Here is a 129705-nt window from a genome sequence, read left to right on the forward strand (position 1 = left end):
TATATATGTATATATATATATGCACACACACAAAGAGATATATATACATGTATATATAAGTGTGTGTGTGTACATATACATATACATATACATATACATATACATATACATATACATATACACATATACATCGCTGGGGTTCCCTGTCCCGTGTTCTTGGGGGCTGTGGGTGCTGCCATGGCTTTTACATATATATATATATACACATACATATACATGTACATATACACATATATACATATACATACACATATACATATAAATGTACATATACATATACATATACATACACATATACATATATATATACACATACACATATACGTATACATATACATATACATATACATATACATATACATATACATATACATATACATACACATATACATATATATATATACACATATACACATATACACATATACACATATACACATATACGTGTACATATACATATACATATACATATACATATACATATACATATACATATACATACATATATATATGTATCTTGCACCATGGCTGCAATGGGTTTATAGCCAAGCACCACTTTTTATTGAGTCTTTTCCTTCCCTCTGGTGTTACTGCACAACACTCACTGCACGGATGCATCATCCATTATGACAGTCTGGGACGGGGGCACCTCAGGAGGGTTCAGGACTCTGCTGGCTTCACTTCACATCTTCTGGCCATGTCCACGGCCAGGTGCTGTCTGGCCTGTGCTACATGTGCTGCTTTACATCCACTGTATCTTTCTACATCCACTACAAAATTACTGCATGTAGGAATTCTCTCTCTGTACTCCCAGAGGAGCAGTGATCCTCTCTGCATGACCTGCAAGGATACTGCCAGTGCCAAACCCTTGACTAAAAACATCTACACAGCAAAAGAAAGGGAAACACTTTTGCAAGGTGGCTTTCCCCAGTTCTTGTCTGATAACTTTGGGTAACAAAATGCTGTTACCCAAAATTGTAGCTGTCGTGTGGCACCCGCCTGGGAAGCATGAAAGAAGGTCAGGAAAGCATTCCGTGCCTTGTGGCCTCAGTGCAGGGCTTACAAGACTCTGCAGGGAGGATTCCCAGGACAAAGGCAGGGCTGGCTGCTTGGAGGGTACCAGGAGAAGCATCCCTCTTCCCAGTGCCACCCTCAGCCCCGCTGTGATGCTCTGAGGGGTGCAGTGAGCAGGGGAGGGTTTGTGGCAGGTACCTGCAGCAGTAATTCTGCCCAGGTGCTGCCCTGCTAGGAGCTCTGTCCCACCCTGAGTGCTGAGTGCTCTCAAGGACTCACCTGGCACAGCCCCAGAGCCCTGGGCATGGGAGGGGGTTAGTGCTTCTTGTGGATCACTGGGGGTCATCCTCCTTTCCTGAGAGCAGAGAGTGCTAAACCTGCCTGGGGGCCCTGCTGAGAATCTGCATTTCTATCTCTGCTTCTAATTCTTCAGCATTTCAGGGGCTTCATTAGCCCAATCACTAGTTTCACTGCTTGGAGAATTATTCTGGATTTTTGTTAATGGCAGGCCTTCATGTAAGGCTTGAACTTGGCTTCTCAGTCAGTTTGGTAATTTTTATTTGGCCTCAAAATATTCCATGGCTGGAGGACATGCTCTGTGTAAAACTCACAGCTTCATCTGGTAGTGATTTGTCATTTATCAGGTTTCAGGCTTGCTGCCAGCTCAGCTGTTGCCAAACAAAATGAAGGCAAGGGAATAAAATGATTATCAGAAAAGGGCTTAGAAATCCTGCAAATGACATAAACTAAGAATAGCTTAAAACTAAGATGAGGATCTATATAATTAATCACAAAAATCATGGGGACAGGCAGCGAGAGAGTTCAGGTTTCCCCTAGACTAGAGTCCTCTTCACACTGGAAACATTTCAGTATTGTCTGTCCCTCAATATATAGGATTTAGTGGACACCAAGACAAAATTTCCTGTGAGCAACAGACTTGTCTGTGTTTTGAGTCCTTTGCCCACAGAACAGCTGGAAGTCCATTTCCAGAAGCAGCTCCTGTCTCTTCCCCCTAGCAAGGCATTCACAGCTGGGTGATGGAGTCAGTGCTCAGTGAGAGCCACAGCTCTGCAATGCTGCTGCAAGTCACCTGCATGCAGGTACTGCTTCTGAAAGTTTTACCTTTTGGTAGAAAGCAGCTGAACAAAGAAGCAGCTGTTCTTGTAAAGCTGCACTTGCCTAGGCTCCAACCCTGCTGGTGACATCCCAGTTCTCCCAGTCCAGGCACCCTACACACCAAAAAACTGCAAGGACTAAATTTTCTCCCCTTTATCCACTGCCCTTGTCATGGTTACCCTTCCCACAGTTACTGCTGCTGCTTTCATCCCTTCCAAAGCCACTCTTCCTTCTCCTGCCTTTAATTTTTCTCCTGCTTTGAAATGCATATTGCCTGAGCTACTTTTCTCCTGCTGTGCTAAATTGGCCCTTGAGGAAGGCAGTGCCTTCCATCACCACTACCCGTGCTGATTTTCCCTTGCAGAGAGGAATGGCTGCTGCCAGGGGTGTCCTGGCCCTGATGATAGGTGGCTTGATGTCTGTTATGGTTGTAGTCTCAAATACATGAGCAGCAAAAATTTCCTTCTCTTATGACCTTTTTATTCTTCCTTGGATGTGCACTGAGAATAAGGAACTCCAAATGAGCTGGCAGTGGCTGAATGGCAGCACAGTGGAGCCTGTCTGGCCCAGAGGAGGCAGAATGCTGCCCTTGGTGTGGGATGTGCTCCTGCCCCCCGTGTGCCTCAGAGCCTGCACTGACATTCAGCACCTGCAGGATTTTAATGGTGGTAAAAAAATGAGGCTCTGTCTCCTTGATATAGTTAATGAAGCTATTAAATAGTGAGCTGTATGGGGAACTAAGATCAAATAAATGTTTTATTTCAGCCTTGAAGATTGATTTCCTTGGTAGTGCTGTAAGCTGTGCTATGTACAAACCTGACTTCAGGAGTGTTAATGTGAACTGATACCTGTAGGGACAGCACACTCCAACAGATTTATTGTGTTTGTCTGTTTATTGTGCCTGAACCATTGCTTAGTGAAAGACAGGATCCATTTAGAGAAGGAGATGGGTAAAGGAAGACAGCTGAGATGCTAAACAGGCATGGGAAGGCAATGATAATTTAGAAATTGATTTATATTATGTATCCATAGCACAGTGACATATACACTTTTTGATATTTGGGATTTGTGAATTTCTTGTCCATACTGTGTTCTAACAAAAGCATGGATCTAGTTTTCCTAACCATGAAAATATAGATGGTCACCACACTGAAAACTCTTCTTCTGCATGTTTTGGTCACCAGTTATCCTATTTCAAATTATTTGGGGTAATTTGAATTAAGGTCTGTAAATGTGATACGCTGACTTACTCGTTTCTCATGTCTAGGTATTTCTTCAGCATAGCCTTGTTTCCTACTGCCCTTCTCTGAGAATACCCCATTTTGACTAACTGAACATATTTTTGATCATTTAATGACATGTTTATTACTTATTCATGCTCCCCCAGATGACAGAGTCAAAATCCAGGCTCGGTGGCTGCTTATGAGTTACACACCCAATCTGAAAGTTTATACCCATTCATTTCCTTAATCTGAACCATGGCATCTATATAATATTTTTCTCCTCTGAAAACGAATGACAGTGCCTTTTCTAAGCCTCTCTCAGCAGAAGAGAGGCAATAGAGCCTTGGAAACTGACAAGAGGGAAAGAAAATATTTGCATTTCTGAGCAAAATATCCATTCAAGCAAGTGATGCTCTGAGGAGGATGTAGGGAGAGCCCATGAGAGCACAGCAGGTGAGAACATCAGGGAGGGTGACGCTGTCTGTCACAGACTGTCTGTCTGTCTCCCAGCTGGGAAATACAGTGTCATGTTCTTCACTGCCCTGGAAGCAGTGAATAGAATTAGCACAGTTTAAATGGGAATCCAGGAAGACTTCGAAGCACATCAGTTTTTTAAGCTAACAATCCCTCCTGCTGCTATTTCCACAGTCAGGGAGGATGGCTGTGGCTGGAGGGACACCCAGCCTGCCAGCTCTCACTCACACAGAGCAGCTGCACCAGCCATTGAACTATCTGCAGTTTGGAATTCACCGACTGAAGATGCAAAAAGCAATCTTGATTTAAAACAAACAAATAAATCTCTATTTTTTCTGGTTTTCTCATGCTGCTATTCCCACTGTGCAATCTGGGCATAAAGGAAAGACCACCGCTGAACTTTTTGAAGCCTTCATTTAGCATCTGTACGAACAACATTAGAAGAAATAATACAAACAAGTTGAATGCATATAAGGAGTCTCAGAAGATTGTACCACAGATAAGGAAAATGTTCAGAATTTTCTTTTTGTATGTGTAATGCCTTTGCAACCTACTCACAACATTGTTCCCCTGCATGAGGGCCTCCTAATTATTTCATCATGCAGCAGGAAATTCTGGTAGGTTGTGTATAAACAGCCCGAGGCAGAGACCTGTTCATCAGATAGAGCGTGACATCTGACATCAGCGCGGGAGCGACCGGGCGAGGGCGACCGGAGTGACAAAGGGCTCCTGCCATCCAGAGCTGAAGCTCCGTCCCCTCCTTCCATCCCCTCTGCAGCAGCGCGGCCACGGCACGGCCGGGACCAGGGGCGGGTCCACAGAGGCTCCCCCGAGCCCGGGGGGATGTCCCTGTCCCTGTCCCTGTCCCTGTCCCTGTCCCTGTCCCTGTCCCTGTCCCCTGTCCCTGTGTCCCCTGTCCCTGTCCCTGTGTGTCCCCTGCTGTCCCCTGTCCCTGTCCCTGTCCCTGTCCCCTGTCCCTGTGTGTGTCCCCTGTCCCTGTCCCTGTCCCCTGTCCCTGTCCCCTGTCCCTGTCCCCTGTCCCCTGTCCCTGTGTGTCTCCCCTGTCCCTGTCCCTGTCCCTGTCCCTGGTGTGAAAGCAGCAGTCATTTTCACCAGAAAGAGGGTGAGGCTGTTACTGATGTGCGCTGTGACACTCTCTGGTTCTGGCCTGGAAGCCCCATGGAAGGTTCTGGGATGAGTGTTGGTGGCACTGAGCTCCTGGAATCTGAGAGCCCAGTGAATCCTGGCCTGCTCACTGCTGGAGCTCACACCTTGCTGGGGTTTCAGGGCTGGCCACGTGTTTTATAAATGGGTATTTATTAGGACATGCTCTGCTCTGAGGCTCTGCCTATTCTGGATTCAGAGGACTTTTCCACAAGGTTAATTAAATTTTACTGGCTCATTAAAGTACACAGGCTTGCAGCTGTGTCTGAGGCCAAATTCTGAGTAAACTGTCCTGGGTTTCTGGAAATAAAAAAGGTATTCCCCTTGGATTTGACTAGGAGGTCTTGTACAGATTGGTGACTCTTGAGGTCAGCAGTTGAATTCTTTTCTAAAACAGAATCTTCTGTGCAGATGTTCATCTACTTTTACATCCCTTGATCAGCTTGGTGTCTGAAATCTTCTGTGTAAGTCTCTTGTGTCAAAGTCCTGCAAGTGTGGATGTGTCAGCTCAGGAGGATTGACTCTCCTCAAGGGCTCCCCGACTCTCAGAGCATGTTGTTCTGCTTGTGGAAAGAGAGAGAAACACAATGAAATGTGTTAAATGAAATCTTGTTGATGTAGCTCACACAATACAGGTACATTTTTGGGCAAGCATATGATGGAGTAAAAGGATGATTATTTATCACTCTGATCTTTAGGAACCTCTGAAATGCAGCAGCCAATGAAATCTGTGACATCCAGTGTCAAAGCAGTGGAAGTGAGATTTGGTGTCATGGCAGTCCTGGTGAAGATCTCACTCTGGCTTGATGCTGCTAACCTGAGCCTTTTAAAATTCTTCACTAATAAATATTAAAATTTAATCACTAGCAATTATGTCATCAGCTCCATCTGTTGGAAATAGCTGAGACTTAAAGATGCTGAAGATTTTTAAGTAATTTGCCCTTCTGCACCACAAAGTATGTGAAACAAATACCTTTGACTGTCTTGAAGATCTTTATGTTCTCTTAGTATTTCTTCTCCACCTCTGCATCAAAGTCCCATGTTTACTGGTACAGAGGAATGAGAATTCTCTGCTCTTTGACAGACATTACATGAAAGAGGATGGCAGAGGAAGAGACTGTATTCCTATTTAAAAGGTCTAAAGATACATAAGTTGGAAGCAAATCCTAAAATAAAAGTCTTTGATATGGATGGAAATTTCATGAATGAATTTCTTTTCCTTTTTTCCTCCTCTTAATGAAGAACACAAGTAAAATTGCAGATTCAACCACTTGAGTGCTGAGGCAGGCAGGGGGTTGATTAGAGCTCTCTAATTATAACTAATGACAGAAATAACATGGGCTCCTGTTTTGCCTGGATGGAGAGGAACTGAGCCACTCTCAGAAATACAGCACGTCTCCCCTCATGTTCTTATGGCAGATGGCAGAGAACTGACTCAAAGAGCAAAACTGCTGTTTGAGGTTCTCCAGAGCAACCCCTCAGAGTGTCCCCGCCCTGCTCCCCAGGCTCCTGGGAAGGTGGAGAGGCACTGAGAGCCCAGAGCAGCAGGGACTGCAGCTCTCAGCTGCTCTGCTGGGCTGCTCGTGCTCGGGCTGCAGCCAGTCCTGGGGCTGGGCTGGGCACTGCTTAGGGCTGCAGCCAGTCCTGGGGCTGAGCTGGACACCCTGCTTAGGGCTGCAGCCAGTTATGGGGCTGGGCTGGGCACTGCTTAGGGCTGCAGCCAGTGATGGGGCTGAGCTGGACACCCTGCTTAGGGCTGCAGCCAGTCCTGGGGCTGAGATGGACACTGCTTAGGGCTGCAGCCAGTGATGGGGCTGAGCTGGGCACTGCTTAGGGCTGCAGCCAGTTATGGGGCTGGGCTGGACACTGCTTAGGGCTGCAGCCAGTGATGGGGCTGAGCTGGGCACTGCTTAGGGCTGCAGCCAGTTATGGGGCTGAGTTGGACACTGCTTAGGGCTGCAGCCAGTTATGGGGCTGAGTTGGACACCCTGCTTAGGGCTGCAGCCAGTTCTGGGGCTGAGTTGGACACACTGCTTAGGGCTGCAGCCAGTTATGGGGCTGAGTTGGACACACTGCTTAGGGCTGCAGCCAGTTATGGGGCTGGGCTGGACATACTGCTTAGGGCTGCAGCCAGTTCTGGGGCTGGGCTGGACACTGCTTAGGGCTGCAGCCAGTTATGGGGCTGGGCTGGACACTGCTTAGGGCTGCAGCCAGTTATGGGGCTGAGCTGGGCACCCTGCTTAGGGCTGCAGCCAGTCCTGGGGCTGAGCTGGGCACTGCTTAGGGCTGCAGCCAGTTATGGGGCTGAGCTGGGCACTGCTTAGGGCTGCAGCCAGTCCTGGGGCTGAGCTGGGCACTGCTTAGGGCTGCAGCCAGTTCTGGGGCTGAGTTGGACACCCTGCTTAGGGCTGCAGTCACTCTGGCTTGGGCACTGTGGCTCTTCCACGTGTGTGCTGTTAGCAGTGAAATTCCTCTGGCTGCACTGGGAATGGTGCTGCTCTGGCTCTGTGCTGAAAATCCTGTAAATCAATATTTATTTCAATATACTCCAGCTTGTGTGGCATCTCCTAGGAAGGGCAGGCCAGGAAAAATGGCTTTTTTTGCCTAAATATAGTCAGAATAAGATACTGAGGAATGCACTGATTTTCCTGCACCTGCCCCAATAATCTCCCACCGAGCTTCATTCAGTCAGCAGGGCCAGACCCCCTGGGGGCAGCAGGACAGTTCCTAAATCAGGGTGTGCATCACTACCCTCTTTAAAAACAGATCTGATCCTGTTTGTTTTGTCTGCTAATGAACAGATTTACTGAAACGGGCACCTCATGTCCTGAAGCAAAATTTCAGTTCTGAGGGAAACAGAAATTACAAATATTTTTGTTACGTGTATTTCTCTGTCAATATTTATACAACCCAACTCCCCAGGAAACTGTGGGTGAAATTACAGAGGGGAAAAGGAACTCCCCAGTGGGAGCTGCTGGAGGCAGAGGCAGATGTGAGAGGTGCACAAGAGCTGCCCATTTATTCCAGCAAACACTGTGGGAGCAGCAGGATGGAGTAAATGGCAGAAGCAATCTGGCATGCAGACCACAGTGACTCCTCTCTTTTCAAATTCTTTATTTCCCCAGGGAATCACATGTTTATTAAAGTGGTTAAATTTACTGTCTCACACTTCCTTTAGGCTAATCCCAGATTTACTGGAAAAATCCCTTCTTGTAGAGCATACATTGTAAATCTGTTTTGTTTAAATAGGGCTCACAGCAGAACTTTGTGACTGTCAACATTTAAACTCAGCATTTGTGGGTGCGTGTGGATAACGTGGCTTTGCTCACAATGAGAGGATCCACTCACACAGCTGTGAATTCCTCCAAGCTCAGGAGAAAATGAGTGTGTGCAATGTGTGTGGGTAAGTGTGGCTGTGGCAGCAAGGCCTGAGAGCTGGCCAAAGGTGACATCCCATAATAAACTGCAGGTACTGAGAGTCTCCTTTACTGTGATCAGAGAGCAGATCTAATACGTTAAACACAGAGTGGGGCACTCCAGAGAGAGGAGATACTGCAGAGCTACTGAATTTTGGATTGTCTGATGCTTGCAAGAAGCTTAGAACATGAAATGTGCCTTTGTTTTAATTCTCCAGTCTCCCTCACTGTCAGAAAATACAGAACAGGTCACTCACTGCAGTCACAGTGTTAGAGCCCCACACCCTTCCTGCCCCCTTGCTTATGCTATAAATCCACATGATTTAGATAGCAGGGGCTGTGAAATTGCTCTTTTATTTCAGTGAAGGGGTTGTTTTATAAATGCTCCCGATTAAACTATCAAGATGGGATAAATTTCATTTCTGCTTCAGTGGTCAGAGGAATTTCAGACACATGCAGCTTCATTAAAAATGATGTATTTATCACCTTTCTATCAAAGAGATATATTTATTTACAATTTATATTTATGATTTTTCTTTACTTCTATTATCTTCATAACTTTTTTAATGGTAGACTAGTCTATCAAATAAACCAGTGTGGTTTTGGGTCTTCTTGAAGGATAAAATATCACATCAATGACTGGCTGGTGTTGAAATCTGGAGTTTCCAGTGGTCAGGTGAGGAGAAGGCGACAGCAGGAGCCTGGGAGCAGCACCCAGGGGTGTGGGGTGATGTGTGCCACGTTCATTCCCTGGCACTGGGATGATGTGTGCCAGGCTTATTCCCTGGCACTGGGGTGGATGATGTGTGCCAGGCTCATTCCCTGGCTCTGGGATGATGTGTGCCAGGCTTATTCCCTGGCACTGGATGGATGATGTGTGTGAGGTTCATTCCCTGGCACTGGATGGATGATGTGTGTGAGGTTCATTCCCTGGCACTGGGGTGGATGATGTGTGCCAGGCTCATTCCCTGGCTCTGGGATGATGTGTGCCAGGCTCATTCCCTGGCACTGGATGGATGATGTGTGCCAGGTTCATTCCCTGGCACTGGATGGATGATGTGTGCCAGGCTCATTCCCTGGCACTGGGATGATGTGTGCCAGGCTCATTCCCTGGCACTGGGATGGATGATGTGTGCCAGGCTCATTCCCTGGCACTGGGATGATGTGTGCCAGGTTCATTCCCTGGCACTGGGATGGATGATGTGTGTGAGGTTCATTCCCTGGCACTGGGATGATGTGTGCCAGGCTTATTCCCTGGCACTGGGGTGGATGATGTGTGCCAGGCTCATTCCCTGGCTCTGGGATGATGTGTGCCAGGCTCATTCCCTGGCACTGGATGGATGATGTGTGCCAGGTTCATTCCCTGGCACTGGATGGATGATGTGTGCCAGGTTCATTCCCTGGCACTGGGATGATGTGTGCCAGGTTCATTCCCTGGCACTGGGGATGGATGATGTGTGTGAGGTTCATTCCCTGGCACGGGGTGGATGATGTGTGCCAGGCTCATTCCCTGGCACTGGGGTGGATGATGTGTGCCAGGCTCATTCCCTGGCTCTGGGATGGATGATGTGTGCGAGGTTCATTCCCTGGCACTGGGATGATGTGTGCCAGGCTCATTCCCTGGCTCTGGGATGGATGATGTGTGCCAGGCTCATTCCCTGGCACTGGGATGATGTGTGCCAGGCTCATTCTCTGGCACTGGGATGGATGATGTGTGCCAGGTTCATTCCCTGGCACTGGGATGATGTGTGCCAGGCTCATTCCCTGGCACTGGGATGATGTGTGCCAGGCTCATTCCCTGGCACTGGGGTGGATGATGTGTGCCAGGCTCATTCCCTGGCACTGGATGGATGATGTGTGCCAGGTTCATTCCCTGGCACTGGGGTGTTGTGTGCTGATAGTTGGGTTGTGCCAATATCTGCTGTAGTCACTCAGGGATGGATTTGGAAGTGAAGAGAGATCAAAAATTTTTATGGGAGGGAAATTTCTTTCTTCCATTTTTTTTTCTGTTGAAGTGCAAGTTTGCTCAGTTAACTTACAATGAACTTCTGGGGGTGTTTCACCTGAGGGGAAAATGATTTCTTGAATGATTGAAAGATGCAATGCCTTCTCCTTACATATTTCAAGGAGAACCACAAAACTCTTGAAGAAAAGTGCTCAAAACCAATAAAACCCTTGTCACTTTTGTCATTTTCCCCTCCCTGGGGACTGCAAACATCATCTGGGTACCTGTGGGTCCCTGCCCTGGCACACAGCTGCCAGCTCTTCCCAGGAGCACAGCCTTGAGCAGCACAGACACAGAATTCTCCAAAACCAGATGGTGACATTGGAGCTGAAATTACCCACCATGAAATGCTTTAGTCCTAAATTCTTCCCTGATGTTGCTCCATCAAGGCCAATTACTTTGGCCTCCTCAGTCAGCATCCTTCTGAACTTTGCCAAACCTTCCTGGCTTCTTTCTGTTGCTTGCAAATGGTTTTAGAACAAGTTCTCGTCCCACCCCCCAGTCAGAGAACATGGCCAGTGGGCAAAGGAACCACAATGAAAAGAGCTGTGCCCTGCTGTGGGTTTGCACCTGAAGAGATTGTGTATGATGTATTAACAGTGGGTCTAACAAAGCTGGAAGGTTTGTAGAATTTGTTATTTATTGCTTGCATCAAATTCTGCCAGCTGTTACAAATGCTCTCTTCACCAGAGAATATAAAGTAATACAAGGTAAAAACTCATAATCTCACTCCTGGGAGCCCACAAACTCTTGGCAGCTCAGCTCCTGCTCATCTTAGGAAGCACTGGATGTCTCAGCAGACAGATCCTTGCTAAGGTCCCCTCTGTCCTGGTCACTGGTTCAGACCCAGGGCTGCTCTCCCGGGGATGTGATGGAGCTGCCCAGTGCTGCAGGATGAGATCCCTCCTCCTCCAGCCTACCCTGCTGCCACCCTGCTCTGCAGCCACCAAGGTGGGGCTGTGGCTTGGGAAGCACGTGGGCTGAGGAAAATGAGCCAGAGTGGGGCTGGGGACTCTGCCAGTGTCACCCCTGGAGCTTGTAATTTCCTGTGGGTGCTCTGGTGTGTGCCAGTGTCCCAATGACAGAGTGCTGTGCAGTGCTGTGCTGTGCTGTGCTGTGTGTGCTGTGTGTGCTGTGTGTGCTGTGTGTGCTGTGTGTGCTGTGCTGAGCTGTGCTGTGCTGTGCTGTGCTGTGCTGTGCTGTGCAGTGCTGTGCTGTGCTGTGTGTGCTGTGTGGGCTGTGTGTGCTGTGCTGTGCAGTGCTGTGCTGTGCTGTGCTGTGTGTGCTGTGTGTGCTGTGCTGTGCTGTGTGTGCTGTGTGTGCTGTGTGTGCAGTGCTGTGTGTGCTGTGCTGTGCAGTGTGTGCTGTGCTGTGTGTGCTGTGCTGTACAGTGTGTGCTGTGTGTGCTGTGCTGTGTGTGCTGTGCTGTGCAGTGCAGTGCTGTGCAGTGCTGTGCTGTGCTGTGCTGTGTGTGCTGTGTGTGCTGTGTGGTGCTGTGCTGTGCTGTGTGTGCAGTGCTGTGGTGTGTTTTGCTGTGGCTGTGCTGTGCTGTGTGTGCTGTGTGTGCTGTGCTGTGTGTGCTGTGCTGTGCAGTGCTGTGCTGTGCTGTGCTGTGTGTGCAGTGCTGTGCTGTGCTGTGCTGTGCTGTGCTGTGCTGTGCTGTGTGTGCAGGGTGTGGTGTGCTGTGTGTGCAGTGCTGTGTGTGCTGTGCTGTGCTGTGCTGTGTGTGCTGTGCAGTGCTGTGCTGAGCTGTGCTGTGCAGTGTGTGCTGTGTGTGCTGTGTGTGCTGTGCTGTGCAGTGTGTGCTGTGCTGTGCTGTGCTGTGCTGTGCTGTGCTGTGCAGTGTGTGCTGTGTGTGCTGTGCTGTGCTGTGCTGTGCTGTGTGTGCTGTGCTGTGCAGTGCTGTGCTGTGTGTGCTGTGCTGTGTGTGCTGTGCTGTGCTGTGCTGTGCTGTGTGTGCTGTGTGTGCTGTGCTGTGTGTGCAGTGCTGTGCTGTGCTGTGTGTGCAGTGCTGTGCTGTGCTGTGCTGTGTGTGCTGTGTGTGCAGTGCTGTGCTGTGTGTGCAGTGCTGGGCTGTGCTGTGCTGTGCTGGGCTGGGCTGTGCTGGGCTGGGCTGTGCTGTGTGTGCTGTGTGTGCTGTGTGTGCTGTGCGTGCTGTGCAGTGCTGTGCTGGGCTGTGCTGTGTGTGCTGTGCTGGGCTGTGCTGTGCTGTGCTGTGCTGAGCTGTGCTGTGCTGTGCTGTGCTGTGCTGTGTGTGCTGTGTGTGCTGTGCAGTGCTGTGTGTGCTGTGCAGTGCTGTGCTGTGTGTGCTGCGTGTGCTGTGCTGTGCTGTGCTGTGCTGTGCTGAGCTGTGCTGTGCTGTGCTGTGCTGTGTGTGCTGTGTGTGCTGAGCTGTGCTGTGTGTGCTGTGCAGTGCTGTGCTGGGCTGTGCTGTGTGTGCTGTGCTGGGCTGTGCTGTGCTGTGTGTGCTGTGCTGTGCTGTGTGTGCTGTGGCAGTGCTGTGCAGTGCTGTGCTGTGCTGTGTGTGCTGTGTGTGCTGTGCTGTGCTGTGCTGTGCTGTGCTGTGCTGTGCTGTGCTGTGCTGTGTGTGCTGTGCTGTGCTGTGCTGAGCTGTGCTGTGTGTGCTGTGTGTGCTGAGCTGTGCTGTGTGTGCTGTGCAGTGCTGTGCTGGGCTGTGCTGTGTGTGCTGTGTGTGCTGTGCTGTGTGAGCTGTGCTGTGCTGTGCTGTGTGTGCTGTGTGTGCTGTGCAGTGCTGTGTGTGCTGTGCAGTGCTGTGCTGTGCTGAGCTGTGCAGTGCTGTGCTGTGCTGTGTGTGCTGTGCTGGGCTGTGCTGTGTGTGCTGTGCTGGGCTGTGTGTGCTGTGCTGTGCTGAGCTGTGCTGTCTGTGCTGTGCTGTGCTGTGTGTGCTGTGTGTGCTGTGCTGTGCTGGGCTGTGCTGTGCTGTGCTGTGCTGGGCTGTGCTGTGCTGTGCTGTGCTGTGCTGTGCTGTGCTGTGCTGTGCTGTGCTGTGCTGTGTGTGCTGAGCTGTGCTGTGCTGTGCTGTGCTGTGCTGTGCTGTGCTGTGCTGGGCTGTGCTGTGCTGTGCTGTGTGTGCTGTGCTGTGCTGTGTGTGCTGTTCGGTGTGTGCTGTGCTGTGCTGTGTGTGCTGTGCTGTGCTGAGCTGTGCTGTGTGTGCTGTGTGTGCTGGGCTGTGCTGTGTGTGCTGTGCTGTGTGTGCTGTGTGTGCTGTGCTGTGCTGTGCTGTGCTGTGCTGTGCTGTGCTGTGCTGGGCTGGGCTGGGCTGTGCTGTGCTGTGCTGTGCTGTGCTGTGCTGTGTGTGCTGTGCTGTGCTGTGCTGTGCTGTGCTGTGCTGGGCTGTGCTGTGCTGTGCTGTGCTGTGTGTGCTGTGCTGTGCTGTGCTGTGCTGTGCTGTGTGTGCTGTGCTGTGTGTGCTGTGCTGTGCTGTGCTGTGCTGAGCTGTGTGTGCTGTGCTGGGCTGTGCTGTGCTGTGTGTGCTGTGTGTGCTGTGCTGTGCTGTGCTGTGCTGTGTGTGCTGTGCTGTGCTGTGTGTGCTGTGCTGAGCTGTGCTGTGCTGTGCTGTGCTGTGCTGTGTGTGCTTTGCTGTGCTGTGCTGTGCTGTGCTGTGTGTGCTGTGCTGTGCTGTGTGTGCTGTGCTGAGCTGTGTGTGCTGTGCTGTGCTGTGTGTGCTGTGTGTGCTGTGCTGTGCTGTGCTGTGTGTGCTGTGCTGTGCTGTGTGTGCTGTGCTGTGCTGTGTGTGCTGTGCTGAGCTGTGCTGGGCTGTGCTGGGCTGTGCTGGGCTGTGTGTGCTGTGCTGTGTGTGCTGTGCTGGGCTGTGCTGGGCTGTGCTGGGCTGTGGTGTGCTGTGCTGTGCTGTGCTGTGCTGGGCTGTGCTGTGCTGTGTGTGCTGTGTGTGCTGTGCTGTGTGTGCTGTGCTGTGCTGTGCTGTGCTGTGCTGTGCTGTGCTGGGCTGTGCTGTGCTGTGTGTGCTGTGCTGTGCTGTGCTGTGCTGTGTGTGCTGTGCTGTGCTGTGTGTGCTGTGTGTGCTGTGCTGAGCTGTGCTGTGTGTGCTGTGTGTGCTGTGCTGGGCTGTGCTGTGCTGTGCTGTGCTGTGCTGTGCTGTGTGTGCTGTGCTGAGCTGTGCTGTGCTGTCTCACAGGCAGAGGCAGCAACACAGAAAATGCTTTTACCCCTTTCTTGCTTCCCACCAGATGTAACCAGAGTGTGTTCCTGGAGTTTCTCCAGTTAAAAAATGGAGAAACTGGGGAGAGTTTGCTTAACAAAGTTCCTCAGAAATGATGTTTCCTGTGGCTGGTGTGATCTCACAGGGTCACAGTACCTTAGTGCTGCTTTGGTTGGGAATGTTCCAGCACTGCAGTGCCGAAGTCTTGGTGAAGGGAAGAGAACACCTCTGCACTCTCAGCTTGTCTTTGGCCAGGCAGGTATGGAAGGGAGGGCTTGAGCTGAATCTTTCCCTCCACAGGCTCTAGTGGGATTGTATTTACAATTTAAGGGGCTCAGCTCCCTGCCAGGCCTTTCAGGTGCTTTTCCCTGTGTTCCAGGAAGGAATATGAACCCACAGCACCAGTGATGGAATAAACAGTGGAGCAAAGTGTTCTGTCAGGGGTCATGCTTGCCCTGGGAGAGCAGGGCTCATGGTGGGGGGTCAGGTCTGAGCTGGCTGAGCTGCTCCCGTGCTGGTCTGTAATGCAAGGCTGCACTTCCTTGGGCAGGGGGAACGCTCCCACATCTGGTACTGATGTGTTCTTATTCATTCGTGTGGTGCACTGCTCTGTGGCCCTTGGAAACGTACAGCAGCCATCTGATCCAGCTTTTCTGACTCTACACACTCACTCACTCATCAGCTCTGAGCCATATTGACTTCATTCCCTCTGTTTTCTAATGCTGTGTGTGGCTTAATCACATCCCCAGGAAGAGGTGTAATTATTAAACCACAGGAAAGTTAATGACTGGCATTTGCTCTTCAGCACAACCCATTTCAGTGTCTGGGGCTTGGCATGTCATCCAATGGGGAAACCAGCTCTGAGATATAATCCTCCTGCTTTTCCAGTGATTTGTGCATCTTTTCTCTTCACCTCTCAGCTTTAACAATAGCTTTGCTGGTTATTTTAGAAAACTGTGTTTTCTTGACCAAGCTTACTGTGCTCAAAATTCTTCCTTGAAATTATACCATGTTTTATTTGGGGGATGGGTATTGTGCCACATGCAAATTATATTTTACATAAAATTTGCATACTTGTGAAATGTTGCCTACAATACTTGTCCTCCCACAAATGCATAATTCAGGGTTTTTGCTAAATCGAGAGCTCCTAATGTACTTTGCTTATTATGTATAAAGTCCCTGTGAAGCTGGCTAACATTTTTCTTTTCTGAAGGGATTTCCTGGTAGTCTCTCTGCAGTAGGTGTATACAAGTAGCTCTCTTTGTATGTCTTATGAGTTCTGTTTGACTAATGATCCACTAAACTATAGCCCATTTTATAATGGTCAGGAGGAAGGGAATAGAACCCACCAGGAAACAGCATTTCTGCATTTGGTTGGCACTTTATTTAGGAAATTGTGATATTAAATCAAATTTATGCTTTTTTGTCTATGGGGTTTGTGGAAAGAGTATAATAATAATAAGAATAATGACAATAATGACAATAATGACAATAATGACAATAATAATAATAATAATAATAATAATAATAATAATAGTAGTAATAATAATAGTAATAATAATAGTAGTAGTAGTAGTAGTAGTAGTAAAAGCTTAGAAAGAGGGCTATTTTAATCACCTTTGTTAGTCCCCAAAGTTTGCAAACCAAACAGGAAATTTGCCAGCCATGGGCAGTGGAGGAGTCCCCATTCTCAGAGGAGTCACAAGCCATGTGCATGTGGCATTGGGGACATGGGTTAGTGGCCTTGGCAGTGCTGGGGATGCTGGGACTTGGGTCTGGGAGGGCTTTTCCAACCCAAAAGTCTCTGTGAGTCCCTGCAGAGCCACTGGATGCATCCCTTGCTGTTTGTCACCTGCCCCTGCCATCCCTGAACCAGACAGCAGAGAGATTTCATTACGAATTTATCAGGGAATGGTTAGTTGGTGTAGGGGGAAGGAGACTGGTGCAGGGATTGTGCTTTATTGTTTATTATTTATTGTTTGTTATGTTTGAAATCCTAAGGTGGAGGAGGACACCAGGTACAGACAGTTCAGGAAATAATTGTGATTTCAGGGAGAACACCCACGGAATAGGGTGTTACTTTGTGTGAGCAAAAACCAGAACTGCAATGAGTAAACTTGAAATAACCATGTCTGTTTAAATAACCTGATTAAGAGCTCTGGAAATGCAGGGCTAGCAGTATTTTCTGGAGTGAAGATGACCATGGTTTGTTTTGTGTTTCAGAGGGGAATAAATCAGAATTGAATATTACTCAATTGCACTTTGATAGTTTTGCTTCCCAAACATTTGTGAGACTTCCAGTGTTACCATGCAGGAATTTACTTTCTCCCCCTTTTCAGACATTTAGTCTGAGCTTTATTTGGGGCTGCTCTTAAAATCTACAAAACCCATAAAGGGCTGGTTCTGGTTTTATGCACAAACCCAACACCAGTAGTGTTTTACTACATTCCCTTTAAAGACAGTTTCTGATTTTACATATTCCAGTACAAGAATGTCAGGACTCCTGTTTTAGACTGGCTTTGAGGTCAAAACCAGACTTTAACCCTTTGTTAAGGATTTATGACCATTTGCACACCAGGTGGATATAAAACCCCTCCCCAGCAGTGCAGCCACCCCAGCTGGTCTGAGGACTGTGCATGCTCTGCACATCAAGCTCTGGGACAGAAATCCAGCATCCCCCATCCCAAAGGCCTTGGCTGCCTCCCCAGCCTCAGGAGAAGTGAGGTTTCCCTGCTCTGCAGGTACAGGTGAGCTGCCCAGGGAAGGTGACCCTTGGGGCTGGAAGGGGTGGCACACGGGACACGTGGCTGTGCAGAATCTTACTGCAGAAAATCAGATTATGTCTCAGAGAAAATGTCCATGGCATGGGAATTGTTAAGAAAGATGAAATCCAGGAAAGTGCTTTTGTTTTTGTGCAAGTGTGGGTCAAAGAGAAGAATGTCACCAGGGAGAAGGGAGGCAGTCGTTCACTTAGAAAGTTTCAAACTTGCTTTTGAAGCCAGAGAACATATTGCTATTTTTTTCCCCCACTCTATAAATAACTCTTGGCAGGCAGAAACAACCTTGATTGCATGAGATGAAGTAGAGCAACCAGCAGGCTCTACAGCAGAATAAATGGCACAGTGCCAAGAGCTTCATCAAATGAATAATAGCTTCCACTTGACAATCAGTAAAGTGCCTCTTCTCCTGTGGATTTAGTTTTTAATGATGATTAGAGAGGATGGGCCCCTAAAATTTCTCTGGAAGAAATGACCTCCTATTAATTTCTGTTACTTGAAATGCTGAATTCAAAGCTATTTTACAGCTGCAAAACCAAAGGCACTGACATAAAGGAACTATTATCCTTGTAATTGTAGCAACAAGTACTAAATTTGTCATTGATTAAGAGAGACTTTTAAACTTTATGATTCTTCTGCTGTCGCTGTCCCTTTCACAATGTTCTGGACTACCCAGATTGCTGTCCTTTGGAAGGAAAATGTTTGTTAAAACATGAAAACTTATCTTGTGTATTAGGAACCCCTTCTACAGTACTGCCTTTGTTTAATTTAATTTCTTCACGTGTTTTTCTGCCATTTGGTGCTGCTGGTTGTGAAGCCAAGGGCAGGTTTGAGTGTGGGAGAGCCCTGCCCAGGTGTGTGGCCAGGGTGGGAGGAGTGCTTGGGCAGTGGGTGCCTCACAATGGAAACAAATAAGTAAATCCCAATTGTCAATTTCCCCGTGAACAGAGAGATTTTCTCTGCTCTGCTGAGGGAAAAAACACCTGGGGATTTTTAAAGCAGAAGGGTTTAATTGCCTTGGAAACTGAGACATGCAACACACATCCCATGCAACTTTCACTTTTTGGTTTAAAATAAAATCGTAGAAAGGAACTTTGGAGAGTGTTGTTAGACCCTCCATGGTGTTGTTTTAGTGGGGAGTTACAGGAAAGGCTGATTAGGAGTTCTTGATTAAAATGCAGAAGCAAATTGCACTCTAGTCTAGGCTTCTGTCGTTGGGCTGCTGCTGCTGGTGGCTCAGGACAGCACACAGAGTTTAATGGCTCAGTGTAATTTTGGGGAGCTCTGGATCACTCTGTGTGACCAGGTCTGAGATCCCAGAGGTGCCAGTGTCCCTGCCAGTGAGCCCCAGGGGACAGGACAGCAAAAGGCTGAGCTGGTGGGACAGGACATGACAAAAAAGGATGAGCTGTGGGACAGGCTCACAGCCTTCATCCTGGGAGCACCATGGTGCCAAGGAGCCTTCTCCTTCAGCCCTGCCAGCAGAACCTTCTCCTTCAGCTCTGCCACCAGGATTTTCTCCTTCAGCCCTGCCAGCAGAACCTTTTTTCTCCTTCAGCCCTGCCAGCAGGATTTTCTCCTTCAGCCCTGCCACCAGCCCCAGTGGCCATGGCCACTGCAGGGCCAGCCCAGGGCCAGCCCAGGACAGAGAGACCCCTGGGAGCCCAGCTGCTCTGCAGTCCCTGTGGGAAGCAGAGAAATGTCAGAGGAAAGCAAGAAAGGAGACTGTATTCATTAATGGTCGTGGACATGTGGCTACATGAACAAAATGAGTGCTTGGGGTAAGTAAAACAGGCTCCTAAATGAACTTTAGAGCCAGAGATGGGTTCAGGGGGCTGCCCTGCTGTGCCAGGCTGTGGTGGGGCATTGGCAGAGGGTGAGGAAGGGTGGCTGTGATGAGAAATGTTTGTCACAGCAGCTCCTCAGACTGGAGGCTGCAGCTGCCTGGCTGTGCTGGACCTGAGCCCTGCAGTGAGCCCTGCACCATGCTGGTAGCAAACTGGCACTTGGAGGGATGCTGCAGGGAAACAATGATGAGAAAAGACTCAAGACCCCTGTCCATATTATGGCAGGTACCATTAAGATGTGAGGAAGAACTGAAAATATAAAAATGAATGGAGTCAGTTGTAACTGCTTGCTTAGAATATTTTAAAATATTTTGTACTGAATTTTATTCTTTTTGTTTCATATTATATTTTTGAAATTTGTGAAAAAATTATCAGTTTTTCATAGTAAAAGACTGACTTTGAATAAAAACTTGGATCTGTTAATTTAGACTTTTGAAATTGATTTTGGATTGAATATTGAAACTGCCAGTTTCTCAAAACTGACCTTTTCCCCTACATAGAAAATTATTGTTGATGAATCAGCACATTTTTAAATAGAATCGTTTCTCTAAAAACACTTGGCAGGCAATATAAGTATTGAGAGCATGTGCACAGAGAAATTTATTTCTGGACCTTTGTTTCAGTATGAGAACTGTGGGAGTTGGGAATTTCTTCAGTTTTGCCATGAGTGAAAATGATCTAGCAAATCTTTGCAGTAGATACTTCTTTTGGCTTCCTTACTGTGTTGTGTTATACTGGTTTTTTTTTTCCATGTCAACAGAAACTGAAATGAGCATTTGGAGTGAGTGTGTGCAGGTTCAGGGGCTGGGGGCTGTGCCCTGGCTCAGAGCTGGCACAGAAGTGATTTGGGTGTGCTCCAGCCCTGGAGCTGCTCAGGACACAGAATGCACAGAGCTGGGTGTGCTCCAGGCTGTGGAACTGCTCAGGACACAGAATGCACAGAGCTGGGTGTGCTCCCAGCCCTGGAACTGCTCAGGACACAGAATGCACAGAGCTGGGTGTGCTGCAGGCTGTGGAACTGCTCAGGACACAGAATGCACAGAGCTGGGTGTGCTCCAGGCTGTGGAACTGCTCAGGACGCAGAATGCACAGAGCTGGGTGTGCTCCAGGCTGTGGAACTGCTCAGGACACAGAATGCACAGAGCTGGGTGTGCTCCCAGCCCTGGAACTGCTCAGGACACAGAATGCACAGAGCTGGGTGTGCTGCAGGCTCTGGAACTGCTCAGGACACAGAATGCACAGAGCTGGGTGTGCTGCAGGCTGGAACTGCTCAGGACACAGAATGCACAGAGCTGGGTGTGCTCCAGGCTGTGGAACTGCTCAGGACACAGAATGCATAGAGCTGGGTGTGCTGCAGGCTCTGGAACTGCTCAGGACACAGAATGCACAGAGCTGGGTGTGCTGCAGGCTGGAACTGCTCAGAACACAGAATGCACAGAGCTGGGTGTGCTCCAGCCCTGGAACTGCTCAGGACACAGAATGCACAGAGCTGGGTGTGCTCCCAGCCCTGGAACTGCTCAGGACACAGAATGCACAGAGCTGGGTGTGCTCCCAGCCCTGGAACTGCTCAGGACACAGAATGCACAGAGCTGGGTGTGCTCCAGGCTGTGGAACTGCTCAGGACACAGAATGCACAGAGCTGGGTGTGCTCCAGGCTGTGGAACTGCTCAGGACACAGAATGCACAGAGCTGGGTGTGCTCCCAGCCCTGGAACTGCTCAGGACACAGAATGCACAGAGCTGGGTGTGCTCCAGCCCTGGAACTGCTCAGGACACAGAATGCACAGAGCTGGGTGTGCTGCAGGCTGGAACTGCTCAGGACACAGAATGCACAGAGCTGGGTGTGCTCCAGGCTGTGGAACTGCTCAGGACACAGAATGCACAGAGCTGGGTGTGCTCCCAGCCCTGGAACTGCTCAGGACACAGAATGCACAGAGCTGGGTGTGCTCCAGCCCTGGAACTGCTCAGGACACAGAATGCACAGAGCTGGAGCTGGAACTGGAACTGGGAGCTGGGCAGATATGGAGCAGTGCTGGGAGCTGGAGCTGGAGCTGTGCAGAGATGCTGCAGTGCTGGGAGCTGGAGCTGGAGCTGGAGCTGGGCAGAGATGCTCCAGTGCCCCAGTGCTGGGAGCTGGAGCTGGAGCTGCCCCTGTGTGCAAAGCAGGAGAACACTCCTGAGTTCTGCCTTGCTGCAGCTGCAGCTGCTCTGCCCATCCTGGAGCAGATTCTTCTCATGTGGGTGATCGTGGTCCTCTTTTATCAGCTGGAGACCAGACCACAGAAACTACAGACAATCTACATGGAGATGGAGTCAAATCTTCTGCTTTATTATTTTGGGTTTAGTGTATTTTGTACAGGTTTTATAGGTCTGAGCTATATTTAGCAGCCAAAGTGAGTCTTTCTTCTCAGGGAATGAAACATTTGTTCACAGATCACAAGAAAATGCTCCAGCACAGCCTCTAAGGCTCTGAAATGCTGCTTGAGAGTTTTGATGCCTAACACTTTTTTATCCTTAATAGGCAGATTTCAATATTTGCGATAGGCACAAGACCTTGAAATGAGCAGAAATTCCACAAATTAAGAATTGCCTTTTGGGCAGCTCTCGAGGCAGGGAGGGGGACTCCAGTGTGCCCAGGGTTCAGTGCCACTTTTGCCTGGGAATTAGCCAGTGGCTGGAGCAGGAGAGAGAGCCAAGTAATTTGTGAGCAGCTTTGGCACCACTGCTCTGCATCACTGTGCCAGAAGCACTTCTGATGTGAGCTGGAGCCCTGGAGCACTGCCCCTGTGAATGAGGGGGATGTGCCCCAAATTCAGTGTCTGCTCCCCTGGGTGGCCAGAGGCAAATCCTGCCCTACCACTGCACAGGTGAGAAGATTTGGTTCCAATGACCAAGTGACAGCAGAGTCTTGGTTTACTTCCAAAGGCTTTGACTGGTGATGCAAAATCTTTTACAAGACTGACTATGAATCTTGGCTTCTCCAATGTGGTATTCCTGAAAAAGTGCCTAAAAAACTGCTTAGACCCCAGTGAAGATGGAGGTTAATCCTTTCTGCTCCCAAGTGATTACTTCTTGCTAGAGGAAAATTGGCTGAAATATTCTAATAGTTTCCTGAAGTCAGTATGAATTTGGCTTGAGCTGGTAAACTGCAGAGCTGTAGTGTGTAAGAGCTGGGGTGGAACAATAGCTATTCCAGTATTCCCAAGGAGCATGGGTAAAAAATGAACATGTTCAGGCCTCTGCTTTGCTAGTATGGGAGTAGTAATAGATGTGCATTGTGAAATTTAAGATCAGAACTTGTTGCCCTTGCTCTTGCTGTGGTAATCAAAATTATTATATTTTCCCCATATCATCATACTGATGGTCCAAAATGCAAAGGCAGAACATGATGCAGCTCAGTGACTCAGACCAAAGAAAACAATGCTTAATTATCTTTAAAAGCTGCATTTTTCAAGCAACTTGTCCCAGAAACAAGTCCCAGAGCAGCCATGTTGAGGCAATCTGGTATTTATCAGTGATCACAGCCCCTTCGTGGGATGTGTTAGTGCTTGCCACAGCATATGGGGAAGAGCTGATTGACCCCTGAGTGTCCACAGCATATGGGGAAGAGCTGATTGACCCCTGAGTGTCCACAGTGTATGGGGAAGAGCTGATTGACCCCTGAGTGTCCACAGCATATGGGGAAGAGCTGATAGACCTCTTAGTGTCCACAGCAGTTGGGAAAGGCTGATTGACCCCTGAGTGTCCACAGTGTGTGGGGAAATGCTGATTGACCCCTGAGTGTCCACAGCAGTGGAGAAGAGCTGATTGACCCCTGAGTGTCCACAGTGTATGGGGAAGAGCTGATTGACCCCTGAGTGTCCAGAGCATATGGGGAAATGCTGATTGACCCCTGAGTGTCCACAGCAGTGGGGTTTGTCTCTGGAGGGTGCTCCGCCCTGGCCCACCCCAGTGCTTCTTATTCCCTTTCTTTGCCCATGTTTCATTGTGCATGTCAGGGACAGAACGAGCTGTTAGCAGATCTCACTCACACCCAAGAGCTGCAACCACTCAAAGACAGAATTTCAGCTAATTATTTGATAAGCAATTAGATGGCAGAGCTGCATTTCAGGGAAAATGCATATGCAGAAGCAGCAGGGCTGTAAGAGCTGAGTGCTGCTGGTTGTGTCTGTGGTGCAAACACCCCTGAGAAAGGCTGACCTGCTCAGTCCTGTGGCTGCTCAGACCTCTCTGAGAGGGGCTGTGATTTCTCTGGCAGCAGCAATGCTTCACCTCTTTCTGCTCCAGCCAAAGCAGACACAGCCAGCCCTCTTGCTCCTGGAACTGCCTTCTGCCCCTGCCTGTGTCACACCATCATGGCACTCCCAGTGAAAAGCACAATAAAAACCTGGTTCTTCCAAATAACGCAGAAGAAACTCCAATCACAGATTTATACATTTGTTAAGGCTGGAAAAAAGCTCTAAGATCAAGTCCAACCATTAACCCAGCATCAACCTTGTGCTCACCACCAACCCATGTCCTTAGTACAGCCCCATGATTTTTGAGCCCTTCCAGGAATGGAGACTCCCCCCTGCCCTGGGCAGCTGTGCCAGGGCTTTACAGCCCTTTCCATGAAGGTTTTTTCCCAATATCTGATCTAGACCTGCCATGCTGCACCTTGAGGCGTCTCCTCTTATCCTGTGAGTGGTTCTTGCAGTCAGGCTCTCTGGGATAACACTCCTCCAGCAGAGTGTGGTCCCTGCCCTGACCCTTTCCAGCTGCACTCTCCCTGGGCTGGTGGGGTTTGTGACAAAGGCACAGTGAAGCACTGAAGGCCTGTGAGGTGGTTGTGGCAGTGGCACAGAGCCCTGCCAGCCCAGAGGGTGGCCAGGGGCTACCAGGAGAGCAAGGGGGCAAGAGCAAAACCACAACACTGTTTCCCAAACACTGAAATAATTCTCCTTGCCTTGGCACTGCTTCCTAAGCTCCTCTCCTGGCTTCCATGGGACTTCAGTGTGTGTTTAAGCACGTTTTATTCCTCTCCTGGATTAGGAACTGTTGAGAAGAGATAAAGTGAGTGTCTTGTGTAGGGCTGTACAAGCCAAAAGCACAGTTGGCACAGCAACAGCTGAAAATCTCCCTGTGCAAGGAGCTGGAGTGCCCTGAGCAGAGGAGAGCTCGTCCCCCCTGCCTGTCCATCTGCACTGGGGAGCTCAGCCAGCACCTGGGTCCTCCAGCCACCCCAGGGCGGCCAGCCCTGGCTCAGAGCTGGGGAGACACAAATCATTTCTTGGTCACTTTGCTCATCACTACGTTGTGTTTATGAAATCTCCAAGGGGACCAAACTTACCCTTCACTCAGGAGTTTTTGTGTGGTTGTTCTGCCCCTCCAGTTAAATCCTTGTGTTTGGTCATGGCTTTCTCTCCAGCCACAGACACCCAGTGCAGCCACACAGCTCCTCAGGATTCCCTCTGAAACCCACACGGCTGCACGACTTCTGAACAGGCTGGCATGGGCTCCTTGGTCTTGGCCCAACAACATGGAAAATCCTGAGAATCACGGAGTATCTGAGAATCACGGAATATCTGAGAATCACGGAATATCCTGAGAATCATGGAATATCTGAGAATCACGGAATATTCTGAGAGTAATGGAATATCCCGAGAGTAATGGAATATCCTGAGAATCATGGAATATCCCGAGAATCACGGAATATCCTGAGAATCATGGAATATCTGAGAATCACGGAATATCCTGAGAGTAATGGAATATCCCGAGAGTAATGGAATATCCCGAGAATAATGGAATATCCTGAGAATACGGAATATCCTGAGAATCATGGGATATCCCGAGAATCATGGAATATCCTGAGAATCATGGGATATCCTGAGAATAATGGAATATCCTGAGAATAATGGAATATCCTGAGAATCATGGGATATCCCGAGAATCACGGAATATCCTGAGAATCATGGGATATCCCGAGAATCATGGAATATCCTGAGAATCATGGAATATCCTGAGAATCATGGAATATCCCGAGAATAATGGAATATCTGAGAATCACGGAATATCTGAGAATCACGGAATATCCTGAGAATCACGGGATATCCTGAGAATCATGGAATATCCTGAGAATCATGGAATATCTGAGAATCACAGAATATCTGAGAATCACGGAATATCCTGAGAATAATGGGATATCCTGAGAATCATGGAATATCCTGAGAATCATGGAATATCTGAGAATCACGGAATATCCCGAGAATCATGGAATATCCTGAGAATCACGGAATATCCTGAGAATCATGGGATATCCCGAGAATCACGGAATATCCCGAGAATCATGGAATATCTGAGAATCATGGAATATCCCGAGAATCATGGAATATCCTGAGAATCATGGAATATCCTGAGAATCACGGAATATCTGAGAATCACGGAATATCCTGAGAATCATGGAATATCCTGAGAATCACGGAATATCCTGAGAACCATGGAATATCCCGAGAATCACGGAATATCCCGAGAATCATGGAATATCCTGAGCTGAAACAGACCTGTGAGAACCCTTGAGTCCAACTCCTGACTCCACACAGAGCAACTGGAGGGTTAAACCATCTATCTGAGAGCTTTGTCCAAAGAATTCTTAAGCACTGGCAGGCTCGGGGCTGACTAACAAAGTTGTTATTGTTTGTTACTAAAAGCAGCAAGTATGCAATGTTCTGTGTTGCTCTATATTATATAGTTATATATATAACTATGTATATATAATATATGTATATTATAGGTAAAGCTCCAGCACTCAGAAGTGTGTACCCCAATTCCTGAGCTCAAGAACCTTTAGAAAGAATTAGTAGTGATCAAGATGACTTTTGTTCAGCTGTTAACTTTTAACACTGAAGAGCAAATAGGGTCTTGACAGTAAAAAATGCTGAATAAGTTGAATTTTACAGGAGATGCCATGATGAACAATGCTACTGTGACCTTGCTGTTTGTTGGGCTGGGTTTGTAATACCACAGTGTTTTGAAACAATCATTTCCATATGAGCACTGGTGTGAGATTTTCCTTTCTGGACATACCTTCCTCAGCTTGTCATGGTTTTCACTGCCATGGACTGTGAGCAGGAACCTGTCTGTTTTCAATTGGTTGCCAGAACACTCACATACTTAGGCTGTGCAGTTAAAACTGATTTATATTGTGGATGTGAAGTTGCAGTTACAAACTTTTATTGAATAATCATCATTGGTAAAGAAAATGCTGAGACATGCTGCAGAGAGATGAAATTCCTCTGAGCCCATGGGCTTTCATCTGAGTGCTGGAGTGCAGAGCATCTGCTCTCATCCCACGGGCTGGGAAGGGCTGGGGTGTTCCATCATCAGCCTGCTGGGAGATCTGCTTGGTGCTGAGTGCTGTGTAGTGGGAATGGATGTTGGAAGGGAAATCCCAGCAGGGTCAAACCTCCCCTGGCTCCTCTTGCCCCAGCCCCTTCAGAGGCAGCTCTGCTCACTGGCCACGGGGCCATGCAGGGTAGGAGGGCACCCTGAGCTGGGCCATGTGTGGTGAAGTGCCTGGGGCACCCCAGCCTCTGCTGCTCTGCTGCTCTGCTGCTCTGCTGGATGGCACATGGCATGGATTGGGTGTGGAGGGCACATTGTGTTTGGCAAAGGAGCCAAAGGCTCTGGACATGACAATTCAATCCCCTCTGGCTGGACATCTGTGTCCCCTTGGGGAAATTGCTCAGTCCCTTGCTCTGCCTGCATTCATTTTCTGCAGAATGGCTCACAACTGCATTTCTTAGGTGTTTTACCCCCAGGGATGGGGAATTGTGCAGTTTTACCCGAGCCTTGCAGCCCCACCAGTCCTCCCTGGGTCCTGGGGTGTTTTATTCTGCCAGTCCTGGTGGGAGTCCATGGTCCCCAGCACAGAGGAAAGGTTTAGATTAACAACTGCATATTCCTGATACTCACATTCACCTGTCAGCATTGCTCAGTCTCCCAGCGTGATTAAGTCATCCAGGAATGAGTTGAAAGGGTTGGCTTTGTAATTAAAACAGGAACACATGGCTTAGTTTCCTTTTACCTGCTGCAATGTGCAGCGTGGGGCACGTAGGACATGGAGCTGGATGTAAACTTCCAGGAGGAACTGAGTAATCATCTTGGCCATACTGCCCGGGGCTCAGGGGCTGCTTTTGATGCAGCTATTGGGTTACCAGAGGATTGCTCACATCCCTGTGGCTGCTGGAATCCTGGGATTTTGATGACATTTCCTTTCACTGTCTATATCTCTTCTATTCATTTGTAAAAGGACATAAGTTTCTAATTAGGTTAAAGGAGTCCTAGTCATGTTGTTCCCTCAGATTCTTTCTCAAGGAATCAAAACTGAAAAGAACCGAGTCTTGACAGAATTTTGGCTCTGGTCTTTGGCTGGTATTGAGTCAGAATGTGGTGTGAAAAGTGTAAGCTTACACAGTTTCCATCTGCAGTGATAATTATGGATTGCAGTGAGTAATAATGGACTGCAGTGTTTGGTTTGAGCATCAGCTCCTTTGCATTTGTGTCTGTCTGGGGGTTTCTCTGGGGCTGCTCTGCACAGGTCTGTGCCCAGGGGCACAGCTGACACCCCCAGGGCTCCATCGCACTGCTGGCACCAGGGACACAGCACAGCCTGAGCCACCCTCACACAGGCTGGAATTCGGGCAGGCTTGGGACCAGCAAGAGAAATGTGTGCGGCAAAGGAGTTTGGTGCTGTGCGTCACCAGCAGGTGACTGTGCAGTGCTGGTTCTCTGGCTGTGCTGGTTCTCTCTCTGGCTATGCTGCTGTGCTGGTTCTCTGGCTGAGCTGGTTCTCTCTCTGACTGTCCTGCAGTGCTGGTTCTCTGGCTGTACAGTGCTGGTTCTCTCTCTGGCTGTGCTGGTTCTCTGGCTGTGCTGGTTCTCTGGCAGTGTTGGTTCTCTTATTGTGTTGGTTCTCTCTCTGACTGTCCTGCAGTGCTGGTTCTCTGGCTGTGCTGGGTTCTCTCTCTGGCTGTTCTGCAGTGCTGGTTCTCTGGCTGTGCTGGTTCTCTAATTGTGCTGGTTTTCTGTTTGACTGTTTTGGTTGTCTCTCAGACTGTGTTGAGTACTGGTTCTCTGGCTGTGCAGTGCTGGTTCTCTCTCTGGCTGTGCAGTGCTGGTTCTCTGACTGTGCAGTGCTGGTTCTCTCTCTGGCAGTGCTGGTTCTCTCTCTGACTGTGCTGGTTCTCTGGCTGTGCAGTGCTGGTTCTCTGGCTGTGCAGTGCTGGTTCTCTGGCTGTGCAGTGCTGGTTCTCTCTCTGACTGTTTGAGTGCTGGTTCTCTGGCTGTGCAGTGCTGGAGAAGGATCTGGAGCTCCCAGGGATGCCCTGGCCCTCTCTGGGGACACCATTGTCACCTTGTCTGCAGCTCACCCTGGGGAACAGGAGGGGAACAGAAGGGCTTGTGTTCTGAAACAGGTAGAACTGAAATTACTGGGCTGAGCCCTTTTCACCCAGCTCTGATTTTAATATTTTAAGCCTGTATTAAAATGCAAACTGATGATCAGTCTTCTGGAGTGCCTCATCCAGAGCTGTGAGGAAGATCCACATCTTTTCCAGAGGGAGGTAGTGTTGTTGTGCCTGTCACTTTAGGTTTGAATTCTGCTCTTTTAGAACACATTTTTCCATTTGATTTGTGTGCTACTTTAATTTTCTATTCTCTGCATACATAATAGTAATGATAATTCCAAACAATTATTATGATAATAGCATGAAGAACTGATGGGTGCTATCAGCTGTAGGAAGAATCTGAGGCAGGCCTGATATGAAACTCACTGAAAATAGCATGACTTGATGTGATAACTATGTAAAATAGGGGGCTTAGAATAGGGGGCATATAATCAGGAACCTGTGTTCAATTTCTTGTCATTTTTAATTAATCTCATTTCACATTTGCGTGGTGAAAATTATTTCATAACTTTATTTTCACCCTCACTACTTGTTTTTTGCTATTTAGCTCTGCAGGAGCTCAGTTTTTACCTTGGCTGCTCCTCCAGGCCCCAGACTGTGCTGCCAGTGGAGGGAAGAGTCCCAGGAGGGCCTGAGCAAGAGTCAGCCTGGGCACTGCTCAGTGTCTATTTTTACTATTTTTAATTCACTTTCAAGGGCAGTGGAGCTCTTTTATTGTTTTTATTGCTTTTATTTTTTTTATTGTTTTTTGCCCACCAGGGCTGAACATCAGTTCACTGTTTTCCAGCTGAGGTTGTGGATGCTTCCAGAAGAGTTGGGGTGTTTGAAGTGGGTGCCAACAGTCTCATGCTTTGCCAGCTCTGGGCACTGGCAAAGTCAAGCTTCCACATAAATGGGAAGTGTGCTCAGTTGCACATTATTTATTAACCGTTTTCACCTACTTATTTATTTATTTATTTATTTATTTATTTATATTGCTATAGTTTTATTTATTTATCTATTTATTTTTATTGTTATATTTTCATTTATTTATTTATTTATTTATTTATTTATTTATTTATTTATTTATTTATTTATTTATTTATTTATTTTTACTGTTATAGTTTTAATTAATTAATTAATTAATTAGTTTGATTATTATTTATTGAAACTAGAAGCGACCAATACATTCAATGGTACAAAATAAACTCTGTTCTTGTTTAAGACTGGCTGAAAAGGGCTCAAGGACAAAGCCAGAGAGGAGCACTACCCTGACCATGTGGTGGGCTGGAGGTGGTGCTCTGGTTCGTGCTGCAGGCAGAACTTTAAATCCTTAAACAACTTGTTTAAAGCATGGAAAACTGATGAAAACCAGGTAACAGACATATAAACCCTTCCACAGGGAGGTTTGGGCTGTGCTTTGTTCTCCTCCCTCCCTGGGCTGGATTGGCGCAGGTGGAACCCTCTGGTGGGGATCTCCGGGGCAGAGGGATGGGGATGTGCTCCCTGTGCCCACCCTGCTCCCTTCTGCTGCCTCATGCAGAGCACGACGGTTTTCCCGAGCCCTGAAGCAAAGGGGTGAGGTTTTCCCGAGCCCTGAAGCAGAGAGGTGAGGTTTTCCCGAGCCCTGAAGCAGAGGGGTGAGGTTTTCCCTGAGCTCAGAGCTGCCAGAGCTGCTCTGCCTTGCCTGGGGCCGTGCCCGGTGCAGCAGGTGAGCAGTGAGCTGTGAGCTTTGCTCTGGTGCCAGACAATAATTGTGTCATGGACTCACCCCAAGGGACCCACAGCTCACTGCATCGTGCCAGGAGCACATCTGGGCAGGAACTGAATTCCTCTGGCTTTGGCAGGCTAAGCGAGCCCCTTGTGAAAGAACTTGAAATTTCAAGTGGAAATATGTGGAGGGAGGGAAGAATGTACAGATAATGCCGAGGAACAGACTCACTCCTCTGGCACAGAATGTGGAGAAGCCTTTCCAGCTGGTGGCTGGGGACCCAAATCAGTGTGGGGATCAGCACTGGATAAACTGAGCTGTCTTTTTGGTCCTGTTAGTACAAGTAATTTGTATTTGATAATGTACAGTGTGTTGTGAAACCCCTTTTGGGTGACAAGAGCAAGGACAAGAAGCAGATTCTGTGTTTGCTGGAGACATCCAGCCGAGTTTCAGTGGTGAAAACGAGCAGAGCAGGCAGTGCCTTTGGGCAGGGTGCATTGTACACAGTGAGCTCATCTGGGCCCAGGGGCAGCCTGCAAGCAAACATTCGATCCTGTGGAGCTCCTGAAACTTCAGATGCTGGTGTTTCTAGAAGTGAGCTCTTTAATGTAATGTAAATCCCAGCCAAGGAAGGAGCTGCTTTTCACAGCTTGGGAGCCATGTGCATTCTCAGCATAAAGACAATTAACCATTTCATGCCTCTGCACGCCAGGACAGGGTTTGATGATGTAGAAACTGTGACATGAGCCCTCTACACTCTGTTGTCATTGAAGCCGTTGCCAAAACCTGGGTGTGAGCTGTGTTCTGCCTGCAGAGCTCAGCTCTCCTCACAGCTCCTGCAGCCAGGGCTGCTCCCAGCTGCTTGTGGCAGACCCAGCTCGGTGATTCCTCCCCTCACACCCTCCCTAGAGCCAGTGGGGGACATCAATGTAGTTTAACACATTGGGGAGGGAATTAAATAAGAGTTGGTTAGCAAAACTTCAGCTATATGTCTGCAGATGTTTATTCTACTAAATACAGATACTAAATCTCTTCAGATTCTAAAGGCTGTTTTACACTTGTTTCTCAGTTTCTATACTGAGAAAACCCCTCACTAATATTGTCTAAATTCTTAAGTTTGGGCTCCACTGGCGTATTTAGATCCTGAAATGCATTGATCATCCCTTTGTGCAGGACTAGAAATAAATTACCCTGGGTCAAGTTGTGTTTATACAGTGGGCTGCTCTTGCAGAATTACCCCCTTGACTTAATAACTTCCTTTTGGGTGCCATTTCTGCCAGAGAGAAGAACAAATGGGCCGAGGTCAGCGTGCTGCTCAGCTCAGAGTGCAGGAGGAATCACAGCAGCTCAGCCCAAACTGTGCTGGCATGGCCCCAGGGACCAGAGTGAGCTGCAGGGTGTGAATCAGGGTGAGCTGCAGGGTGTGAGTCAGGGGGTGAATCAGGGTGTGATGCAGGGTGTGATGCAGGATATGCTGCAGGGTGTGATGCACTGTGCAATTCCATCCTGCAGCAGCACTGGCTGTGGGTCAGATCATCACAGGGACCCTTTTGGCTCAGTGCTGAGTGGGCAGGTGCAGTAATACTGAACAAATTTGGGGCCACAGAGCCATGTCTGAACAAGCCCAGGCTGTGCTCTGTATTCTGTGTTCAATACAGTACAATACAATACAGTACAATACAATACAGTACAATATAACACAATACAATACAATACAATACAGTACAGTACAATACAATACAATACAGTACAGTACAATACAATACAGTACAGTACAATACAGTACAATACAACACAATACAGTACAATACAATACAGTACAGTACAATACAGTACAATACAATACAGTACAATACAACACAGTATAATACAACACAATACAACACAATACAATACAATACAATAAAGTACAATACAATACAATACCAAACTGTATTTAGCTGCTTTTTCCATATTTTGCTGCCCTGTTGTTTTTCTGCATATTTTGCTGTTCCTTCACATGCTTAGCTGTATATTTTTTCTGTATATTTTTCTGTATATTTTCCCATTTTTTCTGTTTATTTCTTAGTTTAGATCAATGCTCATAACAAGTGCACAGGATGAGCCATTTTTAAGTGTTTTTCTGCCACTTGTTGAGACCCTTCAAGACTGCTGTAACATAAATTGTGCTAAATTGGGAGAGACGGAGCTGAAAAACAGAATACCAAAATTAAAATACCCAAGATAAAGGTGGGCAGTTGTGTGAAGTTGTGGGCAGTAAAGTTGTGGGCAGTGACCACTCATCAAACCCAAAGAGCTGGTGCAGGGCAGGTGAGCAGCACAGAGGCACCAACAAGAAATGTGTGATGGCGTGGGCAGCACTCTGAGGATGTGTAACCAGGGCTAAAAGTGAGCAATAAATGGGTTTTGCACAGTCACACCGGTGTGCTGCCCACAGGTGCAGTGCCAGCTGTGCCCAAAGTGCTCCTGAGTCCTGCAGATGCACAGGGACATTTTCCTGCTGCTCCTCTCACCCTTCTTTGAAACCTGTCTCACAAGGAGCTGGGAGCTGGAACCTGCAGCTGAGCTGCTCTCATCATCCTCAGCAGGGGCAGGATGCTGGGTTTGCTTCCTGGTGAGTGACACTGAGGCACAGGACTGAAGGGCTGGATGCAGAGCCCACAGTCCTGCTCTTGATGAGCAGCTTTGCTGCTCTTTGTAGATCTGGAAGTTATAATAGAGCACATTGTGTTAAATAGAGCACATGGTGTTATACGGAATACATTGTGTATTTATTATACATTCAACATTATTTTTTTTACTAATACTTGTGAGGCCAAACAAATGTGGGTTGGTGAGGAGCAGTTCTGCTGAATTCAGTGGCTTTATATCCTCTGGAATGGGTGGTAAGGGAGCAGTGGAAGCTGCAGGCACAGGTCAGAGGGGCACCAACCCCTTTGCAGGGGAAGCTGGGCTGTGCCTTGACCCCTGCCCATCTCAAACATGTTCCTGGGCAGGCAGTGGGGCCACTGTCACTGTCACTGCCACTGCCACTGTCACTGCACTCCCACAGCCCAGGCACAAAGGGGAGACACCAACAGACAAACTGCAAAACCTTTAAAATTGTGGTGTTACATTTTCCCTCTGTAAATCCTTCTGTTTCTTCTGTTCTACAAGAAGAAATGTAAAAGCCTCCTTTTAATTAAGCTCTTTATCCTTTGAAGTTATTTTGAATTTTTTTTCACATTGGTGATGTAATTTATGTAAATAATCATCTATCTATGAAAGGAGTGTGTCTGTCAAAAGCTGAAATAAAAAACATCCGTCATTTTGAAGTGATTAACATTCTCCAGATGTTTAAATCATCAGATTTCAGGAGTTTCCCTTTGTTGTGATAATGATATAGTATCCAGAACAAGAATGTTTACTTTTTTGTAGGGGTCAAACATAGATTTTTAACAATCCTATTAAAGCAAGCAGTTTATTGTAATTGTATGTGCAGATGAAAGCAAATGCAGTTATTATTATTTCCCTTAATTGTAAACTGCTGCTGGTAATTTTACTGTAAAGCTGAAACAAAAGGAACATACTTGAAAGGACCACCAGTGCCCATTTATGTAATCAATTTATAGATGTCAGGCTTGCCCTGAGATGTTATCCTTGGACAGGCTGCCACCCTGCAGGGCAGATGAGGCTGATAATGGTGAGTGGCAGCTCTGCACCCAGCCTGCTCAGCTCCAGGCTGAGGGAGCTGAGACACACTTCCATCCATCCATTCCTTCCTTCATTCATTCTTTCCTTCATTCCTTCCTTCCTTCCTGCTGCTGCTGCAGCTCCAGGCTGCAGGGAGCTGAGACACACTTCCATCCATCCATTCATTCACTCCTTCATTCATTCCTTCATTCATTCCTTCATTCCTTCCTTCCTGCTGCTGCTGCAGCTCCAGGCTGACCAGGAGAATTGTGTCCTGAGCTGGGAGCCCAGAGCTGCTGGAGCCAAGCACCTGGTGTGAGGACAAGGAGTGTAACCCTGGGAAAGGGGAACCCGTGAGAAATGGAGCATTTCAGAGTGCCCTGCAGCAGGTCACAGGGCTGGCCACCAGCAGCACCTGTGGGCCTGGCAAGCCAGCCCTGCAAACGGCTCAGAGCTGACAAAATACAGCTGGAGACACCTCTGGGCAGGCTGGTGGGTAACAGCCACTGGCCAACTTCCTTCAGTATTTAACAGAACCTCTCCTGAAATACACATTTAGGAAAAAAAAAAAAAAAAAAAAAAAAAAAGAAGTCACTGGAAAAATACTGGATGGTTGTTGCACACAAATAACCACAGCATCTACCACAACATTTCAACTGAGCTGAAACTTTAACTAAGGATTGTTCAAATATAACATTTTTTTCAGTTGTTGGAAGGTTCTTGTCAGATGAGCAGATAGACCCTGGGGGAGTGTTGCAAAGACAGGGAAGCTGGTCTGTGGCCAGTGCTGCTCTCTGCCCTGTTTCCCCTCAGGGATGGATTTGGCACCCATCCCCTCCCTGGCACTGAAGGGGCTGCTCTTAGAAACAGAGACAACCTCTGGGGCAGGTCCTCCTGAGTCCACCCAGAGGAGCTGGCTCTGTGGCTGAGACTCTCCAAACTGATACTGACAAACCTGTCTGAGTTACAGACATTCCCTAACACCTGTCCTGCTGCATTTCCAGCCTCCAGCACCAGGAAATAGTAGTTCTGATATTTTTCCACTACCTGTGTTTGATCACAGACAACAGCACTAACTTTCTAATGCAGCATCATAGGACACTACATCACATCATCACATCATCACGTCACATCAATCACATCATCACATGGTGTATGTCACATCCATTTAGGTGGCATTGCATGGCACAGCTGGCCCCTGTGCCCCAGGGCCTGTCCCACACTGCAGTGGGGGTTTGGTGCATTTCCAAGGTGCTGCTGTTCTGTGGCTGGGCTGCCCAGGGTGGTCCTGCTGTGGCTCTTTTCCTTTTCTGCCCCAGGATGGGCTGGGGGCTCTGCCAGGCACCAGCCACACCAGCTGTGCTTCACACCCCTGGAGACAGCTGGGGAGGAGCTCTGAAATACCATATGCTAGCAAAGGAGAAAATTTCTGGAAATAAATGGTATAAATACAAATTCTTGGCTAAACACTGAGTTTCAGGCAAACTAAACTCAACCCTAGCACCCAAACACCCATCAGTGCTTCTGGCTTACTTCAGTCCTTGAGGAAAATACTTCAACCCTATTTTTTGTGTAAGTGTGGATCTGATGTGTACATGGAGCCAGATGACAACCAGCCAGCTTCAGCTGCCTTCTTTCAGCTTCATACTTGGAACTAAAGTTCACACAATATTTTCACAGACATCAATTCCCCCACCCTGCAAAAAACCCAAAAAACCAAAAAAACAAAAAAAAGAAAGGAAGGAAAAAAAAGAGAGAAAAAGCATGAGGAAGGCAGTGGGAGGATAAAAGGCAAACACAAAATGCAGTTCACTTAAAAAATATCTCTGCTTGATGGATGCTAAAAGGTGGCAGCTGTGCCAAAGTAGTGGACCCTAAATCGCTGAGCAAAAAGGAGCAGGGAAGACTCTGATTGCTCCCAGCACCGTGGTGAATGTGTGCTCTCAGCCACAAATCAAGCAAGCTTAAAAAAAAAAAAAAAAAAAAAAAAAACAACCTGGAAAAAAAGACTCAATCAAGGCAATAATGGCCTCCACTTCACAATCAGACAAGTGCTTCTACTTCAGAAATCCTACCATTTATGGCTGATTGCTAACCCTGGCCTCATTTCTAATCTAAAGGGCGAGTAATAATTTGGAAAGGGAATTATAACAACTTCCCAACCATTTGGTAAATCATCATTACTTTAAAGGGGTGTTGGGGAGCTGTTGCTGTTTGTCAGATTTTTTTCCTGCTACTGCTCTCCTACTTCCACCACCCCTTTCCTTGATCTCATACTGGAAGGGAAGGGATGCTCAGTGGAAATATGCAAGAAAGAAAAGTCTGGGGGGATCCTCTGCCCCTGGGACTCTGACATGCAGAAGTTTGTGTGAAGCACAGAGAGGTGAAAGGCTTTTCCCTTTGCTGCAGAGATCTGGGCAGGGATCAGCAGTGCCCTGAGCACTGTTCCCAGCCCAGGGCTCCTGCCTGAGCTCCCAGAGGGGGAAAACATCAGGAACTGCCCAAGGGAAAGGATGAGGTGCAGGTGGAGAAACCTGCACAGGAACTGCCCAGGGGAAAGAATGAGGAGCAGGTGGAGAAACCTTCACTAGGAACTGCCCAGGGGAAAGGATGGGGTGCAGTGCAGGTGGAGAAACCTGCACAGGAACTGCCCAAGGGAAAGGATGAGGAGCAGGTGGAGAAACCTGCACAGGAACTGCCCAAAGGAAAGGATGAGGTGCAGGTGGAGAAACCTTCTGCACAGGAACTGCCCAAGGGAAAGGATGAGGTGCAGTGCAGGTGGAGAAACCTGCACAGGAACTGCCCAAGGGAAAGGATGGGGACCCATGTAGGTGGAGGGGGATTCTGGGGTGCTGGTGCAGCAGGAGCTGCTGCCCACAGACACCCCAAAGGAGCCACCCTGGCCCCTGGTGCCCTGTTGGGGTCACCCAGCTGTCACCCAGGGGTCACAGAGCTGCTGCTGCTGCTGCCCCAGCCCTGCCTGGGCTGTCGGGGTGGGCAGAGGGACATCAACCATCCAACCCACGGGTTATCCTGGTTCCTGAGCTGCACTTACTGCATTTGTTCCCTGGTTCAGGCAGGCAGAACTGAGTCTGTAAATATTTCAGTGTTTAGGTCAATATTTTTTCCAACATCTTCTGCAAGTCTGCTGTGATTTTCACGTGCACATCAGGGTTGATCTTAGAGGTTATTTCACCAAAGCAATTCTGTGACTCTAGGGTTTTTTAGGGAGAAAACATCAAAACAGAGGACTTGGACCATGTACTTCTGGCCATCAGCTGTGAGCTGCCCTGGACAGAACTAGGGACTTTGCCTGGGGCTGCTCTTCTCAGTGACAGAGTGTTTAAAAACAGATGAAACTTGATGCAGAAAAAAAGAACCAGGGGGGACCTGTTCCAGGGGAGACCTGAGCACAGCTTCACCTGGGTTGTCTATTCTAATCCTGTGGAAATCATGATGGTGTTTTGATAATAGCAGACATTTGTGATCAAAATACCTCTTATTTCAATGATTCGAGGACAAAATGGGATGCCATTGTCTCCCTGGATGAATGTGAGTTGTTTTGTGAGAGGTATGATCAGCGTGTTGGAGAATGACAAAATTTCCTTCCAGTCTTGGGAGGTAACTGCAGCACTGGCTGTGCAGCACTGAGTCCCTTACTCCTGGTTTGTGCTGTGAAGGGATCTGTGTCACAGTTATTTATGTCTCTGTTTTGAATATGATTTGAAAAGAGACAGATTCAAAAATTTTCAATGACCCAGTGAAATCTGAACTACTTATAGCAAGACAAGAAGTATAATGCTTCAATCAAAATAGCAACTTGGAATGTGTTTTATTAAACAGAGTTCATTTAATACTACCCCAGAGTGCTGTGGATGTGAAAACACATTCTTGAATTTGAACTTTCATATCTAGGTAATAGGAATGAAGGAAAAATGGTCATTTTTAATATTGCACATTTTGATTCGAATTCTGATCCCATATAGAGCTACCCACAGCATTCCTGGATATTTTCCAAGACTGGTGTGTCCCTGGATCCTGTATGTCACTATGAGGTGAATGTGTTACAGGAAAAACAAGAGCTCTAAGTAAAATCCTGGTAGGTTTAATTTTCCCTTCACTCTCTGCAGTATTTTCAAGGTGTTTCAAGTGGGAGAAAACAAAACAAGGCTCAGGCCATGTGCAATTGAATGAAGCTCTAAAATAAAGCACCAAGGGATGCAAAGTAACAGAAAAAAGTGGATTATATGCATAAACTCCGAGTGCATTTGCCCTGTAAATATTCCTTGATTTTTGCTAGCGATGTTATACAAAAATATTTAAATGAGAAGTTACAAAAGAGCGGTGCTGCCCATGGATGCCGAATCCATCGGGGATGAGCAGTCGGGACCGTTTAAATGCCCATTAGCGGAAAATTGCTGGTCACCCCGAGGAAAGCAGGATTTTCCTCGCCAGCCGTTCGGGATTTCGGGGGTTTAAAAGGCTCCTGCCGCCATCAGAGGTGAGCGGGGGAGGCTCCGGCGCTGCCTGGTCCCCGCACGAGCGCCGGGCGAGCTCACCGGGACCGCGCCCGCCCGGTTCCGCCGCTCGGTGCCCGGTTCAGCTCCGCTCAGTGCCCGGTTCAGCTCCGCTCAGTGCCTGGTTCCGCCTCTCGGTGCTCGGTTCCGCCGCTCGGTGCCCGGGTCCGGCTCCGCTCGGTGCCCGGTTCAGCTCCGTTTGGTGCCCTGTTCAGCTCCGCTCGGTGCCCGGTTCCGCCGCTCGGTTCCCGGTTCTGGCTCCGTTCGGTGCCCGGTTCTGGCTCCGTTCGGTTCCCGGTTCTGGCTCCGCTCGGTGCCCGGTTTCTCCGCTCGGTTCCCGGTTCTGGCTCCGTTCGGTGCCCGGTTCTGGCTCCGTTCGGTGCCCGGTTCTGGCTCCGCTCGGTGCCCGGTTTCTCCGCTCGGTTCCCGGTTCTGGCTCCGCTCGGTGCCCGGTTCTGGCTCCGCTCGGTGCCCGGTTTCTCCGCTCGGTGCCCGGATCTGGCTCCGCTCGGTGCCCGGTTTCTCCGCTCGGTGCCCGGGTTCCGCCGCTCGGTGCCCGGCTCTGGCTCCGTTCGGTGCCCGGGTCCGGCTCCGCTCGGTGCCCGGTTCCGCCGCTCGGTGCCCGGTTCAGCTCCGCTCGGTGCCCGGTTCCGCCGCTCGCTGCCCGGTTATGCCGTTCGGTGCCCGGTTCTGGCTCCGCTCGCTGCCCTGTTCCGCCAGTCGGTGCCCGGGTCCGGGTCCCCTCCGCCAGGCACCCTCCGGGCCACGAAGCCCAGGAGGGACCAGGGCGGGCGCGGAGAGCTGCGCTCCCTGTGCGCGGTTACAACACGATAAAACAGAATTTACGAGGTCCTTATTTAGAGAAACGAAAAATCTGTTGTGTCACACACGGAGCGGTCCCCGGTGCCTGTGTGGATCTCACCGCCCTTAGCGCGGGTCATGCCCGCACCTTCCGAACCCCCGAACCCCGGGAGGGTCCCGCCTGCACCGAGGGGATGCGCCGAGCATCGGCTCCTGCCCGGGCGGCACCGCAATCACCGCCCGCTTGGGCTGGGACGGAACCGGGATGGGACAGAACCGGGATGGGACAGAGCCGGGGGACAGAGCCGGGGGACAGAGCCGGGAGGGTCGGACAGAGCGGGGGTGGGACAGAGCCGGGATGGGACAGAGCCGGGAAGGGACAGAGCCGGGAAGGGACAGAGCCGGGATGGGACAGAGCCGGGATCGGACAGAGGCGGGATCGGACAGAGGCGGGAGGTTCGGGCTGGGACAGAGCCGGGAAGGGACAGAGCCGGGAAGGGACAGAGGCGGGAAGTTCGGACAGAGCCGGGCGGTTTGGGATGGGATAGAGCCGGGATGGGACAGAGCTGGGCAGTTTGGGCTGTGACAATCCGGCAGTTCGGGAGGACAGTCGGGCAGCTCGGGATGGGACAGTTGGGCAGTTTGGGCTGTGACAGTCGGGCAGTTCAGGATGGGACAGTCAGGCAGTTTGGGATGGGACAGAGCGGGTATCCTCTGCCAGCCGGGCCAACAACTGGGCTCTGAGCTGTCTGAACTACTCAGCAAAAATCACAATTACAACTATAAAACCTGATTTTGAGAAAAAATATTTATTTTCTCAGGGTCCTGCAGAAAATGAAAACAAGCTTTTCCCCTCCAGTATAAAATTGACCAAAACAGCATTATCTGTTCAGGTACCATAAATAAACTGCATCCAGAAAGCAGAATAAGATCTTTAATATAATTTCTATATGGAATTTGGGTGTTATTCTCTGATTTAGGAAAAAAAAAAAAAAAAAAGACCTGAGAATTCTCTGAGCTTGATCCCAAGCAGCTGTTTGCTGTCACACCACTGCCAGCACAGCACGTCTGACAGCAATTCTTACCAGCTTCATTTTCTCCTGGTGTGAAGAAATGAATTGAGCAGCTCAGGAAATTTATGCATTTATAAAATTTTTAAAATATACAAATTAATTTTCGAAGGTTTTCTCACAAAACACCCAGCATATTCCACTGGGGTAGTTTCAACTATGAAGCGAAACATTTCCCATAATATCCCACTACGTAAAAACAAACTGACAAGATATTGCAAAGTAACTGTAGTTTCGGTAACCAAAAGTACTGAAGAGCTGCTAAGCCTCCAGTGCATGATACGTTTAATATGATAAATTCATAAAACTTCGGGCTGATTAAACTGAGCCCCGGTTAAATTCAAGAGAAGCTGTGGCAGGAGCCCTGGGAGCTGCCCTGGTCCAGAGAGGTTTAACCCCAGGTGAAAACACAGATTTCAGTGCCCTCTGCAGCTGTTACTGCCATGTAAACCATCCTAAGCACCCGAATTTCAGAGGGAGAAGCTGCTTCAAGAGAACACTGTGCTCCCGAGATCTGTGACTGGCACGTAGAGAATGATGCCAGGGACTTTGTGCAGGGTGTGCTGGGAGCACAGCTGGCTCAGAAGCTGTGGCACAAGCAGCTGGGAATGCTGCAGGGCTGATCTGAGTGGTTTCCTGGGGTGCACGTCAAACACTGTGGGGTGAGAAATGACAATCAGCCCTGGGAGTGAACCAACCCAGCTGCCTCCCCTGAAACAACTGAGTGCACAGGGAGCAAAACTGGCATTTTAAAACTTTTAACACAGTGAGAGCAAGCATAAAAACACCTTTTAGATTAATTAAGTGGCTAGGCACACTGACAAACGGTAAAGATTTGGGAGTTTTAGGAGTCTGGTTGTTTACCAGTGAATTTCCCTCCAGCCATAACCCCCAGAATTCCCTTTTCAGGGGTGCTGCCTCCACTGCCATGCCTGGGGATGCTCTTCCTGTGCCTGTGCTCTGCACATTTACAGCCCATCAGAAGCTCGAAATCAAACACAGCTTGACAAAATTAGCCTCAGAAGGAGCTGGTGGAACTTGGGTGAGCATGGGGCAAGGTGTGATCCCTGCTGTAGGGGCAGTGGTGCATGGAGGAAGGCATTGCTGGCCCCAGAACGGGGTCAGGGTGCCAAAACCATCTCAGCACCACCAATGCAACCTTGGATGGGGTGTAAAAAATGAGAAAAACCTTGCAAAAACTGTTCTACATACTGAAGTAACATGTTGCCCTGATGCTTTATTTTTCTTGATGTAGGGCCTTGTTCAGTGTCAGTACGAGGCCCCCAGCAGTCTCCAGCAATTAGAGATGGGGATAAAGTAACCAGATGCCAACAGTTAGGGTAATGCTTTTGTGGTAAGATGCCACAAAGTCTCCCTGAACTTTTACTCATTCTTCAGGGGAAGGTGGGATCACACCACACATCAGTTTCTGACAAACTGTATTTCTTTCTCAGCATGTAAATACTGCAGTGCTGTTACAGTGTCTGTGGGCACTGCTTGTGGTCGCTGCTGCTGTGCCAGTCCCTCCAGCCACGTCCAACAGTCTCCTCTGGAAGGTTTCTGAGCCATTTCCACCTCAGGTACTGGCTGTCTCACCAGTGGATGCTCTTCAGTCCTCGGTGCTTGTCCCCAGCCCCTCTCCAGCTCCTGAGGGAGAGACCTGCAGAGCAGCTGGCTCTGAAAACCCAGAAGCTGGAAGTGAAATGCTGCCACAGAGAATGGTGAAAGACTGCAGCAAACCAGCTGTTTCTGGGGTAACTGATGGAGTACCACTTTGTTAACTCAACAGTCACTTAAAAACTCCCAAAACATTCTGCAGCTTTGTTCTCTGTGTCCTGTAGCTACACCTGCTGTTCTCTTCATTACCTTTTTTCTGGTCAGTGTACAAGAGCATTACTACTTGGAGCACAGGAGTGTTTAAATCTCTTTAAAAGAGCATTGCAATCATTTTTCAGCTCACCATTTGCTCTCAAATATCTATATCATGATTTCAGCAAGCAGAGCAAGGCTGCTTTCAGTGTCCTCCTGGGGCTCCAGCTGTGTGCTGGGATCAGCCTGCCCCTGAGCAGCCTGTCTCTTTCTCCTGTGCAGGTACACTGAGTGGCTCTTCTGTGGCACCTCGGGGAACAAGGTGTCTGCAGGGACAGCAGCCTCCAGAGCCAGCTCCAGGCCCTTGTGGAACCTAGGCAGAAACAATCCTGTAGTCACTGTTTCTATAGACTTGCTCAGGATCTGCAAATTACTCTGAGAAAGGAATGCTTTTAGAATGTAATCAAAACATGCAAGGGGAGAAAAGTGGCTACTAATGCCTTACTTAATACTGAATAAAAATTAGATGTCACGAACAGAACTGGTGTTTTTTTACAAACCTGTCAATCCTCCTCATGTTTTCTTCCATTTTCTGATTGGCCACATGTACCAGAAATTCAATATATTCTTCAGAGACCATCAGTCTCCCTTTGTGGCTCAGTGGAACTTCCAAGCAGTGAGTGCTGCGCACAGCCTGTAAACACACACATGATTTACCTGGGATAAAGTTTCTTAGTTTATGAAGGTTATTTAAATAATGTAGTAATGTAGTAAAAAACCTGCTTATCTGTGCAATTATTTATGTTACTGTCACCCAAAGCAGTGAGCTATTTCTTTGCTACAGCATGCCCTGTGACAGCTCTCCAGCCCCACTCATGTCCTGGCTTGTACAAAAATCAAGGTTAATGTAACAATATGACTTCATTCCATCCCTTACAGAAGCAGAGTCCTTACCATTGTAATTTTTCCTCCTTTGCCAACTGTAATACCAGAGTTCCTGAACCCAGAGTCAATAGCCACCGAATGCTGCAGAAAAAAGAAATGTTTAAACATCTCTTGCACACTTTCACAGCAAAATATATTTATGGGTGAATTGAAATGCAATGTACAGTCTTGGTTTTGCCAAAAACTTATTCCAATTATCTACCCAGACTTGAGCCCCTCAGCTGTCCTGCCCCAGGGACAAAGCAAGCACACACAGCTGCTGCAGTCACAGCAGTCACAGGCAGCATTCAGTGCACTGACACCAGAGCCAAGGACCTGGCTGGCACAGAGCACCACCAAGCATTGTTCTGAGTACAGTAACAGCCTCACCAAGCATTGTTCTGAGTACAGTAACACCCTCACCAAGCATTGCTCTGAGTACAGTAACACCCTCACCAAGCATTGTTCTGAGTACATTAACAGCCTCACCAAGCATTGTTCTGAGTACAGTAACACCCTCACCAAGCATTGTTCTGAGTACAGTAACAGCCTCACCAAGCATTGTTCTGAGTACAACAACACCTCACCAAGCATTGTTCTGAGTACAGTAACACCCTCACCAAGCATTGTTCTGAGTACAGTAACACCCTTACCAAGGCTGAATTGCAGCTAAGGCATTGTTCTAAGTACAGTAACACCCTCACCAAGCATTGTTCTGAGTACAGTAACACCCTCACCAAGCATTGCTCTGAGTACAGTAACAGCCTCACCAAGCATTGTTCTGAGTACATTAACAGCCTCACCAAGCATTGTTCTGAGTACAGTAACACCCTCACCAAGCATTGCTCTGAGTACAGTAACACCCTCACCAAGCATTGTTCTGAGTACAGTAACACCCTCACCAAGCATTGTTCTGAGTACAACAACACCTCACCAAGCATTGTTCTGAGTACAGCAACAGCCTCACCAAGGCTGAATTGCAGCTAAGGCATTGTTCTGAGCACAACACCCCACCAAGCATTGTTCTGAGTACAGTAACAGCCTCAAGCTCCAAGGCATTGCTCTGAGTACAGTAACACCCTCACCAAGCATTGCTCTAAGTACAGTAACAGCCTCACCAGGCATTGTTCTGAGTACAGTAACACCCTCACCAGGCATTGTTCTGAGTACAGTAACAGCCTCAAGCTCCAAGGCTGAACTGCAGCTAAGGCATTGTTCTGATACAGTAACTCCAAGTTCAAAGCTGTGTGTTTTCATCCGCTCACTTTACAACCCTGACTATTAAACACACAGCACACCCCGGATTGTTTCTAAGTGCAACTGCCTATAAAGACCAATACTTTTACTTTCACAGGCAGGAATGTAACAGAACAACAATGTCCCATTGTAGTTGACGTGGCTTTACCAGCAGCTGAGCATCCTGCAGCTCCCGACACAGCACGTGAAGAACAAACGGCTCAAACTTGAACACAGCATCACCAGTGGCTTTCTCCAGTGCTGTCATCTGGGAAATACAGCATACATTGAAATAAAAATCACAGTATTCCCTAAGAGTTAGCAACACCCTACTGCACCCTCCTTAGCCTGAAATCTTCTGATAGAAATTCCAGCAAGCTTTGCTCTGCTGGAACAAATACTAATGAAAACAAATATTCTGGAGGAGACTTTTGTGCATGTGTGAGAATGTATACGTATGGTATTGAGTGAGAAAATACTGACCCTGGAACTGCTTCTTTTGTGGGACAAAGCAATATATGCAAAGAGTAGATTATTTTGAAAGCATGCTAAAAATGAAAACCCCTGCACTATAGATGTTTTTAATTTCAGAGGATTTAACAATACTAAATTAACAGTGAAGTGTAAGAGACTCCCTGCTACACCACTTTCAGATGTCTGTCTGCTAGCACAGCAAGCTGGGCTCAAGAGGTTTTTTAACTCAAGAGTTTTAAATATGACTTGAGACAGTAAGAAATTATATAACTTTCTCAAATACCAGCTGCATTTATAACTATGTAGAGAATCTGATATTGAGTTTAAAACGGGTCTTAAGAATTTATGAAGCAACACATCTAAGAAAAAGCTAATTTTGAGAGCAGAGCATCAATTCATCCCGGTAGGGGACATAAAAGCCCTTTGACACGATGTGTTCTCCATGACACATTTCTAATAAATACAAATGCTGACACGGTGCCCTTACCACATCGCCCTTGGCACACGGCTCATGTGTCACCAGCAGCCACGTGCAGTTCTTCTTCTGGATGCCCGAGCCGGCCGTGTCCTGGCGATGGACACAAACAGTTACAATGGCTCAGCGTGCAGAACCGGCCCTGGGGAATGAAGGGCGGCCCCTTGGAGGGTGAGCCCGCCCACACTGAGCTGGGCTCGGGCCGGGCTCTGAATAAAGGGCGGCCCCTTGGAGGGTGAGCCCATCCACACCGTGACCGAGCTGGGCTCGGGCCGGGCTCCCAATAAAGAGTGTCCCCTTGGAGAATGAGGTCACCCACACTGTGACCGAGCTGCGGTCCGGGCCGGGCTCTGAATAAAGAGTGTCCCCTTGGAGGATGAGCCCATCGCGACTGAGCCGGGCACTGGCAGCAGCGGGCTGGGCCCAGGAAACGAGGAACCGAGGAACCGGGCACGGACAGGGACGGGGACGCACCGGGAACGGGGGCAGCTCGGGGAGCTGAGAGCAGTGCCGGCAAAACCCGCGGGGCGGGCGAGACCCGCACCCCGGCACCCAGCCCCGGGATGACCCACCGGCCCCGGGATGACCCTCCGGCCCCCAGGCTGCCCCTCCCTGCCGGACCCACCGTCACGGTGACCCTGCCGTCGCAGGAGCTGGCGGTGCAGAAGCGCTCCCGCGCGTTCAGGAGCCGCGCCAGCCCCGCGGCCCGCGCGTCCAGCGCGCGCTTCCGGCTGGGGTCGGGCCGTGCCAGCCGCTGAGCCTTGCGCCGCGCGAACGCCGCCATGGCGGGGGGACGGCGGCCCGCGAGGGACAGACGCGGCGGTGCGAGGGGCGGGGCCGGGGGCGGTGCGAGGGGCGGGGACCGGGGGCGGTGCGAGGGGCGGGGACCGGGGGCGGTGCGAGGGCCCGGGGGCGGTGCGAGGGGCGGGGCCCGGGGGCGGTGCGAGGGGCGGGGCCCGGGGGCGGTGCGAGGGGCGGGGCCCGGGGGCGGTGCGAGGGGCGGGGCCCGGGGGCGGTGCGAGGGGCGGGGCCGGGGGCGGTACAGCCCCTCACGGCTCCTCCCGCCCGGGTCCCACCCGCCCTGTCCGCGCTCCGCCGCGGGGGCAGGCCGGCCGCAGGTGGGCGGGCGGCGCGGGGCTCCCCGGCGCTCCTCCGGGGGGACGGGACGGAACGGGAGGGCGGCGGCTCTGCGCTACCGCGCCGGGCTCCACCGCCACGGCGGCACGGCCGGGCCTCAGGCGGCGGCGGGGCGGGGCCGAAGGGGCGGGGCCTGACCGCAGGAGCACTTCCGGGGCACGGCCGGACCAAGGGGCGGATCAAGGGGCGGGGCTGGAGGAGTGGGTGTGTTTGTGGGCGGGGCTGGAGGAGTGGGTGTGTTTGTGGGCGGGGCCTGGGGCACAGGTGTGTTTGTGGGCGGGGCCTGGGGCACAGGTGTGTTTGTGGGCGCGGCCTGGGCACAGGTGTGTTTGTGGGCGGGGTCTGAGCAGGTGTGTTTGTGGGCGGGGTCTGGGACACAGGTGTGTTTGTGGGCGGGGTCTGGGACACAGGTGTGTTTGTGGGTAGGTCTGACAGCACAGGTGTGTTTGTGGGCGGGGCCTGGGGCACAGGTGTGTTTGTGGGCGGGGTCTGGGGCACAGGTGGGAGTGTGTCACAGGACCAAGCACAGCCCACACAGTGCCACGGGCTCAGTCTGCACTTTGTCCCCGCCGTGAGTGCTGTTCCAGGCCGTGCCCATCTCCTGGTGGCTCGGCTCCCGTGGCCTCAGCAGGCCCCAGGATCTCGTGTTTCTCCAGCAGATCCTCTGGTTGCCATGGCAGCCGCCAGGAGTGTGATGAGAGCGGTCCGAGTGTTCGAATTCGGTGGCCCTGAGGTGCTTAAGCTGCAGTCAGATGTGTTAGTTCCTGTTCCCAAAGAGAACCAGGTACATGTGAGCTCTGTGAAGGGAGACAGTGATAATGGAGCTGGCAGGTGCCTGCAGGGCAGAAGGAGGGGGGCAGCCCAGAACCCCACAGCTGGAGCAGGTGAGCTTTGAACAGTGTGTCCATTCTGCCTGGGGTACCATCCTACCAAATGTGGGCTCTTCACTCTGCAGTGGGCTGTGTATCCCACACCAAGGTTTTCCTGAAACCAGCTTCAGTGTGACACTGCCTTGTCACAGAGCCTGCTTGAGAATTCAGTAAAACTGCTACAGCTCTGTGCTGTGAATTCAAAGGCTAAATCATTTTAGTTGCTGCTTAAGAAGTGTTTCTTGTCTTTCAGGTCCTAATCAAAGTCCATGTGTGTGGGGTGAATCCTGTTGAGACCTACATTCGTTCTGGGACTTACGCCAGGAAACCAGCTCTGCCCTACACGCCTGGCTCGGACGTGGCTGGGGTGGTGGAGAGGGTTGGGGAGCAGGTGACTGCATTCAAGGTGTGTGCACTCTGGGCTGTCCTCCCTGCTGTTTGGGGGCTCCTCTTGGGCTGCTGGCTGTGCTGCTGCACCTGGTTTTGTTGCTCATAGTCATGTAATCTCTTCAGGGGGAAATCCCTGTGCACACTGTGGGATCCCCACAAACCAGTCTGCTGGTGGGACTGTGGGCATGCTGAGCCCTCCTGAGGTTCTGAGGTCTCAGAAGAGGCACTGCAGTCTGGCACTGCAGAAGGAGTTGAGATTGGGTGCTTCTTGCTGGGTGTAATAATTTCAGGCGCTGAAATTTCAGTAATTTTCAGAACTGAAAAGTTTTCTGTAAAGTATTTGAGAAATGGAAAGTGCTTACTTGTAAAGCTCCATAAACTGTGAAATTTGTTGGCAAAACTGTTCAAATACTGTATTACCCCTGTCTAATAATTTTACTTGGATTTCTCAGTGGGAAAGTCATGGGACAGGACAAGGCAAATATCCATTTACTAAAAGATATCTATGACAACAATTTAGTTTTAAAATTGCTACTCCCATTTAAGTCATTAGACATTTGGTCCTAAACAAACATTAAAATTTTAGGTAAAATTGGGCTGGAATTTCCTGGTTTGGAATTTATGTAACAGAGCCCTGTAAGTTTCTTCTCAATGTTTATTAAGGAAAAAGTAAGGAAAATGATTGATTTCTCTGTGTTCTCTCCCTCCACTCTAGAAAGGTGACAGAGTTTTCACCCTTGAAACACTTTCTGGAGGATATGCAGAGTATGCAGTTGCTGCAGCCAACAGAGTCTTTCCTTTGCCAGACAAACTGGACTTCAGGCAGGGGGCAGCCATTGGGGTGCCCTACTTCACTGCCTACAGAGCCCTGTTCCAGAAGTAAGGCACCAAATTCTGCTTGTGCACTTTGATATTTGATATTTGCAGTACCAAAGGTCATGTTTTCACTGTCCTGTGAAGTGGGGAGGTCGGTGAGTGGGAAGTGTTTAAAAACATTGCACTGATGGAATTGTCAGGTAATTGTGACCTAGAAACTTGTGACTTTGTTTTCCTCTGGAGTCTTTTTCCTTGAGAGAACCTATCTGGAACAGCTCCATGGAATAATATGTGTGACTTCCTTTCAGTACTCACTGCTGTTTTGGCTGGGGAAGAAAAGGGCAATAGTCCTAATTTCCTCAGTGAGCAGACAGGAGCTGTGGAGCAGAGCCACTGCTGTGCTGTGACAGGCCAAAGTCACAGGAGCTTTGACTGAGCTGAGGCTCAGTACCAGGCTCTCACTGGCTGCTGGCTGAATTGCTCCAAGTCATCAAGCACAGGGTTTATTCTGCCTCCTTGTTCTCCCAGAAAGGCTTATGATATTTAGCCCTAAATTGGGATACAATTGGCACATAAATGGGAGTGAATGCTGTGAGAACAGTGAGGTCTGGTGTCAGTATCTGCAGCCCCAGCTCAGCCAGTATCACTGCCATCAGTGCCAATATTCCCTGTGTTTTCACCCAGAGGCCGTGCCAGAGCAGGGGAGAGCGTGCTGGTCCATGGTGCCAGTGGGGGGGTGAGTATGCAGGGGAGGGCTGCTGGGGGGCTCAGCTCTGTGCTTGGATCTGCTCTTCTGGGGAGCTCTGCTCTCTGTGCCTGCATCTGCTCTTCTGGGGAGCTCTGCTCTCTGTGCTGCATCTGCTCTTCTGGGCTGTGACTGCTCTGTGCTTGGATCTGCTCTTCTGGGCTGTTAGTATGGTCAGATTGGTACCCAGAGATCTGCAGATCAGGTTTTTGCCTCCTTTGTGTTCCTAGAACAAGGCCTGTTATTCCCAATAGCTGTGACACTGAGTGCTGGTGTGGGTTCCCAGGCAGAGGGGCCCACACTGGGCAGGTGTTTGCTGCAGGTGCTTAGTCTGGGAGTTTTATCTCTGATAGCAAAAGCTCTGATTTTCTCAGAGCTCAGTTGTTCCCAGTCCTCTGAGGATGAGTCAGGGTGACTGTGCTTTTCTGGGATGTGTTTACCCATGAGCCAGCAGCTGGCTGCACCAGGAAAGGTACTGGAATATATAAACCTCTGACTGAATACTACAGGAAATTGCACTTCTAGTTTTCTCTGGGTTTTCATAACAAACTTATTTTAGATCTCCCACACTCTGCACTTACTCAGTTTCTGGTGGTGCACCAAACAGCTGCTGTGAACAGCCAAGTTTCCTCAATTATTTGTTAGACAGCAAAAAGATGAATTCCTATCTTATTCTGAGATACTATTTAGCATCATAACTATTTTTTAAAATTTTCATAAACTAAATGTAGCTTTTCTGTTCTTACTGGAGTGCAAATCTGGTAGAAGACATTGAGAATTTGCTTTCCAAAGAAATAGTGTTAATAAAATTTGTATCTGCAAATTTTCTTTGCAATGTATAATGCTGGTATTAACAGCAGGTGATTCTGTGAAGAGAAGAATTTCCTTAGACTTGTATCACAAATATATGGTCCAGCTTTGACAGATACTCAGCATTCTACATCAATGTATGTCAAATGCTGATAGCTATTAAAAAAACCTCAGAAATGTACCATACCTCTGTAAATATATTTTCTTTTTTAAAGAGTATTTGGCTGTCTTTAAGATCCAAATTATTGGCTAAAAAACACATTACCAGACTAGATTTTTAAATGGGGAAGTTCCAAGTCACTGGTAGAATATTTAAAATTTAAAATTCTGAGAAAGAGGTAAAATTATTTTCTCTCTTGTTTTCTTTCTTGCCTCAGGTGGGACTAGCAGCATGTCAGATTGCCAGAGCTTATGGTCTGAAGGTTTTGGGTACAGCAGGAACTGAGGAGGGCATGAATGTGATCCTGAGGAATGGTGCTCACCAGGCCTTCAATCACAGAGACCCCAATTACACAGAGAAAATTAAGGTAGGCTTGTGTCTGCACTCAGGAATGCAGGTTATGGTGTTCTTAACAAAATCTGAACAGCTGTTTGCAGAAGACTTCAAAGTAGATTTATGTAGGAGCAAGAGTGCACTGCCCTTTTCATTCCTACACAAGGGAAGTCTTAGGCTGGAAGTGGCATTTAGAGCTGCTTGCATTCAGCAGATTCAGTGTGGGATCACATCAGGAGTGAGCTCAGCAGAATGTGCTGAGTGTGCAGAATGGGCTGAGTGAAACAATCAGCTCACTAGCTGTCAGCTGCAGTGCAAGGCTGTGGTGAGCGTTTGAACTGTAAGCTGTAGAGTGGATGCTTTCTGTGGAGTTTCAAGCAGCTGGAGGTACCCAAGCACTGAAGTGCCATCCTGTGTCTGTCCAGGCATGCACAGGGCCAGGGGGAGTCGATATCATCATAGAAATGCTCTCCAATGTCAACCTGGATGCTGACCTGCAGCTGCTGTCCTGCTCAGGGAGGGTGATGGTGAGTGCTGGTGCTGGCCAGGGGGGTGACAGTGTCCCTGAGCAGGGAGGGTGACGGTGAGTGTGTCCCTGTGCAGGGAGGGTGACGGTGAGTGTGTCCCTGTGCAGGTGATGGGTGACGGTGAGTGTGTCCCTGAGCAGGGAGGGTGACGGTGAGTGTGTCCCTGTGCAGGGGGGGTGACGGTGAGTGTGTCCCTGAGCAGGGGGGTGACGGTGAGTGTGTCCCTGAGCAGGGGGGGTGATGGTGAGTGTGTCCCTGAGCAGGGAGGTGACGGTGAGTGTGTCCCTGAGCAGGGGGGTGACGGTGAGTGTGTCCCTGTGCAGGGGGGGTGATGGTGAGTGTGTCCCTGAGCAGGGGGGGTGACGGTGAGTGTGTCCCTGTGCAGGGGGGGTGACGGTGAGTGTGTCCCTGAGCAGGGGGGTGACGGTGAGTGTGTCCCTGAGCAGGGGGGGTGATGGTGAGTGTGTCCCTGAGCAGGGAGGTGACGGTGAGTGTGTCCCTGAGCAGGTGATGGGTGACGGTGAGTGTGTCCCTGAGCAGGGGGGTGACGGTGAGTGTGTCCCTGAGCAGGGGGGTGACGGTGAGTGTGTCCCTGAGCAGGTGATGGGTGACGGTGAGTGTGTCCCTGAGCAGGGGGGGTGACGGTGAGTGTGTCCCTGAGCAGGGAGGTGACGGTGAGTGTGTCCCTGAGCAGGGGGGGTGACGGTGAGTGTGTCCCTGAGCAGGGGGGGTGACGGTGAGTGTGTCCCTGAGCAGGGAGGTGACGGTGAGTGTGTCCCTGAGCAGGGGGGGTGACGGTGAGTGTGTCCCTGAGCAGGGGGGGTGACGGTGAGTGTGTCCCTGAGCAGGGGGGGTGACGGTGAGTGTGTCCCTGTGCAGGGGGGGTGACGGTGAGTGTGTCCCTGTGCAGGGGGGGTGACGGTGAGTGTGTCCCTGAGCAGGGAGGTGACGGTGAGTGTGTCCCTGAGCAGGTGATGGGTGATGGTGTCTGTGCTGGGCAGGGGGTGGCAGTGGTGTTTGTGTCCCTGAGCAGGTGGTGGGTGTCTGTCACTGGGGCTGTGCATTCAGCACCTCTCTGGACAGCTCTGACTGATGCTCTGGGCTCTCTGGGCAGGTTGTGGGCTGCAGAGGACGCATTGAGATAAACCCAAGAGACACCATGAGCAGGGAGTCCAGCATTATTGGAGTGAGTCTGTTCCTTGCAACTGAGGTGAGAAACATTTCTATTTTAAAGTAAGCTTTATTGGCTTGTTCCAGCACCCCTCCATTTACAGTAAAATTATTTGTAGGAAAGAAAGAATAATTTCACTCTTTAGTTCATTCTTTATGTTTTGATTCAATCTCAGAACATCCTAAAATATTTTCAGGTTTGGAATTTGCTTTAATTCTTGCATAAATTGTCAACACTATTCTAAAATGCAAAGGCCTTGTCCCAAGCACAGTGTTTGTTCCCTGCAGGAGGAGAGGCATGAATGTGCCACAGCAATCCTGGATGGTGTGGAAGCTGGCTGGCTGAAGCCTGTGGTGGGCTTGGAGTACCCCCTGGAGAAGGCAGCCCAGGCCCATGAGGACATCATCCACAGCAGTGGTGCCCGAGGGAAGATGGTGCTCCTTCTGTAAAGAGCAGCTTTCCCATTTGGTTTGTAGCTGTTGTAACTGCACCCTGGCTTACATGGTTCACTGTATGTTATAAACCTGCCTTTGATCATGTTTGACAGCCACTGAAAATGCTCACTTGGATTAATTAGTTAACATTTTCTTTGTGTAATGAGCAGAGCTGCATTTACTGTAAAATAATTTTGGTAGCTTTTTTGATTAATGTGATCAATTTTCTCTGCTGGTGTGCTTTGTGCTGCAGGGGGTGGTAGGGTTTGGTGTCATGGTCCATGTGAAGGCAGAGTGAGGCTACTGTAGGTAACACAGAATGAAGCTGCTTTTCTGCAGGTACACAGAATTAAATAGCTCCCTATGCATGTTAATTAGAACTGTAAATTCTTTTAGCCACAAAATTTGTACTCAGATTTGCCACATAATTTGTACTCAAATTTTGTCATATAATTTACTTGAAATAAAAGCTTTTACTGAGAAAATGGCTCTCTTTTCAGCTCAGAAGATGGGCAGAATCTGTCAGACAGGGTGTGTTTGGAGCAGAGGCAGTTCCAAGCTGAGGTGGCAGTGTCCTGGCTCATCCACAGGACTGTCACTCTGGAGCTGCTTCCTGGGATTTGCCTCTGGACCTGATGCTCATCACTGCAGCAGCTGGATGGAAATGGCTGCTTGTGAGGATCTCAGCTCTTCCTGTGACCTTTATTAAAGTCTCCTGGATCCCTGGCTGCCTGGCTTCTGTGGCCCAGAGTTCCTGTGAATGCCTGAGCTGAAGTGGGCAGGGCTCAGGCTCAGCTCCAGGGCTCGTGTGCAGGTGTCTGTGGGGCCACTGCCCTGCACTGGGGTCATCTCACTGTGTCCTGTTCTCAAAACCTGGGATCCATGGCACAGCAGATGCTGTTGCCAGGGAAGATGATGGAAGGTTTCTGGAGTTAATGATTCCAGTGCAGTGTTTCAGAAAGCTGCCTGGGGAGAGGAGCATGAGGCCAGCTCAGCTGTGGGAAGGCAGGGACCCTGCCCACCCAGGTGAGGGGGTCCCTCCTGGGGGAATGGAGCTGGTTTCCTTGTTTGCAGCACTTCCCACAGGAGTAGGGGCTGGTTTTGATGTGAATGTTTTAGTGATTGACCTGGGGTAAGGTGTGTGCTGGTTGTGTCTCAGCTGATTATCCAGGTGGAAGGTGCTGGCTGCTGCTGTTGGCTCAAGCAGAATGTGGCCTGAGCAGTGGTGCCGTGTTGGGAACCTGCTGTTCCTCTTGACAGGGCTGTTAGAGAAAGGAAAACATCTAATATCAAAGTACTAAACATCTCTTAATATCAAAGTTAAACATCTCCTAATATCAAAGTACTAAGCAGAGGTTAAAGGTAATGATAAATGATGGATATGATTGTGGAGATAATGTGCATATAAAACTATATACCTTTTCTCTATATTCAGTGTTCAACTATTAAATGGTTTTTAATTCAGTAACTGAGTAGGGGTCTAGGACATGAATGAGCTGATGGTTTGCAGGGGCTCCTGTCTTGCTCAGTGCTGCCACTGCTTCGTGGATGATGTTTAGAGGAGAGATGCAGAGCAAGTCTCTGCTCTGGCCTCACCGTTGCTGTCCCGAGGACTGTGGTGGAGTTTGTCACCATTCCCTGTCACCAGAAGGTGTCAGAGCAGCTCTGTGGTACCACACTGTCGCTGCTCTCTCCTTGCTGGCAGAAAGGCACAGCAGGACTGGGACTGACTTGTTGGGAATATCACATAATGTTTATTCTTCTGTCAATTTCCAATGTGTTGGACAAATGGAAGGATTTTTTTAATTTTGGAAGAAGTAATAGAATAGAGCTAATGAAGTAGGAGTGAGGTGGGTCTGATTTGTGCAAGCCACCCATCTAGAGAACGTGTCATCCTGGAGAGTCCTCGGTTCTGCTCTCTTTTTGGGACATGCTGCTCCTTGGCAGTGCTGAAAAGGATGGAGGAAGAGAATGAGGATCACACACCGTTGAATTTGGCAGAGTTCTCTCTGTTGAGAGTCTTCCATCCATCCATCCATCCATCCATCCATCCATCCATCCATCCATCCATCCATCCATCCTTTCCCCCGTCCCTCCCTCCATCCTTCCCTCCCTCCGTCCCTCCTCCCTCCGTCCCTCCGTCCGTCCCTCCTCCCTCCGTCCCTCCTCCGTCTCCTGGCGACGCCCGGGACGCGCTGCAGCGCGGATCCGCCGCACCATGAGCGCGCCGCAGCCGCGGTGAGAGGGGCGGTGTGCGGGAATCCCGGCGGGGCCGGGGCGGGCTGGGGGCTGCCGAGGGACGGAGGGAGGGAGGGAGAGAGGGAGGGGGGGAGGGTCTGGGGGCCGGGTCTGCCCTAGAGACCCCGATGTGCCCAGAGACCTCGAGAGACCCCGACGTGCCCGAGAGGAGAGACCCCGACGTGCCCAGAGACCCCGCTGTGCCCGGACAGACCCATCTGTGCCCCCGCTGTGCCCCACAGACCCCGCTGTGCCCCACAGACCCCGCTGTGCCCGGACAGACCCATCTGTGCCCCCGCTGTGCCCCACAGACCCCGCTGTGCCCCCGCTGTGCCCCCGCTGTGCCCCCGCTGTGCCCCATAGACCCCGCTGTGCCCGGACAGACCCCGCTGTGCCCCCGCTGTGCCCCACAGACCCCGCTGTGGCCCCGCTGTGCCCCCGCTGTGCCCGGACAGACCCCGCTGTGCCCGGACAGACCCCGCTGTGCCCCCGCTGTGCCCCCGCTGTGCCCCGCTCGGCTCCGCTCCGCACGGCACGCAGCGCGGGCAGCCCCCGTTCCCCCGGGATTCATTCCTTAGCTACTGCCTGCCGACCGCAGCTTTTGAGCTCGGAGAATCCCGCCCGCCTCGGGCTGATGTCACAGACGAACAGGGAGGAGCAGGGAATCTCTGCGCAGCTGTGACAAAATCTGGCACATCCTGGTGGAGTGGGCAATGATCTGAGTAAGGAAACAGGGGTAGAATTTGCTCCTGGGGCATACAAGAAATCAGTATCAGAGCAGTCCTCTGGCTCCTGGCTCCCCGTCTTTGTGGGGTTAAGAATTGCTCTGGGGGGGTGGCAGACAGGGGCCAGGTAGAGCACGGGCACCCAGGTGCCCTGGGACCCTTCAGTTGATAACTGAAGCCTTGGTGCTCTCTCACTTCATTTGTCTGGTGGTCACTGGTTTAATTGCACTGTGAAATATTAACTGTGAAGATTTGCTTTGCAAAACACACAGGATTCCTGTTGTGGCTTTGTCTTGATATCCTTGATATGAGTGAGACTGATCTGAAATTTACCATGGTACAATTTACCATGGTACTCAGCTCTGGCTCTGAGTGTAATGCTGTGGGTAAGCTGCCAGCTGAGAACAAATGTACTGCTAATAAATAATAGTGTCAATGGTCACAGCACCATAGAATTCTAAATAACCCCAAATATAAAATTACTGACCTGAGAGTGACATGTTGTCACTGGCTGGGATGCCAGAGAAACAAACACAACACTCATCTTGAGAAGAGCTCCAGATGTGCCCCAGAAATCCACAGATCAGTCAGTTCAGGTTCTGTGCCAGGAAAACTCTGCTGTTCTAGTAAAACCCCAGCATTTTTAGAGAGAAGAATAGGCAGGATGAATGCGCAGAGAAGAAGGAGCCCCAGGAATGCCCAGAAAAGGGATGTGGTTACAGTGACACACAGAGCTAGTGGGGCTGCTGCTCTCCCTTTGCTGTGGTTTTTTCCTAATGTAGATTTTCCCTGTTCTGCAATTCTGCCTGTTGCAGAGGTTTTAAAGGTGTGGTTTTTAAACACTGGAATCTTGAACAAAACAGCTCAGACAAGAACTTCTCTCATCCTTTTGTTGACACCATGAGCAGACTGAGGGGGACCAGTGGTTGCTTTTCTGGGGTGTTCCTGGCCAGCATTTAGGGCAGGAGTGGCTGCTTGGGGCTCCATGGGCCCTCTTGCATTCTCCCCAGTGATTTAACTGGTGTTGGTTATTTCCTTATTTCCTCTAAAACCCTTCTGACCTTCGAAGTTAATTCTAACTTTTTGAGGGCCAGTTTATTCATAATTTAAATGATAAAATGCATGTTCTGAGCCTTTGGCCACATCCCTGTGTTCAGGTGGGAGCTGCATTTTAACTAGTTATATGGTCCAGGATATCTTAGATGGAGGGAAGTGAATGAAAAGGAGTTGGATTGAGTTTCTCCTCTGCCTCAACATGCAGTTGCCAGGTGATACCATAAATTAATACTTAGCAAAGTTGGTGGAATCTGGTGGTTTCAAATTCAAACTCTGGAGTAAAAAAGTAACCTAGAACAGTTGCTATCATACCAGTGTTTAATCAACAGGCATAAAAGGGTAACCTACCCTGTTTGTTTAAAGTTTAATTTATTGTTGGCAGCTACTTTTGAGGTTATTGTGAAACCCCACATAAAATTCCTGTAAATCCATGATCTCTTTACTTTAAAAAATTTGTCTTTTCCTTCCTTGATTGTGCTTTTGTGTGTGGCAGATCAGCCTGGCAATAGATGTATAACTGAATTATGCAGCTGTAAGGGGTGTAATAGAGGTACAGTGCATTTAAACCCACAGCCAGAGGAAACAAAAGAGATCAGTCTCTGTGTGACTGAGGCACACCCTGCCCCACAGCCAGGTCAGGCTGAGTGTGTAATGCAGCATGTACCGAGTGTGTAAACTGCGGAGTATCTGCTGTACATACTGAAATATGTGCTGTAAAACTGTACAGGGGTTTACAGTACCACAAACTGCATCCCAGTGTCACTGACTTCTCTGTTTGTCCCAATTTCCAGAGGGTGAAGAGATACAGTTGTGCATTTTGTGTAGCAAACTGTTGGGCAGCTCTCTTTAACTTAAACTCTAATAATTTGCCAGTCAAGGGGATTATAAGCATCTCCATGTTTTTTTATTGCAGACTTCTTGAAACCTACAACAGTCTTACAGACAAACACCTGGTTGGATATTTCAGCAATGCCAGGATAAGACGACATCTTCAGAAATCAGGACTGGTGAGGCTGAAAGGTTTCCCTCAGTTCTACATCCAATTCAGAATGTTTTTTTTTTTTTCATATTTCCTTTTTCTCATGGGAGTTTCCATCTGCAGAGTGTTTCAGTTTTTTTTTTATTCACTCAGGGTTTTTACACTGTGAGCTGTGAGCATCTTTGACTTGTTTAAACAGCCCAGTGTCATTTTTCCAGAGTTTAATGGAAAGCTGAAGGATTTGGTAAAGGTGGATATGCTGAACATTTTGTTACTGGTGCACCCCTAGGTGTGACTGTATTGCACAGACAGGTGCAGCAGGGAGACAAGTGTTCAATCCTCCCCATGCCTTTGGGAAATCAAACTGTTCCAAAATAATAAATAAAACACACCTTATTTCGCCTTGCTGTGCTCAGTGACATTCTGCTTGTGCATGGCAGATCTCAAGGAGTGGCAGAATCATACCTGAGAGGGAATATCGCCTCAATGCCATGAGGAAGGAGCACCAGAGACACGCCCAGGAGCGCTTGGCCGATGCCATTTTCCGCAAGGTGCTCGACATGGAGGTACAGCCTTGGGATCTGCTGCAGCCCTCAGGGGCTCAGCCAGCAGCTGAACGGGCCCTCCTGTGCCCTCCTGCTTCCCTGGAGGGCTGCTCCTGCTGGGAAAAAGGACACTTGTGCAGGACATGTCCCCACGTGAAACCTCCCACTGTCAAACTGTGTTTTTATGAGAGCACTGCCCTGGCTTCCTTAAGCTCCTTGGCAGCTCAGATTATGAGATGATATTCACAGGGCTGGTTTGCTTTAAAAGGTCCTGATAGAAACTAACCAGTTTGAACACGTTTATGTATGTATTGTCTGAGTGCAAAATGTGGGCACCTGCCTGTGGGGTATCAGGAATGGAGCTGGTTCCTACAGCTTTACCAGTGCTCAGTTGTTCCCTTGGCTGTGTGAATATATGCAGGTGGAATGCAGATAGATTCAGCCCACAGCAGTTTATTAGAGGGCTCAATGGGGTATGGCCAGGGAGAAATGCAGAACAGAACAGAATAGAAGAATGCAGAGCAGAAGGAAGAGTTCCTGCAGGCATGGGAAGTGCAGAACAGAAGGAAGAGTTCCTGCAGGCATGGGAAGTGCAGAACAGAAGGAAGAGTTCCTGCAGGCATGGGAAGAAGCTCTGGCACACTCTGGCACCTCGTGCTGCCCAGTAATGGAATTTCTGTTCCTCTCCTTTCGACAGCGCCATCGCCAGCTGGGGAGGAGAAACAAACTTGGCTGTACTGGGGGGAAGGACTGGATGCAGTCAGACAAGGTAAGGCCTGAGCACTGCTGGGGGGAGCTGCCAGTTTGCCTGTGTTGAGCCTGTGAGTCATGAGACAAGAGCACTGTCTCTGACCTGGGAAAGTACAAGAAACAGGCAAGTAGAGGATTGTCCTCCCCAGTTACATCTCCTTCATCCTTTGTCCAGAAGTTCAGAGCTTCCATTTAGGCATTTAACTCCATTTATGCATTTAACTCCTGAATCTAGTTATTCTTCTGCTTCTGCAGTGTTCTTGGTTGGGTGGTTTAATCCTGAATTGCATGAAATGCACCTCTCTGCGTTTCTGGGTGGTAATAAATGTATCTGCTGTCTGACATGTCTGTTTGGTGCTCCATGGTTCTCAGTGTGACAAAAGTTATGCAAAAGTTATTAAAAGTTATTAAAAGTTATTAAAAGTTATTGAATTATTAAAAGGTATTAGATGTATTATTAGATGCCTTTTTCCAAGGCATCTGTGGTTTCACATACATTTTTCTCAGTTTTCCAAGCTGAAGGTCCTCAGTCTGAATTTTTCTTACCTAAGCCATTCCAGGCTTCTCACTACTGTTGCTGTTTTTTTACCTTTTCTCATTCTACTGTTTCTGCTTTGAAATGGGGAACTGTAACAGAATGAATAATTCAAGATGCATTCTCCTCCCAGTAATTCTAGACCTCTCTTTTGCCTGCTGTGAGCACTGAGCTCACGTTTGGTTGTTTGTCCCTCCACAGGGTTTGGGCAGAGCTGGCATGTGATAATGTGAGAGGTTTTGGGAGTCTTCATTTAGGTGTCATGGGGTTAAATTGATTCTGTAGTTAGTCATTGAAATCCCATAGAAGCCAATGGTTCTTCTCCCCTGAATTCATGTGGGAAATGTCATCCTCATCTTGGCAGAAACATGCTCAGCATTTTATTTCTGTGTTGGAAACCTGAATGCTTTGAGAAGAATGGGTGGCTGCTTCGTTGAGCAGCTGGTAAATAATGTCAGATCTGTTAAATTGTAAATAATGCATAAACTGTGAGCAAGTCACGGGGTAAAGAGAGGAAGAGATTCTCCTGAAGGACACTGGTCACTGTGGGAATTAAAAGGTGCTGTTTGCTGATGGGACTCCTGTGGTGGGAGGTTACCCCACGGGCTCTGGCAGCTGTCAGGGCACCCTGGATAGTCTGGGAGGTGAAGCAGAACTGCTCCTGCAGACACCTGATCTGTGTGTGCTGTGCTGGGAGCTGCAGCCTGAGCTGTAACTCAATTCAATCTCACCTCGCCCGTCTCTGACCCCACCCGGGTGGCTCCTCTGAGGAAAGCAGAAAGGCAGAGGCTGAGCAGGCAGGGGGAGAGGCAGAGCAGCTTCAGTGGGGCAGCCAGAGGAGAGGGTGGGGAGAGGCTGCAGTCCCTGCAGGGAAGGGGCAGAACACTTAAACTCAATAAAGAGAGAGACCTTCAAACAAGCCAAGAGTTGTGAGATCCCCAGAAACAGCATGAATTGGATCTGGTGGGTCAGCAGCTGGAGAGAGCTGCAGCAGAGTGAGCCAGAGCTGGGACAGGCTGTTTGCCTGTCCCTCCCATGTCCCACGGTCTCCTTTCCTCCCTGGAGCAGCTGTTCCCTCGGGTCCAGGCCAGCTGACTGCCACAGCTGTGCAGTGAAAGGCACTGAGGCAGACATCACTGTGCTTGGACTCAGTGCCTCAGAGACAACAATCCCTTTTCTTTCAGATGGATGAAATCAAGGAATCCCTGGAGGAAATCTTCCACGTGCACTGCCCACACCCGCCCTTGGCCCCCAGGAACCACCGCAGGTTCTGCCCTTTGGTCACTGCAGAGGAGCCCTGCTGCTCTCAGTGTGTGAGTTCCACCAGCCCCTGATGGGCTGCCAGGGAGGCACAGCAGCTCCAAGTGTGCACAAGGACCTCAGTGCTGAGCTTTCACTGCCTGAGAGCCTGAGTGGCTCCTCAGTCACCTGGGGCTGATTTCCTTCAAAGAGGAACCTCCGGAGGTTAATGCTGCAGGAATGGCACATCAGAGCCTGGAAAAATCCCCCAAACCTTGCTCTCTGATAAATGTGCTCCAGCCTTTCCCCTTGAGCTGCCTCATGGCCTCAGCAGGCTGCTGTCAGCGTGTTGAGCCCTGTCAGTGCACACAGGGCTGCAGACAGGGCCACACGTGCTGTAAAGCCCTGAAAATGGTGGGGGTATGGTGGGGGTATGGTGGGAAACTGGATAAAGGGATAAAACCAGACTGGAGCTCATTTCAGGGGGCTGTGGTCCAGCAGCTCTGCCTTTTGCTCTTTGTTAACAGCAAAGAGGGAATGTCCATATACCCCTGAAATATACTGTGCTACAGCCTCAAGCATAGGTCAAATATTTATATATACTATAGATATCATATCATATCATAAATCAATATCACAATATTATATATAATATTGTGATATGTAAGATATATTATATATAGTTATATATGTAATAATATATATGTAATAATATATATGTAATAATATATAATATATAATATATAATATAATTGCACATATATATATACCATATACTATATACTATATACTATATACTATATACTATATACTATATACTATATACTATATACTATATACTATATATATAGGCTCATTATATAATATATTTTATATATATATATATATATATATATATATATATATATATATAGAGATATATATATATATATATAGATAAAATTATTATTATATGTCATTACATATATCAATATCATATCATAGATCAAATATCTAGTTCAGTTTCAAGTGGTTCTCTATATCAATAATGATAATTGGTGCAGACTGAAGAGAAACTTTTGAGTCCTGAACGACTTTCTCTTCATGTAGAGCCTGTCTGGACTTGAAGTTGATTGTTGTGTTGGACATTGTGGTCATCCTCACAGAATCAGGGAGACTTTCTTCTCTAAGGTGGTGAGTACACCTCAGTTACACAGTTAAAATATTAACTTGGTATTCTGAAGGGAGTACAAGGAAAACATGAAATAAAACAGCCTGAAAAAGTATTGAACAAAATATTGAACATTGACTATTGCATATTGAACACTGAATATTGAACAAAAATGAGTGTTTTTGCTGTGCATGCTCCCTGGGTGCCTGTGCTGAAAGCCAAGCACTGCTGCAGTTTCTGAGAGTGGATTGCTGCAAGGCTGCACATGAAAAGCCAGGAGCAAACCTGGGATTCCTGGCCAGGAGTAGTTTTGGGTGGTTGGTCAGAGTGCCTGAGGGGTCTGGCTCCCTGAGACACACTTTAAATGCCGTGTCCTGCAGGAACCTGAACCTCATCACTCCAGACTCCTCCACCAGCGCTGGGTTTCTTTGTGCTGCTGGAACCACTCACTGAGGTTTTCTCTCTCTTTTCCGTTGCAGAGTTCCCTGTGGCCCAGCCCAGCTGCAGGAGATGCTCAGCAGCCCCCAGGCTCTGAGCAGGGCAGCAGCAGGGGCAGCACCAGAGAGAGCTGTCCTGCCCTGGAGTAGGGCAGGGCTGTGCTGTGCCCTGGGGTGGTGAGGCTGTGTTTTGTTCTGCACACAGCAGCACTGTGCTGTGCCCTGGGGTGAGGCTGTGCTTTGTTCTGCTGTGCCCTGGGGTGAGTCTGTCCCCTCTGCAAGGAGATTATTTCAGGGACAGTTTTATATGTGGTTCAGCACTGCAGCTCCCAGAGCTGTGTTCCACAGGGAACATCCCTTTCAAAGGGCTCAACTTGCATTTAAGCTGTCCTTTTTCACTTCCCTTCAACTTTCAAGACACTGTCTTACTGGTCTAATGCCCAGTTGTTGACCACAGGAAACACGTGGTGGCTTACCTTTTATAGCATGAAATCTCTCTGTATACAAAATTTTCTCTACATAGATTTTCTCTTATGTAGAGAGAGACAGCACCTGGTTAACTCCAGGAACTTTGGATTATTTCTCACTTGCAAGTCCTACAAGTTTTCATCATCATCTACAGCTGAAAAGTAACAAAAATTTCCTTTTTTTTGATCATTCCTTCAACTAAATCACACTGGTAGACTTGGAAAATGAGAGTCAAACACGGTCTTGGTATATTGGCAGTTCCTTCAGGTGATATTTGGACTTGTCTTCTGTTCTAGAAGAACATAATGTAATTGGCTTTGTGATATGCATTCTGTGGGGTGAGAGGTTTTGGAGTGGGGCTGTGACCTGCTGCACTGCTGGCAGACACTGCAAACAGTCTGCCACAATTTCCTGTGTCAGGATGGGCATGGCTCCCTCTCCAAGAATTTGCTGTTTGGCCCTGTTTGTGTCTGCTCAAATTGTGGGTGATGTAGTGGTGTCTTAGTGCTCACAGACAGAGGAGCTGGATCAGATGTAGGTGTAGAGCATGATGGAGATCAGAGCCAGCGTGCAGCTCACAGAGTTCTCTCAGTGCTGTCTCACTCACTGTGGTCCTCTCTGCTCTGCTGGGCTGGTCTCTGAGAGGAGCAAGCAGCATTCTGCAGCACCTGTGCCATGACTGACTGGGGTGTCCTTGCTCCTGTGCCCTGCTCCTGCAGGGCTGGGGCTGTGCTCTGCCCCAGGGAGCTGCAGGCAGGGTCTGTGCAGGGGGACCTGGAGGGGCTGCAGAGGGCTTGTTGCAGGGCTGTCTGCATCTCCAGGGGATGTTCCCGAGGAATATGAATGCTGCCTTGCAAACCAAGAGTAGGGGCTTAGCATGGAAATATGTTAATGGCAAAATGTCAGCCCTGGGTTAGGAGCAGCTCCAGAGGGATGCCCTGGGTAGGAGTAGCTCAGGAGGATGCCCTGCTTTAAGGATCAGCTCCTAGTTTAAGGATCAGCTCCTGGTTTAAGGAGCAGCTCCTGGTTTAAGGATCAGCTCCTGGTTTAAGGAGCAGCTCCTGGTTTAAGGATCATTTCCTGGTTTAAGGATCAGCTCCTGGTTCAAGGAGCAGCTCCTGGTTCAAGGACCATCCCCAGGAGGATGCAGCTGCTCGGTGCACTGCCACGGCCGTGGCCACCGTTCCCTCGGGAGCTGTGCGTGATCCAGCCGTGTCACTCCGCGAAATGCCTTGCAGGGGGAGAGCAGCGAGATCGAGGTGGTGACCTCGGTGGAGTACCTGCCGCTGTCGCCGTACGAGCTCCCCGCCCTGTGCCCCCTGGCGCTGCCCGCGCCCCCCGCCCGGCCCCGCCGGGGGCAGCGGCTGAGGACAGCGCGGCGGGGAGCGCTGCCCGGCGGGCGGCTGCAGCCCACGGCAGCGTTCAACGAGCAGCTGCTCGTCCGGGTGAGTGACGCTGCGGGAGCGCTCAGCTCCTCCTGTGTGTGTGTGAAATTCTGAAAGGTGTGCGTGATGCTGGAAGGTGTGTGTGAAATTCTGAAAGGTGTGTGAGATGCTGGAAGGTGTGCGTGCGCAAAGAAAACGTGTAACTATTGAATACAGAACTGCTGTGCACGGCTCTGTAAACGAGCTGCTGCTCGTCCGGGTGAATGACGCTGCACGGGAGCACTCAGCTCCTCCTGCTGTGTGTGTGTAATTCTGAAAGGTGTGAGTGCACAAAGAAAACGTGTAACTATTGAATACAGAACTGCTGTGCACGGCTCTGTAAACGAGCAGCTGCTCGTCCGGGTGAGTGATGCTGCGGGAGCGCTGGGCTCCTCCTGTGTGTGTGTGAAATTCTGAAAGGTGTGAGTGCACAAAGAAATCGTGTAACTGTGCTGAACCACAGCCTGCAGCAGCTGTTATTGAGAGCCCTGCACTTCAGCCAGTCTGATCCTGTGTCTGGCACTGGAATCTCAGGGCTGTGAGATGCTCTGGGTGTGAGCACACTGTCCCCAGCCAGTCTGATCCTGGAGTCTCAGGGCTGTGAGATGCCCTGGTGTGTGAACACTCTCCCCAGCCAGTCTGATCCTGCAGATAAAGGTGTAGGAGCCAGGGCTGGGTCATTAGAGCTGGTCCCTGCAGTCTGGGCTGTTCAGTGCTTTGAGTTTTCAGCTGGAAATACCTCCCAGACCCTCTGCACGTTACAGACACTTCCCAGTTTGATCAGCTCGGTGCTTGTGGAAGCCTGCAGGTCTCAGGTGTGTGCTGCACAGCTGTGAGCTCTGCTGGAGCTGCAGGCTGACGGCATCTCTGTGCATGTTGTGCTGCAGAATACCCGGGGGTACCCCAAGTCCCCACTGTGCAGCAACGCCCTGGTCACCATGCTCTACCTGGGGAGGAGCAAGCACGTGTCCCTCGGCTACAAGGACCAAGTCAAGGTCTACCAGCAGTACTGTGGAACTGAGAACATTTGTGTCTACAAAGGGGAGCTGATGGAAGGAGGTGAGGATGGAGCCAGAGAGCTCACACTGATTCTGGCAGAATCCTTCTTCTAAAACTTTGCCCTGACATCAGAAAGGTTTCAGCTCAGCTTGGTCAGGACATCTGCACCCAGGGGTGTTTATACCATCTGCCTCCACATTAAATCTGGGTCTACTGTCCCATGGTTGAAAGTGAGGTTACAATTACTTTGGCAATGATGGTAGAAGAGTTTGGAGAATTGATTTAACAAAATACTCATGGCTTAGGTTAATTTTCTGTACAGATATTGTTGCATTTAGGGTGTTGCTTGGGGTGAAATCAGCAGGAAAGGCCTTTGCAGACAGAGGACCAACAGAAAACTAGGGTGGGAGTGACTGAAAGGCTGGGAGAGGGCACAGGGTTGACTCAGGGAACAGAACAGGGGCTGCATTCTTTAGCTGGGAATGCCTTTGGTCTCTATAAGATATATATTTAATAGAGCAGTTGTAGCAATAAACTGCCATTAAAAAGGAGTTTTCTGAGCTACTAAAATAGATCAGTGAATGTTTATTTTTATCCAGAAGGAAAAGAACATAGTGGGAGCCCAGTTCCCATCTCTTTTTATGTGCGTGCAATTCCATCACACCAGCAAAAGATGGATTGTGTTCTGGGAAACTGGAAATGGCTGGGAGGCTCTGGCCTTTGTCCTGCTGCAGCAGTGAGTGGCCAGACTGGCAGTGTGACTGTCACTTGTCCCAGCTGTCCCAGTTTGGGATCCTGGGGCTGGCCAGAGCCAGGGCTGGGTGTGAGGAGGGGTAGGGGTTAACAAGGCTGGACATGCCTGTCCCCCAGGGCTGGGTTAGATGAGGGGTAGGGTTTAACAAAGCCGGGCAGAGCTGAGCCCCGGTGCTTGTCCCCTGTCCCCTGTCCCCCAGGGCTGGGTGAGATGAGGGGCAGGGTTAACAAAGCTGAGCAGAGCTGAGTCCCGGTGCCTGTCCCCTATCCCCTGTCCCCAGGGCTGGTTAGATGATGGGCAGGGTTTAACAAAGCTGAGCAGAGCTGAGCCCCGGTGCTTGTCCCCTGTCCCCTGTCCCCCAGGGCTGGGTGAGATGAGGGGCAGGGTTAACAAAGCTGGACAGGGCACACAGGGAACACACCTGGAATGGCAGGGATCCCCGTGCTTGTCCCCTGTCCCCAGGGCTGGTTAGATGATGGGCAGGGTTTAACAAAGCTGAGCAGAGCTGAGTCCCGGTGCCTGTCCCCTGTCCCCTGTCCCCAGGGCTGGTTAGATGATGGGCAGGGTTTAACAAAGCTGAGCAGAGCTGAGTCCCGGTGCCTGTCCCCTGTCCCCTGTCCCCAGGGCTGGGTGCTGCGGTGATGCAGCTGAGTCACAGCACCTGCAAGAGGCAGGCAGCGAGGTGCAATCCTTCCCTTGAGCCCTCTCTGTTTTGCAGACACCTTCCAGTTCGTGTCCAAGCGGCACCTGGGCTTCCCGTTCAGCCTGACGCTGGTGCTGAACGGGACGGAGACGGAGCGGCTGAGCAGCTGCTGCGAGTACCGGCACCTGCGGCCGGGGAACGGGAGAGGGAACAAGAAGAGGAGCAGGAACAGCTACTTCAGGGTGCTGCACGTGGCGGGAGCCCCGCCCTGCTACAGGTACGGACTCACCTGCCCCTCCTGCCTGCAGCAGCGCTCAACACCTGCCGAGGCTCAGGAACCAAATCTGCGCAGAAAGCAGGAGTCAGGGCTGTGACCAACAGCTGATTCTGCCAAAATTTCTGTTCATAAACCTTCCTTTTCTCCTAACTCAGGCCATACAAGTAAACTTACAGCGTGGGGATTATTAAACTAACATAAAATATTTTTAATTAATAATTTTTAAAAGAGAACAAGCAGTTGGAACAAGGGACTCTCCACAGAGCTGTACTCTGTTCCTTCAGATAAGAACTGAATTAAAAAAAAAAAGCCACTTTACTGTGCCACAGTTTTTGCTCCAGTCTAACAATGAACATGATTTTTGCAAGTGCACGCTTAAAGGAGTGAAAAGCATCTGTATAGTGGCTATAGATTTTAGGAAATGCCCAAATCTCAGCCTTTTGTGATTTCTAGAAAGATTTGAAGTGAATTTAATATAGTACCCAAAAATTGGGTTAATTCCTGAGTTACTCCCCCTCTCTGTCCCCCTTTCCCCCTCTCCCTCAGTGATATCTCTCTTTTTTTCCTGCCTCTTATGGATCCCCCTGACCTTACCTGATGACTGAAACCATCCCCATTAACTGCTTTTCCCCGTGGATGTTTTCACACCCCTTCAGGCCAATGCCCTTGGGTTTGTCTCCTGCTCTGTGCCACGCTCTGAGTGCCCACTCTGGTGCCCAGCAAAGGTCCCAGCTGGTTTCCCTGGTGGCTCAGGGCTCTGGGGGGATGCTGCAGTGGTTTCTTTGAGAGCTTGCTGGCCAAGGTCAGCATTCTGTGCAGCTCCTGACTGTAAGAGAGAGCACATCACTCCATTTCATACAAGAGGAGAGCCTCAGCTCCTTCAAAACATTTTGTTTTCCATCTGCTTGGGTTTCTCTTAGGTAGATAAACAGGACAGAAACAGAAACAGAAAATTATTAACTTTCACTCCCCTTCTTCCCTCACAGTTCTTAGACCAGCAGATGAGTTCAGTGTCCCCCAGTGTCACCCACAAACCCTCAGTTATCACTCTGCTGGGAGCTCCAGAGCACGCCTGACCCACAGCTTCTCTGCCTTTCTCTGCTTCTGTCCTCCCAGCCAGTGCTTGCTGCAGCTCCAAGTTAAATTGTGATAATTGAGGTTCTGTTTGCCTGTCAGCTGTAGCTGTGAGAGTGGGCAGAGGTGCTGGGGATCCTCAGGGATCTCGGGGGGCTCCCTTGGGTCTGTGCTGGGCTCCCTGCTGACAACAAGCTGTGACAAACAGCTGTGATAACTGCTGACAAACTCGCTGTGTCTGCCGCCCTCCGTTGTCCAAGGGAGGAAAGTGAGGTGTTTCCCAGCCTGTGTTGTTCTGCAGGTGCATCATTGCCATGGGCCTGGACAAGAAGCCATCCCCTCCCAAGAGGAAGGGACGGTCCTGGAAGGTGGGGCGGGTGTGTCCCTGCGGCCGTGCCGTGTGCTGCGAGCTGTGTGACAGCAGCACTGAGCCCAAATCCACGGGAGACTCGGCCTCGGCCACCACCCCGAGCTGTGGAACCAGCGCAGAGACTGTGGGGAGGAGTCTGGAGACTGAGGAGGAGTCCAGCGAGGATGAAACAGAAAGCCAGTGCACTGAGGAGAGCGAGGAATGTGACGAGAGCGAGGAATGTGACGAGAGCGAGGAATGTGACGAGAAAGAAGAATGTGACAAGAGAAAAGAGAGTGATGAAGACACCAGTAGAGAAGGTACAGAGTTCCAGACGTGAGCAGTGGGACAGCAGGGTTGTTCTGGGCTGTGGGTTTGGCTGAGTTAAAGGGGCTGCTCTAAGCCCTGCAGAGCCCAGCAGGTGAGTGAGGGATGAGCTCAGAATGTGACCCGGGCTCCAGAGCAGAGCCTGCCCCAGCCTGGACGTGCCCAAGCCCAGCTTAGAGCAGGCTTGGAGCAGCCCGGGGTGCAGGAAGGTGCACTCAGCTGTGGAAGAGGAGTCAGGCTCAGCCTCTGCCTTCACTTGCTCCTCATTGTAGTCTTCTTTAGAGGCAATCACACAGACAGACAGATTTTAATTCCTACTCCCTATTCCTATTTTTGCTTTCACAGTTCTGCACCATTACCGCTCACCTGACTTTTGTTAGTCCCTCCAGATGTATGTTTGGATTAATGAAGCCTTCTTCCTTCAGGAAGAGCTGCCCTTCTGACAGTCACCTAAAGAGACTCACTGCCCACTGAAACTGATTCTTAACACAGAAAATAAATCTCCTTTCTCCTCCAGTTTTCACTGTCTTGCTGATTGTTTGTTTGCCTAACTGGCTCTGCATGAGGAGCTCTTCCTTCCTGTCCCTGGGGCTCCTGTCCCTTCAGTCTGTTAAACCCTGGTGGAAGGAAAGCAGGGCAGCAACGAAATCTGTGCAGGGAGGAAAGAGGGGCACAAGGGACAGGTGGTGTGGGCAGCAGGGCCAGCTCACCTGCCTGCTGCAGGTGTGTTCTCTGTGTGCTTCAGGTGTGTTCTCTGTGTGCTCCAGGTGTGCTCCCTGTGTGCTGCAGGTGTGCTCCTTACCTGCTCCAGGTGTGCTCCCTGTGTGCTGCAGGTGTGTTCCCTGTGTGCTGCAGGTGTGCTCCTTACCTGCTCCAGGTGTGCTCCTTACCTGCTCCAGGTGTGCTCCCTGTGTGCTGCAGGTGTGTTTCCTGTGTGCTCCAGGTGTGCTCCTTACCTGCTCCAGGTGTGCTCCCTGTGTGTTCCAGGTGTGCTCCCTGTGTCCTCCTTACCTGCTCCAGGTGTGCTCCCTGCCATTCCAGGCGTGTTCCCTGCCTGATCCAGGTGTGCTGCCTGTGTTCCCTGTGTAGCTCAGGAGGGTCCTGATCTGCAGAGCTGAGCAGAGGCTGGGAAGGGCTGGGAGCTGGGACCAGGTGCTGCTGGAGCTGGGCTCAGGTGCTGCTGGATCCGGGCTCAGGTGCTGCTGGATCCGGGCTCAGGTGCTCTGGATCTTGGCTCAGGTGCTGCTGGATCTTGTCTCAGGTGCTTGTCCCTGCAGCTCCTCTGCTCTGTGACCTGGCAGGTGCCACAGCTCGTCAGGACAGCACCTGGCTGAAATCTGGAGTGTGGATGTGAGTGTGAATATGGGTGTGGATGTGAGTGTGAATATGAGTGTGGATGTGAGTGTACACACCTTTCTGTGCAGGATTTGTTTGTGCTGGGCTCTCAGGTGCCACAGCTTGCCAGGACAGTGCCTGGCTGAAATACAGAATGTGGATGTGAGTGTGGATTTGAGTGTGGGTATGAGTGTGGATATGAGTGTGAACATGAGTGTGGGTGTGAATGTGGATATGAGTGTGAACATGAGTGTGGGTGTGAATGTGGATATGAGTGTGGATATGAGTGAGTGTGGATATGAGTGAGTGTGGATATGAGTGAGTGTGGGTATGAGTGTGGATATGAGTGTGGATATGAGTGCACACACCTTTCTGTGCAGGATTGTTGGTGCTGGGCTCTCCCCTGCCCTGGAGCCCCTCAGAGCAGTGTGACACCAGAGAGCCCCTTCAGTGCCCTTTGCTGCAGCTCATTGAATTCCCTGAGCTTAGAAGGCACTTCTCTGCGATTCAGCCATGTCAATGCACATTTCTCCTACTTTACAATATATTACCTTTCTCCAGCTTTCTCTATTGCTTGTAATTTTTTTTTCATCACAACCAGTTTTTCTCCTGTAATAAGAGATTCTTACATTTAATTTCTGAGTTTGCCCTGCTCTAAATGTTTCTAGTACTTTCCACAGATGGTAATTTTATTTATTTTTATTTTTATGTATTAATCATACTTGTAGTTTTGCTGCATTTTTTCTACTCTATGAAGAACACAATGCTTTTTTATGATAACATGCTCTTACCTATGCTCATTCCTATCTGTGGTCTTAGATTCTCTCCTGGCTTTAAAAAGACAAGCAAATTCAAGAGCAAAAGGAGATCAATGGCAATAACTTCCATCTGCTTAAAAAGAACTTTGTTAATTGTGAGTTCTGTTTCCTGTCTCACAGTACAATTCTTCTGTTTCAGAATATGATGAAGATTTTGAAGCATATGAGGAAGTGAATGAAGAGGGGCAGACTGGTGATGAAGTGAATGGAGTGGCAGAGCCACCCTCAGGTGACAAGAACCAGAATTTGGGCTCTGGGAAGGAGAGTGGGAGCTCGTGCAGGGCTCTGGGGGCCTGTGGCAGGGAGAAGGACCAAGGTGGTGGATGCTGTGGTGGCAGGGACTCTGCAGGAGATGCACCAGGTCAGTTCTGCAGAACCTTGTGAGGGGCTCTGAGGTTTCTCTGAGGTTTCTGGGTGCAACATGTTTTTCAGGACATGCACTTCTGTGTGCATTATAGTTTTACTGATATAGTTATTTCTCAGCCTGACTGGAATCTGTCAGCTGTTTCTGACTTTCTGAGTGTCACTGTGGAGCTTACAGGTGTGCACACACACACCTGAGCTCCCTGCAGGAAGGGAGGGAGGCAGAGCAGGCAGGACAGGCATGGCTGGCCTTGCATCAACATTTCCACTTAAATTCGTTCTGCCAGCTGCCAGAACAGCAGTACCAGAGCCATGGCCAGAGCCCGGGGATGCGATGAGAAGCAGCACAGCAATTGTCAGGCTGATGTCCCTCATTGAAGTGGCACCTTTAGCACCAGCTAGCCCCGGGGAGCATGGAGCACCGGCGGGGTGCTGAGTAAAGCAATGCTCATTGTTTCCTGCTAGCACCGGAGGGAAGCTCCTCGGCAGCGGGACAAGCGGCACGACAAGGGCGGGGGACAGCGCGGGGACGAGCCCTGGAGCAGGGCGGTGCCGAGGGACGTGCTGGCAGCGGAGAGACCGCAGGAGAGACCGCAGGAGAGGCTGCAGGGGACGGAGGAGAAGATGCAGGGGACGGAGCAGAGGCTGCAGGGGCCAGGGATTCGCTGCCCCAGGCGGGCACCGGGACTGCGCTGCACGAACCCGCACCTGAGGACGGCGCCGCGGCACAGGAACATCCCAAAGAAAAGGGCACAGGGGAGGCAGGGATGCAGGGCACAGGGGAGGCAGGGGGACCGGGCACAGGGGAGGCAGGGAGACCGGGCACAGGGGAGGCGGGGCGGGGCAGGCAGGGATGCAGGGCACAGGGGATGCGGGGATGCAGGGCACAGGGGAGGCAGGGATGCAGGGCACAGGGGAGGCAGGGATGCCGGGCACAGGGGATGCGGGGATGCCGGGCACAGGGGAGGCAGGGGGACCGGGCACAGGGGAGGCAGGGATGCCGGGCACAGGGGAGGCAGGGGGACCGGGCACAGGGGAGGCAGGGGGACCGGGCACAGGGGAGGCAGGGATGCCGGGCACAGGGGAGGCAGGGAGACCGGGCAGAGGGGAGGCAGGGAGGCCGGGCACAGGGGAGGCAGGGGGCCGGGCACAGGGGAGGCAGGGATGCAGGGCACAGGGGAGGCAGGGATGCAGGGCACAGGGGAGGCAGGGAGGCCGGGCACAGGGGAGGCAGGGAGGCCGGGCACAGCGGTGTCACCCGGGCCGCAGCAGGTGCTGCCGGAGCCCATGGACAGAGAGGTGGCACTGGCAGAGCCTGGGGGCCAGGGGCCAGCTGGGGCACTGCCAGGGTGGGGGACACACACGGGGCTGCAGGGGGCCGGGGGCAGCACTGAGGAGGAGGAGGAGGCTGCAGAGGAAGGGCTCAGGGGAGCAGAGGGGCAGGCGGGTGAGGCAGGGCAGTGCCCAGGGCAGGGGGCGAGGGACACTGCGGCGGGCGCTGTGACACGGGCAGAGCGGGCAGCGGATGGCACTGCTACCGGCCCTGGAGGAGGAGAGAGTGCTGGAGAGGGCATTTCCGAAGGGGAGCGGGCTAGGGGGAAGCCTGGGGCTCTCTGGGAAGCACTAGGGGATACGCAAACAGGAGAAGGAATGCCCGGAGAAGAAGGGTTTGTAAAGCCAGCTGAGTTTTCCCAGCTGGACGCGTCAGGGGAAGCCTGGGCGGAGATGGGGAAAGCCGGAGCAGCAGCACCTGAGGGTGCTCAGGGATGGGAGGAGGGAGGGGACGCTCCACAGAGAGCGGAGGACGCGGTGGAACAGTCTGTGGAGCCCGACGAGGCTCCTGCACTGGAACTGACACCTGGGCTGGGGGCACTGGGGGGTGCCCGGGGGGATCCTGGCACTGAAGGGTCGCCAGAGCTGCCGGCAGAGCAGGAGGAGGAGGAGGAGGAGGAGGAGGATGCAGCAGAAACATTTTGGGATGGAACCCCGAAGTCTGGGAGCGGCGAAGCAGAGACCCAGAGAGCAGCGGAAGGAAAACCCGGGGCAGAGGTGGCGGCGGGGTCTGCAGGAGCGGGCTGGGGACGGGAGGAGAGCAAGGTTGGGGCAGCGGGGACAGAGCCGGGCCGTGCGACAGGGACGGGGCAGGGGAGGCGGCCCGGGGAGCCGGGGCTGGTGGCCATCGCTGTGCTGGGCGGGCAGCCCGGGCGAGCAGCCCTGGCCGGGGGGCCAGCAATGGCCAAAGGGCCGGCAATGGCTGGGACCGGCTGGCTGGGCACAGGGGCGATGGCACAGGAGGGGGTGACAGGGGCAGTGCTGGGGGCACAGGAGGGGGTGGCACAGGAGGCGGTGGCAGGGGCAGTGCTGGGCACACAGAGCGGCACAGGGGCGGAGGGGCTCGGAACAGCGTCCCGGGGCGAACAGCCCGGTGCCGGAGGCTCCCCGGGCAGCGCTGCCCGCGGGGATGGGGCGGTGCAGCCCGGGGGCAGCGGGACCCCGGGGGGAGAGGGGCTGTGCCCGGGCGCCCAGCCACAGCCGGCAGATCCAGAGCCGTCCTCGTCCCATTCCTTGTCCGTTCCTTAAACGTCTGCCGAGGGTGGCTGGGCCAAGGGATGATAAATCCTTTGGCCGCTTCTGCGTTGTTTCCCGTTCCCCAAATCTCGTGCAAATAACCCCCTTTGCTGTGGCATCAATCCTGGCAGCTCCCCCTCCCCGCAGGTCGCGGTTCCGGAGCACTGGGGAGCCCTGGGGCACTGCCCCTCCCTGCTGCTCGGGAGCTCCGAGCTCCGCACGCTGTCCGCGGTGTGGACACTGGCATCAGCAGGACTGTGAGTGGGCTGGTGCTGAGTCACTTCAGATCAACCCACATGGAACTGGAAACTCGAGTGTGACCAAGTGGCTGCTGTGTTTGCTCCTAGAGACGTTCCTGTACTAGGGATGGCTGCATTTGTACATTGTCTGCAATGTGCTGTCTCAGAGGATTGTGTTTGTGTCCATGCCCACACCTGCGTGTTCACTCAGCTCCATTAAACACCTGCACCAGTGTGTGCAGCTCCTCCAGTGTGTGCAGCGACTGTGGGGATAACCTGGAGGGCAGCAGGGCTGAGCTCAGGGTCTGTCTCTGCTGCCAGAGGGCTGACTGATGCTGGGCTGGCTGTTTGTGCCCCTAAAGCTCCTTGTGCAGGTGCCCCTCCAAAGCTCCTGCCAGGGCTGCAGGTGTGGCCACACCTGGGCAGCGATTCCAGGTTACAGGTGAGCAAAGACAGAGAGGGATGCACGGATTTGCCTTTGCAGAGACTCCCTGGGAGCCCCTCTGGGAATGTGGGGGACCCAGGGCATCAGTGAAGGCTTTGGTGACCTGAGCAGTGTCACTGTAAGGAGCTAGAATGCATAATGTAACACCTATAGTGTACAGTAAGGAGTAACAGTTCAGTATTTAACATTCCTGACATATTTATAAGTGACACTTTTGTGTATGTTTGTAACAGCTGGGGGAAAGGATCCCCAGGTTAGGAACACGTATCTGGACTTCCAGACCATTAGTGTCCCTGTTGTTTGAGCAGGCAGAAGTTTGGTAATAAGCAAAACTGTGAAATGGATAATTGTATAGCTTTGGAAAAGCTTCCCATTCTTCCTTTCTCCTCTCCTATGGTGCTAATTAGTAATTAACTTCAAAGTGAAAAGTAGGTTGTACTTAGGGAAAAGCAAGATGTGCAGCAAGAAGGAAAAAAAGACTAATTATTGAAGTGAGCATATGTGAGCAAGGCAAACTATCCAACAGCATTGCCACTGGCAAAACTCATTCCTGGCTCCTCAGGAAGGGTTTTTTAACTCCCTGAAGTGTCAGGTGTTTCTAGCTGCCTGTCACTGGCTCCTGATGCTGGTGCCTCAGGTGTGTCTCACCCAGCTGGCACCTGCTGACACTCCACAGCTGAAGAATGCATTTCACCAGCTCAAAGCCACGCCAGCTGAGCACTGCAGACACAGATGGCAAAGGTTTAAAGTCCAGCTCCAGACACCAGCCCTGGCTGGCAGACGTGCAGTGGTGGCTCAGAACCTCCCAGGGTGCTGGCTGTGGGCAGCAGGGGCAGCTCAGGAATCTGTCAGGAGTCTGCAAGGTGCCTGTCCTGGCTGGGAATTCCCCAGTGCCTTTGGGGCTCAGCTGGACAAACAGACACGTGTCACTGGCAGGGTAGGAATCCTCTCAGCATCTCATTCTTGGTAAATGTTTCAGTGTGCTGGGGCTTCTCTGGGAACAGGACAGGCTACCTGCACTCCCACAAACTGCTTTGGAACAGTTTGGGAGCTGTTTGGAAAAGCTGAGGGAGGTGCAGAGCAGGGTGCAGGACAGGGACACTGGCCATGACACTGGGGCTGTGCAGGGCACTCAGGGTGCAGGACAGGGACACTGGCCATGGCACTGGGGCTGTGCAGGGCTGGCAGGGTGGCACTCAGGGTGCAGGACAGGGACACTGGCCATGGCACTGGGGCTGCCCAGGGCTGGCAGGGTGCAGGACAGGGACACTGGCCATGGCACTGGGGCTGTGCAGGGCTGGCAGGGTGGCACTCAGGGTGCAGGACAGGGACACTGGCCATGGCACTGGGGCTGCCCAGGGCTGGCAGGGTGCAGGACAGGGACACTGGCCATGGCACTGGGGCTGTGCAGGGCTGGCAGGGTGGCACTCAGGGTGCAGGACAGGGACACTGGCCATGGCACTGGGGCTGTGCAGGCCTGTCAGGGCACTCAGGGTGCAGGACAGGGACACTGGCCATGGCACTGGGGCTGCCCAGGGCTGGCAGGGTGCAGGACAGGGACACTGGCCATGGCACTGGGGCTGTGCAGGGCACTCAGGGTGCAGGACAGGGACATTGGCCATGGCACTGGGGCTGCCCAGGGCTGGCAGGGCGGCACTCAGGGCTCCATGGCGAGGCTGATGCTCCTTCTCTCCCTCAGCTGTTGTCCTCCAGGCTGCTGCTGCTGCAGGGGTGGAACCTCATGGTGCTCAGGGGGTCTGAGACGTACCCTGCAGGGACACAGAGGGTCACAGAGTGCCCTGGCCACCCTGCAGTGCCAGCACTGACACATACCCTGCAGGGACACAGAGGGTGACAGAGGGTCACAGGGTGCCCTGCAGTGCCAGCACTGACACGTACTCTGCAGGAACACAGAGAGTCACAGAGGGACACAGGGTGTCACAGAGTGCTCTGGCCACCCTGCAGTGCCAGCACAACCAGCTGTTGGCAGCAGCTCACCGTTTTTGTCCACGGGGGGGTACTGGAAGCTCCTCCTCATGTCATCCAGAGACAGGCCCTGAGCAGGGGGCTGCCCAGTGCTGCAATTAAACAGGACGTGTCAGTTTAGGTAAGACTGATGGTGGCACATATCCAGACCATGAGCCATCAGCCTGGGGCCTGGCCACAGCAGTTCAGTAAATGAAAAGCAAGAATAAGTCATGAAGTGAGACCATGACCCCCAGTTACCCTTCTGAGAGTGACTGCCCTTAAATACCCTGTCTGGCTCACAGCTGTCTCTGGATTGCCACCCTGGAAACAACTCCAGCATCAATCCAGAGTCACTGACATGTAGTTGATGTGCCACTGCTAAAAGGTTCTTGCAAACACATTTCTGAGGTGAGGAAGACAAGGCCCAAACCCACTGTCCTGACAACATATGGCTCATCCCTGATCCTAGAGATGAGAGCTGCTGTGTTTGCCCTTGAAAACAGTTCTCCCAGTGGCAGGGTCTAACAGCTCAGGTATTTACTTAGTGGTACAATAATGTGCTGCGCTGGACACAGGGGATGGCACAGGACACAGGGGACGGCACAGGCCCTGAGCTGTGAGCTGGACACAGGTGATGGCACAGGAGATGGCACAGGACACAGGTGATGGCACAGGTGATGGCACAGGACACAGGGGATGGCACAGGACACAGGGGATGGCACAGGCCCTGAGCTGTGAGCTGGACACAGGTGATGGCACAGGAGATGGCACAGGACACAGGTGATGGCACAGGCCCAGAGCTCTGTGCTGGTCCCACCACGCCACCTCCCAGCAGCACAGCCTTGTCTTTCCGTGCAGTCACCCGGGGAGCCCCCAGAGCCCCACAGACCCACCCCAGGTGCCAGGACGCACGGGCCTCCCTTGCCCTCTGTTCTCCCCCAGCCCCATCCCAGAGGATCCCCCGTGTCCCCTGCTCCCCGGACGCACCCCGTGCCCCCCGTGCTCCCCTGTCCACCCCCACCCCAGAGGATCCCCCGTGTCCCCCCGTTCCCCGCTGCCCGGACGCACCCCGGCCCGCAGGCCGCGCCGCCCCGCGGGTCCCCCGTGTCCCCTGTCCATCCCCACCCCAGAGGATCCCCCGTGTCCCCCGTTTCCCCGGACGCACCCCGTGCCCCCCGTCCATCCCCACCCCAGAAGATCCCCCGTGTCCCCCCGTGTCCCCCCGTGTCCCCCGTTTCCCCGGACGCACCCCGGCCCGCAGGCCGCGCCGCCCCGCGCCTGCAGCGCGTACTCGAGCTCGAAGCGGCTGCGCAGCGCGGCCACATGGCTGCGGCCCGGGCCGCCGCGGGCCGCCAGGCACTCCCACGAGGACGAGGGCGACAGCGAGCCGCTGCTGCTGCTGGAGCCCGGCGACACCAGCTGCTTGAAGACACAGGCACGTTGTGGCGTGATCCTCACCCTCTCCGCTAGCCGTGCCCCGTGCTGCTGCGGCTGCGCGGCCACCGCTGTCCCTGTCCTGTCCCTGTCCCATCCCTGTCCCTGTGTCCCCTGTCCCATCCAGGTGTCCCCTGTCCCATCCCTGTCCCATCCCCGTCCCTGTCCTTGTCCCTGTGTTCCCTGTCCCCATCCCTGTCCTTGTCCCTGCCCCATCCCTGTGTTCGCTGCCCCTGTCCCATCCCTGTCCCCTGTTCCTGTCCCTGTCCCCATCCCTGTGTCCCCTGTCCCTGTCCCATCCCTGTCCTGTCCCTGTCCCATCCCTGTCCTGTTCCTTGTCCCTGTGTCCCTGTCCTTGTCCCTGTGTTCCCTGTCCCCATCCCTGTCCTGGTCCCTGTCCCTGTCCCATCCCTGTCCCCTGTTTCTATCCCTGTCCCATCCCTGTCCTGGTCCCCTGTCCCTGTCCCATCCCTGTCCCCTGTTTATGGCCCTGTCCCCATCCCTGTGTCCCCTGTCCCTGGCCCATCCCTGTCCCCGTCCTTGTCCCATCCCTGTCCCTGTCCCCTGTCCCATCCCTGTCCCTGTGTCCCCTGTCCCATCCCTGTGTCCCCTGTCCCCATCCCTGTCCCAGTCCCACCCGCACACCCTTCCCCTCCTCACCTCGATGTTGCACAGACACTCCTCCAGCTTGGTGACAACCTCTGAAAACTCCGGCCTGCCCTGCGAGCACAACAGGAAAAACAGAGGAAAAACAGAGTAAAAACAGAAAGGGGCAGATGTGGGGTGGGGAGAGTGACACAGAGTGACGGGAAGGGAAGGGAAGGGAAGGGAAGGGAAGGGAAGGGAAGGGAAGGGAAGGGAAGGGAAGGGAAGGGAAGGGAAGGGAAGGGAAGGGAAGGGAAGGGAAGGGAAGGGAAGGGAAGGGAAGGGAAGGGAAGGGAAGGGAAGGGAAGGGAAGGGAAGGGAAGGGAAGGGAAGGGTCACACTGCCCCATTCCCCTTTGATCCCACGGCACAGCTGTCAGTCTGTCTGGGAGTGATGAAATCTGCAAGTTGAGTCTGAGCTACAACTGAAGACGTGTGCGTATGAGCCTCAACAGCAGCTCATCTCTTTTCCTGTAACAACTGGATTTGTGCTGATGCTGACAGATCACAAAGACACTACCAATGCATTATTGGCTCTGCTCTTTTTCCCTTTCCCACGAACGAGAGCTCAGCCAGCAGAGATGGGCTGTGGACAAACCCCTGTCCAGTGTGTGGCCACCTCGTCCATGAGAGCTGCACCAGATAAAATAAAATAAAATAAAATAAAATAAAATAAAATAAAATAAAATAAATAAAATAAAATAAAATAAAATAAAATAAAATAAATAAAATAAAATAAAATAAAATAAAATAAAATAAACCTTTACTGCTTTACAGAGCTTAGCCCTAGGCCTTATGGCAAATTCTCTGGCTCTAATTAAAGCTCACTAATCTTATTAGCCAATGAAAAAGGCTTCTCAGGAGATGCTGCTAATCTTCTAATCACCAGTTTGTCTTTGGAAACAACTGCTGTCAGAAGTTTCTGGGAAACAGATGTTCAAGTAGCTGATAAATAGAAACCGAGACATGGCACATGGGAACTAGTTTTCAGCTGGGATGAGCCTTGAATGAAATTAAAGATAAATAAAATTATACATTTTCTAATCTGGGGGCATTTCATGGCCATGCAGCAAAACCCCTACAGGTATATTCCATTTTCTGCCTTTTTTTCCTTAAACTGAGCAGACCTTGTGGAAAACTTTGACCTGTGAACACTCGTTGAGCCCCAAAATTCACCATTTTTCCATAATAAATGGTAGAAAAATCTTTTAGTGAAGCAAAATAGAGCCTAATAAAAAACAGTAGCAAAAAACTTTTAATAAAAATAATCTTGACAAGTTTTTGCTCACATCTTGTGCAAAGTTCTGGCTATCCAGGAGCTGATTGAACCATCAATTATTTTATAGTTGTGTCCTGAAGCTCCAAAACACTGGCAAGATGAAGTGATATTGGAGTGACACTGATGGGTGACAAACTGCACTGGGACTCTGGAAAGATGTTTTCTCCTCGTGGGGCTGAGTGGGAATGCTGACAAGACTCAGGGACTCAGTGCTTGCTGAATTCAGCACTTGAGTATGACACCTTATTAATAAATTTAAAATGAATGTGTGCTCTGTGCTATTCCTCACAGAAACCTGAGAGCAGCAAGGAACTTACTACTCACTGTAACAGCTCAAGTCCTAATCAGCATTATGTGATTAATTTGGTTAATGTTAATTAACTGGTTTAATTGGTAAATGTTAATTTACTTTCCTCCTCAATTCACCAACTCTCCTGAATTTCCTGACATAGCCATTATCAGCCTGGGGCTTTCTGCATATGAAATGTGATTTGGGGTGTCAGGCAGAGCAGTGTGCCCGTGTTCCCCCTGCACTCACCTCAGGACAGGCATTCCAGCCCCTGATGAGCAGGGCAGAGATGGGCTTGGGGATGGAGTAACCGATGGGGGGGCGGATGTGGTGATAGGCCATGTCTGCTGCTGCTGCTGCTGCAAGGGCAGGCAGGGACAGGTCAGCTGGTCAGCCCAGGGACAGCCCTGCCCATCCCTGGGACACCATCAGCACCAGTGACCAGCACAGGAACAGCCCTGCCCATCCCTGGGACACCATCAGCACCAGTGAGCAACCCAGGAACAGCCCTGGGACACCCATCAGCACCAGTCCCCCCATGGATGCTGTCCTGGGGCACACCAGGGAGATGTACCAAGGACTGGCTTTGCAATCCCATAATCATGTGACAGACAGACAGACAGACAGACTGACAGACACCCTGCAGCCGTGTCCTGCTCCCAGCCCCAGCCTGGGCAGGATGTTTCTGTGCCTTTCACCTATTGCTGTACCTTACACTTAATGACACCCTCAGTGAGGTGTTGGTTAGAATTACACAGTGCAGCCACCTCTTGAGTTTGGGGACAGTTAAACATGGATTCCCCAGCAGGTCACCTGGTCTCAGGTGGGCAAAGGGGATCTCTCAGTTTGGGGACATTTCAATACCTGGTTTGAGGTGGGCAAAGGGGATCTCTCAGTTTGGGGACATTTCAATACCTGGTTTGAGGTGGGCAAAGGGGATCTCCCCCGTCAGCAGCTCCCAGAGGCACAGGGCGTAGCTGAAGACGTCGGCTTTGACGGTGTACCTGGTGCTCTGGGTGAACACCTCCGGGGCCATCCAGCGCAGGTTCTGCCCAGGGAGCAGAGGCAGCCTCAGCACTGCTGCTCTCACAGCCCCTGCTCCTGCACTTCTGGCTCTGCTCTCCTTCCTCTCCCTACGTCCTGCCTCCATCACCCCATGAAACCATTGGTAATCTGCCAGGGAAACCTCAGCTGGCAGCAGATGTCTCACCTGGTGCAGCCAGAGCCACTGTGCCTGGCACGGAGCTGCATCAGTGCTGCCTCAGCTCCAGGGAGCAGGCTGAGCTGGCTGAGACACCCCAGCAGGGAAGGAGAACAGCCCGGGGGTCTGCAGAGCACCTCCCCTGGTGGGAGAGGATCTGCCCCTATGGCACAGAGCAGGAATGAGCAGGCTGCCCTGCCCTGCCCTGGGGCTGCTCCCGGGGCTCCTCACAGCCCCAGCTCTGAGCTGCCTCCCTGGGCTGGTGGCTTCAGGGTGGATTTTGGAGTCCTCGTGGCCCTTTCTCTGCACACACACTGAGTGCCACTCCAGAGTGCTGAAGGACAAGCTGGGCAGCACCACCCATCCCCTGGCACTGCCATCCTCAGGGGAGATGGGAGCACCCCTGGCCATGCAGTGACACACAGGACACACCTGGACACCATCAACACAAGCCCTGTCCTATGAATCTGACTGTGAGCCCAGGCTACTGAGAATAAATGTGTGAAATGAGGGAACCAGCGCTGAGGAACTAATTCCCTGTTAGAATAAGGAACCACCTGCCAAGAGCAAGGGACTGGGGAAGAGTGGATTAAAAATGACTCTTTAGTAAGGAATTGGAGCAATAGAGCTCCAAAGACAGCCTCATAAAGCATTGTTTCTGCTGCAGATGTTGCATATTCCCTCATCTCTGCTATTAAGGACAGAGAAAAAAAATAAAACCAAAACAAACACTGAGAGAGATTAAATACTACACCAGCCTTTTCCAACAAACATATTTGCAAAGTCTCCTCCTAAACTGTGTGTTTGATATTAATTATGTGGAGCAAAGCAAGGAACAAACCCCAGGTTGTTTTGTCATGTTGTCTTCATCCAGGGATTGCAGAAACCGAGATTCTGAAACAGAGCAAGAAAAAGAATTACTTTCAGGCCAGTACAGACACACACCTCATTGTACAGAAGTCCTACCTTAAGAACAGTTCCACAGGACCCTCTCAGTAAGCACATGTTTAGTTTTAGACAATTTGGGTTAATTTATAAGTGTTTCATAAAAACTCCTTACCTCCAAAATCAGCAACTACTGCATGGCCATCCTCATACAGGAGAATATTGTGACTGGGGAAAAAACCAACAAATTAGAGGTAATTGTTTGATAGTGTCTTAAAAATGGTGAAAATGTTATAGTTTTTGGGTCATAGCTAAACATTTGAGTTCAAATCACCTCCTTGGGTAGCAAAACCACAAAAAGGGTTTCAAGCAAAATGGGAACTTGGGGAAAGACCCACAACTGCTTCAGCTGGTCACAAGCTCCCAGCAGCTCTGGAGACAAAGGTTTCCCTGCCCCAGGCACTGCACCAAGAAAATTCAGACGAGTGAAAAGTGTATGAAAAACAGAAATTAAAAAGTTGGCAAGAGTTTACATGAAGAGGGAAAATGGAAGCAATATTGATGGTCCCAAAAAAAAGCACAACTTTGTCATATTAGAGCTGCAGAGACAAACAAGAACAGTCAAGTGAGGAACACAAATTTTACCAGATTACAGTTTTAAGACAGAAAAAAATTTAAACTCTCCCAAGCAGGACTCCCACAAATCACTGTCTTCAAGATTTCCACCTTCACCTAAACCCAACCCTTGGGATAATAAATTCAATCATAAAAATGTAACCATGACTCCTGATTTCTATTCAATCTGATTTTAGCTCTCATATGTATTTTCCATCAAAATATTGATGTGATTTCAGTATGACATGTGGAATTGTTTTGGGACACCATGTGCCAAATGAAAATAGGAATCAAACCCCAGGCTGGAGGAGAGACTGCTGAAGGCTGAGCCCCAGGCTGGATGTAGGAACACAAACCAAACAGAGCTGCACCCTCTGCTGTGGTCCTGGCTCAAACCTGGCCCTGCCAGCAGGGACAGGAATTATCACCATGTCTCAGTGTGAACAAACTGCCCTGAGCCCCAGCTTCAGCTTCAGCCTCTTCCTGTGCAGACCTGAATAAATCCTGGGAGGGATTTGCCAGCCTGGTACCTCCAGGGAACACTGCAACTGCTGATTTTGCCTTTCCAAAGTAAAAAGTACACCCCACAGAAATAAGGAACATCTTAAAAATGATGCTGCTGCTGCTGCCTCAGTGGCACTTGAAAATTTGAAAACCTCAGGTGAAACAGGAACTCTTCAGCTTGTGAGAAAAATCCAAGCTGAACTGAGCTGGCAGAATCCTGAATTCAGCAGAATCAGAAATGAATTGTCTGCTAAGGGCACTCAGGGATGGCAGAGTGGGAGTATGTGGGTTTTGTTGTTGGATGGTTGCTGGACAGACTCAGGAGCTCTCTGTTTTCTGTTCTTCAGGTTTGCAGTTTATTACGAGGGTGTGGGTGTAAGAGAGAGTGTGGAGCATGGAGAGTAAGAGAGTGAGAGCAAGGGGGTGAGAGAGAGAGCAAGAGGAGGATTAGAGATCAGAGGTAAGAGGTAAGAGAGAGATTTCCCATTTACAACACAATAAGAATTCTTCTATGATGAATATTCTAATTTCCAATAACCAATCTAACACAATATACTAATTTCCTAATATTTGCATGCAACCTATAGGAACTACTCAATTCCCATGTTTTCTGACTTTCTGATCTGTAACCCTTATCTTCAGACCTTTCCTGCCAGCCTTGGGACAGGATGTCTGTTGGTTCTTTGGTGTTTGTGGCATTTGGCATCATCTAAACAAAGGGAGAGGCCTCAAACCTTCACATGGCTGTTTTCAGCTTCTATATCAAAATATGCCAACATCTCTATTCCATCTCTTGTTCCAGAACTACTTGCTAGGCACTGATAAGATTTCTCTGTTCCCTCCCCAGCAAGAGCAGGCACTGTTCCATGGTGAAGCCATGGAAGAAGGACAGGAGGAGTGTGCAGTGCCCTGGCTTTGTGCAAGGTCAGGGCTCTGGGGGTGCCAGGCACAGGCTGCTCTCCCCCATGGCAGGGGACAGGCTCAGGTGTCCCTTCCCAGGGGTTTGGGCCATTGAAGGATCCCTCTGCCTGTGACATGCTGTGCAATGGATATTTAAGATTTCATAGGGGATATTTCAACAAAGAGCAGTCTCAGGCTCCATCCCCGCTGCCATCCTCCCTCTCATCTCCCTTCTAAGCAGCTCTCACAAGTGTTCACTGACAGCCAGTCACCAAAAGCAGGTCAGGCACTCAAAGGCTCCCTCCAGCCACATGCAGCTGCTGTGGCTCAATTTAAATGGGCACTGAATGGTCTGTCTGCTATTAAAGTGCTATAATCACGGTGCTGCCATCCCTCCCCACGGGGTGAGCACTGATAAGTGATGCATGTCACCATCTCTGATGGCTGCCAGGGGTGAAAAGCAAAATAAAGCTCCCAATTATTCTTCAAATGGAAGGATAACCCCTTTTCCAGGGTAGGGACATGAAAGATTGGTTTTATTCTCTATTCTGTCGAGCCACATTGCAGGTTTATTTAATGCATTATGTGCAGTGCATTAGATTTAAGAACTCACAAAGGTGGTTGAGTAATGCGGAAATTTAAGGTAAAAAACATGAGGCTCCTTTGAAGCCACTGGCAAAACTTAACACAGAATTTCACTCTCAGTCTTTCTCTTAAGCTGTTGCAAAGATTTTCATCTGATAATTGTGCCTGTGGGTTTGCTGGGCTCCTGCTGCAAACACAACTCCTGCTCCTGCACTAAAGTTTCAGAGGCTGAGCCCTCAGCAGCTCCTCAGTGGCACCCACAACCCTGAGAACATCATCTCCTGACCCTCACAGGCAGCCTGGGCTCTCTGGGAACACACTGACTGGGCTTTTCTTCTGTGCAAACCATCATTTAAAATCCTGCAGTGCAGAACTCTTCTTCCAAGAGCCACCAGGGAGCTGCCCTGGGAGTTTGAGTCCTGGATGCCCTGGGAGTTTGAGCCTTGCCTGCCCTGCTCTGGGTTTGGCTGCCCTGCTCTGCTCTGGTTTAGGCTGCTCTGCTCTGGTTTAGGCTGCCCTGCCCTGCTCTGGGTTTTGCTGCTCTGCTCTGGTTTAGGCTGCCCTGCTCTGCTCTGGTTTAGGCTGCTCTGCTCTGGTTTAGGCTGCTCTGCTCTGGTTTAGGCTGCCCTGCCCTGCTCTGGTTTAGGCTGCTCTGCTCTGGTTTAGGCTGCCCTGCTCTGCTCTGGTTTAGGCTGCTCTGCTCTGGTTTAGGCTGCTCTGCTCTGGTTTAGGCTGCCCTGCCCTGCTCTGGTTTAGGCTGCTCTGCTCTGGTTTAGGCTGCCCTGCTCTGGGTTTGGCTGCCCTGCCCTGCTCTGGTTTAGGCTGCTCTGCTCTGGTTTAGGCTGCCCTGCTCTGGGTTTGGCTGCCCTGCTCTGCTCTGGTTTAGGCTGCTCTGCTCTGGTTTAGACTGCCCTGCTCTGGGTTTAGGCTGCCCTGCCCTGCTCTGGTTTAGGCTGCCCTGCCCTGCTCTGGTTTAGGCTGCCCTGCTCTGGTTTAGGCTGCTCTGCTCTGGTTTAGGCTGCTCTGCCCTGGGTTTTGCTGCTCTGCTCTGGTTTAGGCTGCTCTGCTCTGGTTTAGGCTGCCCTGCTCTGGGTTTTGCTGCTCTGCTCTGGTTTAGGCTGCTCTGCTCTGATTTAGGCTGCCCTGCTCTGGTTTAGGCTGCCCTGCCCTGCTGTGACAGAACTAAGAACCACGTTTTTCTTTAGCCAGAGGAACCTTCCCATGTCCAGCCCTGCACTCAGAGCAGCCCAGGTGCCTCATCTCTGCTGTTTCCCCAGGATGTTTCCATGGCTGGGACACCAAGAGGGGCTTTCCCTGGGGATACCCAGGGCTCCCCTGACCCCCCAGAGGTGGGTGAGTGCCCGGGGTGTGCCAGAGCCCAGCTCCCAGAGGGGAGCAGCCAGAGCTCAAACAGCCAGCAAACACAAACGTGGACTCAGTGCCTCTGGGGGATATTTACAGCAGAGGAGACAAAGCCAAGGGGTGAAGTGATGAGGGAAGGTGACCAGTGCCCTTTGACAGCAGGGCTCAGGCTGAAACTGGAGCACAGAGCTGCAGGAAAACACAGAGCTGCAGGAAAACACAGAGCTGCAGGAAAACACAGAGCTGCAGGAAAACACTGCCAGGCTCTGCAGCCACAGTCCAGCAAGTGGGACTTGTAGGGGTTTGTGCAAAACCTCTGAGATTGTTTTCAGCTGAGTGCTAATGAGGCACTGGGGTTGCAGGAGGCTGCAGGGTGTCCCTGTGGCTCTGAGATTTCATTTTTAGCCCCAATTTTTAGTTTAGAGACAGAGCTGACCTGTTCAAATCCCGATGAATGATGGGCTGTGTGAGATTGTGCAGGTACTCCATGCCTTTGGCCACATCTACAGCAATGATCAACTTGGACTGCAGGTCAAGGATTCTGCATTTTGTAAAAAAATAAAAGATCACTTGAAGTTAATAGACAGCTGAAAATTATTCTTACCTGTAAATCACAGAACGTCTAAAATTGCTTTACATACAAAATAATGTTAGATAATCTATGCAAACCTAAGTACTGTAAAATAAAGACAATAACAGTTTTGTGAGCACTTACCTATTTCCCTTGTACACCAATAAACTGAACCAGAGCTGAGCACTCCTCCCCTGCTGTCCTGTGCTGAATGAGCACTGTCCCCACTCCCCCATACCTCTTCTGCTCGTGGAGCAGGGAGAAGAGCGAGCCCCCCGAGATGTACTGGGTGACGATGGCGAACTGGCTGGGGTCGTCCAGGCAGGCCCCCACCAGCTGGATGACACAGGGGTGGTTGAGGCGGCACAGGATGGACACCTCCCTGCAGAACATGTCCACGTCCGACTTGGAGCAGTAGGAGCTGGCTCTGTAGCTGGGTTGGCACAGAGAAGGCAAATGGCAGAGAGCAGGGGTGGGTGAATCCTCCTCACCAGCCCAGGGAGCAGCAGCACGAGCTCACCGCTTGATTCCAACGATTTTATTTTATTTACTCACCGCTTGATGGCAACGATTTTATTTCTGCACCGCCCCTTGTACACCTTCCCAAAGGAGCCTGGAATGTTTAAATAAATAAACCAGACTCTGTTTGTGATGGCACCAGGGGGTGCAGCTCTCTGGAGGTACCTGAGCCGATGATCTCGTGGAACTCGATCTCGGAGAGCTGCAGGTGGAAGTGAGAAGGGAGCCCAGCCCTGAGCAGGAGCACGTCAGCCTTTTCTGCAGGAGAAATGCACCTGTGAGCCAAGGACAGCATCTGAATCCCACAGCCCTGAGCCCCACAGCACCGTGAGCCCCTCAGCCCTGAGCCCCTCAGCACCCTGAGCCCCTCAGCCCTGAGCCCCACCTGAGCCCCACAGCCCTGCCCTGAGAGCTGAGTGCCCTGCTGAGCATGCTGCAGCCCAGCCCAGGACAGACAGACACAACCCAGGGACAGACAGACCCAGCCCAGGACAGACAGACCCAGCCCAGGGACAGACAGACCCAGCCCAGGACAGACACAGCCCAGGACAGACAGACACAGCCCAGGGACAGACAGACACAGCCCAGGACAGACAGAGCCCAGGACAGACAGACACAGCCCAGGACAGACAGACAGGGAACACGTGGAATCTCAACTTGGCCACTAAATCTGTCTCTGTCTTGTTAATCTTTTCAGTTTATCACTATAAAGTTTCCTAAACACAGCATTTTGGTGCTGCTGTGTAAAGCATGTAAGGATCTAATTATATCCAGAGTGAACATTGAAAGTAGGAAACTGAAAGTACCACAAAAAAAAAAAAAAAAAGAAATATTTTAAACTTCCTTAAAATATTTATCTGAATGTTTCAGAGTAACACAAATTATTTCTGGACAGAATTTTTCTTATAAAGATAATTCAGACATTTCATGGTGTGATTAAATTGCACTTATTTGCTTTCATGGAGAAGTGAGTATTTCATTAGTGCTATTTTACATCACAGCCTTTTCTCAAAGAAGTAAAAAAGGAATATATATTTTTAAAGTGAATAAAAAAAAGGGCAAATACAGGAATTATCATTATTCTGAGCAACAAAACTAAGTACACTGTTTCCTAAAATTACCCAGAGAAACAGAACAATATGCCATAAAAAGTCCAGAATAATGAATCCTCTGAAGGATGCTCAAGCTGACAAACACATTGGATAAAGGACCACAAAAGTTCAAGTTTTCCCTTGGCATTGCAAATACCTTTTGTCATGCTTTTAATCTTCCCCAGAGGGGATGGCACAGACACGTAGGAACCATCTGAAACAAAGAGCAGAGTGAAATCACAGTGACAGCAGTGATGGTGCTGATAAATTCCTGAGTCAGTGATGCCAGGAAGGATTAATACTAAAGGTGAGAACCCAGATAAACACAGCAGCACATCTGGCAGCTGCCTTGGCTGAGGCACAGCTGGTTTTCCTCTCTGCAGGGCTCAGCCATTCCTCAGAGGGGCTGGGATGGCAGAAATGGGGTAGTGGGTAAAAATCTGAGTGTGGCCAAAAATGGGGAGGGCTGTGGTAGTGGTTACAAATCTGTGTATGGCCAGAAATGGGGAGTGATGTGATAATCATTAAAAAATATGAGTATGGCCAGAAATGGGGAGTGATGTGATAGTGCTTAAAAAATCTGAGTATGGCCAGAAATGGAGAGTGCAGTGATAATCATTAAAGGAATCTGTGCGTGACCAGAAATGGGGAGTGCCATGACAATGATTTCATTTGTGCTGTCAGGACTGACCCAAAGCTCTCTGACATGGGTACAGCACTTCCAGAGATTGCAGCAGCCTTTGGGTCAGGCCCTTTGAGTAAAATGATTGCTCAGCCATACCTCCTCCAGGCTGGGAATACTCATTGCAGGGGGATTCATCCTGAGGTCTCTTGTAGTGCTTCAGGAGGGTCACAATTGCATCATGGCCTAGGAAAGAATGAGGAAATACAAGGGGTTGCAGGTAACTCAAAGGACATTAAAAAAAAAAAAAAAAGAAAATCAGGAGATTTAAAAAAAAGAACAAAAGAAAAATGTGCCTATAAAATATGCAAAGACATGGTGAAGCTAACCTCAACCTACTGTGATTCTTGTGTATTATTTTGCCAATGATCAGATTTTGTAAAGCCCTGCAAACTCACAGTTTTAATTTATCACAGACACCCTCACAGTAAAAGGCACTGCAGGGGGATGTCCCAGAAGCTGCAGGCTCAGAAATGAAATGGGAGTGCTGTGCAGGCAGGACAGTACAACAAACCAGGAAGATGCCTCTCTTTGTCCATACCTGCAAGAATTGGGGGTTACTGACTGACCCCTCATTCCTCACCGTGCTCAGCACTGAGATGAGAGCTGGTGCCTGCAGAGGGGCAGCCCTGCTGCACAGGCTGAGCCTGCTCCAGCAGCACAGGAACAACCCCTGAGACTGTGCTGGATGGGCTGGTGCTGAGCAGAGCTGTGGGGCTGAGCGCTGGGGCTTATAGCCCTTTATAGCCTTTATAAACCTTTATAGCCCTTTATAACCCTTTGTAACCCTTTATAACCCTTTATAGCCCTTTGTAGCCCTTTATAGCCCTTTATAACCTTTATAACCTTTATAGCCCTTTGTAGCCCTTTATAGCCCTTTATAACCTTTATAACCCTTTATAGCCCTTTGTAACTCTTTATAGGCCTTTATAACCTTTATAACCATTATAGCCTTTATAAACCTTTGTAACCCTTTATAGCCCTTTATATCCCTTTATAACCATTATAACCCTTTATATCCCTTTGTAACCCTTTAGATACCTTTATATCCCTTTATAACCCTTTATATCCCTTTATAAGCCTTTATAACCTATATAACCCTTTATAAGCCTTTATAACCCTTTATATCCCTTTAGAACCCTTTATATCCCTTTAGAACCCTTTATAATCCCCAGGGTTCTCCCTCTGCAGGCACTGCCAGGTTGTTCTGCCTCCTTCCCCTGCTGCCCTGTCCTTCCTGCACATTCTCTGTGTTTCAGAGCAGAGACAGAAGCTGGCAATACCTTTCTCATAAGCCCACATCAGGCAGGTCTGCTCCTCCTTTTCTCCACTGGACCTGCTGGGGTCGCAGGCCACGAGGTTCATGTCAGCGCCGCTGTCCAGCAGGAACTGCACCAGGCGCATGTGGCCGTGGAAGCAGGCAGAGTGCAGCCCTGGAGCAGAGAGCACAGCTGGAACAGCTTGCACAGCTGGAACAGCTGCACCAGCTGGCACAGCAGGCAGAGTGCAGCCCTGGAGCAGAGAGCACAGCTGGAACAGCTGGCACAGCAGGCACAGCTGGCAGAGTGCAGTCCTGGAGCAGAGAGCACAGCTGGAACAGCTGGCAGAGTGCAGCCCTGGACACAGAGAGCACAGCTGGCAGCACAGCTGGCAGAGCTGGCAGAGTGCAGCCCTGGAGCACAGAGAGCACAGCTGGAACAGCTGGCACAGCTGGCAGAGTGCAGTCCTGGAGCAGAGAGCACAGCTGGCACAGCTGGCAGAGTGCAGCCCTGGACACAGAGAGCACAGCTGGCACAGCTGGCAGAGCTGGCAGAGTGCAGCCCTGGAGCACAGAGAGCTGGCAGCACAGCTGGCACAGCTGGCAGAGTGCAGCCCTGGAGCAGAGAGCACAGCTGGAACAGCTGGCACAGCTGGCAGAGTGCAGTCCTGGAGCAGAGAGCACAGCTGGCACAGCAGGCACAGCTGGCAGAGTGCAGTCCTGGAGCAGAGAGCACAGCTGGCAGCACAGCTGGCAGAGCTGGCAGAGTGCAGCCCTGGAGCACAGAGAGCACAGCTGGAACAGCTGGCACAGCTGGCAGAGTGCAGTCCTGGAGCAGAGAGCACAGCTGGCACAGCTGGCAGAGTGCAGCCCTGGACACAGAGAGCACAGCTGGCAGCACAGCTGGCAGAGCTGGCAGAGTGCAGCCCTGGAGCACAGAGAGCTGGCAGCACAGCTGGCACAGCTGGCAGAGTGCAGCCCTGGAGCAGAGAGCACAGCTGGAACAGCTGGCACAGCTGGCAGAGTGCAGTCCTGGAGCAGAGAGCACAGCTGGCACAGCTGGCAGAGTGCAGCCCTGGACACAGAGAGCACAGCTGGCAGCACAGCTGGCAGAGCTGGCAGAGTGCAGCCCTGGAGCACAGAGAGCTGGAAGCACAGCTGGCACAGCTGGCACAGCTGGCAGAGTGCAGCAGCACTGCAGCAACAACCAAAGTGAAGCTGATCTCCTGCAGAGATAAATGTGCTGTCAGAAAACTCCAGGGGGAAGAGGCGGAAATGGAACGTGAAGGTGCAAGAGCCAAGTGAGTGGCTCTGCACAATGTGCCACCCGTGCTGTGCCACCTGCAATCCACATTTACCATCCTGTGTGGGAGAGAAGGGAGTCAAACAGGGCAGCTCTGGGTACTGGGGGCAGGAAGGTGTGCAGCCCTCCTGACACCACAACTCTGTTTCTATTAGAATAGAAGGCTCAATACTGGAGGAGCAGTTCACACCAGGTTTTGTCACTCACATACACCCTAATGAGCCTGACACACCCTCACTGAAGTCTGATCACTTCTGTGCCTCCTGCAAAAACATTTCAGCAAAGCTGTGCCCTGTCTAGAAGGTGCTGGGGTTACCCTGGCCATCCTGGTGGTTTTATGGCTTCCCCATTTTGTGGTGCTGGTACCAGCCTCACACCCTGCAGGCATCATGATCTTACCTGTGTGCCCATCTCTCCCCTGCTGGTTGATGCTCACAACATTCTGGTCAAGGAGAAACTTGACAAGTTCTATGTTCTTCCCATAGGTGCAAGCACTGCAGAAGTAGAGGGGGTGGTGAGTCCATGGAGGAGCACTTTGGGTAGCCAAAATTTACAGAGAATTACACTGAGATAAAATATACAGTAATAGAGGATAATTACAAATGTGCAAATGCATGATCAATCCACCAGAGCATATTCACTTTTATTGTTTCAGAACCATTCTAATTAATGCTGAATCACCTAATTTTGCACAGCTATGTTGCGAAGTTCATCTTAAACAGCCCTTTACAAAATTCCAGCACTCCCACCAAACCATGTTCTGCCATGTTCTGGTTTGTTCCTCAGGGTAGCTGGCTCCAGCAGACACCCAGGTGGAGCAGCTCTGATCTCAGCTCAGACTGGACAAGCACAAGCAGAGGAACGAACCTCTGGCCAGCTGCTGGTGAATGATTTTCCCTGCCATGTGTCTCAGGTAGAAACACCCTCCCTGTGAGCTCTGTCCCTCCCTGGCTGCTGGTGAGGGGGATTACAAACTCCAGTCTGGAATTTTGGGAGCGTGCACGGGTGAGAGGAGCTCTGCTGATGAATGAAGGCACTGGAGCACCTCACCTGTGGAAAGCTGTCTCACTGAATATATTTTCCTTAGTGAGACTCTCTGTTCCTGAGAGCTGGATGAGCTCCTTGACAACTTCAAACTTGCCATTGTAACAGGCACTGCAGGGGAAGGAGCACAGAGGGTCAGCAGACTCCCACCAGCCCCAAATAAAGATCTGTGCACACCAGGTGATGCAGACATCACACACATCACACACACTAATCACAGCCAGCAGCTGCCCTGGCACTCACAGGTGCAGAGGTGTGTCCCCATAGATGTTCACCACGTGGGGCTGCACCTCAGAGCTGCTCTGCAGCAGGAGCTTCACCAGGTCATGGTGCCCAAAGCGAGAGCAGAAGTGCAGAGGAACGTGATCTTCGTTGTCCTGGGCATTCACTGCCAGTGCACCCAGAAAAACCACAGGAAGGATTTCATCCTTAGCACAGCCTGCCTGGCGCTGTCTCAGATATTTACTAGAATTTTTGTGTTGTGTCTATGCATTTTGAAACCTCCTGGGGAAATACTGGTGGATGTATTTGTTTAAAATTGAAATTTCTTTTGCTGCCCCCATTGCTCTGTGCCCTCTGCAGTGCAGTGCCAAGGTGATTTCCTGAGCCTGGGGCTTGCTGCTCCCTTCCAGCTGCAATTAGTGACTCTTCTGAAGAAGCTGTCCATGAAGGAGCCCTGAGTTATAAACAACCCTTAGAAAAAGCAATGTTGAAGCAAAAGGAAGATGATAACAGCACCACCAGAACTGGGAATGCCCAGGCAGCACAGAGCTGCTGGCATTGACCAGGAGCAGCAGAATACCCCAAGGCAGGTGCCCAGTGTCCCTGGGGATCCCAGATCTGGGGGCAGCCTGGGCAGTGCCCCCCATGCCAGGAGCTCTGGGCTGGCCCTGGGCTGGCCAACAAAGGAACAGCTCAGTTGTGACCCCAATTACTGCTCTGCCCTGAGCACTGCCACATCTATTCAGGTTCTTTCCCCAGTTCCTTTCATTCCTGGCACTAAAGGCTTTTCCTCTGCTGCTGCATTTACAGCAAGTTTCAAAGTGTGCTGCTTTAAGAGCAAAAGGCTTCCTGCTTCCAGTCTGCCTTTTCTTTTTCTCTGTGCTGAAGATTCAGAGTTTAAAGAAAAGAACCTGGAATGGTGCCCCAGATTCTTTCCTTTTGGAATAAACTCTCTGACAGAGAGCAAACCTCCCACTGCCTTGTCACAATGAGAGAATGTCTCTTTTTTCCTCTTTATGACAATTCTATCAGCTCAGAGCACACACATGGAGGCTGGAACACCCTGAGCTCACTGTGAGCACTGACAGACCTGGCAGTGCTCCCCTCTCATTCACACACAGCCTGGGCTGCAGCAGGACATCCACAGCCTGCAGGGCCAGGAGAACTCCCCAGCTGCTCTTTCCTGTGTCACTTGGGCCAGGATGACACAGACACTCGTACAAAGTGTGTGCTGGGGAGCTGGGGCTCTGCCTAGAAAACACAGAGTTAAAGGTGGGTTTAAATTTCTTTTCTCACCATCAGCTTTGCTGCCCTCCTCCATCAGAAGCTTTGTGATGCTGAGAAAGCCTTTGGCAGCAGCCAGGTGGAGAGGTCTGTCCCCAACCTCACCACTGGCATTGACATCAGCTCCAAACTTCAGCAAGAGCCGGGCAACCTAAACATTTCATTAGGGTTAATTAACCACTGAGAGAAAACCAGACACAATATTGCACTGGGTGATACTATACATGTGGGCATCTCTGTGAAGTTAAAACAGGGAGGAGGGATTCAACAGAAAACTCGTTTTTAAGTTAGGTGTCTATAAAAATATTAAAATTCTCAAAAGCAAGCAAACGTTAATTCTGCAAACCATTCTGTGTGGTGGATGGAGACCAGACTGGTTTGTCTGAGTGACCAGTCAGTGTAAGAAAGGGACACCCCAAAGCCAAATCCAGGCTGAGGCTGCCCCAGTCACCTGCTCGTGGCCGCAGTAGGCAGCGATGTGCAGAGGGGTGAAGAACACGGCATCCTGCACGTTGACAAAGGCCCCGTGCTGCAGCAGGATATCCACAGCCTGGGGAGCCAGGAGCACAGAAAAACCAAATTATACACTGGATATATCACACTGATATAGACCCTGTGCTGCAGCAGGATATCCACAGCCTGGGGAGCCAGGAGCACAGAAAAATCAAATTATACACTGGATATATCACACTGATATAGACCCTGTGCTGCAGCAGGATATCCACAGCCTAGGGAGCCAGGAGCACAGAAAAACCAAATTATACACTGGATATATCACATTGATATAGACCCTGTGATGCAGCAGGATATCCACAGCCTGAGGGAGCCAGGAGCACAGAAAAATCAAAATATACACTGGGTATATGTATATATGTATATGGGTATATGTGTATATATGAATATATGAATATGTGTATATGTGTATATATTAATATATGTATATATGTATATGTGTATATATCTATATGTGTATATGTGTATATGTGTATATATGTATATATGTATATGTATATATATTTATATGTGTATATATCTATATGTGTATATATCCATGAATATGAGATGAAGTGAGCAGACTGGCTGTCCCTGCAGCCCCCCCAGCTCCCCCAGGCCCCCAGCCCACACTCCCCACACTCCCCACGCTCCCCACGCTCCCCACGCTCCCCACAGTCCCCACAGTCCCCACGCTCCCCACACTCCCCACACTCCCCACGCTCCCCACAGTCCCCACAGTCCCCACGCTCCCCACACTCCCCACACTCCCCACGCTCCCCACGCTCCCCACACTCCCCACAGTCCCCACGCTCCCCACACTCCCCACGCTCCCCACGCTCCCCACGCTCCCCACGCTCCCCACGCTCCCCACATCCCCACGCTCCCCACATCCCCACACTCCCCACAGTCCCCACACTCCCCACAGTCCCCACGCTCCCCACGCTCCCCACACTCCCCACACTCCCCACACTCCCCACGCTCCCCACATCCCCACACTCCCCACACTCCCCACAGTCCCCACACTTCCCTCGCTCCCCACGCTCCCCACACTCCCCACGCTCCCCACGCTCCCCACGCTCCCCACACTCCCCACACTGCCCACGCTCCCCACACTCCCCACGCTCCCCACGCTCCCCACACTCCCCACACTGCCCACGCTCCCCACGCTCCCCACGCTCCCCACACTCCCCACGCTCCCCACGCTCCCCACACTCCCCACACTGCCCACGCTCCCCACACCCCCCACGCTCCCCACGCCCCCCACAGTCCCCACAGTCCCCACACTCCCCACGCTCCCCACGCTCCCCACGCTCCCCACACTCCCCACAGTCCCCACGCTCCCCACGCTCCCCACGCTCCCCACACTCCCCACAGTCCCCACGCTCCCCACGCTCCCCACAGTCCCCACACTCCCCACAGTCCCCACGCTCCCCACGCTCCCCACGCTCCCCACGCTCCCCACACTCCCCACGCTCCCCACGCTCCCCACGCTCCCCACATCCCCACGCTCCCCACGCTCCCCACATCCCCACGCTCCCCACAGTCCCCACACTCCCCACGCTCCCCACGCTCCCCACGCTACCTGCGGGTGGCCGGCCATGGTCGCCACGTGCAGGGCGGTCAGAGCCCCGTAGCCAACCTGCTGGATGTCAGCCCCGGCGTGCAGCAGGGCTGTCAGCAGCTCTGCCTGGTCCTGCAACAGGGCAGCCTGTCAGCGGGGGACAGGATCACAGGGACAGGGTCACAGGGACATCAAACCTGGGACAGGGTCACAGGGACAGGATCACAGGGACAGGATCACAGACATCCACCTGGGACAGGATCACAGGGACAGAGGTCACAGACATCCAACCTGGGTCAGGATCACAGGGACAGGGTCACAGGGACATCAAACCTGGGACAGGATCACAGGGACAGGATCACAGGGACATCAAACCTGGGACAGGATCACAGGGACAGGATCACAGGGACAGGATCACAGACATCCACCTGGGACAGGATCACAGGGACAGAGGTCACAGACATCCAACCTGGGACAGGGTCACAGGGACAGGATCACAGGGACATCAAACCAGGGACAGGATCACAGGGACATCAAACCTGGGACAGGATCACAGGGACAGGATCACAGGGACAGGATCACAGACATCCACCTGGGACAGGATCACACACAACAAACCTGGGACAGGATCACAGGGACAGGGTCACAGGGACAGGATCACAGGGACATCAAACCTGGGACAGGATCACACACAGCAAACCTGGGAAAGGATCACACACATCCAGCCTGGGACAGGATCACAGGGACAGGATCACAGACATCCAACGTGGGACAGGATCACACGGACAGGATCACAGGGACAGGATCACACACACCAAACTTGGGACAGATCACAGGGACAGGGATCACATACAACAAACCTGGGACAGGATCACAGGGACAGGCATCACAGACATCCAACCTGGGACAGGATCACACACATCAAACCTGGGACAGGACCACACACAGCAAACTTGGGACAGATCACAGGGACAGGGATCACACACATTATCCCTGAGATCACATATATCAAACCTGGGACAGGGATCACAAGGGACAGGATCACACACACCAAACCTGGGACAGGGATCACATGGGACAGGGATCACACACATCAAACTTGGGACAGGATCACACACACCAAACCTGGGATCACACACATCCAGCCTGGGACAGATCACAGGGACAGGGATAACACACATTATCCCTGAGATCACACACATCAAACTTGGGACAGGATCACACACATCCAGCCTGGGAGAGGGATCACTCACACCAAACCTGGGACAGATCACAGGGACAGGGATCACACACATCCAGCCTGGGCTCAAAGACATCATCCCTGGACACAGCTCCCAGCCTTGGCTGTGACACCCAGAGCTCCTGGCTGGGACCAGGGTGCCGGGACAGGCTGGGCAAGGCTGGCCTGGGCACCAGGCTAGGCTTTGCTAGACTGAAGCCTGGATGTCAAAGAAGGCTCTATCCTGGTTTTATGGTGACACAGGACAATCCCTGTATCTTGAGTCCCTGTATCTTGCACTGGGTGTCTCCATCACTAATTCCCAAGCTCCTACCCCACAGATGACACTGTAAAAGATAATTCCTGTGCGTGGGCCCCTCATGGGGCATTTTTCTATGCACCACAAATGGGAAATTTATGTTTTCACCAGGAATAATGACTAGAGAGCTCATCTAGACAGGTCAGACAAATCAGTGGCTCAGTTCTGATTTCATGGCATCAATTCTAGTTAAAATAATTTACCTTATAGGCTGCCAAGTGCAGAGCTGTAAATCCATTTCTCGTCAGTCTGGATGGGCGCAGCCCTTTCAGCATCAGAGTTCTGATGTGGGATTTGTTGCCTTTAGAGAGAAAAGTGGGAAAAAGTCAGTTCCAGGAAGGAACACGCAGAGGAGGCAAGAAGTTTTCTCTGAAAGCAGAGAAATGGAGACCTGGACTGCTGACCTAGGCAGGTAATGAAATACACCTTGTGACACTTGGAAATGGTGAGCTGGGTGGGAATACTGGCCAGGAGAGCTGTGGGTCTGAACTAACAGCAGCTCATGGTTAGTTCACACTTTAATGAGGATTTGGGAAGGGTGGCTGAGCTCCAGAGCAGCACACTCCTCTCTAACAGCCAGGCTGTGCTGCAGGGAGCTCAGTGAAGCACAAGGTGACTCTGGCACCTCTGACATCACTGGCACCACTGGCTCCTCTGACATCACTGGCACCTCTGGCTCCTCTGGCATCTCTGGCTCCTCTGGCATCTTTGGCACCTCTGGCTCCTCTGGCTCCTCTGGCACCTCTGGCTCCTCTGGCTCCTCTGAACCTCTGGCTCCTCTAACTCCTCTGGCACCTCTGGCTCCTCTGGCTCCTCTGGCATCTCTGAACCTCTGGCACCTCTGGCTCCTCTAGCACCTCTGGCACCTCTGACACCTCTGGCACCTCTGACACCTCTGGCACCTCTGGCTCCTTTGGCACCTCTAGCACCTCTGGCATCTCTGAACCTCTGGCACCTCTGGCTCCTCTAGCACCTCTGGCACCTCTGGCTCCTCTAGCACCTCTGGCACCTCTAGCACCTCTGGCTCCTCTGGCACCTCTGGCTCCTCTGGAACCTCTGGCTCCTCTGGAACCTCTGGCTCCTTTGGCACCTCTAGCACCTCTGACACCTCTGGCACCTCTGGCTCCTCTGGCACCTCTGGCTCCTTTGGCACCTCTAGCACCTCTGGCACCTCTGGCTCCTCTGGCACCTCTGGCACCTCTGGCTCCTTTGGCTCCTCAGTCTCTGAGCTCTTTCCCCCCAGAACTGCAGCCCTGCTCTCCCTGCCCAGCACATCCTCACAAGGATGGACATTTGGGGAGAGCTCGTGTGGGTGCATCAGGGGGTCCAGGCTTTGCTCTGACCTTGCTGATGCACAGTGAATAAATGCAGGAACTCAATCAATGCCTCTGGATACCTGTGACAGTAACCAAGGCCAGGGTCAGATCCAGCAGCTCTTGCCCTGCTCCAGGTGCTCACAAACCAATAATCAGAGTGTGTTTTCTTAAACCCCCTCCCAGCTGCCCCAAGTCTCTGATGCTCCCTTGCACTGGTGCCATCTTTGGATCTTGCACTCAGAAATGACAAATAAAGATCCACGTGGCTTCAGGAGTGCAGCACCAGGCTGCTCCTCATGGGGAGCATCCAGGATGGATAAAACCATTTATGCAGCACTTTGCACAGCTGAAACCTCAGGGTAAAAGTCTCTTTGCCTCTCTCAGCCAATTTCTGCTGAAAATTGCAGAACAAGAGCAAAGCAAGGGCATGAACACCTTGGAGAGGACAACAGAGCAGCCGAGCAGGTCCAGGGGAGAATCCCCCATCAGAATGTTTTTATGAGCACCCCAGAGCACATCTTGCCCTCCTCCCTTGTTATTCTGATCTGGGAAAAGCCCTCTCAGCTGATGTTTGTCACTAAAGCATTCCAGTTATTCTTCTTTTAATCAATGGGAAATAAAATGCAGATGTTTTCACTAGAGCAGGAAAGCTGGTGGTGTAAATGCAGCAAAGTGCTGCCACAAGGTCCCTGTGCTGGAGCTGAGCCAGGGGCAGAATCCAGAAATGTGGAGCCAGAAATGCCCTGAGATGAGCTGGGATTGAGGAGTGCACACAGGAGCAATTCTGCATGAGTTTGGTTTTTAATATTAATACATTGTAATGCTAATGAGAAAGTTTTTGTGTTTAAGGGCTTTTGGCCTTTTGAATATATGAATATTTTAACTGTAAATGTGAACAAAGGCATCAGTACTAAAGTAAACAAATATTAAAATAGCTATAATCCTATAAATTTAAATTTAAAAAAAATCCCAGCTGCCCCCCAAAAAAATAACAAAAAACAAAAAACCCGCTCTTGTCAAATATAAAAAAAGTTTTTGTTTAAACTGCTATAATCCTTAAAATGTATCCCATAAATTAATAGTTAATATATAAGTTAATATAGTTAATAAGTTAATATAAGTTAATATAGTTCTCAATAATAGTTGTAAAAAAACTGTTAGTAAAAAAATAATTTACATAATAATCAAATTTCCATTCTCCCAAATAACTAATCAATATTACATTAAGGCCACAAAAAACCTGTTTCTTGTATAAAAATCTCCATAAACTAAAGAGAAAAGTCTCCTCTTCCAAGTAAATTAATAAAAGACTATTTTAGAAATAGAAAACTAAATTGTTTCTATACTTGATTGGTGTGAAAAAAGAAGAAGTTGTGGAGAAAAAAAATCTTAAAATTTTATTCTGATTCTTGTTTCTTTTTAGATTATTTTTATAGGGTTTTTTTTTATTTATTCTGATTCTTTTTTCATTATAGTTTGTAATAATAAAAGAAATAAAAAAATTTTTCTTTGTACCCTTTACAGCTTAAGCCTATTTTGCCTTCCTCCTAAACTTATGTCACCACAAAAAGCAAGTCAGCAGTTGCAGTAAGTAGACCAGGGATTTAGTCAACAGGAAACCCAGCACACAGGTGAGAGAGTTAACTCAGAACAGGTGAGAGAGTTAACCCAGCACACAGGTGGGAGGGTTAACTCAGCACACAGGTGGGAGAGTTAACCCAGAACAGGTGAGAGAGTTAACCCAGAATAGGTGAGAGAGTTAACCCAGCACACAGGTGAGAGAGTTAACCCAGAACAGGTGAGAGAGTTAACTCAGAACAGGTGAGAGTTAACCCAGCACAGGTGAGAGAGTTAACCCAGCACAGGTGAGAGAGTTAACTCAGAACAGGTGAGAGAGTTAACCCAGCACACAGGTGGGAGAGTTAACTCAGAACAGGTGGGAGAGTTAACCCAGCACAGGTGAGAGAGTTAACCCAGCACACAGGTGGGAGGGTTAACCCAGAACAGGTGGGAGAGTTAACCCAGCACACAGGTGAGTATTTTAAGCAGAAAATGAGGAGATGGCAGCACCAACCCCCGCAGAGGCAGCAGAGGTGCAGCAGGGACAGCCCGGCCGGCGTGCGGAAACTCAGGTTCACCCTGCAGAACTTCTCCTGTGAGCTGCAAGGGAAGGGACAGGTCACTGCTGGGAACTCTGCAGCTCCTGGGAGCCCTCCTGAACACATGGAACCCTCCTGAGACACATTTCATCAAATGTGATCCTCCTGAGACACATTTCACTGCAGAACTTCTCCTGCGAGCTGCAAGGGAAGGGACAGGGCACTGCTGGAGCTGCACAGCTCCTAGGAACCCTCCTGAGACACATTTCATCAAATGTGATCCTCCTGGGAGAATGGCACCATGGAGCCCTCCTAAGACACATTTCACTGCAGAACTTCTCCTGCGAGCTGCAAGGGAAGGTACAGGGCACTGCTGGAACTCTGCAGCTCCTGGGAACCCTCCTGAAACACATTTCATCAAATGTGATCCTCCTGAGACACATTTCACTGCAGAACTTCTCCTGAGAGCTGCAAGGGAAGGGACAGGTCACTGTGGGGCTGCACAGCTCCTGGGAACCCTCCTGAAACACAATTCATCAAATGTGATCCTTCTGAAACACATTTCACTGCAGAACTTCTCCTGAGAGCTGCAAGGGAAGGGACAGGGCACTGCTGGAGCTGCACAGCTCCTAGGAACCCTCCTGAGACACATTTCATCAAATGTGATCCTCCTGGGAGAATGGCACCATGGAGCCCTCCTAAGACACATTTCACTGCAGAACTTCTCCTGCGAGCTGCAAGGGAAGGTACAGGGCACTGCTGGAGCTGCACAGCTCCTGGGAACCCTCCGGAACACATGGAACCCTCCTGAGACACATTTCATCAAATGTGATCCTCCTGGGAGAATGGCACCATGGAGCCCTCCTAAGACACATTTCACTGCAGAACTTCTCCTGTGAACTGCAAGGGAAGGGACAGGTCACTGCTGGGAACTCTTCTGAACACATGGAACCCTCCTGAAACACATTTCATCAAATGTGATCCTCCTGAGACACATTTCACTGCAGAACTTCTCCTGCAAGCTGCAAGGGAAAGTACAGGTCACTGTGGGGCTGCACAGCTCCTGGGAACTCTCCTGAACACATGGAACCCTCCTGAGACACATTTCATCAAATGTGATCCTTCTGAAACACATTTCACTGCAGAACAACTTCTGCGAGCTGCAACGGAAGGGACAGGGCACTGCTGGGAACTCTGCAATCTGCTGGGAACCCTCCTGAACACAGGGAACCCTCCTGAGAGAATGGCACCATGGAATCCTCCTGAAACACATTTCATCAAATGTGATCCTCCTGGGGGAATGGCACCATGGAATCCTCCTGAAACACATTTCATCAAATGTGATCCTCCTGGGGGAATGGCACCATGGAATCCTCCTGAAACACATTTCATCAAATGTGATCCTCCTGGGGGAATGGCACCATGGAATCCTCCTGAAACACACTTCATCAAATGTGATCCTCCTGGGAGAGTGGCACCCTGGAACCCTCCTGGGACACGTTGGTGTTTGCAGTAAAACCCTGCCATTAACCAGCAGCCCCTAACTTGGCTCTGTGCTGTGGCTCTGCCCAGCACCCTGAGGATGCATTCCCAAAAATAGACAGGAGGAGCACACATTCCCCAGGGGAGGAGCTGCCCACACAGAGCACCTGGACCTGCCCACACTGACAGCAAACTGGAAGCAGTCAGGAAGCACCCACAGAGCACCGTACCTGAACACCTGCTTCAGCTCTGCCAGCTCCTCCTCCTGCATCTGCAGGTCGTCCTCCAGCCTCTCCCTGACTGTGGCATAGGATTCAGCAACCTTCTTCTTCCATTCATCTGCAACATACACTCCCAACTGGTACAACACTTCAAAGCACAAAAACCAGCATGCCCCAGGCACCAAAACACCCGATTTTTGAACATCCAGTTGTACAATTTTGTATATGTTCCTATTAAAGTTTAAAGTATTACAGCTTTTAAATTGTTCCTGCTGCAGCCAATACAGAAACATATTCAAGGATTTCAGAGACAGTGCATATGCATGAATCCACACCAGAAATATTGTAATATTAAATAATACTCAAGAGGAAACTTAAAGTTCAGGTTACATTTGTTAGCTCTTTTTTCCTCAACAGACACACAGCAAATACATGTTGGAGATTTAAAGGTTTTTTTTTTCATGAAGTTTGAGTTAAATCAACATAGTATACAAGTTACTATGATCTTAAATAATTACCCAAATACATTTAGTTTAGTAGCTCTTTTGGCATGTCTTCTTTCACAGCCTGTACCTGGGTTAAGTCAAGAACAATACCTGAGCCTTGACCTCAAGGGTAAACAGGAATGAGTTATCCCCTGAAACAGCATTTCTCCTTGCCAGGGATGGATGGCACCACACCTGTGGAAAAAGTGACATTAGTTACCCGTGCAAGTCTGGCTTGGTCTGGATTTATAATTTCCCATTTCTCCAATGTATCTTCTTTGTTTCAGCAGAGTTCTTGCAGCAATGTGATTCCCTGTTCAGGGGCAGTGACAGTCCTGCTGAAAAACACTTGTGATAGTGTCTGGCTAAAAATAATCTCTGTGCCCAGAGGAATGTCATGCAACAATAGCCTGGCTGAAGTCACAGAACAGCCACTCAGCTGGCTGGAAAACCTGCTCATTCCCAAAAAAACCTGCCCCATCTCCGGGACCCTCCAGGCAGAGGGAGGAGGGGATTTGGGAAGTGAAACAACCAGCAGCTTCTACTGATTTTGTAGGGAACAGAGAACTGAGGCAGCTGAGTGCCAGGTGTCCTGTGAGGGTCCCCAGGGAGTGCAGGAGGATCCCAGGGAGTGCAGGGGGTCCCCAGGGAGTGCAGGGGTCCCCAGGGAGTGCAGGGGGGTCCCTAAAGAGTGCAGGAGGATCCCAGGGAATGCAGGGGTCCCCAAGGAGTGCAGGGGGTCCCCAGGGAGTGCAGGGGGGTCCCTAAAGAGTGCAGGAGGATCCCAGGGAATGCAGGGGTCCCCAAGGAGTGCAGGGGGTCCCCAGGGAGTGCAGGGGGGTCCCTAAAGAGTGCAGGAGGATCCCAGGGAATGCAGGGGTCCCTAAAGAGTGCAGGGGGTCCCCAAGGAGTGCAGGAGGACCCCAGGGAATGCAGGGGTCCCCAAGGAGTGCAGGGGGTCCCCAGGGAGTGTAGGGGTCCCCAGAGGTCCCCCCTCCGAGGCCAGGGGTGACTGCAGCTCACACCCCCGACACAGGTATGGCACTCAGGAAGGGCAATACACAATTCAAAGTGAAATGCAAATACACACATAAATATTGATATTCCTGTATTGTATCATGTATGGTGGCTGACCTTGGCAGCTGCTCTGTGTGTGAGTTCTCCTCCCAGGGAAGGGCTCAGGCAAGCAGACACGTCAGGAGAACAGCCAGCCCTGAAACTGCTGCTCGCTGCATCCCACCGAGCAGCCCGGCTGCCCTGGAGCTCCTGTCCCTGCAGCCTGTCCCTGCACCTGCACATTTACACAAACACAAGCACCTGCTTCACAGGAGTCTGAACTGCTGTGACAAGGGACCCTGAGACGTTTGACAGTGACTTGCAGGAAGGCACCAGCCTGGCAACTGATTCCCACATCCAGTCACCAAACAACTGGGAGGGCTGGGCTTTCAAATGTCCTTCCCAGGAGGGTTTACAGCAGCTAGGCTTTTGAGATTATTTCAAATTGATCAGAAGATATCCACAATTAACACAAACCCCCAGTTATCAATTACTTGAGGAAGTTGTAAGTTGTTCCCGTGTACTTCACTGCCATTCTGGTGACATCCAGGTGTGTCCCAGGAGATGTGTGCCAAAAGACAAGAGTGTTTCAGAGGAAAGCAGAGGAGCTCTGTGGGCCTGGAAGGGAGCAGATGTGTGCAGGGTGTGCAGTGTGTGCAGTGTGTGCAGTGCAGTGTGTGCAGAGTGTGCAGTGTGTGCAGTGCAGTGTGTGCAGTGTGTGCAGTGCAGAGTGTGCAGTGTTTGTGTGCAGTGTTTGTGTGCAGTGTTTGTGTGCAGTGTGTGCAGTGTGTGCAGTGTGTGCAGTGCAGAGTGTGCAGAGTGTGCAGTGTGTGCAGTGCAGTGTGTGCAGTGTGTGCAGTGCAGAGTGTGCAGTGTTTGTGTGCAGAGTGTGCAGTGTTTGTGTGCAGTGTTTGTGTGCAGTGTGTGCAGTGTGTGCAGTGAAGTGTGTGCAGTGTGTGCAGTGTGTGCAGTGTGTGCAGTGCAGAGTGTGCAGTGTTTGTGTGCAGTGTGTGCAGCACATGGGCAGAGTGCACAGCAGCACCGTGCTGTTATTTTGCTCTCACAGGAGATGTGTGCCGAAAGACAGGAGTGTTTCAGCGAAAAGCAGAGGAGCTCTGTGGGCCTGGAAGGGAGCAGGAGATGTGTGCAGAGTGTGCAGAGTGTGCAGTGTGTGCAGTGTTTGTGTGCAGTGTTTGTGTGCAGTGTGTGCAGCACATGGGCAGAGTGCACAGCAGCACTGTGCTCTCTCTCCAAGCTCTGGCAGCAGAGAAGAGCTGTGGGATGAGAAGAGGCTGGAGCTCTGAGCTGGAGCAAACCCACCTGACAAGGCTCTGCATTGCTCTGCAGATCCAGCTGGTGCTTGCAGCTCACTTCTCTCCCCAGCTCCCTAATCATTCTGGCACACATCCCTCTCAGCTGTGTTTTTATTTCAGCTGCCCTCCCTGGAGCTCTTTGTTAAGTGGCCAGTCCCTCAGACTGGTTTCCTGCACCAGGTCACAGAAATGACCCCTCTCAGGTTTCAGCACAGGGCTGAACCTCTGAGCACAGCACTGCCCAAGGCATTCAGGAAATCACTGCAGTCATGTTCATCGTGAGCCCCAGTACTGTACTACACAGCAAAACTAATTCAGTAAAGAAAGCTGACAAGAAAAAAGTCATTAAAAGCTCATCTTGAGTTTGTTTGAGATTGCACTGAATTGCATTTCAGGACAGAGGGAGCAATGATCTAGAGGACACACAACATTGCACCCACCTGGGGAACTCAGAGATGAACCAAACCAAGCTCTAGGTCTCAGCAGAGCAGTCCCAGCTGCAGAGCCCCTGTGTGCTGGCACTCTCATGACTGCAGGAAAACCACAGCCCACGGTGCCGTGCTGGTCTGAGAACCTGCTGCTGGAAACCAGCAGCCCCCAGCTCTGGCCTTGCTGTGAAGCTTTACTGGGTGGCTTGCACAGTTTCCCAGTTTCCTTGGGACACACTTACCCCAGCTGGCTGCTGAGAAAATTGTTGTCATCTACATGAACAGCAGACTGTGCAATACAGAGTTGTAAATGCAATACAGATAAAATACATACACAGACTGAATATATCAGCCTTGGATTGTTATTATTATTGCCAGGAAGGCTCTGCTCTGCAGGCTCTTTGATTTTAATAAGATGTACTCACACTGCAACATGATCCTTGCTGTAAGGACTGCAGTTTGTTACAGCTAAAAATGTACACACTTCATAAACAGCTGCAGTGCAGAGAACTGCAGGATCAAAGAAGCATTTGCACTGAAAAAAGCCCTCCCAGACCATCCAGCCCAACCATTCCCCTGGCACTGCCAAGGCCCCACTAACCTGCCTCCAAGTGTCCCATCCATGTGGCTTTCAAATCCCTCCATATGGGACAATCATTAATACAGCTCTCTACAAATAAAAGGTGTATTGTAATGTTCCTCACAACCTTTTGCATTAACCTTGATTGCAGTTCAGAAATGAAGAATGGTACATCACCAGACATTCCCACACCTGTGCAGTAAATCCACTCACCCTGCTGTTATCCAGGGCTAATATTGACCAAAATCTGCCTCTCAGTTTGAGACAGGAAAGTTCAGAGTAAGAGGAAAGCACAGGCTGACACAGACTGAAAGCAGTGCAATGTTTCTTGCCTGGTAAATCTATGCTTATTCCACCACAACAGATTCTTTTTCATTAAAACCTTTGCCTTAAGATCTGACCTGGGGGCTAATGCACTAGTCCATGGCTACCACCAGGATGGCTCTCCTTTTTTTTGTCCTGGGATTCACACTGCTCCCTATACCCACCACAGCCTCTCCCACAAGTTGTCTCTTTGCCCAAATCTTATGTGCCAGAAACAAACCCACTTCCTATTTTTATCCAGTTTGCTTTCACTGATGAAATCAATACCTGATACTCAGGAAATTCAGAACAAATGCAATTGCAACAGGATGCAGTTCCTGTTACCAAACACTCAGAGAACTCTCCCAGCAGCACAGCAACCCTCAGCAAAGCCTGTGCCAAACAAAGTCTGTGTCAAACATGTTTCCCCTAAAATCTTTTGTGTAACAACAGATGAATAAATAATGCAAACAGGATGATAGACAAATGACAACTCCATGCTCTATGCCTACTTCCACTTTGACTTTATCTTGGACTTGAGTGTTCCCAAACCTATGGCTTCCATTGTTTAACTACATTAACAACATTTCATTGACTTTTAGACTTCTATTAGCTCAGAAATTTCTATTCCTTTGAAGGAATTCCCAGCCTCCATGTTTAATTTGTCTGTGTTTCCAGGTTTATTAATGAAGCAGAAGCTGGTGCAGGTTAAAGCAGGGTGGGTGATGCCCAGGGGATGCCATTCTGCTGCCTGGCAGGTGGCACAGGAAAGGTGCCATTTGGGATTTCAGTCCCAGGGAGATAAACACTGTCATCATGAGACACTACATAAAACATGAGACCCCACAGAGACACTCAGGAGAAAAAGAGGCACCATGTTTACAGCCAAATCACACTGGTGTACACACAGCATGCTGCTAAAACCAGATTTGTGTCTGGAGCTGCATTCAGGGCATCTACAGGAGGAGTTAAATATGAGCTTCATCTGCAGAGGGGCAGAGCTGCTCTCACACTGTGGTGCCTCTCACAACCCCTCTGCTTTTTGCTCTGCTCCACCAAGGACTGCAGCAGTTCAGTGTGGAGAAAGACAAAATGCTGCTCTTTGCATGGCACACATCACTAATCCATGGGCAACAGGGAGCTGGCAGCTTCTCCAGCACACTGACTGCCAGCCTCCAGCAACTCCCAGTAAAAAAATAAATCAGTGTCTTGTGGCAGGTGATGACCCCAGGGCTAGGAGCCACAAGGGGAAGAATAATCTCTCTTGCCAATCTTTATTCCTCTAATGAAAAACAGGAAGGGATTAAAAAAAAGAGAAAAATTTATTAATGCCTAAGACAAGGTGCCTTGAATTAAAAGCACTTCTAATCATTTTACCTCTACCTAACTGAAACTGTACTGTAAAATGGCAGCATGAAAAGAGAGAAACCTAAGTTGTGTTATTCCATGTTGCTGGAATTAATATTCTACTCTTTAAAAGCTTTTAAAGCAGTTTTCAGCCAAACAGACAATTTTTTCTGTATGATATCCTGGCAAAGACTGTAAGACATAACATGTAACCCACAAAATGTCACCAATTAGTGTTTTCAGATCTGAAATATTTCCCTACATTATCAAAAGAACAGTTTATCTGCATTTGATGCTTTATTAATGTTATGCAATTTCTTCATTTCTACTTCAATGAGATCAGAGAAGAGATCTGTGTACTTTTCCCTTAGGATTCTTACAAGCTGGGAAGTAATCAATCATCCACAAATGAAAACAAGAGATTTATTCAAGTACTGTTTGTTCTATAATCAGACTTCTCTTTTTGTCTTTGTAGGCAGATTTCATCATAAATTTGCTTCCTAAACTTCAGCATGTCTTGCACATCTTTGTAGGTGAGCATTTCTTCAACAGACAAAAGCTGGAAGCCACTCAGTGTGAAAGGTGACTTGTGCAGCACAGAATTCAGCATGTTCAGTGACACCCTAACTGATTCACTCCGAGTAGAACAGACAGGGAAAATCCTGGCAGTCCACAGCCCCAGATGTGTGTCCTTGCTGGAGAAGAGCTGGTCTGAAGCCTCTATGCTCCAGAGGCCAAGGCATTCTGGTAAGCTGGCTCCAAAAAACTGGAGGGAGTGCAGATCTGCCAGTGACTTCACAGTCTTCTTCAAGTCATCGGCCACACCGAACACCATGGTGACAAACTCCACCTGACCAGAGATTTTCACACTCACTGAACTCAGGAAGCAGCTGGAGGGTATGTGTGCACTGGAGTTGATGCAGGAGCCACTGACAATGCAGCCCTTCCCCACATGGGCCCCAGCCCCAATCCTGCAGTGCTCGATGACAGAGCCAGGCCCCAGCACGCAGCCGGGCTCCAGCACGCTCTGGATGATGCTCAGCCCGCCCGAGCTCCTGGCTGTGCCTGGCAAGATGCTGAAGGCCACAGGCTGCAAGCCCAGCTCAAAGCTCAGCTTGCTCTGAGCAGTGAGATGGAGCAGGTACTCCTGAGCAGTGCCAATGTGGTAGAAGTGGGAGTTGGTGAGCACAATGACGTTGAGGGGGGTGCCCCGCAGGAGGGAGTACAGCTGCTGCCGCACTGCCACCAGCCCTGAGCCCTCCCTGCAGTCATTGCTGCTGCTCCTGGTGTAATCTGGAGTGGCTCCGGGCCCCAGGGCCTGCAGAAAGTCCCCATAGGCATCTATCTCACAGCACAGGGTGCCCATCTGCTTGTAGAAGAGCAGCAGCTGCCTGGCAGTGCCCTGGTCCATGTAGAACACGCTGTCTGTGTACACACACTGCGAGCCCCCCTGGCTCCCAGGGCAGCTGGGCTGAGGGCCATTCCCCCTCAGGAACACTGCCCCACTCTGCTGCATGGTCTGCAGGGAGGGCTTGTGCAGGAAACGATGGCAGGCCCCATACTGCAGCCCCCCCTTCCCCGAGAGGCTGCTGGGATCCAGCACGAACACCCCGTGGGTGGTCCCCACTGCCAGCTCGGAGGGGTGGGCCAGGGCAGTGAAGCCAGCCTTGTCAAAGGTGATGCTCTCTGTGGCTGCAGTGCTGTACAGCTCGATGTCGTCCGAGCACGAGACGAGCACCCCCGGTGCCATGTGCTGGGGGAAGTCCATGTACATGGCCAGCTTCAGCTCCAGCATCTGCCACACGGGGCAGCCCAGCGGCAGCGCCGTGAAGATCTTGCCCAGGGCACTGGCACTTGGCAAACGCTGGCTGTAACCACCTGGGAAAAGACTTTTAGTTACACAGAGACACTGCACAGAAGTGAGCAAAAACCCACACCTAGGCAGCTACTGCACAGGTACACAAAAGCATTAAACACCTCTTGGCTTGGGCATACACCAACCCCAGAGCAGATCTGACCTCATGCCCAAACCCAGCCTGCCTTACACAGCTCCTACTGAAACTGTGATGGACTGTGTCATCTTCCTGTTTCAGAGCTGGCACTGAAGTGACAGAACAAACACCACCTGCCTTCTGCTTGGAGGAGAACCCCCACATTCCTGATGGGAATTTTAAGGCAGAGATTAGTCAGAAAGGCAGTGGTTTGGTCACAACACCTGTATCACTTGGTTTCTTTCTCCTCTGCAGAACTGATGTTCTTCCACATCTGGAAGTGGCCTGGCCCAGTGGATAAAAAGGGGAGTATTCAGCCAATCCAGAGGTCCCCTGAGGGAGGCTTGTGTTCCTTACATGGATATTTCAAGGCAGAAACTTAAATCCCACCTGTGAATCACACCTTTCTCACATCCCACCTGTGAATCACACCTTTCTCACTGGATGAGCACCCTCAGTGCTGAGAAGAAATGCTGAAGTGACAGTAACATCTTGCAAGCACCCATCTAACTGCAAACCATCAGACACACGGGTTACTTGCCTCAAGGAACTGCATTTCGGAACTCCAGCTCCTCTGCCATTTTATTATTTTGAGGAAGAAAAAAAGGAAAAGGTATCATTTTAGAGCAAACCATATAAAACTGGATTTACCAGAATGGATTAGCAGCACAGTGAAGGAAGTCCACTGATCACCATACTGCTCTTCCAAGCACCGAAGAGCATGAAGAGTTGATCCACCATTTCCTAAAGAAAAAGAGTTTTAGTGTCTGTGAGTAACGCCTGCTCTGACAGGTGAGGTGTAGTGGTGCTCAGACAGAGATGGGATAGTCCTTCTAGTGTCTCATGGCTGGTAAGATCATGCACAGAAGCTGATCCCAGTCCCTCTGGAAGCCTGTGCTTTCTGAGCAGACAGCTCCAGGGAAAACTGTGTGAAACCCTCCCAGGCACCTCCTCACCAGCCCCACCAGCTGAAGCATTTGATCAATTACACAGGCCTTACCTCAGCCACAAAAAACAGCTTCTGGAAGAAACAAGCCACATAAAATCCTACTAATGGGTGTATGCAGTGCTCAGAAGCACTTCTGGCATGTACAATATGGAAATAAGGAAGATTTGGGATCTAAGGAAATGGTTTGAGATATTTTATGTGCTCCTACAACTTAAAATTGCCAGATTCCTGAGAACTAGTCTCTGCATATTACTCTGTACTGCAGATAATACCAAAATTACTTAACTTTGTATATCAAAGGAAACAGGAATTAAGAATTACAGGATGTTATTACGAGCAATGAGACCAGTTTAACATCACCACTGGGCAGTGTACTAAAACACAAACTGTTTAAATAACCAGATGAAGGTAAGTGTGAATAGTGCTATCCCATATCCCAGGACACCTGTGAGCTGAGCCCCGACTGGGGCCGGCTGGACCCGCACCCCCGGCCCCACGCACCGATCCCAATCCCGACCCCGCGCACCGACCCGCTCCCGGCCCCGCGTACCGATCCCGATCCCGGCCCCGCACACTGATCCCGATCCCGGCCCCGGCCCCAAGCACCGATCCCGATCCCGGCCCCACGCACCGATCCCGGCCCCAAGCACCGATCCCGATCCCGGCCCCACGCACCGATCCCGGCCCCAAGCACCGATCCCGGCTCCACGCACCGATCCCGGCCCCACGCACCGATCCCGGCCCCGCGCACCGATCCCGGCCCCACGCACCGATCCCGGCCCCGCGCACCGATCCCGATCCCGGCCCCGCGCACCGATCCCGATCCCGGCCCCGCACACTGACCCGATCCCGGCCCCACGCACCGATCCCGATCCCGATCCCGGCTCCACGCACCGATCCCGATCCCGGCCCCATGCACCGATCCCGATCCCGGCCCCGCGCACCGATCCCGGCCCCACGCACCGATCCCGATCCCGGCCCCGGCCCCAAGCACCGATCCCGATCCCGGCCCCGCGCACCGATCCCGGCTCCACGCACCGATCCCGATCCCGACCCCACGCACCGATCCCGATCCCGGCCCCGGCCCCACGCACCGATCCCGATCCCGGCCCCGGCCCCAAGCACCGATCCCGATCCCGGCCCCACGCACCGATCCCGGCTCCACGCACCGATCCCGATCCCGACCCCACGCACCGATCCCGATCCCGGCCCCGGCCCCAAGCACCGATCCCGATCCCGGCCCCAAGCACCGATCCCGGCTCCACGCACCGATCCCGGCTCCACGCACTGATCCCGCTCCCGGCCCCACGCACCGATCCTGGGCCCCGGCGGGTCGGCGCACACCAGGTACCGCACCCCGCGGGGCAGCTGCCCCCGCCGCAGCTTCTCCTCCAGCTGCTCCCGGAACGCGCCCGCCTGCGCCTCGTCCGCCGCCGTCAGCACCACCGCGTCCCACAGCTCGCCGGGCCGGGCGGCCGCGCCTGCGGGAAGGCACCGATCAGCTTCGGCCTGAGGGAAGCGGCACCGATCCGCTTCGGCCTCAGCCTGAGGGGAACGGCACCGATCAGCCCCGGCCTGCGGGAACGGCACCGGTCAGCTTCGGTCTGAGGGAACGGCACCGATCAGCCCCGGCCTACGGGAACGGCCCCGCTCGGCTCCGCGGGCCGCCCCAGCCCATCCCGGCCCCAGCCCGGCCCATCCCGCCGCACCTCGCAGCGCCGCGAACCGCTCCAGCCGCCGGGCCGTCTGCTCCCGCCGCTCCGCGCTGCGCTGCCCCATGGCCGCGGAACGACGAGCCCGGAGCGCGGAGCGGCCCGGAAACAGCGGCGGGGCCGGGGCGGAGCGGAGCGCTCGGGACCGCCCGGCCGGGCGGGGCTGGGGCGGGGCTGGGGCGGCTCTGCCGGGCTGGGAGCGGAGCTGGGGCGGTTCTGCTGGGCTGAGAGCGGCTCTGCGGGGCCGGGCTCGGAGCGGGGCTGGGGCGGCTCTGGGGCGGCTCTGCTGGGCTAGGAGCGGCTCTGCGGGGCCGGGCTCGGAGCGGGGCTGGGGCGGCTCTCGGAGCCGGGCTCGGAGAGGCTCTGCCGGGCTGGGGCGGGGCTGGGGCGGTTCTGCCGGGCTGGGAGCGGGGCTGGGGCGGCTCTGGGGCGGCTCTGCCGGGCTGGGAGCGGAGCTGGGGCGGTTCTGCTGGGCTGAGAGCGGCTCTGCGGGGCCGGGCTCGGAGCGGGGCTGGGGCGGCTCTGGGGCGGCTCTGCCGGGCTGTGAGCGGAGCTGCGGGGCCGGGCTCGGAGAGGCTCTGCCGGGCTCGGAGCGGGGCTGGGGCGGCTCTCGGAGCAGGGCTGGGGCGGCTCTGCCGGGCTGGGGCGGCTCTGGGGCGGCTCTGCCGGGCTGTGAGCGGAGCTGCGGGGCGGGGCTCGGAGCGGGAGCGGCTCGGGGGCAGCTCCGAGCACTCACCGTGGGTAGGGACGGTTCCCGGTTTGTAAATGCGGCGAGGAGCAGAGCCCGACCGGCAGCCGCACTCAGTTCTCAGCCCGCCCTGCCGGGCTCGGAGCGGGGCTGGGGGCGGCTCTGCCGGGCTGGGAGCGGGAGCAGCTCCGGGCACTCACCGGTGGGTAGGGACGGTTCCCGGTTTGTAAATCGGGCGAGGAGCAGAGCCCGACCGGCAGCCGCACTCCGTTCTCAGCCCGCCCTGCCGGGGCTGTCCGGCCGCACCGCAGCGCTCGGGGCAGCGGAGCCGAGCCCAGCGCGGGGCACTGTGGACTGCTGGCCCGTCTTCTCTGCAAGAGAAAATTGCCGGGACTTTATCCACAACAGCGCTCCTGTCATCTGTGGACATTGTGCATATGTTCGCCAGTAGGGCTAGAAAATTATGCAATCCAAAGTCGTTGATTTTAGCTTTTTTTTTTTTTTTTTTTAATTATTGCTTTTTGTAACTTTTCGTAGCTCCCTTTTCGTAGTATTTTTGCATTTTTGTAATTTTAAAATGCTTTAATGATTATTATAAAAATTAAGACAGTAGCTAGGGACGTAGGGCAATCACAAGCCAGTTAGGTAGCTGATAGTGAGTAGGGACAGGACTTATTATTTCATAACCCGTCAATTACCACCCGATTTGAACCAATTTACCGGATTGGTCCAAGGTGGACGGGCCACCTTTGCTTAACCCCGAAAAGGCTTCTCCAGCTGAAGGTTTTCCCCTCTGCGGTCCCTGCCTCGGATATTGTGGGTTTTGATCTGCGGGTTCTGTTTGTACTCAGTCTGTCGAGATGACAGATACCAAATGCAGTCGGAGGGTATGAAGGCTTTGCCGTGATAAGATCTCATTATACACAAATCTTACAATAAAAAGTAGCTGTAAAAGCACAATAGGAGCTACTGAGGAAAAAAGGATTTTTGAAGTTTAAAAAAAGTACGTAAATCCATAGTTTTTTTTGTGATTGTAAAGCGCTGACAGAGAAGATTAAAGAAAAAACGAAGAACGCTGCAGAGCGCTTTGTCAGTGTGAGGCTGTGATGCGGGTGATAACAGCGCTAATCAGAGCAGTGCGCAGCGCGAAGGTCCTTCCATCCTTCCCTGTGCTCTGCAGTCACTGCACTGAGGGCGATGGTCTCTGCTGGAGCCTCTGCTGGAGCCGCAGCTCTGCTCTTTGGGGCTGAGTTCCCACTGCTGGCAGCGGTGCTGCCGCCAGTGCAGCCCCCCCGAGCCTTTCTCCTGCCCGGAGCCCGGACCGGCCGGGCTGTGCCGATCTCTGCCGTGCTGGGTCTGGGATGTCCCCACTCCGCGGGGTGGCACTGCGCTCCTCACTGAATTACCGAAATACGAGCATTGCTCTAATACCGACACTCAACTGTGACGGACAAAAGACTCTAACGGTTTAAAGTTACAAAGTGTGTGTTTATTCAGCGTGAGGTAACCCTCTAATAGCACTGCACAATCACAGGTGATCACAGAGTCTATCTATTGGCAAAGGATTCAAACAAATACATATTCATAATAACAGCCCCTCCCATCCCCCCTTCCCATGGTAATTATCTTGAATAGCTGTTAAGCATTGATTGACTTCTTAAATTAAGTCTGGGGTCGTTTTTTGGGGAGGAGTCTTAAAAGGAGGAAGTAAGGCGAGTCTTCCTCACCCTGAACTCTTGACCTTTCAATACAAATGATTTCTGGGGACAGTCCAGTTTTCCAAAGAATGGGTTCTGGTTGCATTGTCTGTGTTTCTCACTAGTTTCACCTTTTCCCATTGTAAGCGCAGCTGAGCAAACATGAAATGACAGACAATCAATTATTTAAGTTTCAGATAACTACTCCCTCCTAACTTTTAATTGTTTTCAGCAAGGTACCTAAAATCCCAATTTTCTAAGATCAGTGTTCCATGACACGGCCGCACAGCGCTGGCTCCTCGCCGGTGTCGGGATCACACAGAACACAGCTCACTGCACAGCCATCCCTCCGCTCGCTGGGCTGCATAATGCGGTATAAAACGAGCACAGAAATAAAACAAGCACAGCATTTGTTCTGAGCACGGTTATCGCACCGAATTCCCTCAAACCGTGTGAGGAAGAGGTTCCCTCCCCTGCGGTGTGAGCAGTGACCTGAGCCGCCGGTGGGAGAGCCCGAGTCCCTCCGACACCGCAGATGGAAAACGCTCGAGCTCCGAGTATTTATGGAAGCTGAGATTTGATGTCATTTTTGTAATCTAAGCTCTTGCAGAGGCACAGTGAGAAACTGCTTGTTCTCAGCAGTGATGGACCTGTAACACCAGACCTGCTGCTCAGCTTTGCCTGGCTTAAATAGCAACAAAAAATAGCTACTAAAGTAAAGTCTGTGATTTAGCTGAGATTTCCTGTAATCCCACCCAGAACAGTAAATATCTGGTATTTCAAGGGGAATTAAATGCGTTGGTAAGTGCTGTGAGTCTGTGCTCTTACTGGTCCTTTTTCTTAGAACTAGATTTTAAATGCTGCATAAAAACCAGGAGGAAATGCCTACGTGGTTCAGCTGGCAAAAATAAAGAGGTGTGGTGCTGAGCTGTGCCATGCAGGAAGAATTTCTCCAGGGAAAGGTGCTCAGGGCTTGGCGGGGGCTGCCAGCGAGGGTTGGAGTGCCCATCCCTGGGGATGACACTGAGTGTCCTGGGCTGGGACAGGGCGGGGATGGGGCACAGGGTGGGCTCGGGGGTCCTGGAGCTGGCACTGAGCGTTTTGGGCTGGGGACGGGGCGGGGATGGGGCACAGGATGGGCTCGGGGGGGACACTGAGTGTCCTGGGCTGGGACAGGGTGGGGATGGGCACAGGGTGGGATCAGGGGCACAGGGTGGGCTCGGGGGTCCTGGAGGTGGCACTGAGCGTTTTGGGCTGAGGACAGGGTGGGGATGGGGCACAGGATGGAGCACAGGATGGGGCACAGGATGGGCTCGGGGGTGACACTGAGTGTCCTGGGCTGGGGACAGGATGGGGATGGGGCTCAGGATGGGCTCAGGGGCTCAGGGTGGGCTGGGGGGCCCTGCAGGCGATTTCCAGCCCCACTGCTGCTGTGACTCTGTGCCCAGGCCCGGCAGAGCGCGGCCCCGCTCCCTTCCCATGGACGGCTTCTCCCTCCCTCCCTCCCTCCCTCCATCCCTTCATCCCTCCCTCCCTCCCTCCCTCCCTCCCTCCTTCCCTCCTTCCCTCCTTCCCTCCATCCCTCCATCCCTTCATCCCTCCCTCCATCCCTCCCTCCCTCCCTCCCCGCCTGGCACAGCCCCTGCTCCCGGCTGCCAGCGCTCATTAGTGCTGGCTCGGCTTGATTAGTTCCCCAGTTCTCACACATGCAGTTACTTATGGCCTGGGTTTATTTTGCATAAATTATCTGTGTGTCCGTGCCACAGTGGAAATGTCCCTGCTGCATGCCGGTGGCCAGGTCAGCTCATGGAAAAATAACTGACATGTGTTGTCATTTGTATAAATGTATATTAACACCACACTCTTACACTGGTAGTATCATAAAAAGAGGGATACAATTCAGAACATTTGCCTGTAAATAACCTTTCCCTCCCTAAAATTAGTCTTTCTGGGTAGAAGAAATTATTTTTTTAGTAATACATAATTTGATAAAAAAGCTTTCACAAAAATAGAGATGAAACATTTCATAAACATTTTATTAAAGTCATATGTAAGGAAAATGTTAAGTATTTTCTAAGCACATCAGCTGTGTCTGTGCTGGGCTTAGTTACCTGTCAAAGGTAATATCTGCAATTTATTGGAGACAAAGCAATTGAAACTCTTAGCAGAAGATAAATGATCTTTTTAGCCAGAGTATAGAGTCCATAATTACAGTGGGAAACAGATTAGGAAAAATAGCATTCCATCATTTCTCCTGTTTGACATTTGCAGAAGTTCAGGGTATTTATTTAATATTTAAACAGCCCATCTCAGAAATGTTTCCAGTGTTTGATGTGGTTGAGCACTTCCCTGACACCTTCATCACTCACCCAGATTATTTCTGTGGGCACAGATACAACATTTCAAGATTCTGTCTTTTTATCTGCTGTGTGTTTGTACCCGGACAGTTTGTTAAACTGCTAATGAGTCCCACGGGGCAGCATGTTGGAATTAAACAGACATTGATACCTGCTGGAAATAAATTTAAAAAGCCCAGAGAGAAGTCTCTCTCTCCCCATATATGAACAGTCTGAAGCTGTGCTGTCCCATTCTGGGTGGGTTTGAAACGAAAGAGGAGAGATCTAGAGTGGAGACTGGGGACAAATAGCTCCCTGGCAGGGTGGGCAGGGCTGGCACAGGGTGCCAGAGCAGCTGTGGTGCCCCTGACCCCTGGAATGTCCCAGGCCAGGCTGGACACTGGGGTTGGAGCAGCTGGGCACTGGGAGGTGTCCCTGCCTGGCACAGGGCAGTGGGATGAGCCTGAAGGTCCTTCCCAACCCAAACCTGCCTGGGATTCTGTATTCTGTAGGGTTTTTGAGAGCACTGAACTGTGGGTTTGGTTATTCTCTCCAGGAGATGGCACCATCCATTCAGTCTTCTTTTAACAAACCAACCCCAGCAGAATCTTCAAGTCATATGGAGGAAACACTTGCAGAAGTGCAATGTGTTATCCTCCCCACGCTGTGTACAAGTTTCTATTTCTGACACAATCTCCAAATATTTGATAACTATTACTCCTGCAGATGAGTCCTTGAGAAATGGCTGGTGAGAAGCAGAGTGGAGGAGCTCAGTGGGAAGACTCCAGTGAGTGCTCAGCGTGGGAGGAAGTCTCTGTTTCTGGCTGCTGTGTGTTTTTTGGGTCTGAGACATGAAGAGCAAGGCAGGGGTATGGGGCTGGTGTGTTCCCGTGGGTGCAGGAGGTCCTGGAGCCCAGACTTCACACTGACAGTGATGGTATCAAATCCTGGTTTCAGTAGGATTGATGGGATTGCATCCAAGTTCCCTGATAACAAATGTACCTTAGAAATGTTTCATTTTTGGTTTTGGTGGGGTTTTTTTTCCTTGTTTGTTTGGGTTTTTTTTTTAATGTTTGGGATTGTTCTTTGCTGTTTGAGCCACCTGAGGGTGTCCCTTGGGTGGTGGCCTCGTGCTGGGGTCCAGCTGGGAGCTGGCTCAGCCCCAGGACCCACCTGGCCCCAGCCTGGGGCACCCTGAGCAGGGCTGGTGCTGGAGCTGGGGGGTTGTGGGGGTTCTATTGCTGGTTGGACTGTCAGGACAGACTCAGGAGCTCTCTATTTTCTGTTCTTCAGGTTTGTGGTTTATTATGAGGGTGTGGGTGTGAGAGAGAGTGTGGAGCATGGAGAGTAAGAGAGTAAGAGATAAGAGCAAGGGAGTAAGAGAGAACTTAGATTAGAGATTTCCCATTTACAATACAATAAGAATTCTTCTACAATGAATATTCTAATTTCCAATAACCAATCTAACACAATATACTAATTTCCTAATATTTGCATGCAACCTATAGGAACTACTCAATTCCCATGTTTTCTGGCTTTCTGATCTGTAACCCTTATCTTCAGACCTTTCCTGCCAGCCTTGGGACAGGATGTCTGTTGGTTCTTTGGTGTTTGTGGCATTTGGCATCATCTAAACAAAGGGAGAGGCCTCAAACCTTCACATGGCTGTTTTCAGCTTCTATATCAAAATATGCCAACATCTCTATTTCATCTCTTGTTCCAGAACTACTTGCTAGGCACTGATAAGATTTCTCTGTTCCCTCCCCAGCAGGGGGTTCTGTGAATCCCTCCAGGAGGAATCAGGGGGCAGAGGTAGCTCCTGGCAGCCCCAGCACCTGCATGGAAATGGGGCTTGTACCAAACCTGGCTTTGCACTCCCAGGTGTGCTCCCTGAGCAGTGATGCTGATGCAGGAGGACAGGAATGATTATTTTGTTCTGCTCCTGGCAGCAGCATCAATATTCTGATTTTCTGTTCATTCCCAGCACTTTCCCTTTCCAATGCTGCACTTTTTTCCCTTAACACATTGCTTTTGTTTCTGTTGCACTTATTTGTTATAAACACATTATTGTCTATTGGTTCACAAATGTCCTTTGGGAATTTTTGCTTCAAAGGCAGGGAAGGGAACAGGGAGAGGTTTTCTTCTGCTTTTGGAACTGGCCAGTGCTGCTGGAGCCTGTGTGGGACAGCAAAGCTCACTGAGCTCTTCTGGGCAATTTCTCTGATGAATTAGGTACAAACTGACTTTTTTCTTTCAGAGTCAGGCATCTGTGTGTAGTCCCAATTACATTTTTCCCCTCTAACCCATTTTTATTCAAGTTGCTGCCAAGGGCAGCTGTGACCATGTTCTCCTTCCATTGCTGCCATACAGAGGGGATCTGCTATAATTATTGTTTAACTGAGCTTTTCAAAAGTGAAAGTGTCAGAACCTGTATTGGCCAGGTGTGCTGGCTTTGGCCAGGCTGGAATGTGCCTCTGCCTCACCTGCTGTGCAGGGCAGGACAAGGCAAAGGGCATTTCACACCTTCTGCATTGCCCCTTTATCTGAAATCCAATTAATCCTGCCTCGTGTGTGCCCAGCAGAGGAGATGAGTCATTGTCCGTGGGCAGACACGTGGGAACACTTCCACAGCATCTCCTTTTCCCTCTAAAAGCAGAAAAAAGCAGAGAGAATAACAAATAATTCCCTCTCTCCATTCCTGTCTTTAACAAAACTCTAACGAAGCAGTGCTGGAATGGGCAGGGACCTGTCAGAAGTGTGATTAAACCTCCCTGTGTCACCTGGGCACTGAACGAGCCCTGAGCTTCCCTTCTGGGTACGTGACCTCACCGGCAGCTCTCAGTGCTTTTTACCAAGACTGGAAGGAGTGGCTTTCTGAAGGATGGGGAATGTGCCCAAGAGTGGCTCTGAGAGGAGAAAAGCAAATGTCCAAAGAGCTGCTGTTGGTTGTGTGGGCATCCAGGAGTGTGAGAACTTCAGTGTTTGTTGTCCCTGAGCCCTTCTTTATCACCCAGATTTAGTCCCCTAAACATTTCTGCTCAGTAAAAATAGGAAGAATGTTAACAATTACCTTTTAGATGCAAAAAATGGGTGCTTGATATTTTTTTTTTTTATCTTTATCACCTCCTTAAAGGAAGAAGTAAAGACATGAGGAGCCTCTGGCAGCCAGGGAAGGAACTGAAGATCCCCAAAGATTTTTTAATGTGGTTCTAAAGAGATTCCAGACACTGCAAAAGAGCAAAGCCCTTTCTATAGTGCAGCAAAAAATAAATATTTTAAGGGATTTAAGTGTATTTAACATAAAACCTGTAGACTTATAAGAATCTAATCATTACAATCATTAAAAGTCCACGATTGTTAATATCAGAAACGAAATGCTAAAACCAAATGATATCTATAAATTGGATAGGATCATACATATTTCATAGGACACATTACACTGCAAAATAAGTTGTCATGTAGCCATGGCAATGACTTTTCAGTTGCCCTTTTTGATGCCTTAATGCACTGCTCTGCATGTTTCAGTGTCAGTGCTCTGGCCATGCCCAGCACTCAGGGGCTCCAGCTGGGAGGGAACAGAAAGTGAAATTATGGGGCTGAGTGTTCACGTGGATGGAGAGATGGGGCTGGGGGCAAGGCAGGTCTGGGGCTGGGGGGGCTGGATAGATGGGGGGGCTGGAGAGATGGGGCTGGGGGCTGGGGGGGGCTGGATGGATGGTGCTGGGGGCACAGACAGGTCCTGGGGGCTGGGGGGGCTGGGGGAAGGTCCTGGGGGCTGGATGGATGGTGCTGGGGGCGGGGGAAGGTCCTGGGGCTGGGGGGCTGCAGGAGCTGGGCAGCAGCCAGGGGATCACCGTGCACACACCAGAGCTCACACAGCACAGGAAATGGGTTTGTTAGACAGAGATGGTCCGTGCCCGTGTCCCTCCTATGAAGGAACTTTTCAGAGTGTAATGGAAGCACCAAGGCCAGTATTGACTCCCCAGTTCAGTTCCAGGCCAGGGGAGTACAAATGGGATTGTTAAAGGCCATGGGGTCCTCCTGGTGTCTTGTTCTGAACAGGAAATCTGTCTGTAACAAAAAAAAAAAAATAAAAATAAGGGCATTCTGGAATATATTTAAAGGTAATAATATTTTATAGATAACCCCTTCCTCTCTCATATTGTGGCTGTCTACTTTTATTTTGAGTGTTCTCTTTGATTCCTGTGCCAATGGGCACATCACAGCTGATAAGATCCAGCTGAGATTAAAATTACCTCGGGTTTGTGGTGGAGAAGAGAGGAGTTCCTACACATCAGAGCTGATAAAAGCAGAAGGTGTGGATGCATGGTGGGTGCTGAACTCTCATTTACCCTCTCTGGACCACGAGGGACAGGAGCTGCTCCTGGCCCAGGAGCTGCAAAGGCCATTGAAATAATTTCTATTGCAGCGTTTTCATTGCAGCTGCTTCCCGAGGAGCCAGAGGCAGAATCACCCTGTGGGGGATGGAAATCCCTGGGAGTGTGGGATTCCTCGGGAGCCCCTCTCCTGTCACACGGGTGTTTGTGTCCTGTGTGAGCCCAAACCAGCCATTCTATAATTCTGTGTGTGGCTGGCATTTAAACAGGCACTGTATGGAATATCTCAGGTTGCTCTCCAGAGGGACATTCATTAACGTGTTTGGGGCAGAATTCACGATCTCCCCTGGCTGCAGGCTCAGAGCTGCGGTGGGTGGGGCTGATCCCGGTTCTGTCCCACCCCGCAGTGATCCCGGTTCTGTCCCATCCCGCAGTGATCCCGGTGCATTCCCATCCCGCAGTGATCCCGGTTCTGTCCCACCCCGCAGTGATCCCTGTTCTGTCCATCCCGCAGTGATCCCGGTTCTGTCCCATCCCGCAGTGATCCCGGTTCTGTCCCACCCCGCAGTGATCCCGGTGCTGTCCCATCCCGCAGTGATCCCGGTTCTGTCCCATCCCGCAGTGATCCCGGTGCTGTCCCACCCCGCAGTGATCCCGGTTCTGTCCCATCCCGCAGTGATCCCGGTGCTGTCCCACCCCGCAGTGATCCCGGTTCTGTCCCATCCCGCAGTGATCCCGGTGCTGTCCCACCCCGCAGTGATCCCGGTTCTGTCCCACCCCGCAGTGATCCCGGTGCTGTCCATCCTGCAGTGATCCCGGTTCTGTCCCATCCCGCAGTGATCCCGGTTCTGTCCCATCCCGCAGTGATCCCGGTGCTGCCCATCCCGCAGTGATCCCGGTTCTGTCCCATCCCGCAGTGATCCCGGTTCTGTCCCACCCCGCAGTGATCCCGGTGCTGTCCCATCCCGCAGTGATCCCGGTTCTGTCCCATCCCGCAGTGATCCCGGTGCTGTCCCATCCCGCAGTGATCCCGGTTCTGTCCCATCCCGCAGTGATCCCGGTGCTGTCCCACCCCGCAGTGATCCCGGTGCTGTCCCACCCCGCAGTGATCCCGGTGCTGTCCCATCCCGCAGTGATCCCGGTGCTGTCCCACCCCGCAGTGATCCCGGTTCTGTCCCACCCCGCAGTGATCCCGGTGCTGTCCCACCCCGCAGTGATCCCGGTTCTGTCCCATCCCGCAGTGATCCCGGTTCTGTCCCACCCCGCAGTGATCCCGGTGCTGTCCCATCCCGCAGTGATCTCGGTTCTGTCCCATCCCGCAGTGATCCCGGTGCTGTCCATCCCGCAGTGATCCCGGTTCTGTCCCATCCCGCAGTGATCCCGGTGCTGTCCACCCCGCAGTGATCCCGGTTCTGTCCCACCCCGCAGTGATCCCGGTGCTGTCCCATCCCGCAGTGATCCCGGTTCTGTCCCACCCCGCAGTGATCCCGGTTCTGTCCCACCCCGCAGTGATCCCGGTGCTGCCCATCCCGCAGTGATCCCGGTGCTGTCCCATCCCGCAGTGATCCCGGTTCTGTCCCACCCCGCAGTGATCCCGGTTCTGTCCCACCCCGCAGTGATCCCGGTGCTGCCCATCCCGCAGTGATCCCGGTGCTGTCCCATCCCGCAGTGATCCCGGTTCTGTCCCACCCCGCAGTGATCCCGGTGCTGTCCCACCCCGCAGTGATCCCGGTTCTGTCCCACCCCGCAGTGATCCCGGTTCTGTCCCACCCTGCAGTGATCCCGGTGCTGTCCCACCCCGCAGTCCTGTCACCAGGTGCCTCACACCCCTCCGAGGTGACACTGCAGTCAGGGGCTCCTTTATTGCAGCCCATCACAGAGCCCACAACAAAAAATGAACGCAGCTTTACATCTCGGTATTATTCAGATGAGTTCTGTTTTTTTAAATTTATTTTTTAAATGTCTGACCTGGTTTGGTGTTGGGGAGGGAATAGAGAAATCTTATGAGTGCCTAGCAAGTAGTTCTGGAACAATAGATGGAATAGAGATGTTGGCATATTTTGATATAGAAGCTGAAAACAGCCATGTGAAGGTTTGAGGCCTCTCCCTTTGTTTAGATGATGCCAAATGCCACAAACACCAAAGAACCAACAGACATCCTGTCCCAAGGCTGGCAGGGAAGGTCTGAAGATAAGGGTTACAGATCAGAAAGCCAGAAAACATGGGAATGGAGTAGTTCCTATAGGTTGCATGCAAATATTAGGAAATTAGTGTATTGTGTTAGATTGGTTATTGGAAATTAGAATATTCATCATAGAAGAATACTTATTGTGTTGTAAATGGGAAATCTCTCTCTTGCTTCCTCTTGCTCTCTCTCACCCCCTTACTCTCTTACTCTCCATGCTCCACACTCTCTCTTACACCCACACCCTCATAATAAACCACAAACCTGAAGAACAGAAAACAGAGAGCTCCTGAGTCTGTCCAGCCACCGTCCAACAACCCACCCCCCACAGTTTAAGGATGGTTTTTTGCATGTTTATTGTCACCACACCTAAATATCACCTGCTTGCCTAGCATTTGAGGTCACCTGAGGTAACTGCAGAATTTAGTTTTAATGCCATGCATGGTTGGTAATGAATTGTGTGGCCACCCAGAGCAGTGTCCTCATGTTATCAGTCACTGCTGATATTCACTGGGGAAATCTTATCACCTTGCACAGAGACAGAGAAACAAACATTGCATTTAATTGTATGACCAAGCACCAGAGTCACAATCTTCATATGGCAGTTAATGCTCTCAGGACTTATCAATTCCCTTTACTCTTTGAAAAGTGAAGTGCTGAACAAATAAGGAGATCTTTCTCTTCTAATATGTAAAGACCCAGTGTGATTGAGTAAGTCTGCTGAAAACGTTGATTTGGTATGAATTGTTCTACTAAATCATGGTGGCATCTCTGTGTCTTGTTAAATGGATATTCCTTCCAAATTTAAGAAACAGTTTCCATGCATTTTGTGAGGGCTGAGTTTCAGCTGAACCCGTGGTACCTGAGGCTGAGGCAGCTCAGAGCATCCTTGGGAGCAGGACAGACCCCAGAGCTGATCCTGGGGTGTTCCTGTGCTCTGACAGGGCTCAGAGCATCCCCAGGGGCAGGACAGACCCCAGAGCTGATCCTGGGGTGTTCCTGTGCTCTGACAGGGCTCAGAGCATCCTTGGGAGCAGGACAGACCCCAGAGCAGATCCTGGGGTGTTCCTGTGCTCTGACAGGGCTCAGAGCATCCCCAGGGGCAGGACAGACCCCAGAGCTGATCCTGGGGTGTTCCTGTGCTCTGACAGGGCTCAGAGCATCCCCAGGGGCAGGACAGACCCCAGAGCTGATCCTGGGGTGTTCCTGTGCTCTGACAGGGCTCAGAGCATCCCCAGGGGCAGGACAGACCCCAGAGCTGATCCTGGGGTGTTCCTGTGCTCTGACAGGGCTCAGAGCATCCCCAGGGGCAGGACAGACCCCCACAGCTCATCCTGGGGTGCTGCCCTGCCCTGCCCTGCCCTGCCCTGCCCTGCTCTGGCAGGATTCCTGCAGCTGTGACTGGCAGGACACACCTGAGCAATGCCTTGTGTGCCAGCTGTGTTCTGCATATCCAAAATTAATCCTGTCTCTCAGTTCCCTCCTGGCTGCTTCCCTTGAGGGCTCTTTATTAAACACCTGTTTAAATCTTTGGGAGAATCAAGTCTGAAAGAATCAGGGGGCAGCAGGAAAGTCACAGAGTCGGACTGAAACCTTGGTGCTACTTTGATGAGTTTCCTGAAGTTTTGACATGATTTATGTTTGACTGAGCTGTGGTGGCCATTCCTGAGCAGTGTGCTCAGAGAGCAGCTGGGGTGAGATGAGTTTAATTGGTGTAAGAAGCTGATGAGGACAGGGCTGAGCTGTCCTGTGAGCCTGGCACCCGGAGCTGTTTGCCACTGGCAGGGGGTGCCCTCGGTGCAGCCGTGGCTCGTGCTGAGGAAGCAGCACAGACAGCTCCTGTGTGACTCCTGGGAAGAAATGAGATGTGTTTTCTGCCATCCACTCAGGTGTGAGCAGCTGACAGAGCAAACACAAACACAGACTCCCTGACCAAGCTGGGGCACAGGGTCGTGCTAACATCAAAAACTAAACCAAAATATTCACCTTTAATGAAACCCCGGAGCTGTTTGTCCCTGCAGCGGCACTGGAGGAGCACCCACCACAGCTGCCTCCCCTCCTGCTGTGCCCCTCTGCTTCAGCTCTGAAGCCAAAACTCCTCAGGGGGCTCAGGTTTACCTTGTGTTTGTACGATTGTGGTGCTGGCAGTAAAGATTCCATGTGGAGCAAGGGGAGATGAACATTAAAACAGGTCAAGTGGCCCAGTAATTGAACTGCTGATAAAAGGGGGAGCTCTCTTTGTGGTGATGTCTGTGCTTTGCACAGTGTGTGGGTGCAAAGCAAACTGAGTTTCCTGGGCTGTTGGGGGGTGTGTGCTCCTTGTGCCAGGTTAATAACGCTCGAGGGAACGGGGGAATGGGCAGGGTGTTCTCTCAGCACTGATTCCCCTGCCCAGAGTGCTGGGCAAAGAGGAGCTCAATAATGCACACAGGGCTGTGCTGGGCAAAGAGGAGCTCAGTAATGCACACAGGGCTGTGCTGGGCACAGGAGAGCTCAGTAATGCACACAGGGCTGTGCTGGGCAAAGAGGAGCTCAGTAATGCACACAGGGCTGTGCTGGGCAGGGCAGAGGGAGGGAAATCCTGCCTCAGAGAGTGGATCAGCCCCAGTAATGCCCTTTGGGAAGTGCAAAGTGCCCCTAACCAGCAGAGTCTGAGCTGCTGCCCCAAGTGTTTCACACAGACAGAGCTGATTCCTGCTCCCCAGGGCTGCTGGCACTGTTTATTTATTTATTTGTCATTTAAAACGCTGTTTATTGTGCCCCGATGATGCAGCAATTCAGGGGTGGTGGGTGACAGAGCCCAGCCCCAGCTGTGGGTTCCTCTGAAAGCTTTTCCAGTTCTGGTCACAATGCATTATTTACTTTTCATTGCAGAGCATCTTAAAACATGACAACCACTCAACACCTTCCCTATTACCTAGAGCCTATCACTACTATGATACTACGATATATGATACTATGATGCTACTATGATATATGATACTATCACTACTACTACTAACATCACCATATCCATGTCACTATTCCAATCACCAAAATTAGTGTGTTACAGTTTAAGCCAGAAGTTGTTTTTCAGTTTTCTTGCTGTGGAAAACTCTGAGATTTTTCTTTACTTGCAACATTGGCATTTTTGTTTGTGAAAATCCTTCTGCTTGCTGAAAACATCTTTTGTTTGAGGTGGATTTTTCCTTTGCTCAGTCATAAAAGCCCATCCAGCTCACTTTTTGCCTTCTTGGTCACCCAGAAAAACTCAGCAATTCTTTTTTTTTTTTTACATTACACTTGCTATAATTTCTATTCCTTCTCCATATTCTACATTCAGAGATCTTTCTGCTGTACACCCATCTCTGTGAGACCCTCCTGTCACACCCTGATCCTTCCCAGCAGCTCCTTCCAGCCCTGCCATGGCAGGGACACCTCCCTTGGAGCTGCTCTGAGCCCTGTCCTGCCTTTTTGGAAAATGAAAGGTTCAGATTGGGTTTTCCAGCAAAATTCCTGCCTGTGCTGAATGAAACTCCAGCCTGGCCGTGGTTTCAGCCAGGCTGTGAGTGACCCTGAAGGCTTTGGGATTCAGCAGGTGCCACCTCCTGTGTACAGTGACAATTGGGCTAAAGAAAACACCAGCAATCCCTGCATTAATCAGCAAATGAATTTGCTCTGCCTGTGCTAATATTGATTTTTCCCTCCAGTTTTGCAAACCTTGGCTAATGAACTTCCTGGCAAGAGTGCTTGCCAAAAAAAAAAAGAAAGAAAAATTTGGTCAAATATTGTAGAATTTTGATGGCATATGAAACGAGGGTATAAATCCCAGAGTGTGTTTGCTAGAACCCAGCTATGAAGTTCATCTTGCCAAGAAAAACATGAACTGTTATCTGACTTGCTTGCAAGCAGGCAGCAGGCAAATTTTCTTCCAGGATGTGTTCAGGGAGAGGCTTGGAGCTCCATGAAACAGAGCAGCGCTGTCTGAGGGGAAGGCTGGTGGGGAGCTGGAGCAGATACTCGCCGTGGGTTATTTCCCCAGGATTTTGGGATTTTGTCCTGGTCTCCAGCACGTCCCAGGGTGTGACCCACCCACCCCACATGGGGGGACAGAGCTCGTGTCCAGGGACGTGGCCAGGGGCTGAAAGAGCCTCTCCTGGTGCTGTTTGGGCTATTTTAATTCTCAGCTAATTTTTGGCGTTGCCAGCCCTGGCCGTGGTGTCGCTGCTGATCACCTTCACCTCAGCCTGGTTCAGAGATAATTCACTGTGAAAATGACCCTCAGGAGGCTGTGCCGACCAGGATGAGTCACATCTGAAACACTGGATGTCTCATTGTTTCAGGAGTTGTAATGAACATTTCTCAGCCACCAGCAGCCCATGCCTGCCCACCCCAAGGGGCTGCTGGAGGAGCAGAGCCCTGTTCCATCAGGGGAGGCAGGATGGTTGGGTTGTGTGCTGTGTCAGGGTTTTGTTGTTGGACGGTTGCTGCACAGACTCACGAGCTCACTGTTATCTGTTCTTCAGGTTTGCAGTTTATTATGAGGGTGTGGGTGTAAGAAAGAGTGTAGAGCATGGAGAGTAAGAGATGAGAGCAAAGGGGTGAGAGAGAGCAAGAGAGAGCAAGAGAGAGCTCAGAGCTGAGGGGTAAGAGAGAAGAGATAAGAGAGGTAAGAGAGGTAAGAGAGAGATTTCCCGTTCACAACACAATAAGAATTCTTCTACAATGAATATTCTAATTCCCAATAACCAATCTAACACAATATACTAATTTCCTAATATTTGCATGCAACCTATAGGAACTACTCCATTCCCATGTTTTATGGCTTTCTGATCTGTAACCCTTATCTTCAGACCTTTCCTGCCAGCCTTGGGACAGGATGTCTGTTGGTTCTTTGGTGTTTGTGGCATTTGGCATCATCTAAACAAAGGGAGAGGCCTCAAACCTTCACATGGCTGTTTTCAGCATCTATATCAAAATATGCCAACATCTCTATTTCATTTATTGTTTCAGAACTACTTGCTAGGCACTGATAAGATTTCTCTGTTCCCTCTCCCAACAGGAATGCTGGGACTGCTCACCAGGCTCTCCCCACCTGTCTGCACCCCCATTGGGGAGCTGAAAGAATTTGTCTCTTGGATAAACTTGTAGCTAAGAGTTCTCATCTTTCTCTGGAAAAGCAACAATCAGATATTTCAAATAATCAAGCAAAGACTCTGTTTGGGACCGGTGAGACTGGAGAAACATGAGGAGTTAAACCAAACTTCCATTTTAAATCTGCACTGTCTTAGTCTTGTGATCAATAATCTGTTTTTTTTTGTTTTCCCGAGGTTGTTTCAGTCCTCAGCTCAGGCTCCTGGCTCCAGGCCCACAGCCTGCTGAGCAGTGAGGTGACGCTGTGCCATTGTGTTGCCAGCTGGCATTGCTGCCAAGCTGTGCCAGTGCTGCCAGCTGGGCCTTGCTGCCAGCTGTGCCCGTGCTGCCAGATGTTGCAGTGATGCCAGCCTGTGCC

The 129705-nt window shown here is 50.9% G+C and overlaps 5 protein-coding genes across 7 annotated transcripts; 2 read left to right on the top strand and 3 right to left on the bottom strand.

The window, feature by feature from the left end:
- Positions 1-41180: 41180 nt before the first annotated feature.
- Positions 41181-46146, bottom strand: TYW3 (tRNA-yW synthesizing protein 3 homolog). The gene is made up of 6 exons (XM_056497206.1): positions 45952-46146; positions 45339-45419; positions 44547-44645; positions 43172-43243; positions 42778-42911; positions 41181-42590 (listed from the first exon to the last, which is right to left on the bottom strand). The coding sequence occupies exons 1-6, from the start codon at positions 46108-46110 to the stop codon at positions 42386-42388; spliced, it is 750 nt and encodes a 249-aa protein (XP_056353181.1). The 5' UTR covers positions 46111-46146; the 3' UTR covers positions 41181-42385.
- Positions 45388-53446, top strand: CRYZ (crystallin zeta). Of its 3 annotated transcripts, none has more exons than XM_056497203.1 (9): positions 45388-45497; positions 47123-47247; positions 47586-47738; positions 48438-48601; positions 49223-49274; positions 50471-50620; positions 51012-51113; positions 52228-52323; positions 52572-53446. In XM_056497203.1, exons 1-9 carry the CDS (start codon positions 45476-45478, stop codon positions 52731-52733), a joined length of 1026 nt encoding a protein of 341 aa, XP_056353178.1. In that variant the 5' UTR covers positions 45388-45475; the 3' UTR covers positions 52734-53446. The 3 variants fall into 3 exon arrangements, with proteins under 3 accessions (XP_056353178.1, XP_056353179.1, XP_056353180.1); XM_056497204.1 differs by lacking the exon at positions 45388-45497 and adding an exon at positions 46341-46444; XM_056497205.1 differs by lacking the exon at positions 45388-45497 and adding an exon at positions 46345-46444 and having other exon boundaries at positions 47120-47247.
- Positions 53447-54936: 1490 nt separating this feature from the next.
- ERICH3 (glutamate rich 3) lies at positions 54937-74032 on the top strand. Its single transcript, XM_056497766.1, is given in 14 exon segments — positions 54937-54956; positions 57651-57744; positions 58157-58282; positions 58959-59030; positions 60731-60859; positions 64079-64285; positions 65152-65323; positions 66736-66937; positions 68313-68584; positions 68654-68680; positions 70980-71156; positions 71669-71964; positions 72434-73522; positions 73919-74032. Coding segments are annotated over 14 exon segments (2997 nt in total).
- A 599-nt stretch (positions 74033-74631) lies between these two features.
- Positions 74632-103639, bottom strand: TNNI3K (TNNI3 interacting kinase). The gene is made up of 25 exons (XM_056497207.1): positions 103513-103639; positions 102817-102925; positions 101080-101165; positions 97893-97990; positions 96173-96283; positions 94547-94645; positions 94108-94246; positions 92833-92977; positions 92596-92700; positions 91945-92039; positions 90268-90417; positions 89084-89170; positions 88460-88516; positions 87377-87469; positions 87248-87305; positions 86931-87125; positions 86558-86662; positions 82331-82383; positions 82112-82164; positions 80985-81117; positions 80319-80428; positions 78518-78577; positions 77673-77842; positions 76454-76533; positions 74632-76224 (listed from the first exon to the last, which is right to left on the bottom strand). The coding sequence occupies exons 1-25, from the start codon at positions 103550-103552 to the stop codon at positions 76151-76153; spliced, it is 2505 nt and encodes an 834-aa protein (XP_056353182.1). The 5' UTR covers positions 103553-103639; the 3' UTR covers positions 74632-76150.
- Positions 103640-108722: 5083 nt separating this feature from the next.
- Positions 108723-113104, bottom strand: FPGT (fucose-1-phosphate guanylyltransferase). Its single transcript, XM_056497208.1, has 4 exons — positions 112969-113104; positions 112573-112740; positions 110962-111054; positions 108723-110197 (listed from the first exon to the last, which is right to left on the bottom strand). Exons 1-4 carry the CDS (start codon positions 113036-113038, stop codon positions 108747-108749), a joined length of 1782 nt encoding a protein of 593 aa, XP_056353183.1. The 5' UTR covers positions 113039-113104; the 3' UTR covers positions 108723-108746.
- Between the last annotated feature and the right edge of the window lie 16601 nt (positions 113105-129705).

This window comes from Oenanthe melanoleuca, chromosome 8, assembly GCF_029582105.1.
Source record: "Oenanthe melanoleuca isolate GR-GAL-2019-014 chromosome 8, OMel1.0, whole genome shotgun sequence".
Lineage (NCBI taxonomy): Eukaryota > Metazoa > Chordata > Aves > Passeriformes > Muscicapidae > Oenanthe > Oenanthe melanoleuca.

Excerpts from the sequence above, each read along its gene's own strand:
- CRYZ (XM_056497203.1), top strand. The coding sequence starts at position 45,476 with ATGAAGGGCGGCCCCTTGGAGG. Across the intron at positions 50,621-51,011 it reads ATTACACAGAGAAAATTAAG|GCATGCACAGGGCCAGGGGG; the intron begins GTAGGCTTGTGT and ends GTGTCTGTCCAG. Across the intron at positions 51,114-52,227 it reads CCTGCTCAGGGAGGGTGATG|GTTGTGGGCTGCAGAGGACG; the intron begins GTGAGTGCTGGT and ends CTCTCTGGGCAG.
- TYW3 (XM_056497206.1), bottom strand. The coding sequence starts at position 46,110 with ATGGCGGCGTTCGCGCGGCGCAAGGCTCAGCGGCTGGCACGGCCCGAC. Across the intron at positions 45,420-45,951 it reads ACGGCAGGGTCACCGTGACG|GACACGGCCGGCTCGGGCAT; the intron begins GTGGGTCCGGCA and ends GTCCATCGCCAG. Across the intron at positions 42,912-43,171 it reads AAGGAGGAAAAATTACAATG|GCTGTGCGCAGCACTCACTG; the intron begins GTAAGGACTCTG and ends GTGTGTTTACAG.
- TNNI3K (XM_056497207.1), bottom strand. The coding sequence starts at position 103,552 with ATGGGAAATTATAAATCCAGACCAAGCCAGACTTGCACGG. Across the intron at positions 82,165-82,330 it reads AGTAGTTGCTGATTTTGGAG|AATCTCGGTTTCTGCAATCC; the intron begins GTAAGGAGTTTT and ends GCTCTGTTTCAG. Across the intron at positions 76,534-77,672 it reads GGCGCGGCCTGCGGGCCGGG|CACTGGGCAGCCCCCTGCTC; the intron begins GTGCGTCCGGGG and ends GTTTAATTGCAG.
- FPGT (XM_056497208.1), bottom strand. The coding sequence starts at position 113,038 with ATGGGGCAGCGCAGCGCGGAGCGGCGGGAGCAGACGGCCCGGCGGCTG. Across the intron at positions 112,741-112,968 it reads GCGGTTCGCGGCGCTGCGAG|GCGCGGCCGCCCGGCCCGGC; the intron begins GTGCGGCGGGAT and ends GCCTTCCCGCAG. Across the intron at positions 111,055-112,572 it reads CCCGCCGGGGCCCAGGATCG|GAAATGGTGGATCAACTCTT; the intron begins GTGCGTGGGGCC and ends CTTTTTCTTTAG.